Here is a 144,179-nt window from a genome sequence, read left to right as displayed (position 1 = left end):
AGAACTCCCTCAGCACTGGGGGGTCAGAGAAGGGGAGAAAACAGAAGAACTTATAAAGGGTTGTTGTGGACTTTGCCCTGGGAGCGCCAGGAATGGTTGAGAGACACCTAACTAAAATTAAATCCCTCACAAGGATTGCAGTTCTTCGAATGTGGAACTCCTCTGAATGAGACCACACAAGTCCTGGTTTTATGAGTTGAATGTCTTGTTTGTTGACTGCTCTGTGTCCACCTACCATCTTGGCCCTGGAGCTGACCAGAGGGGTGAGAACATAGCATTATGGGCTTTCAGAGGATGGAGGCACATTAGAGATGATCCAGTCTAACCTCCCACTTAATTCAGGAAACTTTCACTGCCCTTTAGCCTAGCTCCTGCTGGGAGGGGTTCAATAATGCAAACCTCAGGTCCAGTTGAGAGCCAGCCTCCTTATCCTAAAGCTCAAGCCTCGTGTCAGAGGACATGGCTCCTAGACATTTATGATCACTGAACTCTTCCTCCCAGAGTCTCAGGTCCTGCATTGGGAAAAAGGCCACCACAATGCCTTCCTTGGGTCTATAAAGGGACTACGATGACACAATGGATGTGGACGTGCTCAGAGAGACAAGGCAGATGCTGAGTATTGCCTCATGACCCAGCGCCCTGGGGTGGGGTCTGTGTGTTGATCATATACCCCGTCATTTCAGGGATGGGGCAGGGGACCAGTGTGGAAACATAAAATGAAAATAAGTGATCTAATAGAGCTCTGGTTTGAAAGTAAGTTCTGCCGACATGCTAATACACAACTATGTTTAATTGATTTGGAGAAAACATTTTCTAAAGCCTACCTACACCACGTGGAGAGAAGTTTAGGCATCCGACACTGTTGAGTCAAAATCATTCCATTTATAGTGCCTTTTAGTAGCTACTCTAGGTATCCTTGTATCTGATGCATTTGGTATCGAAGTAAGAATCTGTCCTAGGAATTGAGTCTTTGAAAACTCACCAGTAAAAATAGAAAAAAAAAAAAAAAGATTGCAAGAAAAACATTGCAAAAATAATAACTTAAGCCTGGGGAAATTAGAGGTGAGATTATCTTTCTTCTCTCCTCATATCAAAATTGTCTACAATCAAGTTCCCATGTTAATAGTAACCAAAATTGTGTTATGACCACAGTCAGAACAATTTAACTACTGGTTTCATGTGGGCTCAGATGTCAATTATTTCACCTCGTACTGCCTCAGAGTCTCATCTTCAAAGCCAAGCAATTCAAACAGGTGCTACAGGAAGGCCTTTCTCAGAACAACCCTATTTATTCTGGGAGGTGAAAATTTCACTTACAGGCAATAGATTGGCACCCATTCAAAAAAACTTTCACCTGCACAGCCAGATGATTTTCCATAGAAAAATCACACATTTCATTAATAACTGTGTGCATCCTGCCTCAAAAATAATAAACGAAAGGGTGCTATATAGGTGTTTGGAGTCTTGGAAATCTTTAACTGATAGAAGTGCTATCAAATTGTGCCTGGCCATGAGGGGATGAGTGTTATTACACAGCATGTTTACGCCTGGCTTACCAGGTGAAAATTGCACCTCTCAGATGAGTTAGTCTCCGTGGAGTCCACCCCCTTTCTGATGTGTAAAGCTTACTGATGTTCATCAAACACACCCCTGGAGTGCTTATTTGTTCCAAGGTAGTTGCAAAGGCCTGAGCCTGAGTGAATGGTCCAGCAGCCATGATGTAGACCAAGATTCAGTTTCCTTGCACTGACATGCTTTTGTAATTTGCATAGTTCATAAATATCAAAGTACATCTCGCATGAAAAATTAAAAAAAAATAAATTCACAAACGGCAGGTGTTACTGCATCTAATTTTAAAATAAAATTTACATGAAATAGAACATTCCCTACATACTTGAGGAATTTGAAGAAAATCTGTATTAAGCCTTGGAGTTAGGTCCTTGGTCAGACTTTGTTGGGTGGTGTGATAGAAAATATGGGGGATGCTTGGGTGGCTCAGTGGTTGAGCATCTATCTTTGGCTGAGGGCATGATCCTGGGGTCCTAGGATCGAGTCCTGCATCAGGCTCCCCACAGAGAACCTGCTTCTCCCTCTGCCTGTGTCTCTGCCCCCCTCTCTCTCTATGTCTCTCATGAATAAATGGATAAAATCTTAAAAAAATATATGGTATTTGGAGCCAGACAGACCAGCTTGCTAGCTTTTAAGCTAAGTACTTTTCCCCCTCTGAGAGTCAGCTAGTTCATCTACAAAATGGGCATGAAATAGGCTTCTTTTTCTTCCTTTGGGCAATGCTAGGTATCTTTAATTAGGTGGTAAGCCCTGTAAAGTATTTGAGATATTTTTTATATTTCACATATTTCTATATTTCCTTTTAAACATTTTCTGGTACAAGTGATAGCAACAAATCTCCATCTTAAGCTAGGCTTCTTGCCTGAGGATCAAAGGAATCAGGAAAAGACACTAGGGTTTCCTACCACTGTGATTACTAATTTGCTAAGGCATTTAAATTAATAGCAGATCCCAGGTCCTAATCCTTTGATTCAATAAAGGGATAAAAGCATTTATATTATTCTACCAGTTATTTAGGCTGTTATCTTTTTGCTGCTTTGAAAGTGAAGCTAATTCTTATATGCATATATAGCCCACATTTGACACAGAATTTTCATATGTGAACATGCAAGGCTGTGCTTAGTGATTTAATACATACTGTTTCTCTTAGGGGGATAGGGAAAAGGAAATAGATGCATTTTCAAAAATTTTTAGAGTTTATTGGCGGATAAGAAAGGCATGGTGCTGGCATTCAACTCCTCATAAATGAGAGTGTTCCTCACTAGCATTCTTTGCTACCTCTAACAGCCATCCTCCTATATCTCCCCACTGGTGGAGCCTGCATCAATGATAAATACAGTCTAGAAACCCCAGAAATTTACTTCCTAGCTGCTCTTGATCCACTGGAAGCTGTGGAACCTAGTCTGGTCTAGAGACTTCAGAGGAAATATGCTGAGGGTCTTCTTGGAAAGCTCTCCCTCCTTGAGGTTGAGATGAAGCCCCACTCTTGCTTTTGGTCTTTTAGACTCATAAAAGAGCAGAGACACCAAGTCAGCAACCAGATATCACTGAGCTGTTGATCCGCCTCTAAAAATCAACTCCTTGGGGTGCCTGGGTGGTGGAGTGGGTTGGGCATCCAACTCCTGGTTTTGGCTCTGGTTGTGATCTCAGGGTTGTGGAATTGAGCTCTGTGCTCAGCGTGGAGTCTGCTTGAGATTCTCTCTCCTTCTCTGTCTGCCCCTCCCACTCATGCTTTCCCTCTTTAAAATAAATAAATAAATCTTTAAAAAAATCACCTCCTTTTGAACTTTTTATTATGTGGGGGAAATATAACCCTTACTCACTAAACCACTTCTAATCTGCTTTCAGATACTTTGCTCCTTGCAGTCAGAAGCATCCTCCAAGGGTGTCCTGCCACCTCCCTACTCTTGCTCTGAGGTTTCCTGCTTCTCATCCTTGTCCTGATGTGATCTCTGGAACACACAAGTATACTGCCAAGAAAAATGATAAAAGGCTGATCTTTTCTCAATTCCCCCAAAATGCCATGCTCCCATGTGACCTGCCAAGGTACAGGAGGGCCCAAAATCAAATCCCCTTTGGAGCTCACCAAGGGGAGGAGTTTGGGAGGGGTGTCCTGACCAAGTCAGTGAGGCTTCAAGGCAAGCAAGAAGAAATGGCAGGGACAGATGGGCTGGTGACACTATGAAGCTGCCTCGGAGGTTATGCCTAGTTCCTTGAAGGATCTGTAGGGCACCAGAGCTGCCCCTTGAACCTCAGCAAGAACCCTGAGAGATAATCGGCAATTGCTATTCATGATGGCTGTCGAGGGATGGTGGAAGTGGCTGCAGGGGGCCAGCACTGTGGCAGGGAAAAATAAGCAGGCCTGCAGCCTTTGCCTCAATGAATGCTACTCTGCAGGGCCCCACTGAGGCACTGGAGTGGGTTCCATGGAGGACTAACTGAGAAGGCCCTGCTGAGTGGGACCCTGTAGCTCAAATGTCCCCAGCTCTCTACGTTCCTCTCTTGTGATTCTTCCTGACATCTGTGCAGTAGAGAAGGAACTTGTTTCCCTGCTTTGTTCATTCCTCACGGTGGAGAGAATATCGCTTTCTCTCACTGGGAGACCAAGACAGAGTGAAGGCCCCAACTCTGGAGCTGACTCAAATGTAAAAAACCAAGATGCAATCTAGGCTTCAGAAGGAAAGCAGCAGAGAAAAGATGTTTACCCCTGCATTCATCAGCAGGTGGCCACCAATGAGGTAAAGGTAAATCACCAACTGGCTACTTTTGTCAAGAAGTGAGGCTCTTCAGATCATGACTATCAGCGCAGGATGCTTAATTTGTGCACACTGGCAATCATGTTTTCTGAAGGGCTCAGAACAGCTTGCAAGCATTTAAAGAATTACAGTTTCTCCAGTTCTTTGTGCTTCACTGTATCTACACGGCACAAAATAAAGTGGAAGTTTGACAACAGAGGTCAAGCTGATCATGAATCAGTTGATTTCAATAATTTGTCTATCCACGTTGCTAATATCAAACCACAGCTAAATTTCCACGGAGCTATGCCCAGGTGAGTATCACAGTAATGATGATAATAGCCACATTACTGAATGTGCCAGACACTAATTATTGGTGTCATTTATCCTCACACCCAAATAGTAGATACCTACTATCCGTGTGGCTTTGGACTAGTCTCTTAATCCATTCACGGTGTTAAGTGGCAAAGCCAGGACTCACAAATGATCTGTCTGACTCTAAGGCCTGGGTTTGAGACCCCTATTTTTTCTGTTACCAGTGAATCACCATTGGGAAACTCTAGCTTCCTCTACATCCACAGGGAAGGCCCTGTGTAGTCTTTCTCCTGACAAGTGACCTTTATTTTAAGGTGGCTGATTGATAAACTCCATTATTTCCCAGGCATCTTGTGAAGGCAACTGTAGACCCATTAAAATTCAACAAGTTCATAGAAGCTGGAGCTCCTGCAAGATCACCAGAAGTGATACAATGTCACAGCATCCTCCTAGCATGGCTTGGCCCTAAGGCCAAGAACTCACACTGCTGCTCATACGACTCTCCTGCTTCTCTAGTGACAATCAGACTGGAATTATGTGTGCCAAATAAACTGGGGCATTCCTAATTAAATACCCCAACAACATTTTACTCTGTGTGTATTCAGTGATGTTATAGCATAAAATGAGTTACAGAATATAAATGAGAAGAAAGGGCATATCACTATTCTTATGAATACAGCAATTATTTATGGATATCCCCTTATTGGGGAGATTTATGCTTTAAGGTCTAACCTATAGCTTATAATTCAATAAAGCCATGTATATTAAGTCTATATCACAAAGCTGTTTTTTTTTCCTGACACCAATCCTCATGGCTGGCCATAAATTACAGCAAAATTGGATTGTGGTTAATAGAACACTTCAAATACAAGTCCAGAAAAAAATAATTGAATGCAAGAGTAAAATAATCAATGATGAATACTTTTCATAAGTAGAATGAGAGATGCCTGGGTGGCTCAGTCAATTAAGAGTCCGACTCATGTCAACTCAGGTCATGGTTTCAGGGTTGTGGGATAGAGCCCCACATCAGGCTCTGTGTTCAGCAGGGAGTCTGCTTAAGATTCTCTCTCTCCCTCTCCCTCTGTGCCTGCCCTCCCTCTCTCCCCCTCCCTACCTCCAAATAAAATAAAATAAAATATTTAAGAAAAATAAAAATAAGCAAAACGAAATACCAGGGATCTAGCGTGCACCATCTTTGTCTTTGTGGGTGCTGACTTTTCAAACCAGAAGAACATGAGAGGATCTCCAAGATAACCCTAGACTCAAACTTAGCTTTCCAGACTTCATAGAGGTTGTGTGTGTGTATGTGTGTGTGTGTGTGAAGCTAAAGTGGATATTCCAGGGTATTAGTGGGGAGAAAATTTTAAGATGAATGTAATTTCCTTCTTATACTGACTCAAAGAACAGAGCCATGTCAATTAAACATTCTGAAGATCCAAGAACTTACCAAAAGAAGAGCATAAAATCTCTAAAGAGCCTCCAAGAATAAACCTTGGTAACTCAGTACTTTGACTAAGAATTTCTATCCCTTCTGCATTTGAACAGCACAGAAGCCAATAACTTATTATAAAATTTCCTATGTTGTCACAATATAAAAGTAGAGAAAGTCTGGTAAAAACATATGTATGCACCCTAAAGTCTTCTTTTAAAAAGTACCTTACTTTGCCTTTCCTCTTGGTTGAATATCATCCACATGATTTCATTTTATTTAATCTCAGATAAAAGATGTGAAAACTCCATTTATTAAGTGAGGAAATGATCTGCCCTAAATCACTAGTAATTATAAAGACCACACATATCCCATAACTTGAGACTGGCTATAAATTTGGTTTTTAGCCCATCCATTAGTGAGAAATATTGGCCACATATATTAGAGGCTGTGTTCAACAAATGATTGGTATTTAAAAACTCATTTCCACTTCTCAGAAACACTTTGGAAGTGATGGTTCTGTTTATGCTGAAGACCGTTGATGGCTTGCGCCCCCTGTGTATGCTTTAGATGGCCTCGCTGGGGCCCATGGCTCCATATGTTGTGTGTGCTTAAAGGACTCCAGGCACTTGAAGATCAATGTCAGCTATGTTCCCATCCCAGTATGGGAGAGCCATCCTCCGTGAGTAGTGTCTTCACTTTCCTTAGAACTTCCCTTAATATTTGGAGAGATGATATGTGATCCCAGGAACTATAGCTACTGATCAGACCTTTGATTAATAATGAAAGCAACAATCATCACCAATCATCATTTATTGGGAGCACATTATGTCCCCGGCTCAGTACTGCACACTCTGTGTGTGTTATATGATCACCATCACCACAATTGTGTTAGGCAGATCTTATTATGATTCCAGTTTTGCAGGTAAGGACTTTACCTATGGTTACATAACCGGGAAGCCAGGCTTGGACAAAGGTATCTCACCTCAGTAGCTTGTACTTTTAACCTCCAAGCCACTGATAGTGTTCATGCCTTAAGAAGCAAGCATATGAAAATGAAATGACACTCCTACTTTTCCTCTAAATGAATAAGATGACAGAGAAGTCCATTCTCTTCTGAGCAGGTCCTGCTCTCTCCTCTCCATTCCACCTCCTCCAGGAAACCTTCCAAGCCCACTCCATCTCTAAGGGCTCAATTGTGCTTCTTTACTCCTGCATTACTTCCTGATGAAACGCTTCACTTGGCATTTGGTATCAACTTTCTGACATTATTGATTATATTGTCATGAGTATTTGTCACATTTTACCAACTTTATTCAAGACATGAGTGAAAAAGAAAAGACATGACTGTGGGTGCCTCGGTGGCTCAGTTGGCTAAGCATCTGTCTTCAGCTCAGGTCATGATCCCAGGGTCCTGGGATTGAGTCACATGTTGGGCTATCTGCTCTGTGGGGAGCCTGCTTCTCTCTCTCTCTCTCTGTGCCTGCCACTCCCCCTGCTTGTTCTCTCTCTCTCAAATAAATAAATAAATAAATAAATAAATAAATAAATAAATAAAAATTTTTATTAAAAAAAAGTACATGTTACATGGTAACACTCTATGGCTCTCCCTTCTCCATACAAGACAATGTGGGGGCAATAAACCAGGTTATCTGAAAATGACCCTAAGAGTTCACCTGGGGTTGCTGGACCAGATGCTCCTTGTTTCTCCAGTGGTGGGAAGGGAGATGGGTAGTTTGCAAAGGGTGGGCATGTAAACCCAGACTGCTTGGGGCATAACCAGTGGCTTTGTACCTCATGGGCAAGGTTTCTGTCATACTTGCTCTATACAAAGGACTCACCTTGCCTGTCAGTGGGGCAAATCAATTTTCTCACAGGCCAAAGGGATTGGCTGCCTAGAACTTTGCATCGAGAAGCTTACAGGTCTAGTCAGGGATCCATGGAAAAGAGTATCCTGATTGAAGGAAAATTTTTGAGAATAAAAGTGTTTAGATCCTCACCCCAGAATGAACCAGAAAATCTAGGGGCATTAGATTGGAATCACCATGCTTTAAAAGCTTCCCAACTGAGTCTAACATACAGACAGGAGTCAGGTGGGAAAACAGGAGAGAATCACTGCCCCCTCCCACCCCACCCTGAGAGGGAACACTGAGGGGTGAATTAGCTGGCTCTGTGAAGCTGGCTACACAGTGGGTTGTCAGTAATTCTGTCTCCATCCTCCTTCTTTGTACAGACCCCTAAGATTCTGCTAGAAGCATAGGCAGGGCTCAGTAAACACTGCTGGTTGATGGATGTGTCAGGCCAAATAAGAGGAAAGAGCTTGTCATGAGGGGCCCATGGAGGCCTCTGAGGAGTAAGAATAAGCAACATGTCCTGTTTTGTTTTTTTTTTTTTTCCTGCTTCTCTCTCTGCCTGTGTCTCTGCCTCTCTCTCTTTCATGTCCTGGTTTTAAAACTGAAAGTCCCATGTCCCTTCAACCCCCAGGGAAACCAGGGTAGTTGGTCACATTCCTTGGGAAACAGGTTAGATTTCTGTAGCATCTGGACCTCCTATCTAGAGCACTGAGTCCAAAACTGGCAGCCTGTGAACTCCCTGCAGGCAGAGGAAAGGGGGCTGTCCACTCTCCTGAGTGACAGATCACTGTGACCTTGAGCATCTACCCATGGGGAAGATGAACCATGCCCCTAGCCATGGAAGGAGTTAGACATGCCAGCAGTGCTGCAGTAGGTTACAAGCCCAAGGGAAAACTTGGCACTAGGTCTTAAATATTATATTTAGCTTGGACATATGACCTGCAGAAGGCACTGCTTGATTATTGGCGTGTCACAATTACGGCCATGTTGTGCTTTGGGGATGAGCTTTCATTGGGGTCACCTAAACTTCTGCCTTCCTTCATGGAAACATGCCCCTAAATGCTGGTTTGGGGACATGATCAGGTGTTTTCTACAATGGGCAAGAATTTTCTTTTCTTTTTATTTATTTATTTTTATTGGAGTTCAATTTGCCAACATATAGTATAACACCCAGTGCTCATCCCACCAAGTGCCCCCTCAGTTATAGGCAAGAATTTCAAAACGGAATTTGACCAGCTAAGGAAGGCATTTCTGGGATAAAAGGGGAGATTTGAATATAGACAATCAGATGACAATCATTTTGTTAGGTGTAATCATGGTGATGTATAGCAAAATGTCCCAGAAACGTACTGAGATATTTAGGGGTAATGTATCATATTGTCTGTAACTCACTGTATAAAAATTCATCAAAAAAAATAAATATAAAGTCAAAAATATTCAAAGCCCTAGCAATTGAGGCTTTGTACAGAAAAGAAGGGTCTCCCTACATCTATATGGTGAAACATGATGATTATAGTTTGTAATGATCATCTTGGATCATGAAGAAATGGTTCAAGGTGGGCCCTACTATTTACTATTAGAAGATAGGAATGTGTGCAATTTTAATTTTCCTAATGTTTCCTCCAAAAAGTGGTTTAAGCATGAAATATTTTACATTTTTTTGAAGCCCAAAGATCCAGAAAGCCTGACCTACTGCACAGAGTATGTTTAGGCAGCACAGGCTTGGGAGCTGATGGAGAGCAGGGGCCCTGGTGCCATCGTTCACTAGCTGTGACCTTCAGCAGGTCACAGAACTGCAATAGAGACTCAGGCTTCCCCTCTGTGAAGTGGGGTTAATAATGTCTTCCTCCCAAAGCTGCCAATCAGGGCACCTCCACTGCTCGGGATAGGGAGGGAGCTTGCCTGGGATACATTAGACAACCAGGAAATGGCATCACCTATTTTGGGGAAGGACGAAGGAAATTTGATTTTCTTCCCTCAACATACAGAAAATCCAAAGAGCCCCCCAGAGATACCCGAGTACCAAGTTTAGTACTAACCTTCCATGCCCACTGGGTAGGTGCATTGATACATTGGATTAACAGCCATGTAAGCCCAAAGTTGCCCTGGGAACTATGTGTCATAGGAAATAGTTCTGTGACCTTCACCTTATAAAAATGATTTTAAAGGAAACCAATATAAGCACATTTTCATTTTAGTCAAAACTATATTTATATACAAAGGAAATTAATTAAACCTAATGTAAGCTGAGGTTCATGGTTCTCCTATTTCTAATCTCCAGCCTAATAAAAAGGATATCAAATGGATACTATAGGCTGAGCATCACTAAATGTCATTAATTTTATCTTCACAACCTAATGAAGTCGGTATTATTATCGAATTATCCCCCATTGAGCAGAAGTGATGGGTATCAGAGGGTGATACCTCAAGACCCACTGCCAGCGGGCCATGACCCCACTTGGTTCCCCTCCCAGCCCTGCCACCTACCAGCCATCGAGTGGGGACCCAGATTGAAGTGCTCTCGATGCCAACCTCATCCCAGGAACATGAGAGTGATGATAGGAACAAGTCCATTTGATCTGAGGATTAAATGAGCTAATGCATGAATATGTGCAAAGTATTTAGAACAGCTTCTGGCACATGGTTCATGACAGGTTCGTTACTTAAGATGTTTAACCTGGTCAGCCGACCCTTTATGCTGCTTCATGGTGCATAACTTAGCTGGTGGCCCTTCTCACTGCTCACCAGTTGTTATTATCAAAAGAGGGCTGAGGGCACCTGGATGGCTCAGTCTGCTGAGCGTCCAACTCTTGGTTTCAGCTCAGGTCATGATCTTGGGGTCATGAAATCAAGCCCTGGGTCAGCTCCACACTCAGCTCAGAGTCTGTTTGAGATTCCCTCTCCCTCTGCCGCTGCTGCCTCTCTCTCTCTCTCTTTCAAATAAGTAAAATCTTTTCTGAAAGAGGGGGGCTGAAGAGGGCTTCAGGCCATCTCTCAGTGCCTTATGGGCTCTGGTTGGCTTCATCACAGGCTTCTCTCTGCACACCAGGTTGGTCAAAACCCTCTGTGTCCCTCTGGTTACCCCTTAGAAGTGCTGTCTCTGCGTGAGCTACAGTTGCTGTAGTTGCTGTCAAATTCATGAAGCTCATCAAGGCAGGATTTCAAAAAACCTGCTTTGGGGATTAATAGTGTTTTGTGACCCAGAAAGTAGACTTTATCACACACAAAGAGGGAATTTCTGTGGCTTAGAATATCTTGAAAGATAGAATTTGGCCAGAAACACCTGAGGATAAATCAGGTTCTAAATATTACATCGCAGGAGCATAAATAAACTCCCATCCCCTCCCACATACATTCCAGCCGTACCATGATGGATGGTGTCTGGTTGGCTTAGGGTTGGTGTGATTTTAAAAATGGGTTTGTGTCTGTGCATAGCACAAAGATTTCAGGCTGGGTTTGGATATAGGGTATGAGGATGGTTGTGCAATGCAATGTCACAAAACACAGAAGAAGTGATTCAAAGAAACACAAAGAAAGTGATTCCCAAAGTAAAAAGGGGAGTTTCTTCCAACCATAGCCATAAGTTCATATATTTATTCATTCTTTCTTTTTTCTTTTATCCACTTGCTCATCTGCTCATTCAACAAATGTTCATGGGCTTCTGCCTTGTGCCAGGCTCCAAGTATGAGGATGCGTATAAGAAAGACTGGGTCTCTGCACTTGGGGAAGGAAGTGATGGTATGGATCAGGGATCACACTTAACCTTGGGTAGGTGCCACCTCCATGACCTACACTTGCTTTCGGCCCTGGGTGGATGGAACCGGGCCTAACGCCGTCCCACCCACAGGGCTGGGAGTTTGGCAAGGCCGTTTTGGGATCTTCCTGAGAGTGGAGACTGTCATCCCGCTCCCGCTCACACCCCGACTCCTGGTGCTCTGTAGTGCTCCGCCTTGCTGAAAAATGCCCTGGGAAATTGCAAGACAGGCCAGTCCTAGCGATTCACTTTGTTTCTCATTTGTATTCTTTCTTTCTCCCCCTTCTCTACCTCTAAAGAATGAATTATATATCCCATAGGCACATATAATTAAAGAAAGAAAATTAAATCTAATGTATCCTCAACCCATCATGTTCATGTTTATTTACTCTGTGCTCATTGCTTGCTATTAATACTCTTATTGATTATAGCTTATATCATGAAGAGGGTAGAAATATTAGTTGCAGTTGATAAGGAAAAATAAGTACCCTTTTACGTAGCTTGCAGTGTAATCAAGTGATAAGCCCTCATTGTGCCCCTGCTATGTGCCCTGACTCGGTACTATAAAGGACACAGATCAAAGATAGGCATGAGCTTTTGTCCTGCTAGCCAAGGGCCTGGCAGGCGGCCCCAGGCCAAGGGATAAACCAGTGCACAACCTGAACAACACTGCCCCTCCCCCACCCATCCTGAGCTCATCTCATTCACTCTTTCTGTCCTGAATCAGACCCCTTGACCCATCTCACCCTCCACTTTCTTTTTTTTTTTTTTTAAGATTTTATTTATTTGAGAGCGTGAGAGCAGAGGGAAAGGGGGAGGGGCAGAGGGGGAGAGGAAGAGAGAGAGAGGGAGAGAATCTCAAGCAGACTCCCTGCAGAGAATGGAGCCTGATATGGGGCTCGATCTCATGACCGGAGCTGAAACTGAGTCAGACGCTCAGCTGATCAAGCCACCTAGGCGCCCCGACCCTTCACTTTCTGATCAGCACCTGATCCAAAGCAGGACATTGGCAACACAGCTATGTCGACGTGGCTGTTTTGTTTGGGGGATGTTTTCTGACATGGTCGCATTTGGGATCCCATCGCGGTGTAAAATCAGTATTATGCACAGCTTGTGCTTCCGATCTCTAATTCTTGTTCCTCAACCCCCTTCATCAGGGGAACATTTTAATCTTTTTTTTTTTCTCTCGTGCACTGTCTAAACTGTTTCTGAAGCATGTTCTTTTACTTAGCGGTGTTTTCTCAGAACCAATTAGGATGGAATTAATCTCTTGGATATTTCCATGCTTTGGAAACGTCACTAGAAAGCAGGTGAATGCTATTAGATATAATTCACTTGTACTGCTGGGTACCCAGGAAATGGCTAGAAATGTATTTGAGGCTTCCCTCTGCCCTGGGAAGAAAGAGTGAGGGCTCCTGTCGGAGACACCGAGGGACAAGAGGCCTGCTGAGACAGGGCGAGGGCAGACACCAGCTGCTCCCATCTGGCTGGAGGTCAGCATGGCTTTGACTGGAAGGTCCCTTGTTTGTGGTTTCACTTTCCAGTTTCACTTGCCCAGGCTCCACCAAGGTTTGGAAGCAGATGAGCCTCCTTCCGAGAAACCATCAGAAGATCAGTAGTGGCCTCACGCTACGTCATCACTTCCCTTCACCTCATCATGTAGGCATCGTCCATCTCACATCATCACAAGAAGGGTGAGTTCAGGACAGTAAGATATTTTGAGAGAGAAAGAGACTATATTCCCATAACTTTTATTATAGCATATTGTTATAGCTCTTCTATTTTATTATTAGTGATTATTAATATTTTTCTGTGCATAATTTACAAATTAAACTTCTCAGAGGTATGTGTGTATAAGAAAAAAATGCGTATGTATGGGGTTTAGTACTATCTGTGGGTTCAGGCATCCACTGGGGAGTCTTAGAACATATCCTCCATTGGTAAGGGGGGGCTACTGTATTTTAGGCATTCCGAATTTGTAGAAACGGTAGAGATCTCTGGCACTTACTGAGGTGTGGCCTTGACCAAGTCCTTTAATTTCTCAGAGTCTCTGTTAAGCGCTCATCTGTAAAACAGGCATGACAATACCTACTGATTTAAAGGAGACCTTAGCGGAGAATCGAGGTCAAGACCTTTTGACCCTTAATGAGAAGAGCCTGAAAAGACATTGTGTTAAACTTGGCTCGCCTCACCTGGCTTAACAGGTGTCCCACTGGAGGTATCATTTGAGGCAGTGTGTCTTAAAAATAGAGCATATATAGTATAGGAATATTGTATGGACCTCTTGGGGAGGCCAGAGGATTGATCCATGTGCCTGCAGGTGGGGTTGGGGCCCCTGCTGTCATTTTAAAAAGAGGCCAGTCCAGGAAGTGAAGATTTGGGAGAAGGGCATTGAACTCAGCTGAAGGAGGGAAGTGAAATATCAGCTTTTTATCTCCATCAATCCTGGGAACATCTGGGAGCTTCCAGGTGGCCAGAATCCTTGGAATGCCCTTGTCCTAGGGTTGGACTGGAGGTGAGGGGGAGGGGGCAGCTGGAGAAAAATGTATCCTGGAGTGACTCTCCCTGGAGTGGTTGCTCTCTGCTTCTGCTTGTCATCTCTGCTGATTTCCCTCATTTTCTAGGCCCCTCTAGAAGGGCCGGGTCCTGGAAGCTCTCCAAGGCTCTGGTGGCCCCTTAAATGACTTGATCTGCAGGCAGTGACCTCATGTCCACTCTCCTCTGGTGTTGGGGGTGGGGCTTCCTGGACAAGCCGGTGGCCAGTCACATCCATCCCTCAGGAACCAGAACGTCAAGAGGGTAGCCCTTGGTCCCGCTCCAGGCTGTCCATCCTGTGATCTCTCCCCAGGGCACCACCTCACCCCCTCACCCCTCAGTGGACTGAGAGCAGGAGGGCAGCAGCCCAGGGGCCGACTGGGGATGGCATTAGCTTCCACTTCTCTGGGCAGCCACAGGCTCCCCCCGTGTTTCTCTCAGGGTGCTTCCACTCGGGGGAGCAGAGACAAGCCAAGTGCGAGCCTCCTTCTCCTTTTCATGGAGAAGCAAGGAGCAGGGAAATACTCTGTCTCCCACAGCCCATCTTCTCTGGGAAGCCTTGGAGAGAAGGGGCGCATTGCTGAAAAGCCACCTCCCAGTAAGCCCTACAGGGAAACGAAGTGCCCGTAGCTGGCTAATTCTACTTGTTTGTTGTTGTTGTTATTGTTGTTTTTACTGAGATAAAATTCACATTCCAGAAAATTCATGATCTTAAGGACCATGTGGAGGGTCTTGATACATTTGCAGGGGTCTGCAACCATTACTATGATCGGAACTAGATGGACATGTTCATCACCCCAAAAGGAAATCTGGTGCCCATTAGCTGTCATTGCCCCATCCCCCCTTTTTCACCCCTGGCAAACACTAATCTGTCTTTTGTCTCTAAATGGGTTGGCCTGTTCTGGAGATTTCCTCATACAAATCGAAGTACAATTTGTGGCCTTTTGTGATGGCTTCTTTCACCTATTGCAATGTTTTCAAGGTTCATACATGTTGTAGCATCATTACTTACTTTGTTCCTTTTCAGAGCTGAATAACTGTAGGGATAAGCTACATTTTACCTACCCATTCTATTAGTTGGAGGCCATTTGGGTTGCTTGGCTGGTTTTTTTTTTTTACATATTTTATTTATTAATATTAACATTTTATTTAATATTCATGAGAGACACAGAGAGAGAGAGAGAGAGAGAGAGAAGCAGAGACACAGGCGGAGGGAGAAGCAGGCTCCAAGCAGGGAGTCCGATGTGGGATTTGATCCCAGAACTCCAGAATCATGCCCTGGGCCGAAGGTAGGTGCTAAACTGCTGAGCCACCCAGGGATCTCTGCTTGGCTGGTTTTTAAACTTAGATTGAGGGCCACTTTGGGTCCTTTATTTGAGAAGATAGGCAAAACACCTCTGATACTCATACCATCAGCCTGTAGGACTTTGGCAAAATATTTGAAGATTATATGAGAAATAAGTCTTGAAAACACTTCCAGGCTTTGATCTTTTTTTTTTTTTTTTTTTTTTTTCCAGGCTTTGATCTGACCCCAATGCTCACTGTGAAAAACAGGCGTAAATCTTAAGCACTAAGTTGAAGTTCAGATAATAGTAAATACAGTGTATAATAATCTTTATAATAATGCCTATTATTTGGATTTTCATATTTTTCTGACCCTTTACAGGAAAATATTAATTCAGTATGAAAGATTAGGTTGGACACATTGGTGATAGAAGAGAAAAGAGTGTAGGTATATAAGGTCATTTAACAGCTAATGATTGTTTAATTTCAAGATGCCTATTGTTTACAGTTAAATACTTGCTTTGCTCCTCATTCTTTGTCTTTTCATCTCAGTTCTCATGAGAAGTGCTTCAGTGAACATCATCAAACTGCTTTTGGCAGATCCTCCGAGATGCAGCAGGATGATGGTGTTTGTTCAGAGTTAGCAGCAAAACAGTTATAATCTCATTTCATTCAAATGGTGTTATTATTGCAAGATATAACACCAGCAACCCAAACTGTCTCTGACAGTCTCATATTTCTCTTGTTTAAGGAACAGCTGTCAACAGGGTCTGGGGGAGCTGAGCAACCGACAAATTACAGGGAAATTATATTTTTAATCAATCACTTGCCGGAAGTCGTGAAAGCTAATATTTGGGTTATAGTTACCCAGCCGTAATACCTTTCAGAAGCTCCTCCTTCATCACAAGACATCTAGTAATTTTCATGGTTTTTCTTCTTAGACTATGATAAAAAAAAATATCTAAGAAAGATGCACTTTGAATCTAAAGACCTAGAGGGGCACCTGGGTGGCTCAGTGGGTGAAGCATCTGCCTTCAGCTCAGGTCATGATCTCTGGGTCCTGGGATGTAGCCCTGCAATGAGCTCCCTGCTCAGTGGGGAGCCTGCTTCTCCCTCTCCCCCTGCCTGCTGCTCCCCCTGCTTGTGCTCTCTCTCTCTCTGAAATAAATAAATAAAATCTTAAAAAAAAAAAATCTTAAGACCTGAATAGGTTGAAAGAAAAAGGATGGAGAAAGATATAAAAAGCAAAGCATGAGCATAAGAAAGCTGGAGTGCCTTTATTAGTAGTTGTTAAAATTAAATTTCAAGGCAAGAACCGTGAGCAGAGAGATAAAGAGGAGCATTTTATGGTGATAGAGGGTCAACTCACCAGGATACATAACAATACAAGATCTATTTGGTCTTCCAAATCAACACAGAATATCTAGAGAAACTCAAGATCCACAAAGAAAAAAAAAATCACTGTTGAAAAGAGGGAAAGATGTGGTTGGAGATTTGAACACCCCTCTCTCATAACTCACAGAAAAAAATAGGGCCAAAAAAAATCAGTTAGGATATGGAAGATTTGAGTAAAATGATCCACAAACTTAATTGGAATTTATGGAACAAGGTAGGGGACACATTCCCTTTTTGAGAAACATGGACCACTGACAAATAGGGACCATATGTTATGCCATAAAGTATGTCTCAATACATTTCAAAATAGTGAAATCTTTAAAGGTGTATTCCGAATTACAGCAATGTTAAATTTGATATTTTTTTATTTAAAAAAATGGAAAACCAGAAAGAGTCCACCCCAAAATTACTAGAACTCACATAGGAATTCAGCAACAAGGCAGGATACAAAATCAATGCACAGAAATCGGTTGCATTTCTATACAATAACAATGAGACTGAAGAGAGAGAAATCAAGGAATCGATTCCATTTATAGTTGCCACCAAAAACCATGAGACACCTGGGAATAAACCTAACCAAAGAGGTAAAGAATCTGTGCTCTAAAAACTATAAAACACTTATATAAGAAAAAAATTGAGGAAGACACAAAGAGATTGGAAAACATCCCATGCTCACAGATTGGAAGAAAAATATTGTTAAAATGTCTATGCTACCCAGAGCAATCTACACATTTGGTGCAACCCCTATCAAAATACCATTGACATTTTTCATAGAGCTGGAACAAATTTGATATTAATATAGTGGGACATCTGGAAAAACTCCAAATGCTTGGGGATTAGACAGCACACTTCTGAATGTACAGGTCATAGGTGCACTCTAAGCAATAAGACAACAGGTGCACCGAAAATGATAATAAAAACAGCGCATCAAAAATTCAAAGACGCCACTAAAGCACTGACTTAAGAGAAATGTATAGCTTTAAAACTCAGATCACTGATTTGAAATCTTTCTTCTTTTTGAAGGTAAGTCTCCACATGATGAAACTAGAAAAATGTGGGTGAAGTAAGCCAAAAATACCTAGGACGAAATAAAGATAAGAGCAGAAATGGAAGAAATAGAAGGTAAATAATAGAATAAACAAGGATAGTAGTAGATTCTTCGAAGAAATTGGTAACATTGATAATCCCTTAGCAAGACTGAATTTATCGGTTGAGGGTTAATCAGAGAATCTAAGCCAATGAGGGGCATAGAAAATGGGATATAGGAATTTGACTTCACATGCCTGGGGCAGCTGGTTAAAGTCTACATAAAGCAATTGCATCAGTAACCGAAGCCCATAGGGCTTTCTGTGTGGAATGAGAAGGAGACACAAAGTGGGAGAAACTAGGACAAAAAAGAGGGCCCACTGGAATGGAAAACTGCAAACACCAACTGCATTCGTCTTTCAACATTGCTAAGCATCCAACTCCGATGCCTGAGTGGCTCGCTGGCGCACTTACCCTGGAGCTGCATAGGCACCCGGACCAGGATTCTGAGAAGCTGAAAGAGATCCAGCAGAAGCTGGAGGATCTGCAGGTCGGCTGCTGCCCCCACCCATAAAGTGACCCTGTAAGCAGGTAACAACATGGGATACCTGGGTGGCTCAGGTGGTTAAGCATCTAAGTTTTGGTTTTGGCTCAGGTCATGATCTCAGGGTCCTGGGATCAAGCCCCATATCAGGCTCCATGCTCAGTGAGGAGTCGGCTTGAGGATTTGTTCCCTCTGCCCCTCCCCCCTGCTCATGTACACTCTCTAAATAAATAAATAAAATCTAAAAAAAAAAAGAAAAATGACATTAAATCATGCACCCTTATTTCCTCACTGAGTAAAATATTTCACTGTATTAAAGTAAAAACTTACACTCTCGATCAATTAGAGCATCAGAATTTACATTGCAGAAGAATCCTTCAGGCAGCAGAACATGGATCATGGAAGATCATTACCTCATTGACAAGCTCAAGGGCAAGAACAATGAAAGTTAAAATCATTAGCCACTGCACATTAAAGATGGGTGAGAAATGGGAATAACATTTCTGAAATGAAAATTAATATGCCCATAATATGTTCAAGCAGAATTGCACACAACCTTAAGATCCATTTATTGCCCCAAGGGGGCATCTTTGTACACACCCCAGCTCCTTTGTTTCCTGTTAATACAGGTTCTTTGCTTTTCATAGTCAGGATTATATGACATGACATTCTTCACTATGCAGAGCTTTTTGAGAGCAGTGATCATGAGAAAGGAGTTCACAAATTGGGTTTCTGCTTTCTCTGCTTGTACAGAAAGAACAGAGTCTCCAGAGAATGGCTTTCCCAAAAGGATAGCAGAGCCACACTGTAACATTGTCACACAACCTAGCACTTGCTGGAAGCCCGTAATGAAAAGGACAAACAAAGGCGTGATCAAGGTCTTACCACTCAAAACTCCCATTTGCCTCTGTCTCTGCTGCCAGCAAGAAAAGGTATCTGATGAATTCACACTGGGATATAGAGGTGCCTTCTTGGAGTCTATACCTTTTTAAAAAGATACCTGGAGAAATCAGCTGCAGTAGGAATGCATAATAGAGAGATTTCAGGCACCAAGGAGGCTGGGTTGGGAGAGATGTGGGGGACTGTGGGGAGAATTTTGAGACTCTGCTCAAATCTTTACCATCCCCTCCAGATTTTCCTCACGGTGTGGTGAGTCTATTGAATGCCAACTATCCCATCAACAGGTAAGGTTCATGCTTTCCCTGACTGGAAGCTTGATATCATTGGCTCCCCAGCTGGCAGTGTGTTTTTCCACCATTTCCAACAAAGCCATTGTTTCTGACCCCACAGAGACCTGGGATGCTAGTTACCAGTCCAATCATGTCCCCCGTCACATTTCGTGTCTTTTGGCAGAATTTATGATGTGGCATTCTTCAAAACGAGAGTGCTAAAAATGCCCTCCAGAGGGAAAAACTTCTCTGCAGCCACAGAGTCCTAAAGTTGTCATCCAGAGAAGAGACTTTGCCACAGATCTGAAGATGTCCAGGAGAACCTTGGAGGAAGGAAGAGCTGAAGGAGACAAGTGCTTGAGCAAACACTACCAAGGATGCCTGGAGAGGGATTGGATGAGCCTCCTCTTCCTCCTAGAGTTCGTTACAACTTTAAAAGCCTTCCAGCTTGATTTTATATTGCAACTTGCTTTAATTAAATCTGCATTTGGTGGGGGGGTTGTCTTGCTTCGTGTCATCTCATTAATTGCTTTCGGCATCCACTTGTGCCAGTTGCTGCCACTACGGTGTGTGGGGAAAAAAAAAGCTGCTCTGTTGGAAGAAAATGAAAAAGACAAATGTATCCTCTCTCAGCAGATCACAGCTGGTTAGAAGAAGAGGTGCTATTAAATCTACACTTGTCCATTCTCTTCCCCAAGCATGTCTCTTGCTTTACATATAAAAACAAATGCTTTCTTGTTTTCTGGGGGAGATGGATGTCAGAAGGAGGAAAGAATTCATCAGCAAAATCCAGGGATGCCAAGTTGGAATGACATTTCAGCAGCCAGTGCACTGGAGAATACGAGCAAGCCAGGGTGCTTCTAGGGTGCCGGGTTTGTTCTTTTGCAGCCAACATATGTTGAGCACCCACCATGTGCAGGCCTCAGTTTCAGATATTTCAGAATCTAAGCGGGATCAGCTGACAGTCCACAAGAGCAGCCCCCCAGCTTCCTGAAGTTGGCAGAAGCATTATTCATACTCAGAACTCTTACTTCCGGTGGCTCTTGCTCAGTTAAAATCACAGCAGCATCAATGAACAATTATTTCTGGATGTTCTTCCAATAAATGCTGGTAACTACTATATGACCACCTCCTCCACAGCCTTCTAGTTTGAAATTAATGGTAAGTCAGGGAAGAGCATCAGGAGCAAAATAAGATAAAACTGCCTTATTAAATGTCATTAAAAGATTCTTTGAGTTAAGAACAGGGACTCTGTTGTATGCAGGTGGCTCTCAACTTGGCAGGGAAGTACCTCCAATCTCTTATCATCTACTGGTGCCAGTAGGGCTTGCAAGGGTACAGCATGCAAATGAGTGCCAAAAAAGCTATTGAAACAGGAAAGGGATTTGAGAGTACTGTGTCCACTGGTTGTCCATCTAGGATTCCAGGAGTCATAGAAGTTCAAGGGGATCCCGCCTCCAGGTCTCTAGGAAGAACTGTGCAAGGCGGTGCAGGGGATGCACAGACTTCAAAGCTCCTGTTCTTCACCCCAATCTCCACCATGAGGGCCTCCTTCTCCCTTGTCTTACAGGTCATTGTTCCCTAGGAAGTTCTATGTATAGAAAAAGCTCTCTAACTGTGAGAGTAATCAAAAACCACTAGCCTACGTCCCCCTCCAGCACGCTAGAGAGCCTTACTGATGAAGTATTCTCTTTGGAATGAAAATAGTTTGGAGTGGCAAATCTTTTGATGAATGACTAAGTAAGACCTGGGTTGTGGTCAGCACCACTGGGTTGGTGTGTTCTGGCATCTGGCACCCCTTCCCAGCCCTGCAAGGTTGTACAGAAGGGAAGCACCCCAGCCAAGAGGGCAAGGGCATTGTGCCCTTGTCTGTGGTTCCTTACTCTCTCCCACCCAGTCCACTGTGCCGGGGATGCTGAACCAGCATAACATAGCCCCAAGATACACTTCCACGCAGGTCTGCACAACGGAAGCGAAAGCTTAGCTTACTTAAAAATAGACGTGCCTATGGTCGACTAACACACTGCTTTTATTGCTGCCATAAACCAGGATTCAGTGAGGGGAGCCCCTGACCATTATTCTTCTTGTTCATTCTTTTTCTTAATCCATGAAACAGCAAAGGATGGTTTCAGGGAAAAGTTAATAAGAATACACATCTGATGGGTATTGCAAAATGTTTGCTTTATGGTAATGGGTAAAGCCATTTTGAAGCAGACTCTAAATAGCCACAATTCCTGGGAATCTATCAGGATGGAGTCATGCACAGAATCTACAAGCGAAGGAGCCCAGCTCTCCAGCAGAAACACAGGGCTCTACAGAAGTGAGAAACAAAGCTGCCATTTACCGGATATTTAGCCTAAGTCTTGGGTTTCTGTAAATGGTATCTCTGATTCTCAAAACAACTTTTATGTTAAGCATTCTCATTTTACAGATAGGATGAAGCTCAGTGGAGTTGAAGTTCAAGCCACTCAACTTTCAAATCCGGATCTGCCTTGCCCGTTCTGTTCCTGCTTCCCACACTTCAACCCTGCTTGGGTACTTCCCTCAAAAGGGAGGGCACACTGTCCCCCCGACCCCACAGCTGAGGGCTGGACAGCACTGACAAGTAACAAGCATTTTGTGTTGAACTGTTCATACCCCTTTATCCCTTTCCTGTTTATACCTCTCTACCCAGAGCCTTACCTCCTTTTTTTTCCCTTTCATAAATGATTCTTTTCAAATGATACAAAGGAAAATTGGTAGGACAATCAAATGTACAGGGTAATCAGGCTGATGTGTACCAAACACATTTATAATGTAATCAAAGATGTTGACCTTGGTTTATTTTCTCAGTGCCCAGTTCCAAGACCCCTAAAAGGAATACTACTAGAAGAAAACATGTTGTGTAGTTAAGATGGATGAAACTCTAGTCTTTATTGACTTTGGTAAGACAGCCAGTTAAGAACATCTCTAATTACCTGGTCCCAGGGGTTATATTTGAATTAACTAGATTTTGTTTTTTCTCTTTCCTGGGATACGTTCTCAATTGATTTCTACTGATGACTTGTACAAGAATCAATAGATAAATATGCTTCTAAGTAATTAAATTTTTTTCCTTGGTTTAGAGGATTCAATAATTTAAGAGAATAAAATATTTTTGGTGCTTATATCATCAACAGCATTGGGTCTCAACTAAGAATGACTCTGCCCTTGGAGTATTTGACCATGCCTGGAGAAATCTTTGGTTGTCAAAATTGGGGTAATGGGGTGCTATTGGCAGCTAGTAGGTAGAGGCCAGGGGTATTGCTAAACATCCTCCAGTGCTCAAAACAGGCCTTTCACACAGAAGATCTGTGTTGGTGTGTCAGTAGTGCCATGATTGAGAAACCCCAATCTACAACAATACCAAAAGAATACAAACACCAAGGGCTATTGATTTCACAATACACATAATTTATAATAATAACATTGATGCCCTCCGTAATATCGAGAATCAATTGGAATGAATTATAATGGGCCATAATTTAAAGACCTCAACTTCAAGAGTTATCAGTACCCAATAGAAGCATCCTTCACCCTCCTTTCTATAGAAATTACTGAACAACAACCAATCATACTATGTTTCTGGCATGCAATATAGCTTAATTTTCAGATGTCTTGAAGACAAATGGACAAATAAATTCAAGGATAACATGGGACATGCAGTGTTGGCTTTCACGTAACAATGATGGCAGGAGTGTGAACAAAAACCCAAGGACACATGAAGAAGCTACCTACTACTAATGAGTTTGGGGCAGGTCATTAAGCCTCATGCTTTGATGTCTTCAACCTTAAGATGAAAATAAAGGAAAAACATCTGAGATATTAAGGTGATTATATCAAATAAAACATGCCAGGCCCCTGTTAAATATAAAATGCTGTCCTACAGAAGGTTTTACAAGGAGATACATTATTGTGAGTGAAAACAGACATAAGAAATTGCCCAACAATATTTAAATTCTTAATAGCAAGCCCTAAAATTGTTGTGCCCCAGTTGATTCGATCCATGATTTAGTCATTCTTTCCTAATCAAATGCAATTACGTGAATTAAATGCTCTTAATAATATCCTGAAATTAGATTATGGCATTGCACCTGGAGCTTTGTCGATTACCAGTGGAATAGCATCTCTTTAGGAAGCAGAAATGGTTGAATGAGTTCTGAAATGAGACTAGAAATAATGAAAATAGATATGAGGAAAAGAAACATGTATGAAACCATCCTTCAATTAAGTGAAACCAGATAGAAGAAAAGAGACATATAGATCAAAATTGGGGGTAGAGAACACTCTCTCCTTGTGGTTTCCTGAAATGAGATTAACTTTTCCATGTTTTAAAAGGACATCAATATGACCTTACTAAAAAGAAGCCTGTATTGAATTAGAGTTGACAAACTTTTTTTTTTTTTTTAGAGAGAGAGAGGAGAGAGAGAAGTAGCGGGGCAGGGGCAGGGTGAGAGGCAGAGAGAATTTTAAGCAGGCTCCATGTCCTGCAGGGAGTCAGATGCAGGGCTTGATCCCACCACCCTGAGATCATGACTTGGGTCTATATCAAGAGTCAGACACTTAACTGACTGAGTCACCTGGGTGCCCCAAAACAAACAATTTAAAAATAAATAACTAAAAGACAAGGACGATGTTCCAAAGAAGATCTTTGATTAAATAATTGGATTTCTTTTTCTGAGTTACGTGGAAGCAAGATCAGCTAAGACTGCGTCTTTCTGTAAAACTAAGTGAGATAATATTTTTTCCCTACATATAAATATGGGAACTAAGGCTCAGTAAGGTCACACTGACCATAATTGGCAGGATGAGAATTCAGAGGTCTGCATGGCTCCAAAGCTTTCGCTCTTTCCACTCCACAACTTGAGGCTGCATTGGACGGTCTCCCAACTCCATTCCCCCCCTTTCCTGCCCTCTTCCTACACAGGGTCCACCTCTACAGTGCACTTCCTCTCCTTCCACCCCAGGGTCACGAATGAGCACACAACACCTCAACACCTCTCTCTCTCTGCTCTTTCTTCTGCGCCTTCTTTCCCCACTTCCTCCATCCTAACAAGTGCCGAAGATCCATGGACCAGAAGGAGGGGCCCTTCCTGGGAGCCTGGACTTCAGATCCAGCCACCTGGTTCTATGTCAGCCTAGGGAGTCCCCCTCAACCAGCAATTTCTGCCTTTTCAGGCTTTCCAGCAGGCCAAGTACTTGAGCCTTTCTGATCTCTCCATCCACCCTGGGTCTCCCTCCTCCTGCTCTGCTGGCTTTTGGGAAGGGCCTTGAGCCCCATGCCCTGGGTTCTCCATCCACCCAAGTGGGTGTAGGCACATGTAAATTCCCCACTAGATCAACAAAGCCCACACCATCACTCGAATACTCAGGGCAGCACCCATGATCCTATAATCTCTTCATTAGCTTTTTTATTATGATAAAACGGATATAAAATTTACCATTTTAACTATTTTTAGATGTACCAATCGACAGCATAAAGTACATTCACACTGTTGTGCAACCATCACCACCATTCATCTGCACAACATTTTCATCATCCAAATGGAAACTCTGTACCTATAAAATAATTCCCCATTCTCCCCTCCTGCCAGCTTCTCATCACCTCTGTTCCACTTTCTGTCTCTATGAATTTCATCCTTGTGTGTAACTCCTATAGATGGAAGCATGCAATACTTCTTTGTGTGACTTATTTCACTTAGCATAATGTATTCAAAATGCATCTGTGTTGTTGCATGTATAAGAATTTCATCCCTAAGACTGAAAAATATTCTATTATATGTATGTACCACAATTTGTTTATCCATTCATCTGTTGATGGACATTTGGACTCTTTTCACTTTTTGGTTATTGTAAACACTGCTGCTATGAACATGATGTGCAAGTATCTATTCAACTGTCTGCCTGCAGTTCTTATAAGTATATGCCTAGAAGTGGATTTGATGGATTGGATGGTAATTCTATATTTAATATTTGAAGTACTACCATATTATTTCCCACAGCAGCTGTATCATTTCTAACTCCCACCAGCAAAGCATAAGGGTTCTAACTTCACATCCTAGTCAACACTTATTTTCTGGTTTTGCTTTTGTTTTTATAATCGCCATCCTAATGGGTATGACATGGTATCTCATTGTGATTTTGATTTGCATTTGAATTGCACCCACTTTCGTACCATGTAGATCCAGTTTAGACTTGGATTTAATTAATAGATCTCACATTATTTATCCAGTCCTCTACTGTTGGGTAGTTTTTACTTATATGCTATGAATAATGGAGTTGCAGCGAACGCCTGTGCACATATAACTTGTGTATAAATGTGAATTTCTCTGGAGGGGAATGTACTAGGAGATGTCAAATTGCTCTCTGGTGTGGTCACTTCTACTGATTAGCACTCACAGTAGCAATGGTACAGAGTGCCTATTTCTCTACATCTTCACCAAGACTTGGTATGAACAGGCTTATTAATTGCCCTCAACTGATGTGTGGGATGATAATTCATTGCTGTTTCATTTTGAAATTTGCATATTTGTGTGAGAGGTGGAGAATATTTTAATCTATTTATTGACCATGAAAGTTTCCTCCTCTGGAAGTTGCCTATTCATGTTATTTGCCCTATCTTTCATAGGGTTTTTTTCTTAAATAGGAGTTCTAGGGACACCTTGGTGACTCAGTGGTTGAGCACCTGCCTTCAGCTCACGGCGTGATCCTAGATCCCAGAATTGAGTCCTACATCAGGCTCCCCAATAGCAGGGAGCCTGCTATTCCCGCTGCCTATGTCTCTGCCTCTCTCTCTGTGTCATAAATAAATAAATAAATAAATAAATAAATAAATAGATTTCTATGTATATTCTAGTGACTGATGTCTCGTCCACTACATGCATTATGAAATTTGTTACCTTTTCATGTTTATTCTTGCCTCTTGGTATGAGAATTTATCATTTTAATTAGACAATTTTATCAAACTTGTTATTTATGACCTACAGGTTTCCTATCATTAAAAAGAATCTGTCCCTACTCTACTGTCACAGTGATATTTGCCTATGCTTTTTTTTTTGAGAAGTTTTATAGTTTTGTTTTTGACATTTGTGTCTTTTACACAGTGGAAATTTTTTTTAATATGCTCAGAGATAATGACCTAACACTCTCTTCTTCCAAGATGAAGACATATCATTATCCTGGAACCACTAGTTGTTTGGTCTATTCTCTTCCATATTAATTTTTTTTTAAGATTTTATTTAGTTATTCACGAGAGACACACAGAGAGAGATACAGAGACAGAGACACAGGCAGAGAGAGAAGCAGGCTCAATGCAGGGAGCCTGATGTGGGACTCGATCCCAGGTCTCCAGGATCACACCCTGGGCTAAAGGCAGCACTAAACCACTGAACCACCTGGGCTGTCCTCTTCCATACTAATTTTAAAGCCACCTCTGTCATGTACCCAACACATATGTTATTCTGGCTTCAGGCTGCCTGAGGTGTTCCATTGGCCTTTGTATACATCCCCAGTCCAGTGCTGCACGGTCTTATTTACCATGCCTGTATGGTAAGCTTTGTTATCTAATAAGACACGTTTTGTTCCCTATTCCAAGCTTCTCCCTTACCATACATATGGCACCTTCTTTAAATTTGTCTTAGCATTTCTTCATCCTTGTCAGATTGTATGAAAAACTTCATTAGGACTTTCATTAGACTATCATTAAAATAATAAAATGTTATCTATCTTCTTTATGACATCAAATCTTCCCACCTACAAACTAGTATTTAGATCTCCTACGTCTTACAATAAAGTTTTTTGTTCAGTTTTGTTTTTTTCTGCAAATGTCTGTTATGAATATGCAGTTTCAGATTTTTTAAAATTATATTTTCTCCTTAATAGTCCCTGGGATATAAGAATGCTATGGATTTTTCATATCGATCTTCTGTCCAACAATATAGAACTGTCTTATTTATTCTAGTAGCTTTTCTGTAGAGAGACAGGATTTTATGTCAACAGAAATTTTGTCTGCAAATAATGGTAATTTTGCTTCCGCCTTTGTAATTCTTATACATTTTATTTCTTTTTCTTATTTTACTGCACTGACCTAAAATCTTTTATGTGATGTTGAAGAGAAGAAGTGGTTGAAGCAATGCAGGTGCTATTCCTGACTTCAAAGGGAATATGTTGATGGTCCCAGTCTTTCAGTATATTTATGCTGATATTAGGCAGACTCATCAAGTAATAATGTTCTCTCCTATTCCTAGATTTCTACTTTTTTAAAAAATAAATGAATGTTGAAACTTTAACTTTCCCCTTCTTTTTTATTTGCCATTTGTGAAGGAGTGCAGTGGCATACGTAGAGAATGGATTCTGAGTCAGTTCCTGGAACATAATGAACAATAGATGACACGTTCTTTTGAAGGACACACTGTTCTCAAACTTGTTGGTGTTAGCACCTTTTACACTCTTAAAAAAGACTGAAGACCATAAAGAGCGTGTTTTTATGTGTTGTGTATCTATTTATCATGCTAGAAATGAAAACTGAGAAATTAAAAAAAATTCTCAATTCATTTTATTTATTTATTTATTTATTTATTTATTTTAAGATTTTAAGATTTTATTTATTTATTCATGAGAGACACAGAGAGAGGCAGAGACATAGGCAGAGGGAGAAACAGGCTCCCTGCCAGGAGCCCGATGTGGGACTTGATCCCAGGACCCCAGGATCATGCCCTGAGCTGGAGGCAGATACTCAACCACTGAGCCACCAGGTGCCCCTCAATTCATTTTAAAACAATGATAAGCCCAGTCCATGTTAAGTAATGTAATTTTTAAATGGAAAATACCATATTCTCCAAAACAAAATCAAGTGGAGTGTGTGTATCTACTATACTTATTAAACTTATCTCAGAGTAGTTTCCAGTATTATTAGATTATTTGCTTGTTCTGTAGAAATTTATATTACAGCACCTCCCAGCCTCTAAGGTTGAATCCAGAGATGACTGGTTCTTCCGGTTCTCTAATTAGACTTCTACGAGGCACTAAGTACCCCAGTTTTTCCATTTATAAAATAGGGTTGTTGGTTACCACAGACCAATTCTGATGATGTTTTCATTAAAAACCAGAGAGATTGTTTTTTAGGACTGGGCTATTGGTAATGTGGACAGTGGCATAAAATTCTGGGTAATGGAGGAAAAATCTATTGTGGACAAAGTAGTTGGAGTCCCTAAGAATCTTACTTTCTACCTAATAGTTGCTTGAGAATAGTATTATCAATAGACTGTAAACAAGAAAATATGCTTCTGTAATCAACTCTGCATCCCCTAAACTATGATTTATTCCTGGTCTTATGAAAGGAGAATGTTTATTTAACAAGAGCAGTTGCTATCATTTGTCAAAACCACATCTTTTTTTAAAAATTTTATTTATTTACTTGACAGAGAAAGCACAAACAAGGAGAATAGCAGGCAGGGAGAGAGAGAGAGAGAGAGAGAGAGAAGCAGCCTCCCTGCTGAGGAAGGAGTCTAAGACAGGCTCGATCCCAGGACCCAGGACCCAGATGTCCCCCATCTTTTTTTTCTGAAATTACTTATCTGCTCATGACATTTTTACATACCCACAGTAGTGGTGTTTATGAAATGCATTTATTTTTATTTCTCTGTTAGCTGGATCAGTGATCAGAAAGCTTTGTTTGAGGGGATTATTTCAGATCATGTCAAATAACACAGGGATCCTCTGGGAGGCATTTGCATGATCTTCCTGAAACCGAACTTGTAAACAACAACAGCAGCCAATCACAGGGGGGCAGGGGGGCCCTTGTCTTACCCACTCAAATGAGTGGTCTACTGGAAATTCAGTTCTCCTTCTTTTCACTGAGATCTGTCCTTGTGGAGACTTGCATCCAGTCACACTGCAAAACAGATGTGTTCTAAGCGTGTTTTAAATATAACCTTCTAAACACATTATCTTCAATTTATGAAAGAACTGAAGTGTTCTCACTCTTCTGAAGTGGTAGCAACCTAAAAGCATGGCAACCATCAGAACCACTGGATGCCAAGCTTCCTGGATATGATGGCTCATTCAACAGGTGAAGACTTCCCACCCATAGAGAGGGGGAGCCTCAAGTGCAAGCCCTCCCACACGTCCTCCTCTCTGCACCCAGCATCTGGGACAGCTGCTTCACCTTAACCCTCCCTCAGACCTTTCCTTTCCAAAAGTGACTCCTCCCACCTTACTCCAGCTCTGTCTCCTCCTTCCTCCACCCATACCTCCAAGCACAGCCCTCTGGGCACTTGTCTTTTCCATTTCCATCAACACTTGGTGAATATCTGCTTGTGTCAAGAGTTAAGTGCCATTCATCCACTGAACCTAGGAGCTCCCAAATTTATCTGCCAGTAGCCAACCTTTCCTTTGAGATTCCTGAGAAATATATACAGCAGACAATAACAAGCATTGGACCCTTTTTGTTACTATTTCAGCATGGTCAGCATGGTTGTTTCAGCATGGTCACTAGGGTGGCCAACTGTTCTGGTTTGCCTTGGACTAAGGAAGTTCCCTAGACATGACACTTTTAACTTTAAAACCAGGACAATCTCAGGCAAACTGAAGCAAATTGGTGATTGTTATGGATTCAGCGGTGTCCCCTCTAAATGTTGAAGTCCTAACTCCCAGTACCTCAGAAGGTGACTTTATTTGGAAATAGGGCCATTGCAGTGGTAATTAGTTAATTAGAAATTAGATGACATCATCCTGGAGTATGTTGAGCCCTTAATCCAGTATGAATGGTGTCCTTATAAAAAGGGGAAATTTGGAGACAGGAATGTATACAGGGAGAGCACCATGTGAAGATGAAGGCAGAGATTGGAGTGGATGTAGCAGAAGCCAAGAAGCTAAAGATCACCAGCAACCCACCAGGGGCTAGGAGAGAGTCCTGGAAGATTTTCCCTCATAGCTCTGAGAAGGAAACAACCGGGCCAACACATCACTCTTTGACAAAAATCTGGGCTGACAGAGCCATCATGCTAGACGCTTGTAGACAAGGGAAGGGATGGGTGAAATTTGAGCAGTTGGGGGATAGTGAAGCCACAGGGAGGGGAGGGAGCAAAGTTACTTAGCTTTCCTGGGCACTAACAGGAGCTGGGGGCTTTTAAGGATAGCATGGGTAAGAGGACCCCAAGTCCTGTTCCCAGGGTGCACAGTGGGTGGGGGCTGTGGGTGAGACCTTGGCAGAACTTCCCATGGGAATGAGTCAGGAATGAACCTCCCCACCCCAGCAAAGATCGCCAAGCAAAACCTGACAAGGAAGCTGCCAACGTCAAGGGCGTGCCAGGGCACTCTTTGAATAAGGAAAATGAGCTGAAGGCCAGCAGAGCATTTGATGAATGTTCTGGACTCTGTCATACATCTTCAAGGCCTGGGTACAACTCAGAGGAGGGGAAGGAGGGCTTCCATTCCATAACCAAGATGGAATTTCCTGCCAGTCTGGTTAGTGGGGGCTCAGAGCCAATTGAAGTTGATTTAGAAAAATAAAAACACTGTGACATTTCTTATGCACAAGATGTAGGGTAATATTCATACCCACTGCACATTCATTATGCCTGTGATAGGATGTGCTTTCAATTTCTGCAAGCTGTGGTCTGACTGGCGGGTGGGCCAGGACCCATTCCTTCTCTCAGCTTCCTTGCCTCAGCTGTCCAGCAGGTCCTGTGGGGAGAGACATTCTCCCCAATAACTCCAAACAGAAGTCAGGGTAGAAGACTCCTGCAGTGCTACAGCTGTGCTATGAATTCCAAGGAGAGGGGAGCCTGAGATGGGGGGGAAGGGGGTGCAGGAGAGACTGAGGAGCCTGGAGGATGAGAGACAAGAGGAAGAAAACTGATTTGCAAGCCAGCCTTCCAGGGTCCTCCAGGGAGGCTCCAGCTCTCCAGGAGGCCACCCCAACTCCAAGGCATGCATTTCCACCCCAGCTATTTCTGGCCTCCACTCACAGACTAGGGTGCCCATCAGACTGGCTTATAGCCCACAGCTCACTGCACTGTCACATTTGCCATCTGCAAAACAGAAGGGAGTGTATTTCAACTGCGGAGAGTGAGAAGTCAGGGTCTGTGGCAAGGAAAAATGGAATGCGGTGAAGGAGAAAACTCCATTACAAAGTCTCCAAGGAGCCAGGATCATCCATCTTCCTCTTCTGGTTGTCAGTGAGTAGCTCTACCTACAGCTTCAACCATCTCTCCTGAAGGAAAAAGAAGCACAGCACACTTATTTTCTTCTTTTAATTGCAGAATTAAAGGGATGAGTGACAAAGCTCTATATCAACCTCACAACCTAATTTTTTTTTTTGTTACTTTATCAATATCACATCCTCCTGACTGGGGGGAGGGAAAGCCCACCTCTTTTTTATTTATTTTTATTTGGAGGGGAGAGCCCACTTCTTTTCATAAGGCCTCACCCCTTGTTGTAGACTTTTTACCTTTCATGAGTGTCTTCTGTCTCCCAGGCCATCCCATCACCATCATTAGTCTAAACAGAGCCAGACACCAGTAGACATCTCTCATCTCTACTGCCAAATTACCTCTTGTCGTCTCCCTAAAACCCATGAGCTTTAGCCAGGGATTCGATTTTGAGTTCAAAAGAGAAAGCAAGAAAAATAATCTAAACAAAACTAGTGGGGCAGCCCAGGTGGCTCAGAGGTTTAGCACCGCCTTCAGCCCAGGGCGTGATCCTGGAGACTGAGGATCAAGTGAGTACTGCGTTGGGCTCCCGGCAAGGAGCCTGCTTCTCCCCCTGCCTGTGTCTCTGCCTCTCTCTCTCTCTCAATCTCTCTCTGTCTCATAAATAAATAAATAAATAAATAAATAAATAAATAAATAAATAAATAAAAAGACTAGTGATAGTGTCTTATTGTCTTACTTGCTATTTGTGTTCATTTCTCCAGGGACAGGGCACTGTTGGGGGGGGAGCCCCACTCTCAAGCAAGGTGCCCAACACACAGGTGATGAGTCTTGGGTAGATAGTGAGATGGATCACAGGCAGCTACTCAGTAGAGTCTCTAGATAAATCTCTCTTCTAATAAAATAGAGCGGATCCAACATTATCCGTTATAATGAAATGACTTTCGCTCACATTCTGATACAGTCTCTTGAGTGCAAGAAAACGGGGTGAAGTGTAGACAGCACATCCAGAATCTTTGGACCACCTTGGCTCTTCCTCAGCTCAAGACACAATTTTATTGATACCCCATTAATAATTATGTTGGTTAGGGCAGCCAGGGTGGCTCAGCGGTTTAGCGCCACCCTCAGCCCAGGGCGTGATCCTGGAGACCCAGGATCAAGTCCCACATTGGGCTCCCTGCATGGAGCCTGCTTCTCCCTCTGCCTGTGTCTCTCTCTCTCTCTCTCTCTCTCTCTCTCTCTAAAAATAAATAAATAAATTATTATTATTATTATTATTATTATTATTATTATGTTGGTCAGATAGGGTCATACTAAAAATGTTTTTAGGATTTTTTCTCGAGGTCTAGTTATACCCATGGGGGTGTATTTAGTTTATTTCTTCATTTTTAAAGATTTTATTTATTCATTTGAGAGACAGAGGGAGTGCAAGCTGGAGGGAGAGAGAGAGAGAATGTGAAGCAGACCCTGGGCTGAGTGCAGAACTCGATGTAGGACTTGGTCCCAGGGTGGTGAGATCATGACCTGAACTAAAACCAAGAGTTGGTCACTCAACCAACGATGTCACCCAGGTGTCCCCCCCAACCACAGGAGTCTATTTAGAATGTGACACCATCCGACTCCTGTCTTATGACAGAAACAATCACTGGGTTCGAATGCCCTAGAAACATGGACTCCAGAGCCACCAACTTGCTTTGTCCCTCAGAGGCACCTGCCTTTCCACATTTCAGTATACACCTCTTAAAAATGAACATAACACATGACCCTCCCTCACGGAGTGCTTGGCAAGGTAAAATGAACTACAGGAGATACTCAATTTGACAAAGTTCAAATGACAACCTCTCAGAAATAGCAAGAAAACTGGCTGGAGAGGAAAGGCTTATCAGATTTGCCTGATAGCAACAGATGGAGCGAGGTGTCACTTGTATGGAGGACAGAGGGACCCAGGAATAGCCTTTGGGAATCTAACGTGCCCATAAGCTCTTGGAGGAAAACCTTTGAAGTCATTGCCAAGATTTATGTGGCAGCCTTTCATCTTTACCGCTACACTGGCCTCTGCCTTGAGCAGGTGTTTGCCAGCAAACTCAACAGCAGAGGGGTCATTCATCCAGGTTTCTGCTTGTTGTCATGGAGTAATTGTCTCCTTTTACAGTCACTGTCTGGTTTGTAGGATAAAATATCCGGTCACCCTACCTGGTGGGACCTTTGGAAAGCCATTCATTTCAGACTCAGCATCCAGCGGTTGGTACTAAGACCATACTTTGCATCCTTGGCAGATGACATACTGTTTCGGAAGGGAGCAGATTGTATGATTTTTCTATTTTGACTTAGAATTCAATGGTAGCTTATGTAACACAGGGGTTCTCAGCCTCAGCCCTACTGATATCGGGCTGGATAATTCTGTTGTAGGGCCATTCTGTGTGTTGTAAGATGTTTAGCAGCATCCCTGGCCTCTACGAATAGATGCTGGTAGCAACCTCCCCTCTTCCCCGCCCCCATTTGTGACACCCAAAAGCATCTCTGGATGTTGTCAGATGTCTTTTGGGAGGTGAAACCGTCCCTCTTTGAGAAGCACCCGTGTAGTACGTCTTACAGTAAAATTTAGTGTACAAATCTGAGTAGATTCGGCTTGGGACAGTCATGGTAATTTCCTGAATCAGGAAATGAGAAACACTTACCTTTAGGGTTTGGTAGAAGATAATGGTGGTTTTGAGCTCCAGACTTAGAGCCAGACTGATGGGAAGGGGGCTTTGTCACATCCTAACTATGTAGCCTTGTAAGGTGCTCAACCTACTTGAGCCTGTTTTCTCACCTGTAAATGGGTAAAATATATCCCTATCTTCCAAGGCAGTTATGAAAATTAAATGAGACATGATATCCAAAGCATTTAATGCACCTGAGGCACATGATACACACCACTAATAGTGTAACAATGATGGTGCTTGATGTTACTGTTATTAGGCCTAGAGCAGAGTCCCATGATGGTTGAATAGGCTGCTGTAGGGGCACCTGGGTGGCTCAGTGGCTGAGTGTCTACCTCTGGCCCAGGGCGTGATCCTGGGGTCCTGGGATCGAGTCCCTCATCAGGCTCCCTGCAGGGAGCCTGCTTCTCCCTCTGCCTGTGTCTCTGCCTCTCTCTCCCCGTCTCTCATGAATAAATAAATACAATCCTAAAAAATAAAGAAAGAATAGGTTGCTATGCTTGGAAGGTACTTTGGGCAAGTCAAGTGTCCTAGGAATGGGCCCTTTAAAAGGATAATAAATATACATTGCCTGCAAATATTTGGGGCTGTCATCTAGTTCTACTGGAAACCTGCTTCCTTGGTACCTGACCTGGCAATCGAGTGGGTACACACTTATCATATTAAAAGACTGTTGAGACCCATGGCATATGGGGTTTCCAAAATATGATATGGCTTGACCTCTGTGGCATAACCCCATCTCTCCCAAAATCTAACCTAAGCCCCAAATGGGGGGCATAGTTGCTGAATAGCCCATGAACCCAGGACTAAAATGCATCAGTCCTTTGCCAGACATGATGCCCATGATTCAGTTGATGCTCCCTTTGTGTCAAAGTCTCCTCCAGACTCTGACTCACCATGAGCCATTCCTGGTCCCGGGATATTCCCTAAAACTCAGTCCTGAGCTTTGCCTCTACCCTGACTGCCCTTAGAAGTCTTAACTCTTGGGGATCCCTGGGTGGCTCAGCGGTTTAGCGCCTGCCTTTGGCCCAGGGCATGATTCTGGAGTCCTGGGATCAAGTTCCGCATCGGGCTCCCTGCATGGAGCCTGCTTCTCCCTCTGCCTGTGTCTCTGCCTCTCTCTCTCTCTCTCTCTCTCTCTCTCTCTCTCTCTCTGTGTGTGTGTGTGTGTGTGTCTCATGAATGAATAGATAAAATCTTAAAAAAAAAAAGTATTAATTCTCTCTGAATGTCAACATCCTCTCCTGTAAGATAGAAACAAAAATTATACCTACTTCTCAGATGACTACAAATATTAAATAAACTATTTAGAGTATTCAGCAGAGTGCCGGGACACCCTGCACATATTTACGTTTGGCCACCTCTCAGATGCTCATAGAATATTAAGGGAAGCAATGCTCGGCAGAGTGCCCACCAAGTCCCAATAAGCTTCTATGTCCCCTTCCACCCCTTCCCTTTTCTGCCATAATTTAGTTGTTCTTCCTCCAATCACCTCAGTGAAGAGTTTGCTGGGGAGCCCAGGGTTCCTGGGCTGAACTTTCTAGGTGTCCTCCCCCACGGTTGCAAGGGGAACCAGTCCCTGAACTGTTTCCTTGCATCAAACTAAAAACAGGTGGCAAATGGAGACCCATCGTGGCCCCAGCCTGGATGTATTCCAGCACCAGAAGTCAGTTTGTGAGGGACATCTCAGTATTGGGATCCTTGCTTCACTGATTGGAGAGCCAACCTCACTCAGATATACAGCAGGATGAAAAATGTATTGTTTTAGCAGGGCCAGCTTAGGAGGTAAGAACCACAGGACTGGCACCCAGGGGCCATGATACTTTTAGAGACCCATGAACAAGTTTTAATTTCTCTTAAAATCAGAATTTTTAAAAAATGAATATAACCCAGATGGAATTATATTTTTCTTCTACTAATGCAATCACAAATATAACTTTTAATACTTTTTATGGAGGACCCATGAAGGTAAAGCATTTAGGACTGAAGTCATCACGTGGCCCTACAGTTAAGTGTTGCATTGGTCTTTGGAAGGGAGCTGTGTTTGTTAGGAGCAAACAGGAACATGTTACCCAGGGAAGAACAGGGGACCCTGAGGTCAGGTGCCTGAGCAACAAAATGGCAGTTAAGCTTTTCTTCATGAGCAGCTGAATTAGTCACTTTGGACTCTGTGGGGGAGGAGCAGGGGATGCTGAGGAACAGAAGGAGGAGAGAGAGAGACAGGGAGAGGAGTGGAGTGTACCTAGGGAGAGGAGTCAGTGGGTGGCATGGGGCTACCCATGTGAAGGGACAACCAGGGTCTGAGGTGGTGGCCATGGTGAGGGCAGAGAAGCTTGCTTTCACTTTGCAGCTGTGTGTGGGGTTGCAACATTCCTTCCCTTATCTACCTCCCTCCCAGCTTATCAGTAAAATTGACTCTGCTAGTAAATTTTGTGCAAATGGAGTTTAAGTGGAAACACAAGTCAACCTGGAGCTGTGTTCTACGTTGACACAGGTGGCACAGACATAGCACAGCCTGAAGCAGGAGCCTCATTATAGGGCCAGTGGCCTGGGGTCCCTGAGCGAAGCATTGATTTCCCTCTTCGTGGTAAATGTTTTGGATTTGGGGATTCAATGACAATCTTATCTAGGCCACAGAGGGCGGCAATGTCCCAGTCGCCATCAGAATCGCATGTCACAGCCACCCCTGTCACCCTACATCTCCTGATGTCACTTTCACAGTTAAGTCTCTGATTCCTAACTTGTTTATATATAACAGAGTGGCCCCCCTAGCATGAGTGATATCCTCAGTGGATGTCCTCAATGATCTTCCTGAGGACCGCACTCTCCCAGAGCAGGGACGGAAACAGGGAGATGAAGCCCTGAACCATGAATGAGTGTGATTATGTTTTATTTTGTTTATTTTTTATTTTTTAAAAGATTTTAGTTATTTATTCATGAGATACAGAGAGAGAGCGAGAGGCAGAGATACAGGCAGAGGGAGAAGCAGGCTCCATGCAGGGAGCCCAACATGGGACTCAATCCTGGGTCTCCAGGATCAGGCCCTGGGCTGAAGGTGGCGCTAAACCACTGAGCCACCTGGGCTGCCCCTGATTCTGGTTTAAACCCTGGGGTGACGTGACAAGTATGCAGGCTGCAGAGGGCTGTGGGAGCAGGGATGTGGAATGACTGCCAATGAGTGTCTTTGGGGTTGATGAAAATTTTCTAGCAGTGGTGGTGATGGTTGTACAACCTTTGCAAAGATTTTTAAAACAAAACAAAACACTGAATTAAAAAAAAAAAATTGGGACAAGTCTCACTCCGAAGTAGACCTTGCAAAGGCTGGATGCGGGCCTCACAGACCATCAGGCCAACCTCTCCCCCCCTGCAACTCGGCTTTGCTTGGGGTGGCCCCACCCTCCACACCCTTCTCCACTTGGTGGCTCCTGCAGCTCCATGCCTAATTCCTCCCAGTTTTGAGGAGCTCAAAGGGAAGTTCTCTTTTCTTAATATTGCACAGCAGTTTTCAGCCTGACTCTCCATGGTCAATCTGGAACTGGACATGGTGGCCAGGGTGTGGGGTATGCTGATGGGCCTAGACCTGAATCACTCTGGGGGAGATGGGGGCAGAGGAAGTTGGCAAACCCCAAGCAAACGTAGGCTTGAGAATGGGGGACGGATGGGGGTCTCCCCGAGAATCAATGGAGAACCAGTAGCAGGAATGGGTATTAACCAGGCAAAAACAACAGACGTTGAGTAACTACTGTGACCTTGAGGCAGTCCCTGTCCTTAGTCTCCTCATCTGCAAAATGAGAATAATGGGGATACCTGCTTTCCCAGGTGGTTGTAAGAACTAAATGAGTTAAATGATGGGAACCACTGAGACAGATCTTGGTGCACACAGTGTTGTGTTAACTACCATTACGATTGTGTGCAATGTCATGTGTTCTTAGACTTCTATAATTACTCTCGGTTATTTACTTCCTCAATACACTGAGTCTTTCTCTAGTTATCAGCAATTTTTGCGTGCGCTTTAGCAATAGTCAGCTCTTGTTTTTCTGCATAAAATAACTATAAAGCCATTTGCAAATTTCTACAGAAAATTGAGTAATAACAATAACGGCCCCAGTAATTGTGATGAGATTAGCAGGATAGAGCTCTATCTACCTTTCTCCTCAGTTTCAAATCCAGACATTCTTGGTTTTAAAGCGTCCGTACAATCAGAATCCGGAAGCACATGGAAGAGAATGCTCTAGATCAGGAATCTAAGTGCCTTGACAAAGAGACTGCTGTACAGGCTGGCCATTCCTGCGGTTCCGGGGAGGGAACACAATCTCTATCAGAAAAGTGGCCATTTGTGATTCTCATTGATACCAGAGCCTCTTCCCTCCCACCCACCCCCCACCCCGGGGTGCTCATGCAAGAGAAAAAAGGCAGAACTTCAGGTCTGTACATGTCACATTGTATTAGTGCTTATTTCTGGAGACAAACGGCTCCATTAAACACTGGGAAAGCCTTCTTATACCTGGACAACCAGCTGAAAACATACAAATTGAATTCCACACTCATAGCACAAATCCATCTTTATAACACAATCCCCAAAAGGACTTCAAGTGACTTTGTGTGACTAGTTTCTGAGATACGATTAGAAGATATGATTGCTTTGGGGGAGGGGAAAGCAGGGAGGATTATTTCATTAGCTTTGTCGGCTTTGGCATGAGGTGACGTTAAGAAAGGAATTAGCAAGCCTGGGGACTCTTAAGGGCATAAATATTTTAATATAATTTGTAAGACATCGCAATAAGGCTCAGCAGAGATAATCCACTACTGTCGTTTAGGATATGCTTATGGTTTGAAAGTAAAATATCTGAAAAAAAAAAAAAAGTCCTGGTTATTATTAAAAGAGCAAAAATACGTAGAATTTTCCAAACTATGGTTTTTATGGTGCTGTTGCTCTCAAGTCCCAGGCAGTGTGGTGGGGCTTGGTAGGGTCTTCTTAGGCTGATTTCAGGGCCTGGGGCGGTGGGGTGAGGGGGAGGTGGCTTCCAGGTACCTGGGCAGGGAAAGAGGAAACCTGAGTATCTATCCTCTGACCGGGCCTGCTGTCTTCCCTGGTGGGGCAGGTAGGAAGGACAGGTGGCAACAACTCCTAATCTGTATATATCCCGCAGAGGTGAGTAGGAATCTATCCCAGGGAAGGGAGTATGTCTTCACCACATCAGAGCCAGAATCAATCAGCTCCCTAAGGTCCCATACTTCACGCACAGGGGGCCACGGATAGGATCTCTAACCAACCTCCATCCCTTACTCACTAGAAGGTCTCAGGCAAGTTGCCTTGTTTTACTGATCCTCAGGTTCCTCATCTGTAAAATGGGGATGCCCAGGGATAGTGCGCTCTGAGGATTCAATGCCATGACGCACACGAAGCACAGAGCATAGTGTTTATGCAAAAAATCATACTGTGATACTTCTAGCTTTGTTCTTCTTTCTCAAGGTAGATTGGGCTATCCAGGGTCAGCTCAGAGAGTTGTGCCCCATTCTCTCCACCTTTCTAACATGGACAAAGGAGGGAATTCTCAATTCTTCTTCTCCTTTTTTCTAAGATTTTTTAAGATTTTTCTCCTTTTTAAGATTTCATTTATTGGTTCATGAGAGACACACACAGAGAGAGAGAAACAGAGACATAGGCAGAGGGAGAAGCAGGCTCCCTGTGGGGAGCCCGATGTGGAGCTTGATCCCAGGACCCCAGGATCATGACCTGAGCCCAAGACAGAAGCTCCACCACTGAGCCATGCAGGCGTCCCTTAATTCTTCTTTAGACAGCGTTATCTACCATATGCTACAAATCCCTGTTTGTTGTGGGTTTATGAGAAGCTGAGAAGTATCATTCTTTTAAAGAGAATCACGCTCAGTATTTTTTTTTCCACACTCAGTTTTTCTTTCCTCTAATTTTCCCTGGGACTTGGAGAGGACTCCTGGTCATTCTGACCCCTGGTTATCTGGACAACTTAGTCCTCACAGTGGCTTCTCCCCTGTGGTTTGCTGACTCTGATTTCTTAGGTGGCTGAGGCCCTGTAGAGTGGTAAACTTTTCAGGGATTTTTGACTGAATGCCTTCTTTTTTCCATCCACACAGCTCTATGCGTGTTTTTTTTTTTTTTTTTTTTTAACACAGTCTGGTTTCCCTGGGCCTTAGACCAAAGTGGGTGAATCAGTGTTCTTCCCCAAGAGTTGTTTTAGAATTGGGGAAGCGATGAGAAACAATGAAATATAGCTCAAAATCTGCTGACAGACATCTTGCCAGCTATTTGGTGGAAAACAGGCTGCAATGAGAGAGAAAAAAGCCAAAACACACAGAGAAGCAGAGAGCAAAGACACAGGGAGAGTCCGATATAGCCAGTACTTGACTTCTAATTCCAATGTCCTAGATGCCCACTGTACCCCTCTCTTCCCTACAGTTTTGCATATTTCCTTCCTTGGATTCTTTCAGTCGGAGAATGTTCTTTTTGTCACTTGCAACCAAAGATCCTGACTTGGAGCATTTTTTTATTTAATCTAAACATGTCACATGTTATTTGGGATGGCACAGTTTTCTTTATTTTGTTTTATTTTATTATGATAAGAACATTTGACATGAGGACTACCTTTTTTAAAAAAAAAATATCTAAGGGAAAGGCACCTGGGTGGCTCTGTAGGTGAAGGATCTGCCTTCGGCTCAGGTCATGATCTCAGGGTCCTGGGATTGAGTCCCACATCAGGCTTCCTGCTCAGTGGGGAGCCTGCTTCTCCCATTCCTTCTGCTCCTCTCCCCCACCCCCACTCATTTTTTCTCTCTTTCTCCAATAAATAAATAAAATATAAAAAAAAATCTCTAAGCATATAGTATTGTTCACTACAGGCACAGTATTGTTCAGCAGATCTTTGGAACTATTGGTCTTGTACAACCAAAGTTTATGCCCATTGATTGGCAACTCCCTCATTTCCCCCTACCCCCAATCCCTCGCAACCATCATTTTATTCTTTGATTCTATGCGTTTGATTATTTTAGCTACCTCATTTAAGTGAAATTGTGCTGTATTTGTTCTTCTGTAAATTCCATGAAGCTGCAGGATACAAAGGCAATATATAAAAATCAGTTCTGGGCAGCCCAGGTGGCTTTAGCGCTGCCTTCGGCCCAGGGCGTGATCCTGGAGTCCCGGGATCGAGTCCCACGTTGGGCTCTCTGCATGGAGCCTGCTTCTCCCTCTGCCTGTGTCTCTGCCTCTCTCTTTCTCTCCTCTCTGTGTTTCTCATGAATAAATAAATAAAACATTTTAAAAAATCGGTTCTGTTTCTAAACAATAGCAAGGAACCACCTAAAAAAGAATTTTAGGAGAACATTTCCTTTAAAATAGCACCAAAAAGAATACAACACTCAGGAATAAATTTAACTGAGGAGATGACAAATGTGTCCACTGCAAACTATGAGACATTGCTGAAAGAAATTAAAGGCACAAACAAATGGAAAGATCTCTTCTGTTTATGGGCTGGAAGAATAATATTGTTAAAATATCCATACCACTCAAAATGATATACAGATTCAGTGCAATCTCTATTAAAATCCCTATGGCATTTTTTTTTCAGAAATAGAAATTCTAAAATTCATATGGAACCACAAAAGACCCTGGATAGCCAAATCTACCTTGAGAAAGAAGAACAAAGCAGGAAATATCACAATTCCTGATTTCAAAGTATATTACACATCCATAGTGAATAAAATAGTATGATTTTGGCATAAACACAGACATATATGCCAGTGGCACAGAATAGAGAGCCCAGATATAAATCCAAGCATCTATGATCAACAGATCTCTGACAGGGGTGCTAAGAATACACAATGGGAAAAGGAGTCTCTTTAATAGACAGTTCTGGGAAAGCTGGGTATTCTCTTGCAAAGAATGAAATTAGACACTTGTCTTACACCATACATAAAAACCAATTCAAAATTGATTAAAGATTAAATGTAAGGCCTGAAACTTTAAAATTCCTAGAAGAAAGCAGGGTAAAATCTTCATGACTTTGGTCTTGGCAATGATTTCATGGATATGACACCCAAATCATGGGCAGCAAAAGCAAAAATAGTCTCACTTGGGACTACATCAGACCAAAAATGTGCACGGCAAAGAAAGCAACCAACAGAGTAGAAAGGCCACCTATGGGGTGGGAGGAAATATTTGTAAACCATATATCTGATAAAAGGTTAGTTCCCAAAATATGTGAGGAACTCCTCCAAGTCAATAACAGAAAACCTAATAACCCAACCTAACGGTTTGAATAGATATTTCTCCAAACGGGACTTATAAATGGCCAAGTACATGAAAAAATGCTCATCATCAGGGACTTGCAGCTCAAAACCACAACGAGCTATCATTCTCACACCTATTAGGATGGCTGTTACCCAAAAAACAAAAGACAGCGAATGTTGGTAAGGATGCAGAGAAATTAGAACCCTTGTACACTCTTGGTGGGGTGGCATGGTTTTCCATATTTTATTTAATCTACTGTTATGCTACCCTTGGATTTTGGCTTCTGTTGCAATATGCTCTTACCCCAGGGGAAAACTGGGTGTCCCTCATGGGTACATAAATCCTAACATCTCTGGGCCCAAATCCTCTCTGTGAAGGTCTGAAGAAAAAAAAAAAAATCAAAGAGCAAGTCACCACCAGCCCAGCAGGTGGAGAGATTGGACTGTCTGGAATTCCTCAGAATTTGCAGCTTTCAGGTACCGTCTGTAAGTGTGGAATTTGTTGCAGAGCAGACCTAACTTTCTGAGAAGAGAGTATGAATTCCTCCTTTAGCCAGTTTGAAAACAGACCAGAGTTAAAAGTCAACAATGACTCTTTGCTCTAGAGTTCTGCATTCTAGCATGGCTGGGCAGGGTTACTCTGGGTGCTCAATTCTTAGATTGAGTGTTTTGTGAAGCATCAAAGACCCAACATTTCTCAAAAAATGCCAGGAAGGCTCTTGTTGCCCAGGCAACAGCTTCTCTATTGCTGTCCTTCAGCTGGCTCTCCACAAATTAATCATGAATATAAATGAAAGTGCTTCTCAAGGTAAGTGACTGCTGCCCTGCTCTGCCTGTTGTGACAGCAGTGGAAAAAGAAAAAGACAACAACAGAATGAAGTTTAAAAAAAATCAACGGTGCAACTCAAAGCTAAGTGTCCAGGGTAGAGCTGAGTGGCTGTAACATTGGTCAAAATAGGGTCTGCTAAACTCAGAAACACATAGTTCAGTGGAGTGCCTTCGCAGGAGTTGTGCTTTCTGATAAGAGGCGGTGTGCTTTCTGCATTGGATGCCATCTAGCACCGAGGGTGGACTGCTCATTTGCTCTTTTCAAAGCATACCTTCAGACACTGCCCGCACCAGTATTTCATGCTATGGTTTCACTTTTGAAGTGTATATTCTTTCCAATGTCAAAATATGTCAATTTGAATGCTTTAGATTGCAGTAACAGAAAATCAACTCAAACTGGATGAAACTAGAAATCCATTGTTTGTGGAAGAGGATGTCCAAAGACAACATGGGCTATGGGTGAGTTGATATCACCAGGCTCATGATATAATTGAGACCCAGGCTGTCTCTGTGATTCTGCTTTGTGGTTCAATGTCAACGGCATCCTAAAGATGGTTTTCCTCATCATCATAGGGTGGCTTCTGGCAGCAACCAGGCTATGTTCTCCCTTGTTCATATCCAGCAGGATAAAGGGAGAGATGCTTCTGGAAGCCTTTCAGAGGAGCAGAGAAGAATGTTATTAAAAATTTCCAGCAAAAACTTAGCATAGTTCATTAACCAGAAGCATATCACATGGCTCCAAACTACCTCCTGGTAAAAAGGAGAAGACTTCACTTAGACCAATCAGGCATGTGCCTAGAGCCACAGGTGGTAAAGTCAGCTTCTCCTGCATCAAATCTGAGCCCTATTAGAAAACATACAGGACAAATACGTGGCTAGGCCATCACATATTTAGCTACTGTTAACCAGCTGAAAGTTGGAAGAGCATACTTCCCTCTCTAGGTTGCAGTTTCAATACAAATGCCCCTTCTTGTTCAATTCTTCAAGTCCTACCTCTGTACTCATTATGGATAGAATGTTTCCGTCACCCCAAAATTCACACATTGAAATCCTAACCCCTCGGTGTGGTGGTGTTAGGAGGGGGGGCCTTCGGGAGGTGATTAGGTAATGATGAATGGAATAGCGCCTGTGGAAGACACATGGGAGCCTCTCCCTTCACTAGTTATTTCTAAAGATTTTTTTTAAGATTTTTAAATTTATTATTCCTGAGAGATACACAGAGAGAGCAGGGATATAGGCAGAGGGAGAAGCAGGCTCCCTGAAGGGAGCCCGATGCAGGACTCAATCTCAGGACCTCAGGATCACACCCTGAGCTGAAGGCAGATGCTCATCCACTGAGTCACCAGGAGTCCCTCTAAAGATATTTTTATACAGGTATCAGAAAGTACAGAGAATAATGCAACAATTGTTTACAAACTAGTGCCTAGAACTTTCTAAATATTAGTTCAAATCTTTTTCTTTAATCAAAAAAGTAAGTGATGATGGATAACACTGAGGCTTCCTTTCCCATTTCTTCTTCCCAGACCAAGGACTACTATGAATTTGGTGTGGGTAATTCCAGTCCATTGCTTGGGATTCATATACAGAGCTGTTTGTTTTTTTAAAAATCACCCTTTGAAGCCCACTGAAGTTCATGTCTTATTTCCTCAGCCAGGCTCTGAGGTCTTTAGGCAGTGGGAAAATAATACTTAAAAGCTTAGAATATGCCGGATACCATCCTAAACCCTTTACATACACTATCCCCTCTACTCCTCATAAGAACCCTATTATTTGGGCACTACCATGATTTCGGTTTTACAGATGAGGAAACAGGCACAGACAAGGTCAAGTAGCTGGTCAGTGACCGAGGAAGCCTATGCTCATGCTCACTATGTTGAATGCCTCCCCTCCCTTTGTCCTTCCTGCCTGTTCACACAGCTATAACAAAGACTAGAGACCGAGTGGCTTATAAACAACAGAATGTATTCTCCAGTTCTGGAGGTGGGAACTCTGAGGTCAGGGTGCCAGCTTGGTGAGATGAGGGCCTTCTTTGTAGACCTCTTGCTGTGTGTTCAACGTGGTGGAAGGGGAGGGGCTAGCTTTCTGAGGTCTTTTTTATAAAAGTCTTGATGAAGACTCCACCCTCATGACCAAATCACCTCCCAAAGGATCCACCTACTAATACCACCATATTGGGGGTTAGGTTCTCAACATGTGCATGAGGGGACACACATACAAACAGGCCATAACACTGCCCATCACCCTGAACCAGTAGCCTGTCATGCTAACTTCGGGTCATGATGTTACCTTTGCTCATTCTCTGGGCCTCCGAGGTCTTGATACACTAGCTTGACTCTTTTATCCCCAGAAGGAATGAACTAGAAAAGAAAATCTGAAGAGGATGCTGGTTACTTGAAAGCATCCTTTGTAGATCTTCCTCATTGACAAGGACCACACAGGGGAGATGAGATCCCATGCTAGGCTTTCAGGGTGAGGGGAACTGGGAACAATACAGGTCCTCCAGATTCCTTGCTCCACACCAGGCTGTCTGTAGCTGAGTGCTTGTACCTATGTGTCAAAAAGCATAAGGCAGAAAATAAATCAATTTTGGATACTTCCCATGAGAGTAATATAAATTAACATGTCATTTTAATAATATCAAAACAATGTGATATTATAATTAATATGTACAATACATATGGCTATAGTAATTATATAACAGCTAACATTTTTATAGAGCTTACTATGTGCCAGATGTTCTAAGTATGTATTAACTCATCCAGTTTTCACAATAATCTTATGAGGAAACTGACCTCCATTTTACAGATGAGAAAACTGAAGCACAGACAATTAAGAAATATGTATTGATATTGGGGCATGTGTATGGCTCAGTCGGTTGAGCATCCAACTCTTGGTTTTGGCTCAGGTCATGATCTATGGGTCGTGAGATCAAGCCCCAGATTAGGGGTTCAATAAACACTTCATACTTCCTCTTCTTTCTGAGCCCCAGGCTCTGCAGTTTGCTTTCATGTTTTGTTATAAGGAACCTCCAAACCTGGAGACAGCCCAGCTCTCATCCCTCCAGGAAGAAACCATCCTTTCTTGGAGTCCGGCTACTTCTTGAACATCTGTGTCCAGTCCTGGGAGGGGTCTGAGATATCAGGAAACCTTTTAGGGCCTAGAGCTGAGGTCACTGTTGGGTCTCTGGCAAAATTCAACTTCTCTGTCTGCCTCATCCTGCTTCTGCTCACCACCTGACATGGCTGTTGATTTCTGGTGAATCTCTGGTAGGCCAAACCCCATCTTAGCATCTGCTTTAGGAAAACCCAACTAGATCAGCAGAGGCAACAAAGATCAGCAGAGGCTTCCTAAAGAAATGTCTCTTCAGGTAAGGGTGGGAAGGCTGATAGAGAGAAATGGGCAGACAAGTGAGGGAAGGAGGCCACAGCATGTGATGGTTAATACAAGTTCAATTCTGGGGTCACCTGGGGCTCCTCTTGCTCTGAGTCGAAGGCTATCTTGCTAGAGTTTGGGAGAAAATGTGGTTCCTTCACGCAGTTAATGAATACTGAGATGATGTCACAGGAGGACTGGGGAGAGATATATGGGTAGACCTCTATGGCTAGACCCAGAATATGAGAGTATTTGTGCCTTGTGAGAGTTGTCATCAGAAATTATCCTCTGTGATAGAGGCTCTCATTGGCAGAAGGAGGCAGTGGGGTAAGGGCCCTAAGGATGTCAGCTGACTTCCTTCCTCAGCCAGCCTGGAGCCTGCTCATGAAGCAAAGGCTCTGTATGGGCTCAACAATGTGAACTTCCTCTCTCTGGAGGTGATTGTGATGCTGCTGTTGCTGCCTGCACAATCTGAGAGCAACAGCAACCAAACCTAAAAACCCAATGGGGTAAAATAAGCTGGCAGTAGTTTAACTACACCAGACTCATTCCACTATGGAAAAGTAGAGCTTTTTCCTCACTGCAATAGGCCTCTTTCTGAGTTTGGATTTGTTTTTCCTGCCCACGAGTCTTCTGCTGGTACCAACCTCCATGACTTACTGGATGTATCATGGTAGCCTACACAGCATCGCTCCTATTCAAGGAACTTTCTTCTTGATGAGAGAAGTGTCCTTGGAAGATACCAGTCTCAGGAATCAGTATCCCATCTAACAACCAAGAGTTCCACTAGTTTGGAGAAATGGGAGCTGAGCATAATGTCAGTCTGAACCATATGAAAATGATCATAGTCAACCATTTTTTTGATTAAGAAGAATGGCAATTTCATATGATTCAGTCCAGAAACTGGGGAGATTTGGGTGAATCCTTCCTCTGAGTGTACACTGTCATTTTGAGTTAAAAGGAGTGGACCTGCTTGCCAGGAGCCATTATTTATAAGTAGAGGAAGAAGTGCTCACATGTACCTAGAGGAACAGACCATGGTAGATACTTGCTGTTTTTCAGCCTCTAGCACCCAAGCAGACTTTCTGTGTTGTGGGACTACCAAATTCATGACTACGCATGTCCAAGTAGAGGACTGAGAGAATTTTTTCATAGTGGTAGCTGTAAACCAGAGTCTACCATGTGGAGGTGAGTCTTGTAGCAGAGACAGAAATGTCTGGAAGTGGTGGCACCGGTGGCAGTGAGGGGCCAGCTGGGGAGCAGTGCAGTTCTGGGCAGCTTGCTGGAATGGTTTTGGTTATGCTTCTCCTCCTCTACATTCTTAGTCAAACCTCATCTCCCTATCATCTCCTCAGTGTGCTAGTCTTCTAATGCTCTGGGAACAACCCCTTTTCTGGTGAACCACAGAAGGTTCTGTTCTTTGCAACTCGAATGTTAGTAAATATACTATCTTTGGCCATAGGTTTTATAATGGCTGCTGGATAGTGGATTTTATCAATTTCTTAAAAGAATTCAACTGGCAGCTACTCCCAGGTGGAGGAGAGCAGGCTCATTTCTTTGATTCACTTTTTTCTTCTTATTTACCTTTTCTGATTTAAAAAAAGAAATTTACTGTGATGTCAATTTGTATTTTTCAGAAATACCATCGATTTAATTTAGCCTTTCAAGTTGATAATATACACATATGTATGGTACTTAAAGAATTTTAAATGTTTCTATACCTACAGTTCATTCATGTTTCTATTATTATTTGTATTTTTTCCTCGTTTTTTTAAAGATTTGCCAAAGGTAATCCATATATTTTTTGGTGTTTTCAAAAGAAGATTGTTTTGATTTATTAATGACACTCTCTTTTTTACTTTCTCTTTTGCCTTTATTATATCCCTCTCTTTGGTGGAAAGAATTTTTGTTTCTTTCCTAATGCCCTAAACAAAATGCTTAATTTCTCTCTCTCTCTCTCTCTCTCTCTCTCTCTTTCTCTTTCTCTCTCTCTCTCTGCCTCTCCCTTTTGTAGCCATAAGATCATTTAAGTGAATTAATCTGGATCCATTCAATAAACACGTTTTGAGGGCCTATGTGACAGGCTGAGAGCTAGGTAGAGAAAAGCATCAGATGAATAAGACATGAACATATGTCCCCAAAAGGTCTGGGGAAGGGAACAAGCAGTTTAAAAGTTTAAAGAAACTTTTAAAATAACATAAATATAATAGTTATCGTTAGATGGGATTAATACAATTTTTTTCTTTCATGCATTTTTATATTTATCAATATTTCAAGGATACATTTTTAAAAATATACCAACATTTCATTCATGAACACATGCCATTTAATATCATCAGAAGAACACAGGAAATACACTTAATATATATATAAACAGTATAAAAATAGTGGCATTAGGCCTTGAATCTGGAGATTTTAGAAAGACCTCCCAGAGAAGAAGATACCAGGTCTGATTCTTAAGAGAGAAGGAAGTGCTAGTCAAAGAAATACAACAGTGTCCCAGACAGAAGAAACATCATGAGCAAAGTTCTGGCAGTGGGGAAAAAAAGAGCATTATCCTGGTTGACAGCGAGGTCCACGCAGCCTGCCACACTGCTGTATCCCCAGCTATCATGGATGGGTAGATGGCCTCCAGCTGGACCCATAGCGCCAGCCCTAACAGGTGCTCTGTGAGCATGTGTGACATTGAATGAGGATGGATGAGGTAGAGTGGGAGAAGAAGGGCAGTAATCAGGGGAGAGCACCATTGCTCCGGGGATAGATTTGATCCAGGAGGGCATTGGGAATGCAGTGTTCAGAACATAAAGGAAATTTTTACTGTACCTGTAATGCTGTTTTAGAAGAATAGGTACTGTTGAGGGATGGAGAATTTCCCCAGTTTAAAAATTGATGTTGTGTTATTATCACTTCCTCGAATCATTAAAGTACATATGAAAGCACCTACTATCTCCTGTTGTAGATTAATGAGCCCTAATGCAAATTCTATAATACCAATATAACGCCGACATGAACATATTACCATGTAAAGACTGTTCTTATGGGCTAAATAAAGCAGAGAAGCGGTGGATTCCTCAATCATAGACACCATAAATGTCTTCCATAATGGCCACTCTCTTCACCCTTTCTGTTTGGGCTCTCAGCAGTAACTCACAGCCCCCACTTCTAGGGCCCCCAGAGAGCACTCAGAGAGGAAAGGCAAGACTTAAAACAAGAACATTTTAATATCACTGCCATTTGCCATATGGCAAATTATGGTAGGAGTTAAAACATTTTATATACATTTTTTATATTTGTGATTTTATACCTATACATATATATAACATATATATAATCAGAAGCACGAATTTCCATTTGCTATACTGCTCCTCAGTAAATACCAGTACTTAGCTCATCAAGTTTTATAGAACACTCCTTTCTACAATTGTGCAAGAATCCTAGTGGCTCTGAAATTTAAGACTGATCCTACAGAGAATTAACTTTTATAACCACTACATTCTACTACGAGAAGATTAATGACCATACTCCTTCTCCACTTTCTGTTGAAACCGTCATGCAAATGAGACAGATGTGAGGAACTTGACACAGCAGAGTCAGGTCTGACTTTCCTAGTTGATTTGGCTGGAAACCCCTGGGCATTAACTTCACCCTCCAGAGAGCATCCTTCAGAGGTAGAAGCCAGCTTGTCATTAATCAGCTTGTTTGGCAACCACCCAGCTAGATGTGTATCAAGGCAGATGCGTGGGTCTGGTGGCAGTCTCTGGCCACCTGAACCAGCCTCACAGGCGAGGGAGAGGCTGTGAAGCTCAGGATCCCTGCAAGGGTCCATGTGGACAGTGACTACGGATTCTGAGTTACAACTCCTGTTACACTAATGCCCCCAGGGGAGCTTGAATAGGCCAGTGAGAGGGGCAAGGTGAGAGGGGAGGAGGGATAGCACCTCCTACACCTGCCACCTGGCTCGTCACCTGAAAATTTCAAAAATGGCTCTTGTTCATTAGTTTCTGTGAGTGACACCTGGCCTAGAGTCAGAAGCACTCTGAACACCGTGTTGTCAAATGGCAGTGGGGCAGTCGAGCAAAGAAAGATTTGCTTCATCCGAAAAGGGCATATAATGGGCAGTGTATTTTATTCCATTAAAAAACATTAAACCTCTATATTTCAAAAAATTTCACAAAATAAAAGGCAGATTAAATTAGGTAAATACTTGTAAATTATGGTAGCTGGTTACCTAGTGGAATATGTTTACAAATGATTACATCTGATTGTTGATTGGGAAAGAGGAGAGTAAAAATATTGCTTGTAGTATGACTGCAATTTTATATATATAAAAAATGTATGCAATTTAAAAGGAAGACATAATCACTCAAAAGAAGCCAACCTGACCAGTGATTATATAATCGACTTTTGTTGCATTCATGCTTTTCTGAAACTCCCATATTTTCTACAATAAGCACCTATTTGTGCTTTGTGATTTAGAAATTTTTAGTAAAACAATGATAGTTATGCTCGCTCCTGCAAGTTATTTTAGGGAAACAATAGAATGAAAACCAACTATAGGTATAAAGATATTTACTGCAGCTTTAGCTTCATTACTTAAAAAATTGGAAATAGCTTAAATATTGGGCAATAATGGAGCCTCGGTGTCCATCGAAAGATGAACGGATAAAGAAGATGTGGTATTTGTATACAATGGAATATTCCTCAGCCATTAGAAATGACAAATACCCACCATTTGCTTCAATGTGGATGGAACTGGAGGGTATTATGCTGAGTGAAGTAAGTCAATCGGAGAAGGACAAACATTATATGGTCTCACTCATTTGGGGAATATAAAAAATAGTGAAAAGGAATAAAGGGGAAAGGAGAAAAAATGAGTGGGAAATATCAGAAAGGGAGACAGAATATGAGAGACTCCTAACTCTGGGAAACAAACTAGGGGTGGTAGAAAGGGAGGTGGGCGGGGGGTGGGGGTGACTGGGTGACGGGCACTGAGGGGGGCACTTGATGGGATGAATACTGGGTGTTATTCTATATGTTGGCAAATTGAACACCAATAAAAAATAAATTTATTTAAAAAATAATAAAAAATAAACCATTGACTTGTAATACAAAAAAAAATATTGGGCAATAATGGACTAGTAAAATAAGTCCATTCTACCAAATATTGTGGAATTGTTCAAATGATAATTATGATGACTAACAAATATTATAGGTTTGATTTTGCTAGAATGTTCAAAGAAAAAGATCGACAAGATGTATGTGTATTACGCAACTATGTAAAATACATCTTCATTGAACAACTGGGAGGAAATGTGTAAAATATGATAACACATTAGCAAGTATCATTTTAGATATATACATTTCTAAAAATCATATTGTTCTTCACATTTCAAAAGAGTGAAACAAGATGGTTTTGAATAAACACTTTCCATATAGGTCAGGGTGCTAGGAACTCCCTTGGTTTTATGCTGGCATCTGAGCCTCCTAATTCATTCCATCCATACTCAAGCCCCATTTACAGAGCAGATCTGAATTATAAGTCAATCAGTCATCTACCCTGGGCAGAAATGAAAGTGTAACACTCAGAGATTCTAAGTTAACAGAGGCAAACTGGCATTTATTTTTAATTGCAACAATTAGTGGATCCTGTGAAAGACAATATTATAGAGTCCCTTCAACCTGTTAGAGCGGCTCATAATCTATTTCCACCAAAGTCCAAGCTTGTTAAGAGTAAGAAATCAATAGAATCATTTTCCCCCCCAGAAATCATGGTCATATACCAGACACAATCTTGTTAGGTTAATCTAATTTGTGAAATGATATTCTGTGAGCACATTGTTAAAGCACTGTTTTCTTGGACTAATAAAATTCTGATGAAGACACCAAATGAGAAAGTCCTCTAGTTTATTCTTCCTTTAAAAACAGCCAATAAATGGATAAACATGCAATGACATGACCTACATGGCCCCAGGATGCTGGCAGGTCAATTTTGTAGACCAGCCAGAAAGACATAAAGGGCCAGAATGAGCTACTGAGAGGCAAAGGATGACCTGGGTCTTCATCCTCACTAGCCAGGACAGCCACTGCATTGGAGAATTTTACATGCAGTATTTTTATCCTCTAACATCACCAAAAGTCACAGAGCTCAGGGTGGCATCTAACTGCAAACCCCTCCCCATTCCAAGCAACAACTAACTGCCCCTTTTGTGCTAAGGGTGTAAGAGAAGCACATCCCTCACACTACTTGCTTGGGAGAAGTGCGTTTCACCAGGACTGCTTTTCTCAGAAACGACCTTTCATCTAATAAATTTCTATTACCATGTCACAAAGTACATCAACTAATCTATTGTACTGTCATAAGGACCTGTGGTATGTAGACATGAAAGGCGATCAGTAATGACAGGAGCCAAATGATAAATCAGGCTGACGATCATTCGCAAGGAAGGAAGGGATAGGCAGAAGGTGTTTAAGGAAAAATCCAGGGAGAGACACAGAGATGCCAAGTCTAGGCTGTCATTCCAGTACTCCCCACCATGTGGCCAGTCACCCACTCCCCTTCTAACTTTACCCACATAACTGGGTATGTTTCCTTTGAAATGTTTTCACTGTGTTCAAGTGTGTACTCCCAGTCCCAATTTCATCCCCTATGAGAATTTCACGAATATGCCTATATGTCACGTGGAGCAGCTCTGTAGCCTGGACAGAGCCCTGGCTTCAGAGTGAGAAAACCTGGTGGAGTTTCACCTATGCCACTGGCTAGAAATGGGATCTTAGGTAAGTCAGGTTAAGTTCCTCCATAGAGAACTTAGAGTTGGTGATACCTGCCACTAACGAAACAGGTTGGGTTTGGGATTCAAGAGCTTTTGTTCAAATAATAGAGGATTGATCAATTTAAAAATACAAATATATTAACAAAATAACAAATGTCTTGGCACATATTGATGCCACAGCTGAGTGACCAACGTCCAGAGAAGGTTTTGAGCCTTCACAGCCTGTGTAGGGAGGCTCAAAGGACCCAGGCCTGGAAGCGATATAAGGTAACGTCAGCCTGAAAGGTACTCAGGCTGCAGCCCCCACCCCTTTAAAAGCCAATCCCTGTGACCATGGGAGGCGAGCCCCAAGCAGCATCTGCTGTGAAGCAGGATGTCCCTGTGCATGGCTGCTTGCTAGTGGAGCACAGGTTGGGGCTTGCCTAACAGCTCTAACAGCCCATGTCTTTGCCTGGGTGAGGACAGCTTCACCTTTTAGAAAGTGCTGATCTGGCTCCTCCAGGCCCACTTCATGCAGTGTGCTCTGTCCAGAACTGTAATTTCCAAAAACTGCCTGTTGTGGTTCACTGCTATGACCCCTTCAGCCTTGGTTTTAAAGCTGGTCCCTGTGGTTTTGGCATCCTGATGACTGACAGCACATTCAACTCAACTTTTGCCCAAATCCTTATTACGACTTCGCTAGCAGGCTGCCTCACAGAGAGGGAAGGTGTTATAGCTTAGACAGGCCAATGCTGTCAATGAATCAGGAGATCTAGATTTCTTCTCCAACTCTGTCAGCAAATAAGAAGGTGCTTAAGAATCTAAGTGCTTTGCTAGGCTTTTAAAATCTACTGTCTAATGTAATGCTTTTAATCATCCAGGGATACTTGCTTCCTCCCTCTAAATAAGAGAAGAAAAAAAAAAGGAGGTTTTAGGTAGTCAAGTAATCTGTCCATCCAAGATCACAAAAAAATACCTTTCTTTTCCTGATGATAACCCTTCATGACTTCCCCCAGAAGAGGGGGGCTAAAAGAAGAAAATCCAGAGCAAGGGTTAAAAGTTTAGCTAACATAGAAAGTCCTTAGCTCCCTGCCTAACACATGGTTAAACCCTCAACAAATGAGACCTAATATTAGTAATAGAAGGGCATCAAAAAGGCCTGTAAAAAAACTGCACACAGTGCATGGTTTCCATGGACTCATGCACACAGAAGTGCTAGAAGACGTGGTCAAGTGTGAAGATCAGGAATTGAGAAGGACTGCCAACAGCGTGCCTGAAGTCGATCATGATCCTGCCATTTCAAGTCAAATAAATTAAAACAAAAACACAAAGTAAAGCTGCATAAATAGTAAAATATAGAAATAAAACATGATCCGCAGATTTTTCTCTTTGCTTAATTTCATTATTCCTGAGAGGGTACCCTGTTCTTATACACAATGTCTTAGCACCAGAATGATGTTCCCTTCCCTTTCCATAATTAGGACAGAACCAGGCCACCGCTATCTTTCTTAGTTTTGGAAATAAGATTTTGACTGCAGTCCTTAAACTTATTGGCAATATTTGCTCAGCCAAGTGGCTCAAAGTCTATGTTGTCACCTACAGAAAGGGAGAAAGTTTCTCAAGTCTAATAAGAGACTATGTATCTAGAGTATAAAAGAACTTTTACAACTCGGTAGTAAAAGGACAACCAAATCTGAAAATGAGCAAAGGATTTGAATAGACATTTCTCTAAAGAAGATATATAAACGGCCAACGAGCACATAAAAAGATGCTCAACATCATTAGCCATCAGGGAAATACAAATCAAAAACATTTCACATCCACTAAAATTGCTATAATAAAAAAAAAGACAGAGATAAGTAATGTTGGGATATGGAGAAACTGGAATTGATGAGAATATTTCCTCTTTGGAAAAACAGTCGTGCAGTTCCTCAAGAAGTTAAACATAGAGTAACCCTATGAGTCAGTAATTCCATTCCTCAGTATATACCCAAGAGAAATGAAAAGGCACGTTCACACAAAAAAGTTTACAAGAATGTCCATAGCAGCATTGTTTGTAATAACTGGAAAGTAGAAGCAATACAAATGTTCATCAATGGATGAATGGATAAATAAAAGGTTGTATATCCAAACTATGAAATATTATTCAGCAATGAAAAGGAATAAATTACTCATGCATACTTCAACATGAACACAGCTTGAAAATGTTATGCCAAGAGGAAGAAACCAGGTGAAAATGGCCACATGAGGTATGATTCCACTTATATGAAATGTCCAGAAAAGACTTGTGTATGGAGACAGGAGGTCAGTGATTGCCTGAGGATGGGAAGGGGGGCAGGGAAGTTGGGGAGAAATGGGGAGTGACTGTTGAAAGGGATAAAGTTTCTTTATGAAGTGGAGAGAAGATTCTAAAACTGATTAAGGTGATGATTGGAAAACTCTGTGAACTTCACCAAATTGTGCATGTTTAGCAGATGAATTGTAGGGTATATAAATCCTATCTCTATAAATCTGTGTCATTGTTGCATAATCCCATGCTTTCAGGCAGTTGGAATTCACTGCCACTGGGCTGTGAAGTAGGTTGTGGCATGGAGGGTCGCGTGGTGTTGCCAGTAGTTAACAGAATGAATTTTGGAATCAGACTCACCTGGGTTCCAATGCTGGCTCTGCCTTCTGCTGGCTGAATCACTTCAGAAAACTCTGTGAGTCTTAATTTTTGTTGTCTATAGAACACTTGTGATCATGGTCTTGTGACTTTTAGTCAATTTAGTGAGATAATACGGGTAGAGGTAGATCATAGTACCCGACACTTCATGAGTGCTCAGTGATAAGGTATTGACTTCATCATCTTCATCCTCAACCTCTCCATCCATGCTCAAATTTATTTACCTGTGCTCTTTCTGATGTGACCTTGGAAGGTTTATGAAATAAGCGGTTTGTTCAGTTACCTATTATTTCCATCTTCATCCCTGAGCAGAACAGCAATCAGAAATATCACCATTGAGGTGCCTGGGAGGCTCAGTCAGCTAAGCATCTGCCTTCAGCTCAGGTCATAATCCCAGGGTCCTGGGATCGAGCTCTGCCTCAGGCTCCCTGCTCAGCAAGAAGCAAAAGGACAGTCTGCTGTCCTTTTGCAAAAAAGGATAAGTCTGCTTATCTTTCTCTCTCAGCTCCTGCCCCCCTGCCCCTGCTCATGCTCTCTCTTGCTCTCTTTCTCTCTCTCACCTTTAAAAAACAAAAGAAATATCATCATTATTCACTTGATCCTTGAACAATGAGGGGCTTGGAGTGCCAACCTCCCCCATGCAGTTGAAAGTCTGCATATAAATTTTGAATCCCCAAAAACTTCACTACGAAATAGCCCACTGTTGACCAGAAACCTTACCAATAACATGAGCAGTTGATTAACACAGATTTGTATGTTATATTGTATTATATATAATATTCTTACAATTAAGTAATCTAGAGAAAAGAAAATACTACTAAAAAAATTATGAGGAAGAGAAAATACATTTACAGTACCATATTTACTGGTAAACATCTGCATATAAGTGGACTTGCCCAGTTCAAACTCATATTGTTCAAGGGTCATCAGTACTCTTATCGCCACCAACTTTATTTTTTTTAATTTTTATTTATTTATGATAGTCACAGAGAGAGGGGGGGGGCAGAGACACAGGCAGAGGGAGAAGCAGGCTCCATGCACTGGGAGCCCGACGTGGGACTTGATCCCGGGCCTCCAGGATCGCGCCCTGGGCCAAAGGCAGGCGCCAAACTGCTGCACCACCCAGGGATCCCCTCGCCACCAACTTTAAAACAAAGAGAGGAAAAAAAAAGTTGTTCTAGTTTAGGGATGCAAATGATATAGCAGTGGATGGATGTGCTGGGCCCCCATTGCCACACTTCAGAGTTGATGTTTTCTGGCATTGGCATGAGGCGAAATAGATTTTCGGGCATGGAAGAGGAGCATAGGTTCTGTCCTATTAAAGAGATCAATAGTCTAGCATATCCAATATTCTGTCTCCACACTGGCCAAGACAGATGCTCCAGAGAAGGCCATAAAAACCCATTAACATATTTAATTCACACTCTTGTACCATGGGAGACATATTCCTGTCCCAGCCCCAGCTGGTCATCCATCCTTGCCCTGAATATTCAACATTCATGTCCTCAAGGTAGCTTACAGACTTAAACTAATTAATCCTCTTCTTCCAAGAGGGTTACTTGCTGCTGTTCTCCATCTGTGAGCACCATCACTGACTCCTCGTTGTCACCCCAAGCCCGATTGACCTTATGCTCGTGGCCATTTAAAACTCCTGCTCCATTAAGAACTGAGGACCGACCGCATGCCGGAGGGAGTGGTTGGCATTGAGGAGACACAAAGATTGGGATTTGGTTCCTTTCCGAAAGGGGTTCTAAGCCTGGTAGAGTGCTATTTTTTTCTTCCTGGATTACAGTTGCCTAAAAATATGTTGGTCTCCCCTGCTAGCCAGGCATATACACACAAATGACACTCACATGGGGGTGTATATACTGAAATAACGCAGTAGGGCACAGAAGAGTGATTTCGCAGAGCCCACAATACAATGGCTCCACTTGCATCACATTGGCCAGAATTTAGTCTTACGGTTTGATCTCCTTGTGAGGCAAGCAGGGACATGTATTCATTTAACGGAGTGACAATGTGCTCAGATGCAAATTGTGCTTCTGTTTCTATGAAAGAAGGGGACCGATTGGCAATTTTTGTCATGGGAAGCATCAAAGATTTTTTTTTTTTTTTTTAGCAAGGGAGTGACCAATTCAAACCGTTGGTTATTGGCATTTCTGGTTGCCCCCAAAAGGCAGCAGTAGGGCAGGCCGTAGGGCTGGAAGAAGACCAGCAGCTGCAACAGCTGCCAGAGAACAACCAAGAGACAGATGCATTCGTTGGTTCAACAACTAAGATGGTGTTGGGGGGGAGGGGGTGATCTTTGAGAAAGCTGTTTCCCAAGAGTGACAAGGTGGACACCAAACCCCTAAAGGATGGAAAAGCACCAATTGCTTCGTTTCTTTTGTTGAACGTGTCGGAGAAGAAATGGACCCGACGCAGGATTCGATCTCAGGACCCCGGGATCACGCACAGGCAGATGCTCAACCCTGAGCCCCCGCCTCGCCCCGGGCGTCCCCGTTCTAGGAACTTCCGGCTCGCTCCCGCCCTGATGCCTACGACAGCGCCCGGCCTTCGGTCCTCGTCCTCAGCGGGCGGGTCAGAGCCGGAAAGGTGACTGGGACTCTCCGCTCCTGCTTCTCAGGATTTCCACGCCCAGGCAGCCCCGGAACCTGCAGAAGGCGGAACCCTGGGACGGGTGGCAGCGCGCCTCCCGCGGAACCAAAAGGCGGCGCTCTCGGAGCCGCCCGGCCCCTGTGGGGTGGGGAGCGGAAGCGCGGCGGCCGCCGCTTCCTGTTGCGGGCGGGCGCGGGGGGCCGGCCGTGGCCGAGGCGATGTTACCCTTCACCGTGAACTTCAAGGTGTCGGCGCGCACCCTCACCGGGGCCCTCAACGCTCACAACAAGGCGGCGGTGGACTGGTGAGGGCGCCGGGCTCGGCCAGGAGCGGGTCGGGGAAGGGGAACCGGCGGTCTCGCCCCCTCGGGACCTTGGCCTCGCCGAGCCTGGGTGCTGCGCTCTCGCTCCAGGGTTTCTTTCAGCGCTGGGTTTGTTGTTACCGTGACAGGGGTCAGAGCGCGCCTGTGCGAACCCTCCCTGTGCACAGCTGCCAGAGGACAGCTGCTGACGCGCTTCTGTGCGCCCTTTCCCCGACCTCCGTCCCCGTCCCGGCCGCCTGTCTTCACCTCGGCTCCAGGCTCCAGGCTCCGGGCTCCGGGCTGCAACCTCTAGGCTCCGGGCTCTAGGCTCCAGGCTCCAGGTTCCAGGTTCCAGGCTGCAGCCTCCAGGCTGTGGGCTCCCGGCTCTAGGCTCCAGGCTGCAGGCTCCGGGCTCCAGGCTGCAGCCTCTAGGCTCCGGGCTCTAGGCTCCAGGTTCCAGGTTCCAGGCTGTGGGCTTCCGGCTCCAGGCTCCCGGCTCCAGGCTGCAGGCTCTGGGCTCTGGGCTCCAGGCTGCAGCCTCTAGGCTCTGGGCTCTAGGCTCCAGGCTCTGGCCTCCGGGCTCCAGGCTCCAGGCTGCAGCCTCTAGGCTCCGGGCTCTAGGCTCCAGGCTCCAGGTTCCAGGCTGCAGCCTCTAGGCTCCGGGCTCTAGGCTCCAGGCTCCAGGTTCCAGGCTGCAGCCTCTAGGCTCCGGGCTCTAGGCTCCAGGCTCCAGGTTCCAGGCTGCAGCCTCCAGGCTGTAGGCTCCCAGCTCCAGGCTCCCGGCTGTAGGCTCTAGGCTCCAGGCTGCAGGCTCCGGGCTCTAGGCTCTAGGCTGCAGGCTCCGGGCTCTAGGCTCTGGGCTGCAGGCTACAGGCTCCGGGCTCTAGAGTCTAGGCTGCGGGCTCTAGGCTGCAGCCTCCTGGCTCCAGGCTGCAGGCTCCAGGCTCCGGGCTCCAGGCTGCAGGCTGCAGCTTCCAGGTTCCAGGCTCCAAGCTGCAGGCTCTAGGCTGCAGCCTCCAGGCTCTAGGCTGCGGCTTCCAGGCTCCAGGCTCCAGGCTGCAGGCTCCAGACTGCAGGTTCCAGGTTCCAGGCTCCAGGCTCTAGGCTGCAGGCTCCAGGCTTGCGTCTCGCTCCTGCCCACTGGCTATCCACTCTGTCTTTTCCTCCTCTCCCTCTCGTATCCCTGTTTCTTACCTTTAGTCTTTGGACGGCTGGCCAGACTGTGCTAGGCACCTGTTCCTCACCTGTCCTCCCACCTTGACCGTTTTCACTGGAAACCCTGCGACTCGGAACTTTCATGCTTAGCTGTAAAGCTGGGGCCGCTCGCTGCGAATAGCTGGCAGGATGGACGAAACCTCTTGTCCTAGTGTTTTGTCTTTTGATCTGGTTGGAAGGACCAGAGTCTCGCAGAAACAATTTGGGCGCTTTGTGGGTGCTCAGGGTTCGAGGTTGAATAAGACAAGGGGGACATGCCCTTAAGGGCAAAGAGATGGAGAGTCCTAATGGCTGTGCATGTGTGTCTCTTAGAAGCATTTCTCCTTTATATGCACATAATAAACGAATGTCAACTTTTTTTTTTTAGTTAGGTAGACATTTTATTTAAATGGGATAAGGTAAAACAAAAACAAAAAACCAAAACCCTGGCCTTTATGCTTAAATAATCATTGTATTAGTGGTAGTATGCATTAGTTAGATTTACGATTTATCTTAGCATGGCTCTTGGCAAGAGAGAAGTTACGTCTTTGTTTTGTACTTGACTTCTTAACATCACTGTTTTGTTAGGGGCTGGCAAGGTTTAATTGCTTACGGATGCCACTCGCTTGTGGTAGTGATCGATTCCAATACAGCCCAGACCCTTCAAGTCTTAGAAAAACACAAAGCTGACGTAGTCAAGGTAAGTCAAATCCAGTTTCCACCCTCTAACAGATGGCCTGTTCTGAAATTTCAGGTATCGCTAGATTCTCGTTAGGTCGTACGTGTAAATGTTGAGTAGCTTCTAGAGATGATGATTCATTTGGGGGTAGCCTCACATTTCCATATATATGTGATTTCACAGGCAACCCAGGTTGAGCTATGAAATACTGGCCCTTAGGTGATTTTTTTTTTTTTTAATTTATTTACGAGAGAGAGACACACACACACACAGAGGGGCAGAGACACAGAGGGAGAAGCAGGCTCCATGCAGGGAGCCCAACATGGGACTCCATCCCCGGTCTCCAGGACCACACCCTGGGCCGAAGGCGGCGCTAAACCGCTGAGCCACCCGGGCTGCCCCCCTTAGGTGATTTTTAAAGCTGATGGATGGCACCAATTCTACTGTTTACCAGATCACTCATTCATTTGTTAGTTTTGAGCACTTAGTATGTGCTAAGGATATAGAGATGAAAGCCCTCAAGCAATTCATTGTCTTATGAGAAACAAAACACACAAATACGCTATGATAAGTGAACGCTGTGGGAAGGCAAAGGAGCTACCTAACACCTAGTTGTGTGTGGGGTGTTACAGAAGTCTTTCCAGTTTAGGGACCACTAAACAGTAGTTAGCCAAGTGAAGAATTGGGGGAAGGAGCACCAAAGGTAAAGAAGACAACCAGACACAAAGGTAAGTAGTTGTGTCTAAAGATGGCTAAAAGGTGGGATGTGCCTAAAGGGTGATTGAGAGGAGGCAGCCAGAGAAACTCCTCCGTCCTGAAAGTGTTAGAAGATTCTGAAGGAATTTGGATTTTTAAGCAGGCAATTGATGAGGTTGTATTTGTATTCGAGAAAAACCTACTCTGGCAGCTGTGGAGGATTTCTTGGAGAAAGGTAAGATGAGGCTGTGAGATCATTTAGGAGACTTTTGAAGAAATTTTGGCAGGGAATTGTAAGGACCTAAAATAAAGCTGAAGAAGGAAGGAGTCCTATTCAGGAGCTGCTGAAGAAGTAAACTTTTAGTAATCAGTTTAAGGACAGTCAGGGACTAGGATGATTCCAACTTCTGTTTGAATAACTGAATGATAGTGTTGCTATGACAAGGGGAGTAGGTGTGAAATCAGTGAGTCTTCAGTTTTCAACATGTAACGTCTGAGACGCCTGGTGTAATTAAATTACAGTGATCTGGTGCTCGCTTTGGCAGCACAGATACTAAGATTACAGTGATCTGAAATTTTAGAGAGGATTAGAGCTTGAGATTTGGGGGTTTGGGTTTGTCTGTTTTAGATAATATCTTTATTGAGATATTCATACCATAAAAACCACCTGTTTATAGTATACAAGTCCATGGTTTTAAATACATTCATAGAATTGTGTAGCCAGCACTGGAATTTCATCACTCTGAGAAGAACCCCTGTACCTGTTAGTAGCTGCTCCCCTAACCCACTATTCCCTTCACCCTTAGGCATCCAGTAAAATACTTGCTATCTCTGGAGAGTCACCTGTTCTCGATATTTCATATAAACAAAATCACATAATACGTGGCCTTTTGTGCCTAGCTGCTTTTCCTCTTCTTTCACTCAAGGTTCATCCATGTTTTAGCAATGTCAGTACTGTTCTTTTTTATTGCTAAATAATATTCCACCCTACAAGTATACCACATTCATGTAGTGATCGACCACTTTTTAGACATTATGAATAATGCTGCTATGAATGTTTATGTACAAGTTTTCATGCAAACATGTTTTCATTTCTCTTGGGTATATACTGAGGAGTGGAATTGCTGAGTCATATGGTGACTGTTTAACTTTTTGACAAACTTCCAGACTATGTCCAAAGAGGCTACACCATTTTACATTCCTGTTAGCCATATCTGAGGATTCCAGTTTCTCCACATCCTCACCAACGTTTGTTATTGTCTGTCATTTTGATGCCAGCCTTCCTACTGTGTGTAAAGTGGTTTTTATTGTGATTTTGGTTTGCATTTCCCTGGTGGCAAATGATGTTGGGCATCTTTTCATGTGTTAATTGGCCATTGTATATCTTCTTTGAGAAGTGTCTATTCAGTCCTGGCCCATTTTAAAATTGTCTTTTTATTATAGAGTTTTTAGAATTCTTTATGTATTCTTCATAGGCGTCCCTTACCATAAATATGGTTGGGTAAATATTTTCTCTCCTTTTTTTTTTTTTTTTTAAATTTTTATTTATTTATGATAGGCACACAGTGAGAGAGAGAGAGAGGCAGAGACACAGGCAGAGGGAGAAGCAGGCTCCATGCACCGGGAGCCTGACGTGGGATTTGATCCTGGGTCTCCAGGATCGCGCCCTGGGCCAAAGGCAGGTGCTAAACCGCTGCGCCACCCAGGGATCCCATTTTCTCTCCTTTTATAAGTTGTCTTATACTTTCTTGATGATATCCAATAAAACATTAAAGTTTTTAATTTTGATATCCAATTTATCTAGTTTTTCTTCTGGTTTCTTTGTTGTTAAGATTTACACCTTTGTTTTCTTCTAAGAATTTTATAGTTTTAGCTTTTACATTTAGGTTCCTGATGCATTTTGAATTAATGTTATATATAATGTAAAGTAGGGAAAATTGCAGTTGATTTTTGTATATTGACCTATATCCTGTGATCTTGCAAAACTCATTAGACCTAGTAACTTTGGAGGGATTTTTTTTTTTTTAAGATTTTATTTATGTATTCAGAGAGGAAAGAGAGAGAGGCAGAGACACAGGCAGAGTGGAGAAGCAGGCTCCATGCAGGGAGCCCGAGACTTGATCCTGGGTCTCCAGGATCATGCCCTGGGCTGAAGGCGGCGCTAAACCGCTGAGCTACCCAGGCTGCCCTTGGAGGGATTTTTTTACATAGGCAGTCATGTTATCTGCAGATAGTGACTGTTTGTTCATTGATAATCTTTATGTCTTCTGGTTTTTTTCTTGTCACATTGCATTGACTGGGACTGCTGCTGTAATGAGTAGGAGCAGTGGGACGATACTCTTGTCTTGTACTTGAGCCTGTGGGGAGGCATTCAGTCTTTCACCATTAAGTGGTGTTAGGTATAAGGTTTTATTTTGAAAAAATATATTCTCTCTCCTACCCATTTCCCTGATCTTTTTGGCATTTCTGGAGTTTTCATTTCTTTGTGTGGATCCAAGTTTCATTCTGGTATTATTATAGTCACTTTCCCTGAAGAATTTTCTTAAAGTTCTTGAGGTGTATATCTAATATAGATTAATTCTCTTGGTTTTTATTTGTCTAGGAAGGTATTCATCAGTTTTTTCTCATAATACTTTAAAGATATTCCACTATCTTCCAACTTGCATAATTTCTGAGAGAAATTATGTCTTTGTTTCTTTACATACAGTGTATGTTTTCTTGTCTAGTTGCCTACAGGATTTTCTCCTTATCCTTAGTTTTCAGCAGTTTGATTATGATGTTATCTAGGTGATTAAAAATATATATATACACATACACACACTGCTTTGGGTTTTAAATGGAATTCAAGCACTTATATACATACAATCAGTTCTTATCCATGGTAGTTTTATTCTGTAAAGTTGCTGCAAACATTAAAATTAGTAAAAACTAAACTGTTGATTGCTCATAGGGGAAATACAAGTTAGGCTCCTGTGAGCCTCTTGTCACAACGTTTTCATCAACTGATTGGTATATAGCCTTGATTTGTATGTGTTTTTGTTGATTCATTAACATTAACCAACAGCACTAAAACTCATGCCTGAACAGAGCTTATCTCATGTTTTTTCCATAAGGAACATCACAACTTCTTGTGCTTAGAACCATTAGACAGCATGTATTAGATATATTAGAACAGAATAAGGCTTATCGACACTGAATTTCAGAAAACTTTTTGTTTCCTTCTTTTTCGTGAATAGTGTAGGAATTGGTTAGCATACCTCCCTGCCTTAGCATTAGAAATTAATGTTGTTGTTGTTTTTTTTTTAGAAATAAATGTTTTACGTATATATACACACACGTCTATATATATGTATATATTTGAAGATTCTATAGTGTTGAGTCCATTTATTAAACACATACTTGTTGAGCACTAGCTTTGGCACTACGTTAAGGTCTGGGAATAGAAATGTGAAGAAAGCCGGGACACCTGGGTGGCTCAGTGATTGAGTGTCTGCCTTTGCCTTCGGTCATGATCCTGGGATTCTGGGATTGAGTCCTGCATTGGGGTCCCTGCAGGAAGCCTGCTTCTCCCTCTGCCTATGTCTGCCTCTCTGTGTCTCCCATGAATAAATAGATTTTAAGAAAGAAAGAAAAAAAGAAACAAAAAAAGAAAAGAGAGAAAAGAGAAAAGAAAAAGAAAAGAAAGAAAAGAAAAGAAAAGAAAGACAGAAAAGGTGAATAAGGCCTGTGTGATCCTGCCCAGTGGAACTTACAGTTCATGGGTTAGTGATAGGTCAAGATGGGGTAAATACAATTACAAATTGTTATTTGGTAAATGCTTTGAAGAAGACAAGCTGGATGCTGAGCTAGAATGGAGGAGAGGTTCTGTGTAGCCACAGAAGGCCATGGCCTAGGGTGAAATGAAGATCTTGTGTTTTATTCAGGACTCTGTCAGTATTTAATGCTCAGGATTAACCTGATTTGTGCTGGAATTCTTACAGTTTTTATTGTAAATATTCCGTCCTTATGTTGTTGCTAGAGGTATGAAGCCTTTTTTTTTTTTCCAGAAAAAATTAACATTTTTTTCCAGTTTTATGAAAAGGATAGCTAGAGTTATTTTTATTTATTTATTTATTTATTTATTTTTTGCTTGCATTTGTTTTTTTCCCTATTTTTCCCTCTGCAAAGCTTCGGTAGTTCTAAGTTATCTCCTTTTAATTGGGAGAGTGGAGTACAGAAAACCATTCTGCTTAGCAATTTAGGATTTTAGATGTTTTGTCATGATAGTATTGCAACTTTTAAAAAGTATCACAAATAATAAAAGTCTGACTTTTGAGATAGAAACCAGTTTCCTGTTTATTCTTTCTAAATATTTTTGTAACGTAAGTATAGAATGTAGTTTGGGTTCTGTATGTTTTATGAAAATTGTGTTTAGTTTCATCCAGTGCAAGTATTTACTTGATTTGATTTCTTCTTGATACTAGGTTAAATGGGCCAGGGAAAATTATCACCATAACATTGGCTCACCATATTCCTTGCGCTTAGCTTCTGCTGATGTCAATGGAAAGATCATCGTTTGGGATGTAGCAGCGGGAGTAGCTCAGTGTGAGATCCAAGAGCACGCCAAACCTATTCAGGGTGAGGAAAGTCTGTGCTCTGCTAAGTGTTTATATTAATACACTTACTCTTAGAGTGTTTTTCCCCCTTTTAATATCATCACTTTCCAGTTAGGTCTTGTGTTTAGTATGTTTTATTGATCTGAATCTAGCTTTCTTTTCCTTATCAGTATATTTCTGTGCATATTTCCTCAAATCTCAGCTGATTTGTGCTTTAATAAATTCCATTAATTTTAGCATCAGCCTCAATCAAGCATGAGAAAAATTAAGCTGCTATAAAAATCTTTTAATCTAAGCTACAATAAAGTAAACTTGGCTGAACTGCTATTTTGAATTAGCCCTCAATGCTTACTTTCCATTAATAGAGATGATCCAAATTTTATTTTCATTTTCATATAGAACATTTGTTTATATTACTGACTTAAAACCAATGTATTATTCTTTAGACTCAAGGCTTTGATTGAGTGGCTGTCTTCACTGAGTGAGAGATATTTATTCTGTTTATTATTGTGTAAAAAACATGAAACTGCAAAGTACCGTTAAATAATACCATAAAAATGTTAGGAAAGCCTGACATTGATCATCGCCAGGATAGTCTTTGACACAAAGTTTTAAGTAATGATTAGTGAAAATTGTCTTGTATTTTCTTTGAAGTAATTTGAAAATGTTAATCTTGAGATTCTTATGTCCAGGCAGCTCATTTTAATCTAAAATTGCACTTTTCCTATGCAGTCTTGTCATATATACACACATACATGCAACATAGAAGGAGGGGAAGTTAGGACTTTAAGGATTATGAAAAAAAAAAAAAAAAAACCACAACTAAATGTCAGGGACGTATTAACCAAGTGTTCTGAAGTGACTTCTGAATTTTGCCTTTATCTGATCCTTACAGATGTTCAATGGTTGTGGAATCAAGATGCTTCCCGAGATTTACTTCTTGCTATCCATCCACCAAATTATATTGTGCTCTGGAATGCAGATACTGGCACCAAACTGTGGAAGAAGAGCTATGCAGATAACATTCTTTCTTTCTCTTTTGACCCTTTTGATCCCTCACATTTAACTTGTGAGTAATAGTTTCTTGTGGAAAATGAGTTATTTATAATATAGTTAATGTTCCATATATAAGGTACACATAACCCACATCATACATCTATAATGTTAAAACAGCTGAGCCAAGTGGAGAAGTCCATATATCTGCAACATCTAATACAGATACTAAATCATAAGCCCATATCATTTGCAAGTCTTTTGATGGTTAGTAATTTAAATCAACAAACTATACCTTCACTGTGTTGAATTTGTAAATAGATTAGCTGGAGAGAGAGTTGCTGTGCTATTCTAATTCAGGCTTAATTAAATTTGTTTTTCTAGGAACATTTAAAGAACCTGAATCAAGGGTTTCATTTAGTATGTGGCCAAATTCAGTTCTTCCTTTTAAAAAATCATTTAAATTCATGTGTGTGTTTTGAGTGCCATAAACAAACGAATATGAGGAGCAGAATAAGCCCAAGGGAATTTTTTCTTGCAGAGGTTGTTTTTGCCAGTGTGCTTTTGATGTCTCACTGAGCTGCTTGTTCTAAAAATTCGATTTGTTTTTAGACACAATTTTGTGACTGAATGATTTGGGCAATATTCTTTATTCATCTAACAGGTATTTCTTGACTATTACTATATGCCAGGTATAAAGGGAATGAAGGGAAATGATGGATGTATTGGATAAAGTGGTCAGAGTAGGCTTCATTTTGATTTGATCAAAAACTGAAAAGAGGTAGGGGAATTAGCTGTGGGAAAGAATGTTTCCCCTGAATTTGAATGACTCAGAATTCTAACTTTTATCTACCAGCATTTGTTATTACTAGTATATATCTTTGTGCTGAACATGGAAGAGAAGGGTGTACAAGCAGAAACTAAAATGGGAAACGCGGCTGTGCAGCTACAATAGCATGTGGTTAGGCTTTGTATGTATATACATGTATATGGTCTGTGTATATGAACATGTCCGTACGTGCACTCCCTAGTTTGCTATGAAACACAGTGCTGTGGGAACACAGAGGAGGGCCGCTTTAGCTGATCCAGTGATGGAGGGAGGGCCTCACAAAAGAAGAGGAATGAATGAGACCTTGGAAGGTGACTTCTGTCATCTGAAAATCTGAAAAGGAGACAAGGCCTCAGGCTAACTTACTGCATCTCTGTAATTTAGTTGATGAAAGCGCAATATATTTTAAAGCGTCCATTTACCTAACATCTTTGATTTACTCATATTGAATGTGCTAGGGCTGTCATAACTCATGAATACTTCTTTGCTCCCTGTGTTTAAAGCAGCCTCACTAACTGCAGGGAGCCAGGATAGATGAGATTTCTTTGTTTAGATACCCTTATATTATCGCCAGTTTTGAGGAAGATTATTTTTCAGTCATAAAAGGGCGTAATTTGTATTACTAAATGTGGTGCTGCCTTCTTGAATACTTCTGTTTCCTGTACACTTAGTAAGCCAGTGTTGGCACTCTATTTTTACTCTAGTTATAAAGAGAAAAAGAACACTCTTATACTTCCTAAGGTTCAAGCTGATGCTCTAAAAGAAAAATATATATATATTTAGGCTGAGTAACTCATGATCATCATAAAAAAATTAGTATCACATCAAATATTTGAACTTGAAGTGTGATATGCGAAGCCTCTTATATATAAGCCTCTTATATATATTTTTTTTCCTTCTTTGAATTTTATATTCTGAAAAGTCTTTGGGATTTTGAAGTTACGGGGTATAATGAGGAAATGTTTTTAATGAAAGTCTGTGCACTGAATTTATTTGGAAGAACAAACATTTGTTCTTTCTACCAGTAACCTTCTGATATCTTTTTAATATAAAACATTAATTTAGAATGCTGAGCTTGGAGGCCTCTGGTGAATCGTAATGGACCACCTGTTTCACTTCAACTTGGAGAACATTCCAGTTATGTTATGACTACGTTACACTGCCAGTTCTATATTATTAAAATTATCATTACCTTGCTTTCAAAATTGTATTGGAATAAAACTCTGTGCTAAACTTGATTAAACTTTAATCAGAGTTTTGCTTCTCTTAATATAGTACTCACCAGCGAGGGTATTGTGTTCATCTCAGACTTTTCTCCATCCAAGCCTCCCTCGGGCCCTGGGAAAAAAGTTTATATATCTAGCCCACACTCCAGCCCAGCTCATAACAAGCTGGCTGCAGCCACGGGAGCCAAGAAAGCTCTCAATAAAGTAAAAATCTTAATCACTCAGGAGAAACCTAGGTAAGTTATAAGTGTAAAACTAACCACGGTTCATCCATTTATTTATCATCCATTCATGAAATGTCATTTTTGAAGATGTATTGATACTGATTTTCTTCTTTGCCTTACCCTTTCTCATTTCTAGTTTTGAATTTGTGTAAAGGAGAAGAATGTTTTGTCTCTTATCCCAAAGAGGAGATTCCACTTTTGACGTGGTTCCTTTGTTGCCACTCATTGTGCTAACCTCTCCCCCACTGATTTTTGCAGACTTCTGATTTTTCTCTCAGAAAATATAAGATGATTCCACAGTTGGCAGTTGAATACATTCAAAAATTGGGGACAAAAGCTGGATTTTCATTTTTAAATACATTTTCCTGACTTAAGAAGTGCTGTGCAGTCTCCTTAGCTAATAAAATATGGGTGTTTTTCTTTTGCATGTAAACATGTTTCTCATACTGGTTAAAGGCCAGGATTCTAGGGGAAATTACAGTTATATGACTCAGAAAATTGTTTAATCATGCTCAAATTTCACTCTCCCAATCTCTAAAACAGTGTTTTACAGGATTTTATATGGTTGTTACAAGAATTAATAGATACGGTAGTTTAAGTACTTAATGTGGTTGATGACTTAGTAAACATTTATTTGGTAAATGCTACCTATTGTATATTTCAGAAATCGCAATTAAATAGAATTTTAAGTAACTAATTTTATGCATTAGAAATAGATTTCAGTATTTTTTTTTCTGGAGAGCTATGATTATTCTTCTATTTTATTGCTTTGGCAGTTTTTTGGCATTCATTTTAAAAAGGCTCTTAATATGCTGAAATTATTCTGTCTAGGTTTTGTGGGTAGTTACCTGAAAAATACATGGTAAAATACAGATTGCTCCACAAATATATTCTGAATTTATATATAAATAATCATATTTATGTATTAAACCATTGACAGGTTAAGTTCACTAATTTATCCCCCACCCTGTGCCCAAATAATTTAAGATTGCTCCTTATGTATCTTGAGAATTTTCTATTTATTTTTCATTGATTCTGTTACAAATTTTTTAAAATCTAAATTTTATATTATGATTTATATATGTTACATCTTCTCATAGGAGTCATACATTCATTTTAAGTTTGGGGGAAACGAGTTATTTAATCCCTTCAAATAGCACTGCTCCAGGTGCCTTTACATGTGTTATCCTACTACAGTTCTGGGCAGTAATACTGTGCCTATCTTGTAAGTGAGGAAATTGAGCTCTAAATAATCCTCAAGCTTACCCAACTAGGAAATGGCAGAGCCAAGATTTTAATGTAATCCATGCCCCCTTTTTTAGTCCTCTAATCTAACTTTTATTTTCAGTAAAAGAGGGTGTTTTTATTAAAGGATGAGGATAGGACCCATGGGCAGAAAGAGGTGCCTAACTTTTTTTTAATCATTAGGTAAAAAGAAAGTAGCACATAGTTATATATTTATCCCTATTGAAATATGTTTAATATAAAAGGTTATGATTGAATATAAGTGAGTCACAAATTGCTAAAATGATTCTTGAGATTCTTGAACAATCTACAATCTTTGTAGAGTTTTATTAATTGTATTTACATAGAAGAAAATGCTGTGATAAGTGAATAAAATACCCTACTTTGTTTCAAAAAAGATTTAAGACAGCTTAAAAGTGAATGAAGGCAGAGGGGAGGAAGTGACTTATCCAAGGCTATACAGAAGTTCCATTGACTCCTTATCCAAGGGCCCTAATTGCCCACATTTTTACTAAGTCTTGATTTCAGCAGTCTGCTTGGTACTTCTAATTGCAAAATAAAAATAAAACTATAAAATAAAAGCACTAAAAATATAACTATATAACTAAAAATAAAAAATAAAGGCACTATCTTGTGAATGCTGGTGTAGTTCTGTCACTACGTTATAGACTTACTATTTAAATTTTTCAAAAATGTAGAAAAGTATCTCTATCCAACATATGCAATACTGTTGACATAATTTGGGTTTTGGCACATAGTAGGGATCTGAGTTTTAGATGCTATTGGTCTGTTCAGGAAACAATTGTACCTTCTCATCGACCATTATGTGGAAAGGACAGAATTCAGTCCTTTATTAGCTTTTTCTGTTATGAATACAGCCTAATTCATTTCTTGATGCCTAAAATATCTTTACTTTTTTCAGCGCTGAATTTATAACGCTCAATGATTGCCTTCAGTTGGCATATCTGCCTTCCAAAAGAAATCACATGTTGTTACTCTATCCTCGGGAGATTTTAATCCTTGACCTTGAGGTGAATCAAACTGTGGGAGTGATTGCAATAGAACGAACAGGAGTTCCATTTCTGCAGGTATCTGTGATTTATAAATTAAATATCACCCCAGATTGATTGTGAATGTTATATAGAGAAAAAAACATTATCTTCTAAAAGTCCTTAGTTCTGCTTTTCTCTTTTCATTTAAAAATTAACAATGTTACTGTATATTTCTATTTTTCTGCACTTTTGATTAGTTTGATTTACCCTAGAAATTCTTCTGACTGATCTGGAAATATTTATTGAACTATTTAAGTTACCTAGATAAAGACAAATTTTTTTATGATTACAAATGGACAGTTTTTGTTTGTATTTTAGAGATTTGAGAGAGTGTGCCAGTGCATGTGCCAGCAAGCAGGTGGTGGGAGGATGGTAGGGGGGTGCAGAGTGTTTGCTTAGAATCCTGAAGCAAACTCCCTGCTAAGCGCAGAGCCTCATATTAGAGCTGGATCCCAGGACCCTGAGATCATGACCTGAGCAGAAACCAAGAGTCGGCCGCTCAACCAACTGAGCCACCCAGGGGCCCCATAAATGGGAGTTTTTGAATATTCATTTAGTTTTAAAGCTTGCGGACTATGTGTGTGTTTTTGTTTTTGTTTTTTGCCCATATTCTCTAAATACGAGTTTATGAGCTTCCCAGCATATGCTTTTTAATCTTTTGTGTTTTTTAAGATGAATATATTATCTGTTTAAAGGTAATACCCTGCTTTCAGCGTGATGGTTTATTTTGCCTACATGAAAATGGTTGTATAACCTTACGTGTTCGAAGATCTTATAATAGTATTTTTACTACTTCAAATGAGGAACCAGGTGAGTTTATATCTCAGAACAATGTTAATATAATTTTCTTCAGAATTTCATAAACTTTTATGTGGCAAATACCAGCCAAAGCATAGAGTTAATGGTAATCCTGGCCTTGAGAAAGTAGAATATAGTTGTAATATGGGGCATAAAAAAAGCAAAAGCCCAAGGTTAATTTCTTGGTGTTTTAATAGTGCACCTCCTATATGCAGCAAAGAATGTAATATTTTGTAATTCCTTAATTGTATCCATGGGCCAAGTAGATATCTTTGTGAATTTTTCCTCAGCACAAGTAGAACCTTGTAAAATACCTGTATTATTATTCCCCTGACTTCTCTGCTTTAGGAACTTCCATTGTAAAATGACATAGGTTAATAAGTCTTCAGGGTATTCAGTTGTCTGTTTCAGTCTTATCCTGGAGAATAAAAGCTCTGTTTTGTAAAATGATGTACTACATAAAAGCGAAAGTGACTTTCACATCTTTTGTAGAGTACCATTATTTTCAGGCTTATTATAGAGCACTATAAATTACGATGACCTATAGCGTACTGTACATTATTCAGTCATATCACTATTGGTCCTTTTTCAAAGTTATTTTCATTTTTTTAAAAATATTAAAAAACAAGCTGTATTGATTGTAGTTTTTATTTTGGAGCCTAAACTTTGTATAGACAGCCATTAAATTAGTTATATTCTGAAGAAATTAGTAATAATTATAGAAGGAGAAGGCATTTTGGACAAACTTCGCACTAGTGAAGGAATGATGTTCTTTTTAATTGAGGTTTTATTTAAATTAAAGCAAGTAGTAGTGATTTTGCTGTGTTGCTTTCTAATATTTAAAAGAAAACAATGCTATGTTAAGATCCAGATCCTGTGCAGGAGCTTACCTATGATTTGCGAAGCCAGTGTGATGCAATCAGGGTGACAAAAACTGTCCGTCCCTTCAGTATGGTGTGTTGTCCTGTCAATGAAAATGCAGCTGCCCTCATTGTGAGTGATGGCAGAGTCATGATATGGGAACTGAAGTCTGCCATTTGTAATCGAAATTCACGGAACAAGTAAGTGAATCAATAGGATTGTTTTCTGGGTTGCTTTGATTCCTCTTTTTAAAAAATTGCCAGAATCATATGAAAATAGCAGGGACTTTAAAAAAAAATTTAAGTGAGAATTCAAACTTTAGATTATTAGGAAATTATGTAAACCTGCTAGCATAGTATCTATGGGTAAGATTAATAAATAATGTAAAAATGGATAGAATGCCAAGATCTGAAGTTAGTAATTTGGGTTACTAAAATGTGACATAGGTTTTAAATATGTAAAATTATGTAATTATTATGTCTTTGCAGTAGTTCTGGTGTATCACCTTTATATTCACCAGTGTCTTTCTGTGGAATTCCTGTAGGAGTGCTACAGAATAAACTCCCAGACCTCTCCTTAGATAACATGATTGGTAAGCTATTTTTTTCTTCTAACATTTGTTAGGTATTCTTCTTGAAGGGCAAAATTAATAGAAGTAACTGATTTGCAGTTATTATAAAGTCAAAGTTAATACTTGAGAAAACTAAAATATGGGAACATCTTTTCTCAATAAATCAGAGGGTATGAAATATTTAAGCATAAAAGCATAGATTGGCATTAAAGCTATTGGAGTTAGAAAATGTTCATTCATGAGAGACTGATTTAAATGAAGGTGGTGACACTAGGTCTAGCCTACAATGAGCTGTACCCTGCCCCCTCAGGGCCGCCCATGCAGACTGGTCCCTAGGCTAGGAACTGAATACAAACTTCCTCTCTCTCCCTTTCTGCTACTCTAATTTAAAATTCAGCTCAAGTATTGCTTTCTTTAGTGTCCCAAGCCTGACTTAAGTGTTCTTCATTTGCAGTTCCTAATAGTTATCAGTTGATTGAGATTGAGATTTTGTCTGTCTCCTCCAGTAAATTATAAACTCCATGTGGGACATTTGATTCCACTTTGTATCCCTAGGCTCTCAGCAAAGAGCCTTGTACTTTGAAGATGTGCAATAAACATTTATTTAAGGAATAAAGAAACTGAACAGTATTAGAAAAAGTTATTTTAACATTTTGACATACATTTTAAAACTTTCATTTTGGTGATTCTTTCAACAAATATTTATGGATAAAATATTGCTTCAGAGTTATTGAATAATTATAGGGTCAGCATATATTAAAGGAAGAATGGGGATTTGTGACTTAAAATATTGTACAGCTAGGGCACCTGGGTGGCTCAGTGGTTAAGCATCTGCCTTTGGCTTAGGTCATGATCCTGGGGTCCTGGGATTGAGTCCCACATCAGGCTCCCCAGGGGGAGCCTGCTTCTTCTTCTGCCTATGTCTCTGCCTCTCTCTGTGTCTCTCATGAATAAATAAATAAAATCTTGGAAAAAAATATTTTACAACTGTAAATATGCCAAGCAATTTTGATGTCTTAATTCTTTTAAAATTATGGCTATGGCTTATAAAGGATTTTCTTTGTCATTATTTGTTCTTTCGTAATGTAATTGAAAATATTATTTAGTAAGTTTTTTATTTAAATGCTAAATAGATAATTCTAGGAAAAGCATTACCTTATTAATCTTACTCAGAAGTGACATTTATTGGGTGCTTAGTACAATTAAAATGATTACTTTAATAACCCTACAAGGTAGGTAATACTATTTCTATTTTATAAAAGTGGGAACTGAAATCCAGAGAGATTTTAAAAATTTGCCTCATACCACACAGCCAATAAATGGAAGAGCTAAAATGGGTTCCCAATCACCCCAAGGGTGAACCTCCTTGGCCATGGTCTTTTGTCCTGGCTGCTCCACTGTGATCTTAGGCAAGATCTGACCTTTTCAGGCCTTGGTTTCCTCATGATTTCTTGCCAGTTGTAAAATCCTTCTGCTCAGTGATACTAACTTGTATATTTAAAGTTCTTTCTCTTCACTTTCCAGACATAAGTCTATACTTATAAGTCCAACACATACTTGTTTTGCAAAATTCATTTTATCAGTGACACAGTTTTCTGAGTTAATTGACCTTGTCTCTACTTAATATAAAATATTAAAGTGAAAAAAAATTAGAAACACTCATGCACAGAACTAATCAGTAATGAAGCCCACAGGAGGTTGAAATTTCATGCTGTTTAGGTGTCTAAGTGAAATGAATTACATTTTCTTAAAAGACAAAAGGATACAGATTGTATACAGTTCCTGACAATGTAGTTGATTTAAAATCATTAAATAAATAATGCTTTGTTATTTGAAAACATTTTAATTAAAACTTTCAATTAAACTTTTAATTTGAAATTCACTGTGGCCTTAATGATAATTGAAAGCAATTCAGTTAAATATAGAGGCCTGATTTATATTCACTGGGTAAAGCCTGCTGCTTTTTAAGGCCTAATCTGCCCTCCCTTGTGAATTGCCCCTTTTTTTTTTTTTTTTTTAATTTTTTATTCATTTATGATAGTCACAGAGAGAGAGAGAGAGAGAGAGGCAGAGACATAGGCAGAGGGAGAAGCAGGCTCCATGCACCGGGAGCCTGATGTGGGATTCGATCCCGGGTCTCCAGGATCGCGCCCTGGGCCAAAGGCAGGCGCCAAACCACGGCGCCACCCAGGGATCCCATAAGAAAAATATGGCCATTCCCAGGCGTCAACTCCAAGCTATGGAGAGTCTGTAAACATGGTACCTCTCAGTTGAAATTCACATTCTTTAGACCTCATCTTTTGTTACCAAAGATTGATATCAATCATATGGTGGATCCTAAGGGATTATCTTATTTGGATTAAATTGATGGTCATATTTTCTGTACATCTTATGAATTTTAAAATAACATTGTTATTAAAACAACTATATAACCTGAGGAGGTTAAGGTATTCATAGTCCCATCACCCATTTATAGTAATTATTTACATTTTTTCCCTTTCATGGGTGTGTGTGTGTGTGCGCGTGCATACACACTTTCATGTATGTTTTATTATATGTTTTGACAACTTTATTCCAGTATTCAAGTGGTTTATAGGTAGGAAATTTGTATACCCTTTTTAGTGAATGGTCTTGATTTTGTTTGTTCACATTTCGTTAGAATGGTTTTACTGAATCCTTTTAGTTTGAGACTTAATAACCTAAGTACAAATACTGTATCTGAAAATAATGCCCATTTAAGATTTAACTATCAACAGTGACAGTTGATATATTCTTATATTATGTATTTGTATATTCTTATATTATTTATATATATACAGTTTATTATATATGATGTATTTATATATTTATATATGAAGTATTTAATTATGAAGCTTAGATTTTGTAATTACATTGACACATTGAGAAGATTTCTGATTAGAAATCTAAATAAGTTCTTTGAACCTGCAGTTCGTGATTACCAACATTATGTATATTTTGTAAAGTACATCACATTGAAAAGCAACCCTTTAGAAAGATAGGCAGTGAGGTGGGAATGTGCGGCAGCACCCTGCTCCACGGAAGCTGGTCTCTGACTCAGGTCCCGTGATTTGCCTTGTTTAGTACATAATACCGGGAAACTTTGGCTAAAACAGTACTCTCTAGATGACAAAAGTTCCTGAATTCTGGACAGCAATAGTCTGGAGTAATCTGTCCTTTGAGATGGCAGACAGTGTGGTTTATGACCCAGAGCCAAGAACAGCGTCATTGCTTAGCTGCAGCCCCTGGAGTGCTTCCTGGTACCTTGTAGGTCTGAAGAGTATTTCTTCTAGACCTGAAGAGTATTTCCACTGAAAAGTTTCTGTAAATTTCAGCATACATTATAAGTAATGTGTTTGTACTTTGGATCATCAATCAGGACAAAGTGCCATTGCTGGGGAGGAGCATCCTAAAGGCCCCATTCTGCAGGAAGTGCACCTCCGATTCCTGCTGACGGGACTGCTTTCAGGGCTACCCTCCCCACAGTTTGCCATCCGTATGTGCCCACCCTTGACCACAAAAAACATCAAGATGTATCAGCCACTGCTTGCTGTTGGTGAGTATTGGAGCTGTCCTTTTTTTAATCCTTCATGCGTACTTTACGTTTTATAAGACATTTAAGTTTGCTAGTTACTAGAAAACCCTTTCTTTGAGGATAAAGAGGAAGAGGCCCAGTGAAATCAAGTATATACTCATCTTAAAATATTTTTCTTCCTTTTTGTTTTTCTGTCCTTTAAATCCACCCATCTTTTTATTCATTTATTTTTAATCCCAGTGTTAACTCATTCACCTGACACTGGATGATAGAGATCCTGACATAGTGGGTACCTTTCTGAAATGTTAGGAAGGTAATCCTAAATCCAGATTCCTTGTGCCTTTTTTTTTTGGACCACCCCAGGCTTATTCTGTGCCTATCATTTTATATTGGGTTTTTGTTAACTAATGATATGATCATAGTTAGTAGTTTAATAATAATAATGGTTCTTCATTTGCCAAGAATTATGTGAAACATTGTTTAAAGTGGCTATGGTCTCAGTAAACCAAGATTTGCCTTTTGGGTTGAAATTGCATAGTTTTATGTTGTAAATAGAAAATTGGTCTGAGTTTCACCTTGCTGTCACATCAATTTCATAGTAATATGAGTAATCTAATTTCCTTCATAGAAAAAAGAACAGATTTTAATTTGCTATTGTGTATATGAGGTTAAAAGTATTTTTCAATTTCAAAAAGTATATTCGTTTAAAATTGTCAACATTTTTTCTTAAGATGCTATTTGTTGGCTTCTGACTTCCACTCTGGGTCTATAACATGATTTGTGAATTTTTTTTTCCTAATATGAAAACCTGACCCATGTTTATTTTGTTGCTAGTATGTCTCAGTTAGCTAACTGCCTATTCATGAGTACTAAAGGCTCACTTGAGTAATATTTGGCACTATTCTGATTTTCCCATTTTTTCCATTACTGTCTTCTGAAAGTGGTTTGCATTTTAACATTTGGTAGTTTATGTTTACATTTATATAAATGTAAATATTTAGTTTTTGCTTTAGAAACTATTGACTTATATTAAACCTCTTACAGAGATTTTAATTGGAATTTGTCAATGTAAATTATATGTACATGTATATACAGTATCAGTATACCTAGATTGTCAATTTTTTGGAGAAAATTACTTCTTGCCACAGCTAAATAATAGGAGCTAAGTCAGGGTCTGAAATTTTTATTGAGCGTAAGCTGTATTGTACTGGTATGTTGTGATGATCAAGTCATTTATTGAATTTAATATAATCACAAAGTTAAAGGAAAAAATATAAAATAAGTGCTTAAACTTTTACAGTGTCACTAGGGAAAAGAGGCATAGTGGAATTACTTCTTGTGGTGCCTCTAGAGTATTAGATCATAGGTTCAGCATTATTAAAACTTGCAAAATATAGGGACACCAGGGTGGCTCAGTCAGTTAAGCATCCAACTCTTGAGTTTGGCTCAGGTCATGATCTCACTATCATGGAATCAAGCCCTGTGTATGGATGGCTCCAAGCTGGGTGTAAAGCCTGCTTAAGATTCGCTCTCTCCTTCTCCCTATGCCTATCCCCTCACCCCCGCTCAAGCACACACATGCATGCTCTCTCTCTAAAAACAACAACAAAAGGCTTGCAGAATGTTAAAATATTTTATTATTATGAAGATCTATTAATTGAAAGGTTTTGGTAATTCTTTAGATATTGTCTCAGTACTAGAAGGTACTATTGTGGAATAAATGATAAATGTAAACAAGTAAAATACTGTAGTTTTCTAGAATGGTTTTGTAAAATATTTAATGAAGCTTTATTCAGCACTAAGCTAAATTGGAACTTGCCTAGCATTATTTCTATTATTCTATTATTTCTGTTACTTTGCATGAATCCATTCATTTTTTTTAAGTCATGTGCAGTGAGAAAGTGGTTGTCCAACCAATACTGTTCATTTTTCTTGCTTAACTTACAAAAACATTTTAAGGACTGAAACATTACTTTTTTGAGTATAGCCGTGTTTCTTCAAATTAAATTATAGACACACAAGTTACCTAAGACCGTGAAAATTTAGGCATAATAATAACCACAAATCAAAACAACAGCAATAATAGAAATATAGTAATAATCATGTACTTAGTTTGTGTCAGGTACTGTACTAAGTATTTAAAAATGTGTTTTCTGGGCAGCCCAGGTGGCTCAGCAGTTTAGCGCCACCTTCGGCCCAGGGTGTGATCCTGGAGACCCGGGATCAAGTCCGGCATCGGCCTCCCTGCATGGAGCCTGCTTCTCCCTCTACCTGTGTGTGTGTCTCTCTCTCTCTCTCTCTCTCTCTCTCTCTCTCTCTGTGTGTGTGTGTCTCTCATGAATAGATAAATAAAATCTTTTTTAAAAAAAATAAAATAAAAATATGTCTTCTCATTTACTCTCCAGCAAGTAGATTTTCTGTTATTCCCATGTTAAAGAAATTAAAAACACAGATTTAATGTGGGCAAGTAATTTTTAAGAGTGTAAGATGGAACCAGAACTTGAACTCAGGCTTGTTTCACTGCAGAGTCCACAGTTAACCATCATACCTGACCATCTCTATGATTGATATAATAGAAAAGACAAAACCAAACCAAAAATCTTTATAAAGAAAAATAGAAAAGATCTGGTTAATGAGTTCTCCTAGGTTGCCTTTTTGAGGACTGGCTAAAGTAAACATTCCAAATCTCAAGAAGTAGGAGTTCCCATGTGTAAAAAAGCCTAGCAAAGTGCTTCTTCAAATTTTATGTGTTTATTAAGTTAGATTTTGAAGTCTTTCTGTGAAAACATGTCCCTGGATTTAGAGAAGTTCTCAGAACATATGAGATTAGGCCCATTTTTGCGAAGAGAGAAGACAGAGAAATTCACTCATTCTTAACACATAGCTTGGTTCTCTTTTACAAAAGATAAGTGTTATCAAATGATTAAAATCTTCAGAAAAGACTTGGAAAGGGATCCCTGGGTGGCGCAGCAGTTTGGCGCCTGCCTTTGGCCCAGGGCGCGATCCTGGAGACCGGGATCGAATCCCACATCGGGCTCCTGGTGCATGGAGCCCGCTTCTCCCTCTGCCCCTCTCTCTCTCTCTGTGACGATCATAAATAAATAAAAATTTAAAAAAATTATTAAAAAAAAAAGACTTGGAAAGATCTAGAACTCCAGCTAATTAAGACTATTACATTGTTTTGATAGGTACAAGTAACGGTTCTGTCCTGGTGTACCATCTCACCAGTGGGCTGCTACACAAAGAGTTAAGTGTCCACTCCTGTGAAGTCAGGTGAGTATGTATTGTGATACTGAGATCACAAACAGAAAGCATACTGGGAAGAAGTTTTGGGAGACTTTTCTATATTAAATACTCTGAAGTGATTATTTGCCTGAAAGTTTTGAATAATAAATATTTATGTTTAAGTAATGGTTATGTTAATCAGGTCTGAGCACTAATTGTTCGCTTTGTAAAAGAGTATTATGCAGTGGAAAATTTTTTCTAACTTTTATTGCTGCATCTGATTTCTCCTAAGGTCTAGGATATTTTCTCACTGAATATCACTGTGTTCCCTTGTTCAGATTTGTAGAGTTTGTTTTTCATTTCTTTTTTTCTTTTTAAAGATTTTTATTAATTTATTCATGAGAGACAGAAAGAGAGAGAGAGACAGGCAGAGGGAGAAGCAGGCATTCCGTGCAGGGAACCTGACATGGAACTTGATCCCGGATCTCCAGGATCACACCCTGGGCTGAAGGTGGCGCTAAACCGCTGAGCCACCCGGACTGCCCTGTTTTTCATTTCTATAAAGATACATCAGTAGGATGGATCCTGAAAAGTTTGAATGAAATCATTTTAATTATTAACTAATCTCATTTGTTTTTTTTGCTTAAGCACCATAAGAAAGGGACTAAACTATATAGCATTTCGTCTTTCATTTTGAGATGTGATGTGTTTTATGAGTGCCGTGCTTTCAGAGATACTGAGGGAAGAAGGTTGCTTTGTCTTGAAGACATACATATTTGCTCTATAGCATTATTTTGTTGATGGCATGGCTGCTCTCCTCTTTGCCCAGCAATGATGGGTTATGAAGTTATGCATTTGTAATATAAATTTACATTTCCAGTATTATTTGATCTTTTAACAAACATAAAAGAAAGGCAATTTTCTGTCCTCTGTACATTATATAAATATAGATCTCGTGCATACATTAAAATTCATAGTTAATCCTTCGTGAACACATTATTCTGAGTTACTGCATTTTCTGAATGGGAGAAAGGCTAATCCTTTAAGTATCACAACTCCTGATTGTGATGAAAGTTCCAGAAGTTTACATTGCCTTATTCTTTCAAGTACGTTGCTTGTGGTGCAGCCCTGGTGACTATTGGTCACCAACACCTCATTCTGTGCCCTCCAGTAGCTACCCAAATACCTTTACATGGCATCCTAATATCTTTAGAATCACTAACACCAGAGGTGCATGGGTGGCTCAGTCAGTTGAGCGGCTGCCTTCGACTCAGGTCATGATCCCAGGGTCCTGGGATCAAACCCCATACCAGGCCCCCTGCTCAGCAGGGAGTCAGTCTGCTTCCCCCTCTCCCTCTGCTGCTCCCCCTGCTTGTGCTTGCACATGCTCTCTCCCTTTGTCAAATAAATAAATCTTTAAAAAAAAGAAAGAATCACTTTCTTTCAGTGCACTGTGGGTGCAGTGACACGTCTGTTTACACCATTTCAGACTGTTGTTCATCTTCTCTCTCTTCTTCCAGAAGCCCTTCTGCCACTAGTGTTTCCTTTTATGAATAACACCCACCAGTCAAACTGCATTTAATCAATACTTGTTCTGAAGATGTGTTAAATATTAAAACTTTGCAAGACCATTTCTTTGACGCCCCACCACCACTTTATGTGGTAGGCACTATTTTTATTCCCAATTTATGGAAGAAACTCAGTTTTATAATCTGTGAAATTTAAACTGGGCCTTTCAGGCTTCCAACTTGACCTTTATACTTAGAGTACATGTGCTGTATCTCCAGCTAAAAAAATGCCTGTAGGGCACATTTGGCAAAAAGATGAAAATGTTGACTGAGCCAGGATTCATGCTAAGAATTTATACTTGCTTCTGGAAAATGAAGTACATCTTCACTTTTTCTGAACACAGATCTTTTAATAAAAACACAATAGCCAGTTTATCAGCAAGCTATTAGATTTAAATAAGATGTTTTCCTAGATCATTCAGATGATAGATGTCACTAAATACATGACTTACACATGCTGTAATAATATTTGTTATTGAGTAATACTTGAAATTACAGTTTTACTTGGGATACCAAATAATGGATATGCTACTCAGGCTGATGTTGTGAGTGATTCACACAAATGTGTTCCATTATTTTATATGAATTTTCCCTCTTAATTGCCATTTTGAAGATAATTCACATTTTATATTCAGTGATGATGCCCAGGAGGATGGTAAAATCCTGATATCTTTGTGTTTCAATTAATGCAATTATAGTATTACAATTAAAAGCCATTATGAAAATTTCACAGATGTGTTGTAAAAATTGCTGAACTTATTAGCAATACACCCAACACATTCTAGATATTCATTGTCAAATGTAAGGCCAACTTTTTAAAGTTATTTTTACTAGATACTAAATGTGTTTTTAAAAAACACTTACTCTAACATACTTGAATTTTATGCATACGCATGGGCAGGAACTGCCTAACTCCAGATAGTTTTGTCTGTGGGTTGTTTTTAAAATCATGATGTTTGAGCCAGTTATGCATTACAGATTCGTATTGAGCATCTTTTGTATTCATGTAAACAAATCCTCTGATGCTTATAATCCAGTGGAAGATACCTAGGAGTAAATGTATATGTAGGTGTTCTTAGATTATTAGATTTTTTTCTAGATAATTAGTTTGTATCTTTGTTCAGTAGGCTAAATTTACAATAATATAGCATGATACTATTTTCAGTGTCAAAACTTAACTATAACAGCAGTTTATGTGGATGTCAGAACATTGGCTCAGTATTGCTTTGAGGAAGTGGAGTGATTTGTGCAAAGTAAAATAATTTCCATTTTGTCTATAAATTGCCAAAAGTTAGTTTCATAGAATTGTAGAACTGCAAAGCCTTCCAAGAGGTGAGCGCTCCTCGTAGCACCCAGGGTTGGAAAGTAGCCTGTGCAGCAGCCCCAGTTGAAGTCAACAGGCCTGACTTGGAAACCTATGGGAGTCAGAACCTCAGACACCTGTTGACAGAGTCTACGGTTACAGTTGTTCATTCATTCAGAACCCAACAGAACAATCCTAGACCAAGTCAGAAAATGAGCTACTGTTCTTAGGAGTTTTTATAAAGAGCTCAGTATGTGGTTGAACCCAGACAATAGCTTTCTAATCCTGAGAGCAGCGTGGTGCTTGCTGAGTTTGACAAGAGGTTTCATTCCTTTCTGTTAAGACATAATCCTATCCTTATCTAATCCTCTTTGAAGTCCCAACTTGATATTTATTTTCTTCATGTTGATCAGTTGGAGTCAGATATAAAAGCAGCTGCTGGAATCAGCTCAAAGGCAACATACTCATAGTGCTACATTACAAATAAGCAGCCATTCCATGTTCTGTTCTGTCCTCAACACTGGGATGTCTTTGTCTTAGAAGCAGTGGGGAAAGGAGGCTGAATGTGTATGACACTAATAACCATATGGAGGAGTGCTAGACTTTCCGTAGACATCATTCTTTTAATCCAACAGCATTTATTGTGGTACCTCCCTTCAAAGAGAGTAGTACAACCCATTGCAGTGTTTCTCAGCCAGTCACAGTTTCCTCTTGTTGTTTAGGCAACCCCTATTTTCCCTTTGGGTCTCAGTGGGCTCTAAAGACCAGATTCTGTGGGACTCTTACAAGCATCTATTGAACTCTGTACCACTGTATTTCGTAATAGGGAGTCCAGAATCCACTTTGTGTAGTGTCTTTTTTCTGTTAAATCATAAGTTCCAGAAGGATAGCAGGCAAACCTCTCATTCACAGTGATACTTCTGCTGCCTAGTGTAGTCACGGGTATACACTGGGTACTTTACAGACACATTTTAAAAATAATGAATGGAGAATGGGTGGACTGGGATTCTTCGTGTCCAGAGATTGTGGCATTACCATACTGGAGCATAGGTGCTCAGATTGCCAGCAACAAGCCTTGGAGAGTATGTCTTTGGTTTCTATGGGTAAACAGATCTGATTGATGCTACCAGACTTATGTAGAATGCACCATAAGTTCAAAGTGATTTTTCACTTTTTTTATTCACTCTGAGTAGAAAACTTAGTACTGTTACATGCTGGGGGAAGGAAAGAGAAACAAGAGACAAAGGGTCTTTTCAGTGAATAATTTTTCATCAGATATATATTGTATTCATTATCGATGTGGTTCGAGTTCAGTAAATGAGGAGGCCTCATTGCAAAAATAGGGCTTGAGTGGGATCTTGAAATTAGAATGATGATGATGATGATAGTAATTGCTAGTACATGCAGCTCTTCCTGTGTGCCAGAATTTCTTTATGTACACAGTGTTACTCCTGCAGCAATAGCAGATAAGGGGACAGATGTAGGGAGAGCGCAGAGCCTGCAACTGCTGGAGCCAGTATATTTGAAGAGGGAAGAAGAGATCACTCCGGACATGGGAATTCTTAAGAGTACTCAGTTTCAAGCAGCCTAATCTGAGTGTTTCAACACAACTTTACACCAAGAGAATTATAATCCTTGATAACTACAGCAATTCCCTTCTCTAACAAATACTATTTTCAGTTCCTTTGGGATCATCTTTGCCCCTCTGAGAAAAGACAAGTAGGCAGGTACACAGGGATAAGTGAGGAAAGTTACTCTAGTATTAATAGTGGACAAGGTTCGGAGGATTAAGAGGTAAATTTGGTTAGGTAGGGTGAGGCAGACAACCGGATGGACTTGAAAGTCACATGTGAGCTTGGATATGATGCAGGAAGCCAGCATATCTTCTTGGGCAAATGAGGGGCATGTACAGAGCAGTATTTAATGCTCTCTAGCAATAGCTTTTAAATTGAAGTAAATGTGGATAAACTAGGTCAGGGGTTAACAAACATTTTCTGTAAAGGACCAGATAATAAGTATTTTAGACTTTGCAGGCCATAAAATTTCTGTCGCAATTACTCAAATCAGCCATTATGTTATGAAAGTAACCATAGACAATATGTTGTTAAACATGGTTGTTCCATAAAATCTGATGGGCAGTTACATGTAGAGCAAAGGTTTGGACTTTCCCTCTCAACTAGCCTCTATTACCTTGTAAGCAAGGTGGGGCAATAGAATAGTGTTTCTCCTCATGACTGATGGTCCATTTAACCTGTGCTCCCTCTCTGCCACACCCTACCCCCCCCCCCCCCCACCACCACTACTGGCTTCCATTCTCTGCAAGCCATGGTGGTAATACTCTGTTTTTAACGTCAGTGCAAGAAACTGTGGACTCGCTTGTTACCAGACCTCATAAAGGAGACTCCCAGGCATTTGGTGGATAAGTTGCTTGGAGTCTTGTCATCATTTCTTTGAGATTTTTCTTTTGTGCTTTTCTCTAATTAATACACCATTTGGAACTGTCAGCCACTTCCAAATCTGGTAGCTCAGTTTGAATTCTTTACTACAGGAATTTCTGCCTCCTAATCAACTAAGAAGTTTGATAAATTCCTCAGTGTACTCAACTTTAAGCAGTCTGGCTCGGAATATTTCCACACCGCTGTTTCTTAAGCGGTGGAATTCTCAGACACTACTGTGTTGTGTGACTCTCCTTTGCCAGATTTTGATAGTCATTTTAATGCTGCTATGAATCCAGGTAACTAAACTATCTCACCATTATATTTGGAGATTAAGTTTTAATTTGAAATAATTTCATATATATATTGAAAATGTATGGTAATTTAGTCTCGAAAGGTCATGTTAATATTCTTAATTAGCTTGTATAATAAAATTAAGGTCTTAGGAAAAACTTATTTTTCAAGTAAGTTGTGCAAACAAAAAAGGTTATTTGACTAAATTTTATTTAATTTCTCATTTTAGGGGTATCGAATGGACAAGTTTGACTGGTTTTCTTTCCTTTGCTACTTCAACACCAAACAATATGGGATTAGTGAGAAATGAACTTCAGCTGGTTGATCTTCCAACAGGTTTGTGTATTTAGACTATTAAAAGTTTGAAAATGAAAAAAAATAAAGTTTGAAAATGGTTTGTCATATTGATCAAAGATATTGCTATTTATAAACTTTCTTTCAACTTGGGAGTTTTTTCTTATATCCTATTTATACATTCATTTTGTTGTTCTGTAATAATTACCCTGGAAAGGCTCATCGTTGTTGTTGTATGCAAATTGTGTTAATACAAGTATATGGTAAATGGAGTACCATTAGCCTGAACAGACAGATTTATAATTACATATGTTACCAGTTCTACCTTTAAGTACATTGTTAGGTGACCAAAAGTACGGTTTTAAAATAAATCTTTGTAGTAGGCTTTCTTAGATTCTCTTCTAAAACTTTTGGCCTTTACAGGAAAACCTTTATAAATTTATAATTTATTTGTTTTTAAATGTTCAAATTTAAGACTTTTGACAGTCTCAGGCTGACTGAGTAGAGAAATTTGAGAGTTTAAAAAAAAGAAGCATTCCAGTTAAGTAACTTGCTCAGAATTTGTTTAAAAACCTACAACCCAATGAGTTTCAAAATGAAGAACTTAGAATAAGGTGAGAGTTTCAAATTATTTTATGACACATGGATGATTTCAAATAGAATTCTGAACAAAATTATAGTGAGTTTCTTTAAAATGGTCTAGCAATAAGGATATATGTAAACAGTTTGAATTCTAAGATATATATATGTATGTGTGTGCACATGTGGGTAGCAAATCGAGTATATTCTCAATATGTATTTCCATGATAATGGGTGTTTTTACTTCTCTGGGTATGGGTATGTTACTAAACCTCAAGAAATTAGCCGCACTGTCTGTAATCAGTCCACTGTAGTTCTGTTCTCATTGGCAATGACGTGCCCAGTAGCCCCTGCCCCTAGATTGGGGTCTCTCTAATTACATGACAGCCCAGGGGCAAAATGCTGTTTTCTAGTATCATTCACTTAAAAAAAAAAAAAAAAAAGCCTATCATTTTTTCCAGTTAGCTCAGGACTATTAGATAACTTAAAATCTTTCTCAGACTTATTTTTGAGCAATAAATTTTAAAATTTAAGTCATAGATACTAACTTGCTGAGGTGGGATATTTGAGTTCATAGATAATAGACTTTTCTAGCCTTGTCTTCTAAGAAGAGCAGCAGACCAGACCAGCAGAGTTAGGAAAGGATGTGGGTGTTTGTTTGGCAAATAAGAACAGGAGCCCCATTTGACAGCACTGAGGAGCAGAGGCATGCAGGCACTCAGTTGTCTCTGAATTGAGCGTGCTCTCTTTTGTTTAATGTAAATAAAAATGCGGGAAAAGTTATTAAAATGTATTTGTTCAGACATAGAGTAGAATTTGCATTTTTTAATTACAGAAAACCATTTAGCTTCTCTGACAGTTAACTAATTCTTATCATTCCCCAGTTCCGGTGTGTAAAGAACCTTTCAGTAAGAAACAGGTCAAAGTGTTTTAGTTGAGCATTTTGTACATGGGACAGGAAATCTTAAATACCTGTTTAAAGAGTGTTTTTTCCACTGGTTAGTATTTGTGAACATGGGAGTGTTCATATTACTTTAGATATAATATATCTAAATAATAGATATTATATATAATAGTCTAAATACACAAACCTGTTGTATTTTACAGTAGGCTGTTCCTTTACCATAGATGGATTGAAACTTCGGAAATTGATAATTTTGAATTTCTAAAATATAACTATTTATTTGAAAGAAACCACTGAAAGTATTCAAGAAACTGTAACAAAGGAAAATACTTTTTTATAAGATAGATAATTGAATACAAGTAATATATTCTTGATCTTTAACTTGTAATACTTTTGAAATACATTTTGAATTTAGATTACTTGAAACAGTGTAGAAGTAAGTGGGAGAATAGAGGAAGCACTGATCAGATTCTGTTGGTGTGTATAGCTTTTTGTCTTACCTGTTTCATCTGATATTTCACATTTTCTTTAATATTTTCAATTAAAGGTAGGAGTATTGCTTTTCGCGGTGAACGAGGCAATGATGAGTCACCCATCGAAATGATTAAAGTATCTCATTTAAAGTAAGTGTGAGCCAAAAAAAAAAAAAATATGTGGTGTTATCACAATGGGATCTTAAAGATTTTTTTTTAATCTTTAAGAAAGTGAGAATATGCTGAAATGCATATAGAGTTTCTTAGTGATAGTAAATCAAGCTATGCAGCCATCTCAAGAAAATATTTTGATCACAAAATTAAACTATTGCTTTTAATTTCTACTTAAAAAGATAACTTTTCTATAAATCTTAATATCTCATTTGATTGGTAAAACCAGTAATCCTATTTTTTCTCCTATAGCTATATTGATCTAAATGCCTGTCACCCACAAGGAAAATGTAATTTGTCACCTAATGAAATTCTTATGCATTTCTATCTCAACATGGGTTTCTTGAGTCAAAGAACTGATTTTCTTTGTTTATAATTTAGACCTATTTAAATTTCAGAAAGTTTTGAGTTTTTCATTCCAAGGGAAATACATGTAAAGTAAGACTATTAAACATAGAGACTGAATGAAGACCAATCAGAAGAACAAAGAAAGGAGGAGTAAGCTTTTTAAAATAGTTTTCCAAATTTCTTTAGCTTTTCTGGAATCTTTGTATTTCCACATAAATTTTAGAATCAGCTTATCAGTGTTACCAAAAAAGCTTCCTGGGATTTTGATTGAGATTGCACTTAATCCATAGATCAATGTGGGAAAGAATTGATATCCTAATAAGTTCTGTGATTCATGAACATGGTGTATCTCTCCACTTATTTCTTAGTTGTCATTCTTAAAGTGTTACACATCATTTGCTAATTTTTTTTGTTTTTTTTCTTCAATACTATTATACATGTATTTTTTTCTCTTTTTAATTTCAGTTACCAATTATTCATTACTGGCATAGTGAAATAGTTAATTTTTTAATATTGACTTCGTGACCATGCTAACTTAATTATTATTTCTAGTAGCTTTTTAGTTGGTTCTTTAGTATTTTCTATATAGACATTCCATGTTGTTTGCCAGTAATGACTCAGCTACATCTCTGTTTTCTGGAGTATGGGCTTTTTTTTCCTCCTTGTTTTACTGTAATGAGAAGGACTTCCAGTACAATGTAGAATAGAATGACGAGAGCAGACATCTTTGTTCTGTTTCTGGATCTTAAGGCAAAAGTGTTCAGTCTTTCAACATTAAATATGTTAGTTATAGATTTTTTGTAGGTGACCTTTATTACATTGAGGAATTTTTCTATTCCTAGTTTACTAAAACTTTGTATCATTGAGTAGGTGATGGATTTTGTCAGATGATTTTTCTGCATTTAGGGACATCATCATAATGAGGGATTTTGTTTTAAGTCAGCTAATATGGTGAATTACATTGACTGATTTTTTTGTTAAACCAACTTTATATCCCTGGCATAAATTCTTCTTGGTCATGGTATATTACTGGATTTGACTTGCTTAAATTTTATTCATCTGTGCTCATGAAGCATATTGATCTAGTTTTCATGTAATATCTTTGTCTGGTTTTGGAAATCATAACTACCAATTTCCATAGGATATTTATAGATACATTATTTAATTTCAGAATATTTAGGGGTTCTTCAGATATCTTTCTGTTAATTCATGGTTTCCATTAGAATCAGAGAGCACATTTTATATTGCTTTAGTTCTTTTAAATTTAATATGATTGTTATATGGCCTAGACTACGGTCTTAGTGAATGTTCCATATTGCACTTTTGAAGATTGTGTTTTCTGCTCTCATTGATTAGAATAATCCATAAATGTCAGTTCAGATTGGTTGGTAGTTATTTAGGTCTCATATTCATACTGATTTTCTGCCTGCTTTTCTGTCTATTACTGACAGGTGAGTGTTGAAATAAACATTGTTTTGCATTTATTTCTCTTTTGAAGAGCTCATGTTCTTGCTTTTGGTATTTTAAAGCTCTGTTACTAGTTACATACATATCTGGTATTGTTATCTCCTCTTGACTTATTTCTTTATCATTGTGAAATACCCTCTTTATTTTTGGTACTATTCTTTTATTCAGAAGTAAGTCAGATTTGCCTGATTTATATAGCCACGTAAGCTTTCTTTTGATTAATGTTTGCATAGTGTATCTTTTTCTTACCTTTTACTTGTGTCTTATCTATGTCTTTCTTTATAGTTAAAATTTATATCTTCTAGAAAGCATCTGGTTGGGGCTTCTTTTTCTATTTGGTTATCTATGTTTCAAATTGCAGTGTTTAAATTATTCATATTGAACGTAATTATCATTGTGGCTTATGTTTAAATCTGCCATCTTGCTAGTTATTTTCTGTTTTTAAATTTAAAATGAATTAATAAGGATAGTTTCTAATTTTTTAGACTTAATTTCTAATATGCAAAATGTCAGTTGTTATAAACCACATAAACAAAAGTTCTTTGGGGGAGGTCCTTAATTTTTAAAAATGTAAGAATCCTGAGATTAGAGAGTTTAATTGCTCAGTTGCACTATATGGACTCCAGTCTCTTCTGTTTCCAGTCATTCTTGACTCTCATATGCCTGCTAAAATTAATACATCTAAAACAAATCACATTATCCCCCACTACTTTAAAACCTTCTATGATCCACTATAATCTGTAGAATAAATCTGTATATAACCTAGCATGGCATATTTGGGTATTTTAGGTCTTTAATAATGTGATCCAAAATTCACATTTTGATCTTCTTTCTCATGATGATTGCTCTTGCATGCCCTTCATTTCAGGTAGCATATTCCCTCCACTGTGTCCTTTCTTATCTTGGCCATTTGTCACATTTGTTACACTGCCTAGAATGCCATTGCCTAGTTGTCAAAATAAATCTCCTCTTTCATAGTTAATCTTTGTAGCATTCACCAGATTCTGTCTTATATTAGTTATTTATATATAAGCCAGTAGATGGCTTCATGTTAGATATAATAAAAAATGTAACATATTATATTGCCTTTGTGTAACCCGTAATGGTGTATAAAATCCTTCCATGTGTGCTATCCTCTCTCCCCCCTTTTTAGCATTTAGTGAGGGGGGTAAGACAGATGTTATTAACATCATTATAAAGATAAGTAGAATAAAACTCAAAGAGACCCCTGGGTGACTTAGCGATTGACCATCTGCCTTCAGCCCAGGGTGTGGTCCCGGAGTCCCACATCAGGCTCCCCTCAAGGACTCCCTGTGTCTCTGCTTCTCTCTCTGTGTCTCTCATGAATAAGTAAATAACATCTTAAAATAAATAAATACCTACATACCTACCTACCTACATACATACATACATACATAAATCTCAAAAAGATTACATGGTTTATCTGAGGCTACAAAATTATCAAATGGCAGACTTTGTCCTGAGCAAGAGAACCTAAGTGCTTTGATACTGAGTATAAGGATCTTCCTGCTCTGTGACATTTTCTCAGTGCTAGCATGATAGAAACTTTGTGAAAACCTTTACTTTTTCATTTAATTTTTACCATAACCCTGCATACCAATCCATTGGGATAGGTGGTAATATTCTCATGTCATATATGAGGAAATTAAGCCTTGGGAGAGTTACCATAAATTGGTAAATTGGTAAAATGTGAACTTGTGCCTTTCTTCATTCTTTCTTCTGACCTGGGCTCCTTGCTTAATTATGGCTATGTGGCTATCTAAGGTCATCTTAGGGCTTTACCTTCTTAATAACTATTAATGATGAGAACTAATGTTAATTTAAATGACTTTTCTGATTTACTCAACCTTTTATTTGTATTACTTATGGTGAAAAGTTTTGCAAAACTTTTAGTAATTTTGTTTATTTTAGGCAGTATTTGGCAGTTGTATTCAAAGATAAACCCCTGGAGTTATGGGATGTTAGGACTTGTACCATTCTTAGAGAAATGTCCAAAAACTTCCCTGCAATAACTGCTTTGGTAAGTTACAATTGAAAATCTAGTTTATCCAGGCATGTTGTGTATGTGGTCAATATTTTTCTTTAGCCTGAATTGAAATCATTACTGTTAATGTATTTTCTTATTAAAAATGTGAGGATGATCTAAGTCCATGGAGATAACTCTTATTTTCTTGGATTGATTAAGCTAATATAGCATTAGTGCAGTTCCAATTAAAGTTTTACTCAGATATTTTGAAGAACATGATAAAGAGATTTGTGAAAGAATAAAAGGTCATAGTAGCTAACTCAGCCTTAAAAAAAGAGGACAGCATTGGGAAAATGGTCTCACTTTATGGAGAAAAATACTGGATCTCTACCTAATACCATATTTAGACGTAGGCTCTATGGGATTAGAGACCTAAATGTAAAAATGTAAATCTGTCAAATTCATAGTCAAAAATAGAAGAATATTTTTCTGTTTTGGGGGCAGAAAAGGACGTCAGGAGCTCAAACCAAAAGGCAAAAAAAGAAAAATGCATTTAATTACATCAAGATTGATGCTCTCTACCCAATGAAGGACACCAGTGTCCAAGTTAAATAGAAAGGACAAGTTGGAAAAAGAAATTTACCAATATCTAAAACCAGCAAAGGACTAACTAATCCTTGTAGAGGGCTAGGCTTACAGGAACTTGAAAAGACAGGAACACCAGTGGAAAGAGGGCCAAAGTAAGTGAGCAGTTCACGAATGGTGGAGAAACCTAAAAGGCCAATAGGCGTATGAAGAAATGTTCAAAGTCATCAGTTTTTAGAGATGGGCAAAATAAACTAACAATGGTATAACTTTTAAACTAACGAAAACTGGGGAGCCAGATAGCATCAGTTGTGGGTGTAGTAGGTTGCAGGAATCCTTACCCACTGCTGGTAGGAATGCAGACCAGTGAGGTACTCTGCAAGCAGACTTTGCAGCCCCTGTTCACAGAGGAGCTTCTGTGAAGATATGGACTGCAGTGTTGTTTGTCAGAGAGGTCAGACGCACTCAGGGTGTTCTCTGCTGGGAGAACAGAGAGACTAAAAGTGGATGGATGCACTCGTGGAGTACTGGGTAGCCTACAGAAACAGCAGAGATGGGACTTATGTTGTACTCAATGAAAAGAGTTTAGGAACAGGGTAGGATGTGATTCCTATTTATGTAAGTTATGAATACACACATGTGAAATAACTATCTGTGAAGAATTGATGCGTATGAGAGATTATTGGATTGAATGCATTAAAATAGATGGGAATATAAAAGAATAAATAAGAGATTTGAGGTAGATCTGTTGATGACAATGGACCATATTGGAGGAACATAAGCAACTCACCCTATGTATCTACGGGGGAGGGCTAGAAGTAGGGAAGAGAAGATATCATAATTGTATTTATTATTTTCATTTTGTAAAAAAAGAAGGCATCAGAGTTAGACCTTTTGGAAGTTTGCCATTAAACTCTTCTACCTTAAGCTCTCATTAAAGATTAGAGGTAGAAGGAGGTAGAGGGTAGATTATTAAAATCTGCCTTAAGCACTAATTAGAATGCATTCATTCACCCTTTCTATAAATAGATAATACTTAAGAACAAATTGTGAATTCATGTGCAGTAATAAGTGATGCCCAACTGTTCCAGAAAGATTGTTTGATTGAAGTAAACTGAGCACTTATAGGTGTGTCCGTCTTTGCTTCTCAGGAATGGTCCCCATCTCACAACTTGAAGAGCCTGAGAAAGAAACAGTTGGCTACCCGAGAGGCCATGGCCCGCCAGACCGTGGTCTCAGACACAGAGCTGAGCATTGTGGAGTCATCCGTGATCAGGTGCAGAGTGCTGTTCCCTGCCTGTCATTTGTGATAATCAGTGTCGTGGTAGGGAACTTGACAAGTGTCGTCCAAAGGCATCTATTGTACTCTCTTGTATTTCAGTGCATACTTGGAAGACTGAAGAGTTAATTTTACTATTTCATTGCTTAGTGTAGTCAATAACACATACAGTAGTATCCATATGCCAGTATCCATTAGCGAGTGTGATCATTCTCACTACCCTTCTGTGCCCTAAACTTCAGCTTCTGAAATCCAAATGAATTTAGCATGAACATCCGGATAGTTCATATTGTCATTTATATGCACCAAAGAAAATATATAGAGAATGCTAGATTTAGGGACTGTCCGCATCTCCATCCCCACCAATTTTAGAAATAAAAAAACCTCAGAGAAAATGGTCAAGATAAGGCTTCTTTCTGTAACAGAAACAGTGAACAAATTTCTCATGTAAAGTCTAGATGACTACATTCCTCTGTATGGGGTAAATAACCTGTTGGGAGTAATTTGTGTTTTCCTCTTATTAACTGAGCAAAGATTAGTGTTAGTGCTTTTTTTTTTTTTTTTTTTTTTTGGCAGATAGTTTTGGACTTTTGGACTTCCTGTTAATGCATCTGTATATCTGTATTTGGGACAAATTAATGTGTGTGTCACTCTAGGAAAAAGAAATAGCTTTACCTTATTCCTCTCTCTTCCAAAGCTTGTTGCAGGAGGCAGAAAGTAAATCTGAACTCAGTCAGAACATCTCTGCCCGGGAGCATTTTGTGTTTACCGATAACGATGGCCAAGTTTATCATCTCACAGTGGAAGGAAACTCAGTGAAAGATAGTGCTCGGATTCCACCAGATGTGAGTCCAGCTCTTGATTACATCTTCGTGAAGAGTTTATCAGAGGTTTTGTTGATTCCGTATCCACTGAAGCCATAGTTAAGTTGTGAAGCTCTTTCATGAAACTTTAAATAATAAACTTGACTATTTAAGGAGATATTTTCATTGATTAGACTTGTCCCATACTGCTAGAGAATAACATTGTAACTACTTAAATTAAATACTAACTATGTGCTACTTATTTTTTATCCCCTTAATAATCCATGAGGAATTCTTTCCATTTTATCTATGACAAAACCAAGGGAGAATAAGTAACTTTCCTAGTGTTACCCCGCTTAGTGACATGGCAGTTGTAAACTCAGGTCTGTTTGATTCCAGTATCTCTCCTCTTTCCACTTGGAGGATTTGACTTACAGTCTAGCATCATTTTGGGGTAATAGTAATCAGGTTATAAGTGCAATAGCATTATTAATATTTACTAATTTATATGTATCCTCCTAGGGACCTTCTGAAATCCTCTGAGGTTCTATAGTTTGTAATTTGTGTCCATATGCATTTCATAGGTTGTTTTTAAAAGATAGATAAGAAAGTGTTTTTGTTAACTAATACTGCTGTAATGGTTAAGTGGAGGCATGAAATGATTTCATGAAATATATCTATTTACTTAAAATTGTTACATAAAAATAGACTATTTTAGGGATGTCTGCATGGCTCAGTCAGTTGGGTGTCTGCCTTCTCAGGTCATGATCCTGGAGTCCCCAGATCAAGCCCTGCATTGGGCTCCCTGCTTAGTAGGGAGTCTGCTTCTCCCTTTCCCTCTGCTTTTCCCTCTGCTAGTGTGCTCGCTCTCTCGCTCTCTCAACTCTTACTCTCTCTCAAATAAATAAAATCTTTAAAAAATAAATAAAAGTAGACTGTTTTGTTGAATGCCAAGCCCTATATTTTGCAGGTGGCTCAGAGTCTTACAGGTTGGCAGTCAGGATGGTGGCTAAGTTAGCCAGGATGGCTAACTCACATGTCCATTGCAAAGTAATGCTGGCTATTGATGACTGGCCTCAGTTCTTTCTCACAGGGACATCTCCCTAGGGCTGTCTGAGTGTCCTCACCCACGCGGCAGCTGGCTCCCTCCAGCACAACTGATCCAAGAGAGAACACAGAGAAAGCTGCGATGTCTTTTAGGACCTAGTTTGAGAAATCACACTGTCATTTCCTCAGTGTGCTGATGGTTCACGAGTCAGTCCTGTTTGTTGTGGGAGGTGACTGCCAGGGCACATAAAAACCACAAGGCAGAATCAGTGGAGTCTCTTAGAGACTGGCTGCTGCCATGTCTTCCTTATAAACAATGTGAGAAGAGGTGAGGCCATCAAACAACCTTCTCTGCTAAAAATGGAAACTAACATGTGAAAGTACTTTTCAAACCAGTTTCATTTTTTCTATTACATAGAACAAGTCATACCTGATACTTAGTAATGTCTGTTTTGGACTTTCTTTAATTGTCACTAGTTTGAAAAGGTGAAAGTAATGCAAATGTGAAAGGTTGGTATTTGATCACAATAGGAAAAGGAACTAAATGTATAGAAAGAAAAAACTAAGCAGACATAAAGTTGCAGTATAATGTAGCTGTCCTTTGGAAAATCAGTTTGCTGTCTTAATAATTCAGAGTTCCTCCTCTAGAACCCCAGATAAGGCCCCTTCTGAACTCTTTTCTTGCCACTCACAGGCAGCTGTCTGTCTCTGATCACTTCACACTTGGGATTAGGATATAGACACAATCCAGTAATTTTTTGAGATGCCAATTCTTCCTTACCCCAGAAAAAGTTTAAAACTTTTGGGCATTAGACCCTAGTTTTCCTTTTTATAAGAGTTTCTTTCAGGATGGCAATTGTGCCTCACAGTTTTTACGATTTTTTTTTCTTTTTATGGAGGTCCGAAGTCTCTACTTGCCTGCCAGATCCTTTTATTCCACAGCTGGAAGGAACTTTCTCAGGGAGAGACCAGCCTGATACAGATCCAGCCTCCAGTGAAATTAGCACATATTTTAGAGCAGATTGGTTTTAGGGAAAGGGATTTGAGCAACTACTGTATAATATGTGAAGAATTGGCTTTGATTCATTGTTTTTATTTTCTGTAACTTAAATATTTTCTAGGGACTGATCTATATAGATACATAGGCATAGGTTTTGTTTGCCTATTTTAATCCAATATTTATCTTACCCTCTTCCCAAATGTAAAGTATTAAACATTTGCTTTGAGTTGAAACTTTCCCTCTCTCGATTTTTGGCCCACAAACTATAGAATGTATAAAAATGGTAAAAAGAAGAGGAAAGTTTGACATATTTTAAGTAGTTGACTGCTTTTATTCAGAAATCTGGAATAGTGGGAGAGAATGAATATTTCTGCTTTGCTGTCAGCCTTACTTCTGATCTTTTGAACATCATATTTTATATACAGGAATGTAACAGTGTCAACAAATAATACTCTATTGAGTTTTAGTCTTGGCTCTCTCCGGATTGTCTGGAGCCACAGAGCAACTTTATGCCACATCCTCTGAAAGCACCTTGGTATCTGCATATGGCCTGTATACCATCAACTCTTAGGTAGAAAGATCTGGATTGCTTAATTACATAGTTGTATGAATATGTCACTTATAATTCTAAGCTGATTTCTGAGCTTATTTAAACTTTAATATTTTGATTTTTAGAAGTTAGAAAGTAAGATTATAAAATGTGAAAGTTTTCAAGACTAGGAAAAGTAAACTTTGAAGGCAAATTTTTAAACATTCTGTTAATGATGTCAGGAAATAAGATCTTGAAGTGTGGCTTCATATCATACAGAATTCTATTTATTTAACATAGCTTTCTAAGATTTTTATCATTGAATTCTTTAAAATACTCATTTTTAATTCAGGTTTTTTTCTTTTATTTCTTGACTACCATTAGGATTTATGCAGTATTTGATGTATGGGCCAGTTTATAATAGTCAGTTTGGCCAACTTTGAGCTTTCCTGCGGTGGGTAGCTTGAGAACTGAGCATGTAAATTTTTATTTTTATTTGGTTCTATAAATGCAAAAAGAAAAAAAAAGAAAGATTTCTTTTAATAAGTAGAGAAATAATTGAGCAGTGATATTTTTTAATAGCAAACATGTATTGACTACTGTGTAGCCAGCATTGTTTTGAGCCCTTTCCTGTATAATTTTGTTAATACTAATAGGAGCTCCTCAACTTTCATGAGCTTAACATACTTTTTTGATTATAAATCTGAGATGCAGGAAGATTAGGTAAATGTGCCACAAGCCACACAACATATGTGATGAAACTCAGATTTGAGCCCTGGCAACTGACTCTAGAGCCTAGGCTCCTAAGGTCTCTGTCACACTACCTCCTTGGGTTTGTTAGAGCTGTAAGCTCCGTTCTCCCCCACCCCTTGGAGTTATTGCAATAGTGTTTCATTCTTACACTGAGGTTTCCCTATGGACCTTCTTTGCAAAGCTTTCTGTGAATTCAGATTGTGTACATGCCTTTATTTCTTTATCTTTTTTAGAGATTTTTATTCATTCATGCGAGACACAGAGGGAGGGAGGCAGAGACAGAGGCAGGCTCCCCACAGGGAGCCCAATGTAGTACTCCATCCCAGGACCGAGGAACACACCCTGAGTCAATGGCAGACAGATGCTCAACCACTGAGCCACCCAGGTGTCCCTGTGCACATGGCTTTAATCTATAGTATCTCTTCACTGTCATTATTCTAGAAGGTTCAGTGAAGCTCTCGATCCTCTTTTCAGTAGAAAAATTGCTGCACAATTAATTATGAAACAGCTCTGAGTTTCTTCTGGGACAGAATGATTTATCCTTTTGCAGCAAGTGAGAAGTTGGAGACAAGAGCCCTCTAGAAAGGGTTTTCTTTCCTTCTCTTTACTTCTTTTAGTTTGCTTTCTTTAAGGTATTTTTTCCTCATACAACACCTCTTCTCTATAAAATCAGTTCAGGTAACTTAATGTCTGTCAAACTGAAATCTTCATCATTGAACTTGATAAGTTAGGTATTTCTTTAGTGTCCAGGGTCTCTTAGTATTTGATGGCATTCATACCAAAGCAAAACCATTTATAGTTAAGTTTTACTAAAATATGTTGACTATTTTATCACATTTATTAAGAAAAACATTTCTCTGCTATGATGTCCTATAAGTAGTAAAAAATATGTATGTTTGTATATTTATTGCTTTTGTTTTCTAGGGAAGTATGGGTAGTATTACCTGCATCGCTTGGAAAGGTGACACATTAGTTCTTGGAGATATGGATGGAAATTTAAATTTTTGGGATTTGAAAGGCAGAGTATCCAGGTATGATTCAAGAATGCAGTGTTATTTGGGGCACCTAGATGTTTCAGTCAGTTAAACATCTGACTCTTGGCTTCAGCTGAGGTCAATCTCAGGGTCCTGAGAATCTGGAGGAACCTGAGACTCTGCTTTTCTCCCTCTCCCTCTCTCTCCCCACTCATGCTCATGCACTCTCTCTCTAAATAAATAAAATATTTATAAAAAAAAAAAGAATTCACTATTATTTGTTTTTTTAAAAAAGTAACTTCTTGATGGTTCCATTGAAGGCTGTGACCTGCTAAAGTAGAATATTAAACATAACCAAGTATAGCTTGGACCCTTGGGTCTCTTGTCACTGAACTTGGGAGGAAAGGCGTTGAGCAGACTCTGGGTCATTCATAGGAGACACTTATCTGCAGGTGGCCCATGCAGAAATGCTGGGACATCATTCCAGTTGTCGTTAAAGGCCAGACCATTTCTGTCAAATGAGACCCTTGTCCCAGAAAGTAAAGTGGTTCTCACGTCACCAGACCTTGTCAAAAGCAGACCTAGAAAGAGTCATTGGACAGACTTTTCAGTGACAAGATATTATCCTACTGTGTATTGATATTTTGTTTTGTTTGTTTACCACCCTCAGAGGAATACCTACACACCGAAGCTGGGTCAGGAAGATTCGTTTTGCTCCTGGTAAAGGAAACCAGAAATTGATAGCAATGTACAATGATGGTGCTGAAGTGTGGGATACTAAAGAGGTAGGCCCAGCTCCCTGATAAGACACTCAAACCAAGCTGCTGGTCACAGGAGCTCTATTTTTTTTCTTCTGTCTGATTTAGAAATGAAGCCTATATGATGGGTTTGACAAGCTTCTTAAAATAATTTTCTTGCTTTTAATGGTATCGTTGTCTTTGGGATCTTTAAAATATATCTGTATGTAGAAGATAGGTTGCCAGAACTGTTCAGTTTTAACTTGCACTGGGTCTATGCCACTGGCATTGTCTCTGATAAACATCTTCCTTTTCTTTCTGAAAATGACCACCACAAAATTCACTTTTGAAGGTTCAGATGGTGAGCAGTTTAAGAAGTGGAAGGAATGTGACCTTTCGGATATTGGATGTGGACTGGTGTACGTCAGATAAAGTGATCCTGGCGTCAGATGATGGGTGTATCAGAGTCTTGGAGATGTCTATGAAGTCCACTTGTTTTAGAATGGATGAACAAGAGTTAACTGGTATGGAATGTCAATGAAAGGATCTGTGACACTTTATTTTGCACAGGCTGCTCTCTTCTGTTTCATTTCAGTCTTTCTAACAATCTGAGTATAAGGAAATGGATTAACTTCAAGCTTGAGTGTTTTTACTGCTAAGATACTGGGCTCTGTTACTGCAAATGTCAATCATTATCTACTCCAGCTTGGCAAGTGCCCCTTCTTTGACCCTTTGCGTGGAGTGCTTTGTGGAAAGATCAGAGATATTTGCATAAAAATGACTCACTTAGAATTTAGGAGAACTCTGGTGCCTGGGTGACTTCCTTGGTTAAGCGTCTGCCTTCAGGTCAGGTCATGATCCCATGGTCCTGGGATTGAGCCCCACATGAGGCTCCCTGCTCTGTGGGGAGAGTGCCTGCCTCTCTCTCCTCTCTCTGCCCCACCCCTCTCCGGATCAGGAGTTCTCTCTCCCTTGCTCTTTCTCTCTCAAATGAATAAATAAACTCTTTAACCAAAATAATAATAATAATAATAATTTAGAACTCATCAGAGGACATGAATCTAGTGGTAAGGTGCTGCTGGCTTTTTAAGAATGAGCTTTTTATCTTTTGCTAGCATATATCACTGGGGGCGCCTGACTGGCTCAGCCAGAAGAGCGTGCAACTCTCCATCTCAGGGTTGTGCATTAGAGCCCCCCTATTGGTTGTAGAGATTACTTAAAAAAAGAAAAGAAAAGAAAAGGGCAAGCAGATATCATTAAAAAGTCACTTTGGAAAGTGTTCTGGGTATCATGAATTTTGATACCTATTTTAAGACTTCTTAAATGGTCAGTGAAAATAAAATTAGATGATTGTGCTGCTATACCTTTTCTGTAAGTTGTTTTAAGATTTTTTATTTTTTTTTATTTTTTTACCAGAAAAAAGAATATTTTGGTAACTATAACCTCATACGTGACTTTTTGAAAGCAAATGGGACTGTGAATGTGCCCGTCAATCAGTTTGAAAGGCTGCTTTTGTCTTATGAAATACAGTGTCCTCCATGCCAGACACTTGTGAATGGAGATACATTCTGACCCTAACTGGAGCAAATCAAGCATTCCCCAGGCATCCGTTTGGTGTGCATTCCAGTCTGCTGAAAAATTTCAGAAGAGACTTACTTACTTCCTTACTGGACTTCAGCCTAAAACTGTCCACTCTGGGAACTGGCCATACCTTTGTAGAGTCAATCTTTGGCATATTCAGAGGCAGTAAGATTTTGAAAACCTGTGCTTTCACCTTGTGTTCGTGCTTGAGGCACTCTTAGGTTGTTGTTGATGCTGGCTGGGCTCCCTGGAAGTTATGTTAGGTGTGCGTTTTTTTTTTTTTATTGTTGCCCCAGCCCTGTCTGGTGGCTTTGGTCCCACCGCTTCATCCTGTGTAACCCTAACTACCATCTCCTGAAGCCAGAAGTTGTATGTGGCTTTCTCATGTGTGTCCTTGAGATGCTCGCCAGCTCTGCATAAGTGGCAGTGTCCCTTCCTTCCATAACAAAGTTATTAAGGAAATCGAGGGAACTTCAAAGCTCATTTCCTTTTAATTTAGCTACTAGATCTAGGTTAAAGAGATGTGTAAATGTAATCAAAATCTTTGAAAAGCTTTCTATCACCTTTAATTTAAAATTTGAGTCTACCAAAGCCCAGATAGCTTTTCTTAAAGTGACTATAGAATTGGAGCCCATCATTAACACCATACTTGAATATCTGACCTACAGATAGATTTTAGGTTACATTTCTTTTAAAGTTTTCCAAATAATAATAATAGTAATTCCTATCTAGTCTCTAGTTCTGCAGCCTCAACCAGAAAGGGAAAATTTTGAAATAGTAACAGGGAAAGGTCAGTATTGACCCTTAAACTCAGAATGTCATTCGATACATGTTAAAGAATAAAAACTGGTGGTAGTGTAACTATGGAGTTGCCAAAAAGATGTCTATATTTTGATCTGTAGTTACACGCAAATTTGGTCTTGGAAAAATACGTTTGATAGATTTTTATTCTGGGGACTTACTGATAGGGGATGAAATCATTTTAGGTCATATGCAGTTATATATTTAATGAATTGTCTTTAATTCCCCTTAATAACAAGTAGAGAGTATCCAATACTGGTTCAAATCTGTCCATTTTCTTAGAATAGCTTAAGTGGCCTACTTTCTGTCCCTATGCCCCATGTTTACATTTGTCTCAACCCTCCACACCTCAGTGAAGGAGGTCAGATAAATGTAGAAGATGAGGATCCCTGTTTTTGAGTTGTTGAACCCTTCTTGTCTGCTGCCTTGTCAGGGTCATAAAACCACATAAAAATACTATAATGCTTTTTTTAGCAGCATCTAGAAGGAGTCCCAAGAGTGTAAGACTTTTTTAATAACATTGCAGTTTGATATGGTTTCCACACACTTTAAATAGTATCAGCAGAGTGTTAGAGAGATTGTCCAGTCTGACTTCCTCCCCAGCTGCTCAGGCCACTGCCGAACAACTCGCTTTTCCTAAGGGAGATCACATAGAAGGAAACTTTCTACAATCAAATTACACACAAACCTTGCCTCTTCGTCTGCCTCTGCTTTCTACTCATTTCCAGTGGTTTTCATTTGGGCTGTTTGGAAATGTGTCACAATGTGCAGGTGTGTGTGTGGGGGTGGTGGGAGTGGGGAGTCTAGGGTCCCTAAACAGCATGCAATGCATGGAACAATCTAGATAATGAAGAATGATCCTACCCAAAATGTCAGTAGTGTCCCTTGTCTCCCTTCTTTCCCCCTCATTGCATCACTGTAACAGCATGACCAAAGCAGAGTCCTCTCCTTCCCAGACTGCCTGCTCACCATGCCATGTGCCACCTCCAAGTGGTGGAGGAGCAATTTTCCTACTGCTTTTTTCTTGGCTCTTCAGCTCCTCATTTTCTGCATTGCTGTCCCATAGGTAGCCAGCAGTCTGGGCAAGTTTCTGTTTAGCATCTCAGATAGCTGTAGCCCAGACCAAGCAGAATGTGTGCAAGAGAAGTAGCAGTGATGCCAACTGCCTCTTCATTCTAATTGTAATTTCCAGAAGTGAATGAGCTCTTGCAGGTGAGTTTCTCCAGCTGTGAGATGATCACCTATTCGTTTTTCATGGCTGATTATTTGCCTTTGAGAAGAAAGATCTAAACTCATTTGAAGGAAAAAGAAAAAAACTAATTTGAAGGTAGGGAATAGAGTTCACTTTCAGCTGTTCATGCTCATTGGGATGCTGTCAACAATGTTTTGTTTTGGAGAAAATAACACATTTGTTTATAAAAATCAGATGTTTCCCTCAGTTTACTCTGGCGTGGTGAATGTCTTGCTCATGTTACATAATAACTCTGGAGTGCTGCTCTCTAAGAACATTGTCTTGTGTCTTTTCACTGTTCATTGATTAAGAAACTACACATAGCATGGAAGCTTTCTCTGTCTCTAAGCTTAATCTTTTACTGTTAAGGTTTTATTCCCTTATGTTAGCTATTTCCAAACATTTTTAACCTAATGCTAGCAGCCCCTACTGTCTAAAAGTGTTGAGGACCAGCTTGAGAGCTGGAGAGTCCTGTGGTTGTCGTCTAGCAAGGATGAGGAGAGAGAGCTAAGTAAACCCACCTTTATCCTTTCCAGTGCTGGTTTGAATGGTTCTGTAGGTATGTAAGTGAGTCTCATTCTTCTTCCTTTTTTTTTTTTAAGATTTTATTTATTTATTTGAGAGTGACAGAACAAGCACAAGCAGGGGGAGGGGGAGAAGCAGGCTCCCCACTGATCAGGAAGCCCAATGTGGGGCTCCATCCTAGGACCCCAGGATCATGACCTGAGCCAAAGGCAGATGCTTAACCAACTGAGCCATGCAGGCACCCCAGTGAGTCTCATTCTTACCAGGTACCATTCCTCCCTTTATAACCTGGCTGTAAAAGATAAATGTGACTGAATGGAAAATTAAAACAAAACAAAACAAAAAAACTTTCATAGCAGCAAAAACTATAAGCAAAGCTAAATACAAATAATAACCTGGGAGAGGTATATGCAAGTCTTTAATGGGCTATCCACAGAGAAGAAAAAAATGCATAGTTGGCTCTTAAATATATGAAAAGATGCTTTATTCATAAGAGAAATATAAATTAAAACTACACTAAGAAACTGCTTCTCACCTATCAGATTAATAAAAATTCAGGAGCTTGAAAATATGCTCCTGGAAGTTTGAGGAAATAAGCACTCATGCATTGCTCATGCACAGACCCTATAGGAAGGAATTTGGCAATACTTAACAAAGCTATATGTGTATTTACCTTTTATAATCAGCAGTTCCACTACTAAGAACTTAACTTGACCATCCGTATGTGTGACCATAGCAGAATTGGGGAAAGAATAAGTTTGAAGACAAGAGAATAGTCTACAGTACTAAAGAGAATGAGGAATTTCTCTGTGAGCTGATCTGGAGTGATAGGGTATGTATAGGTGAAAAATCCAGGTGTTAAAGTGTGTATAGTTTGCATATACATTTGTTTATTTTGCAAAAGACAAAAACAAACAAACCTAGAATAATCCAAGAACTAAGGAAAATGATTATTGATAAGAGGTAGAAAAATTGAAAGAACGAGGATTGGGTGAGATGTCTGTGAACATACTAATATTATATAATTTCCACTTCTGAGTCGTTTAAATGTTGTACATATTCAGAAGATACAGGTGTCCCTTGTAACAACATGGGGGTTAGGGCTGTTGACCCCTCACACACTTGAAAATCGGAGTATAACTTTTAACTCCTCAGAAACTTTCCTAATGACCTACTGTTGCTGGAAGCCTTGCTAATGATGTAAATGGTCGATTAACACATATTTTATATGTAGTATGTGTTATATGCTGTATTCTTATTAGTTAAGATAGAGAAAAAACGTTACTAAGAAAATCATAAGAGATTTTCATAAGATCGTAATAATTTCATCAGATCATAATAGAAAATACATTTACAGTATGATGCTATATTTATTGAAAAAAAATCATCTGTAAGTAGATCTACACAGTTAAACACATGTTGTCCAAAGATCAACTGTATAACGAAAACAAAAAGGATGAAAGAAAAAACAAACCCTAAAATTGAACAAAGAGACTACTGAACCTAACTATACAACAGATTGGTAAGACTAGTTCACATAACTGAAATATAGAACTCTCACTGTGGCCCTTAGTGGTTCAGACCCTGAGAACAGAAAGAGTCGCAGTGGACTTTTCAGTTAGTTGGCAGTAGCGCTAGTTATTCTAAAACGGTTTTGTGCATGTTATCAACTGTAACAAACTAGTACATAAATTGCAATTTAGGGGAACCAGGGTTCCTAATGAGGGAAGAACGAGGTACAGATGTGGAATGGGGGGTGAGGAGAAAGAACCCTCCAGGATGGATTTGCATTGGAGATAGCAATATAATTAATTCATGACTTTTTTTTTTTAAATCCATTTCCTTATTTCTTGGCCCTATACACTGATTTCAGGCATAGAAGCAATGACGTTTCAATGGCAGTGAGCACTCTTAGCACCCAGATTTGGTTTCTATATTCCATTTCCTGACTAAAAAGAACCGGGGCTCCTTGGGCAGTTTATTCCAGGAGAGAGGCAAGGAAGCTGTAAGATGAGTCTGGGACATGTTGTGGTGCCAGAAACTAAGGAAGGAACTGAAAAATCAATGAGGACTCATCATAAACATACAGAAACTAGCATTTAGGGGCTTCCACTGCCACACGTGGGGCAGTCTGAGCATCATAAAGAAAAACAGTTGTATTGCTATCAGTGTTGGACTCTTTTTAATCCATTATTCCATAGCAATATTTAAAGGGAAAGAAGAAGGGGTCTGGGCAGGAAGGGAAAGCTGTTTACAGAAGAATGCCAGTCGATAAATATAGACAGGGTGATAGAATTAGAAAATCACCAATTCCATTTCTTAATGTAATAGTTGATTCAAGCCAAGATCACTAGTGAGTGTCAGATCACTGATAGAAGGGTGTTTGGGAATAGGAAGTTCGGTCTCAACAGTATCTCGCTGTTACCTATTAATTGAAAAGGGGAGAAAAGTGCCCTGACAATGAGGGAGCCTATGATCAGATTTAGTGTTACCAAGAAGCCAACTAACATGCTCCCTCTGATGCGATGCAGTGAGAAGTACACAACATCCTGTGTCATGTTCTTGCTCACACAGATCACAATGGAGATAATTTCCTAGGACCTTGAATGGACCAGAACTTTTCAAAATTGAAAACATTGTTTAAGACCAGAAACAAAAAGGTTGAGAGGACTGTTCTAGATGAGAGGAGACTCAGGAGGATGAGAAACCAGTGTGGGTAGAATATAGCTGTCAGGATAGGGAGTAACAGAGGACCTCTGAGTATGATTTTAGTGAATCAATATTAAAACTCTTGGGTGTAGGACACCTGACTGGCTCAGTGGTTGAGCGTCTCAGGTTGTGATCCTGGGGTCCTGGGATCGAGTTCTGCTTTGGGCTCTCTACAGGAAACCTGCTTCTCCCTCTGCCTATGTCTCTGTCTCTCTGTCTCTCATGATTAAATAAATAAAATCTAAAAAAAAAAAAAAAAAAAAACTTGGGTGTAAAAAAAAAGTAGTCCTAGAAATATTTCTGACCATTTTCCAACTCTGAAAAGTCCACATAAGATATTTTATCCATTATTTAATACTTAGCTAAATACATAGAATGACATTTTGTAAAGCAGTACTGTCTAACAAATGTAATGTGAGCCACATACATTTACATTTTCATATATTACCCATTTTAAAAAATAAAACAGATGAAATTAATAATTTTATTTAACCCAGTATATCTAGCTTTATTTTTTTCAGCATGCAGTTAGTATTAAAAATTACTAATGAGGTATTTCATATTTTTGCATGCTCAGTTTTCAAAGTCCAGGCTGTATTTCACGTTAGAACACGGATCAACTTAGGGGGCATATTTTCAGCAGAAATACTTAAGCCATATTTAGATTTTATAAAATTTACAACTGAAAAAATAGTTACGTATTCCTAAGTAGACTTAAAAGTTCTCCAATGACTGAATCAAGTATTAATTTTTAAATTAAGTTAGTTAAAATTAATTAAGGTTAATTAGTTAAAATTAGTTAAGTCCCAAAGAACTTTTATCAGGTCAGGTGTCTGAGTCGGCCATGTAAGGCAGCCTCAGCACAGTTGCCTGGGCACTGGGACCTTTGGGCCTTCTTTGCATTAGAACGTGTTGAAAAAGAGGCAAATCTTGTGTCTGAAGTAAGCCAACTGCTGCATGTAGGGGATGCTGGGGCCCATAGTCTAGGAATATAATCCTTTTTCTTCAAGGCCTACCCTTGTGAGACCTGAGAATGCCTTTGATCAGAGATGACCTAATCCCTTTAGTGACAAGCTCACTAAAGGTCCGAGTTAGTTTAATAGTCTCAGAAAAGCAAAGATAACAAGTGGTATGATACAGGTAAGTATTATTTTTAGTATTTTAAAATAATGAGTTTTATTAATATCTGTTGAGTTGATGCACTGAATCTTTTATTCACATAGGATCAGTGTTTTTATACCATATAGGACACTTAAATTTTAAAAAGGGGAAGGAAGAGATATTAATCAGTTTGGATGAAGAGAATCGCTCCATTCAGGCTGTTTGTCTTTAAGCAGTGATTACACTGAATATACTCTCTCAGTTGCCACCAGATTTATAATTTATTCTCTGTTGACTTCTCTGTGAACGGCTGTGGCTGAAGCTTCAGAGTAAAACTATAAAATTCTATTTTATTAAAAGAACTAATTTTTTTAAATTCTTTTATTTTTGTCTAGAGCCTGTGTGGTGCCCCTATCTCCTTGTTCCAAGGGCCTCCCTTGCCTTGAAAGCTTTCTTACTACACCAGCCGTGGAATGGACAGTATTCTCTGGACATTTCTCAGGTGTAAGTTTTTACCATTTTTGTTTTCCTTTCTTAACTTGCTTGGGGTTGAAAATCAGTAGGAGCCTATACTCTGGCATTTAAAAGGATTGGAACTATAAAAACAAGCTGAGGCTGAGACAGCAGACACCCTGAAAGAACCCTTCATTTGCCTCTCTGGGGCCTTTGGGAGTGAGCATGTGTTGGGAGCTGGGGCACCTGAGCTGCTTTTGGTAACCTTTGTCTGAACCCAGGATATGACATGATGAGTGTGAAGAAGGCCAGTTAGGCCAAGAGGAATTTGAGGCCAGCCTTCAAATTCTTTTTAAAAACAACAAGAGGGGCCCCAGGGTGGCTCAGTTAGTTAAGCGACCAGCTCTTGATTTCAGCTTAAGTCATGATCCCAAGGTCTTGGTTTCAAGCCCCACGTCAGGCTCCCTCCTCAGTGTGGAGTCTGCTTGTCCCTATCCCTCTGCTGTTCCACTCCCCCACTCTTTCTCTCTCTCTCAAATAAATAAAATCTTTTTTAAAAAGCAGCAAGAATGGGCTTATTGCAGATATATTTTCTGTTTTATGAAATTTCACTTATTATAAAGACATTGACAGTAACTATTATTAGTAGTTATTAGTTAAATCCACAAGTGTTACTGAACTTATGCCATGTGGAGTGCACAGGTAGGTATGGGTTAAGGAATAAGAAAAATAATGTGATGTCTGTTTTCCAAGAAGCATCTACTTAGAGAAATGAATGTCCATTTTGCAGAGCAGAAAGAACAAGTTCCTTTAGTCATTGCTAGGTTTCTTATTAACATGACTCTTAAGCATGATAGTTTTTAGAGCCCACTGATAAATTTTCTGGTTTCTTGAAAGCCAGAGAGACACTTTAGTTATGTCTTTGTTTTAACTAAATAGGATAAAAGCAGACATGAAAGATGGCTGGTGGGTTCTTGGGTGGTTGCTGTTTGATCTATAACCAGCTTTTTTTTTTTTTTTTTTTTTAAGATTTTATTTATTCATTTGAAAGAGAGAAAGCACAGCTGGCAGGGGGAGAGGCAGAAGGAGAGGGAGAAACCGGCTCCCTGCTGAGCAGGGAGTCTCACGTGGGGCTCTATCCCAGGACTCTGGGATCATGACCCGAGCTGAAGGCAGACACTTAATTTGACTCAGCCACCCAGGCACCCCTATAACCAGCTTTTTAAACCAGGGACTGCAAAGAGGTTATTTCTACATTGGCACAGCTTTTTTTCTGGTGAAGAAATGCTTGATTATAAGTGAAGAGAGAATGAGCTTATTCAAAATCTTTTCTGTATAGTGATTATCCAGAAAATGAAGAAGTAAAGAATCTCCTTCAAGAGCAGCTGAACTCGTTGTCAAAGTAAGCATCCTGGCTATGTTTTATTAGGGATATGACTGTGAGAAAGAAAATAGAATAATTAGGCTTTTTGAAGTTAAAGTAACTTGTGTTTTAGAAAACATCAGTAACCCAAGGAGAGACCATTCTATTCACAAAGGCTCATTTGATCTTTCATATCTTCGTGTTGTAGAAAGTAGTTATTTAATAGTTACAGTGACAGCTCCACCTTTACCAGTTTCCTACGTGTTGGATGGCTGTGGTCCCATGTCAGGAATGGAAGCTGTGCTGTGAGCGTCCTGGTAGCTCAGCCTGCCTCCGTCACAGATGCCCCAGGAAGCCTCAAGTTAGAGGCCATACACAGCACAGTTCTTGTGTGGCAGCTGCCTTTTCTAAAATAAGTTCTCTGTGTCAGGTGCTATGTGTGCACACTTCTGACTAAGAAATTAGTAAGTTCCCTAGAGCCAAGAGCATTTAAAAGTACATATTGGGAATAAAGCCAAGGAAGTAGAAAAATATGGGTTCATGGGGAGTTCTTGGTAAAACAGAGTACATTTTTGCAGTCTTAGAATCTGTCACATGTAATTACAATATTTAATAATTTAGCGATATTTTATTGATCCCAAATTCAAAATAATTATTGTTTCTGTATCCAAAAGTTAATATTTGTATTTAAGTGGAAAAGATTTAAAGAACATCTTTCCTCCCCCGATGTATGAATATTCTGTATGTGGCTATTTTAGAAATATCAATTTATAAAAACATGCCTTTCTCCTTAAATATTTTATTTTTTGTAATAGTTTCTGAATTTATCTCTTCTAAAGTATACACTGTTTCTGATCAGTAGCAGAATCATTTTATCAACAGTGACATTCTTGTTCCTATAGTTAGGCAACTGTTCATGTTTTCAAAACCTTGAGTTGAACTATTGCAAGGATGTTATGTAAACCAGAATCAGAGCCTCACCCCCGTGTGGTAGTTGACAGGTACTAGCTCTCTTGGCCTAGATACACTCAGCCTTTGCATTTATGATTTCAGGGTCCTGGCAAAGTAACTTCCTTTGGAAGTTCTAAGTGTACTAACTAGTTAAAAAAGGAACAAAACATTTCAGGAATAGCAAAACTTTAAGTAGATTAGCAATTTTGAGTGGATTTCCCATTTCAAGAATATATTGATTTATCTCCCTTATTGTTTTATTAAAAAAGTATGCCTTACCTTTGTCTGGATTCCTGTTTGCAGTGACATAAAGAAGCTCTTACTCGATCCAGAATTCAGTCTCTTGCAGAGATGCCTGCTTGTTTCAAGGTAACACTAAGTGTTCTGTGTAAGAAACAGAATGTCAGATGAACTCATTTCTCTTATCAAGGTTTTGTAGTTAAGACCAAATAAACGATTTTGATTTTAGAACAACATATCAGTTCATCCTTTAGATTTGCTTTACAGTTAATTTTGGAACTAGAAAAAAGGAAATAGGAAAAAATAACTACATTTTTAATGTGAGATCTAGACCTTCTCTACTGGAAATGCTGCCTCCTCCAGATAGCTTTTAAAAATATGTATTTTAAAATATCAGCTATAAAAAGCATGTCCTTAAATATACTGATAAGTTATATTTAAAGCAATAATCTGTACTCCCTCTCTGCAAGGTAGAGTTGTCACTTACAAAGAAAGGCATTTCCATCTATTCCCCAGAGAATAAATTGTAGTGACTTCCATATCTTATTTAGCCAGTTTTCCAAGAGGAATTTCTTCCTTAATGTGAAGCTGTGGTCCCGATTGAAAGGTGTGTGTGCTGCTGACAAGCCGGGTAAATCATTGCCCAGGTCTTGGAACCATAGTGTTGCTCTTAACCCAGCACAGAGGGGACTTGGGGGCAAAGGGGCCTTGCCCTTAGGCACCTGTATCATTTGAGACTTGGTAACAGGGCTGGGGAATGTGCTACTTTTTCTTTCACCCCACCAGGCACAGGCGAGTGTCCCAAATGGTCTTTCATGTGACAGCGCTGTGCTCCTGGTACTTGAGGCTTCTATGGGGAGGCCCTGTCCACGCCCAGGTCTGCCATGTGGGGTCAGTGGGATTTTGGTTTCACCTTCCTCAGGCTTTACGGCGATGAGTCGGAGCTGCACTTCTGGACAGTTGCTGCCCACTACCTGCACAGCTTGTCCCAGGAGAAGCCAGCAAGCAGCCCCACCTCTAAAGACACCGAGCCTCGGGACAAAGTGAACAACCCACTAGATATATGTTATGATATACTCTGTGAAAATGCCTATTTTCAGGTATTATGTTTTGTGGATTAAAATCTTGAAAGCTCCCATCTTGTTGACTTATGTCTTTGTAAGTGTCTTAAATTTGGGAAACTTTCCAGCTAAATTAAGGTCCACATAATAGAAATGAGTCCTTCGGCACCTCTGCATTGAAAAGGCCTGACTCAGAACTTGAGAAGCTCATAAATGCTTATTGAGTTTTGTAATACACAAGTTTTGTAATTTTATTATTAAGTCTTTATTTTTTTCTTTGTCTTAACAATTGTTAACTTAGAAGATTCATTTTTATTCATTTTCTGTAAAAAAATATTTTTCACTTGATATCTTATATACTTTTCCATGTATAAAAAGGTACTTTCACAGTGTATTCACTGCAGGAAAGAACTTCAGTGCACAGAGGGCTGGCTTCTGGAAGCAGGCAGAGTTGCACACAAATGAGAATTCATTTCGGCACTTTTGTTTGTTTGTTTGTTTTAAATTTTTACTTATTTATGATAGTCACAGAGAGAGAGAGAGAGAGAGAGGCAGAGACACAGGCAGAGGGAGAAGCAGGCTCCATGCACCGGGAGCCCGACATGGGATTTGATCCCGGGTCTCCAGGATCGCGCCCTGGGCCAAAGGCAGACGCTAAACCGCTGTGCCACCCAGGGATCCCTTGTTTGTTTTTTTGAAGATTTTATTTATTTATTCATGAGAGACACACAGAAAGAGGCAGAGACATAGGCAGAGGGAGAAGTAGGCTCCTTGCAAGGAGTCTGATGCAGGACTCGATCCTCGGACCGGGATCATGACCTGAGCCAAAGACAGGCAGTCAACCGCTGAGCCACTCAGTTGTCCCTCAACACTTTTTTCTAGTCAAATTCTTATTAAATTTTTGGATTTCTGTAAAGTTGATTATCTAATAACCTCAGGAGTCAAAATAATATTCATAAAATGATTTTATTAAATATAGTAAAATTTAAAATCTTAGAATTTTCTTTTCTTTTTCTACTCTAGAAATTTCAGCTGGAAAGGGTTAACCTACAGGAAGTAAAGCGGTCAACTTACGATCATACAAGGAAATGTACAGACCAGCTACTCCTCTTGGGTCAAGTATGTCAATCTTTATGACTCTTTTCACATTTCATGGAGTTGCTCGTTGATGAGTATTTCAGAGCATCATGTAGCTCACACACATGCACACATGCGCGTGCACACACACATACAGACAGATAGGTAAATCAGTATTTTTCTAAAAGTATACATGTAAATTTAGGCTTTCTTTCAAAATAAGACCAACAAACCTTCTGAGAAAGCAAAAAAATCTGTGGTTGACTAGCTTGGATTACATATGTCAAACGAGACCTAACTGGTTTGGTTTGGTTTTGTGTCTCTGAAATGACTGATGCTAGAGTAAGCAGTTTCCTGAGCATCTGTGTAAACCAGATTGTGGTTTTCCCTTTGTTCCAAAGAAGCAGTAGGACACTTTGTTGAATTTTTGTATATATAAGTAAAGCATTGACAAACAAGTTTTAAAAATGAAAGTCTTCTCGAAGCTATAACTTCAGTGTTCCAAATTGCGAGTTCAATAACACTGTGTTGGAAGAAAATGGTCTTATAATTAGAAGAACTGTTTCTCTCATTAGACAGACAGAGCTGTGCAGTTGCTATTGGAAACAAGTGCGGATAACCAGCATTATTATTGTGACTCCCTGAAAGCCTGTTTGGTTACAACTGTCACCTCATCAGGCCCTTCCCAGAGCACCATTAAGCTGGTGGCAACTAACATGATTGCCAACGGCAAGTTGGCAGGTAAGGTGTGCTTTGTGGGTATATTTGTCAGTACTCTGGGAACTCAGGCCCATTCCCAGCAAAGTATTTGATTATTAAGATAGTTCTTTTCTTTTTTTAATATATGCTGGAGAAAAGTAGGAAGATTGTTGCTAGCCATTAACATGGTGACCATATCACTTAATCATTTGAAGCAGAACACATCTTAAGTGTGAAAGAGGGCAATAGTCATAATTACCAATACAGCAGGCATGAGTTGGATGAACCTGAGCAGGCTGAAACAGTGAACACAGGTGCGCAAGCCCACACTTTCCCAGTTTGCTTCTTGGACTATATTGCTGCTGCTGCCCTCTTGACTCAAGGGTAGCATTGTAAAACTATTTTTGTATTTTGTTTTAAAATTAAAGTCAAGAATGTCTCCAGTAAGTATATAATGCACAAGAGCAGATGACATCAAATAGTGGTTTTTACCTTGTAGTGACCTGTTAGAGAGGGCTGTGGTATCACCTGAGGGGCTGGTGTTCTGTCTTCCAGAGGGTGTGCAGCTGCTTTGCCTGATAGACAAAGCTGCAGATGCCTGCCGCTACCTGCAGACATACGGCGAGTGGAACCGGGCAGCATGGCTTGCAAAAGTAGGTGACTCTGGCAGGTGCTTAGAGCATTTGGGATAGAAAGTTCTTCTTTAAATTTGGACTCCTGATTTAGAAGCAATTTTTTGGCTGCACAGCTGCTATGCAGATATTTTCTTGCAACTCTAATGCTCTTGTTCTTTATGAATATAAATTGCCTTTCTTCGTATTGAGAAATGGATTGCCTTGGTAGCAATTTAGTGAAGCAGCTGGCCCCTTTCCCTGCTGGGGTGCTGGGGTGTGCCCCAAACCCCAACACCAGCCCAGGAGTTGCTGGTCCCTAATTCCACAGACTTGGGTGGTTATCTCTGCTATTCATGGTAAGCAGCAAAGCTAGGGCAGTGTGCTAGCAAAACCAAGCCTAGCATTTGTTTCACAGGAACAGATCCCATTTTGATTACATTATAATTTTTTTTTTTTTTTTTTTTATAGTGCAGGATGTCTTTGTTTTTAACACAGGTATCTTTCTCAGGTCCGTTTAAGTTCTGAGGAGTGTGCTGATGTTTTAAAGCGGTGGGTTGACCACCTTTGCTCTCCACAAGTCAACCAGAAGTCAAAAGCCCTCCTCGTCCTTCTCTCCCTGGGCTGCTTTTTCAGTGTTGCTGAGACACTTCACAGGTACACCCACAGTGCATCACAGGTGGTCAGGGTGACTAATTCTTCATGCTCTCTTGAGGCTCTGCTGGGTGGATAGAGCACTCACTTTGTGGAGTAAAAGGAAAAGCTTACCTTTTAGGTTTATAAAAAAAAAAAAAAAAAAAAACCCTACAGGGAATGAAATAGTCCATAGTCTTTATTTAATCATCTCCATTTGGTCTAGGAGCTTTATTTTCCTATCAGTATATTTGCCACACATAATAGGTAACCTATTTAAAAAGAATCTAAAAAAAGTCTGTAGAGAATTTAGCTTTGAATAGAGCAACTAAGATGAAGACCAGAGAACAGTAGGAAGGCTGACAGCGTTGTCAGTGTCCCCTCTAAAAATAATACCTATCATTTAGGGGACATTTTATTTATTTAAAACTAAGGGAGGCTGAGGCAAATATGAAAAGACTTCTGGATAAATCTGGACAGTGGGTGTGTGGATACTTGTCCCATCTCTGTAGATTTGTGTATATTTCAACTCTGTCACAGTTTTTGTAAATATGAATTAGTCGGGTTGGGGGGTGATGACCCACCCAGGGGGGCTATGATAACCCCAGGTGGGGGGCTATGATGACCACCCAGTTCTCATAGCCTTTCCTCTATGAGCCAGGGCTTGGAAAAATGCTAATGTAAACTTGTGCTTGGGTTTCTAGGGAGAATGGGTACAAGTCTCTATATGAAAATACACCCTCAGGTGGGTCTGCCCCAAATGCCATAAATCACAAAGCCTAACTCACTTTGTTCTCTTGAGCAGCATGAGATACTTCGATCGAGCTGCCTTGTTTGTGGAAGCTTGTCTCAAGTACGGTGCAGTCGGAATCACTGAGGACACAGATATCCTTTGCTGGGATGATTATGCAGCAGGAGGCTGACGGCATGAGTGGGTTCCTCTTAGTGTACTGCCTGGGCAGGAACTGTGTTAGGGACGATCCACACTCAAATTCACCAAAGTCAGGAAAGAAGGAGAAATGAGAGAGAAAGACAGGAAGAAGATGGTTGCATAGCTGGCATCAGTTCTAAGATGGGTGGGGAGGCAGGAAGGACTGTAAAGGGATGGGACTCCAAATTTTGAACTATATCCAGGCACTGGTGAAGTTGACTCTGGTATAACAGGCTACTTAGAATGTCAGAGCACAGGAAAACAGGGCTGTCTGAAAACCTAAGACCTCAGGGCAGACTTCGTAATCAAAACCTCTGACTAGGCTGTGTCTGCCCCCAAATTGCCTACCACTCAGCCTTTCAGGTGCCAGAGGGTATGTACTTAAGGCTTCTTTCTTTTTCTAGTCTTTAGTGTAGTGTTAGGCTTTGAGACAATCTAAATCTAGGAGGATGTTAACTAGGTCTTCTGGAAGGAAACACTTTGCATTCAGCTCTTGCAGAGGGGAATGGGTGACATTGCAGATTGAGACCTTGCCTCCCCAAGCCAGGAACCCCCCTCCCCCGTGGAAGGGTGTCTGTGTTTTGCTTGGCCCTGGCAGGTCCTTGCATCCCTCCTGATTTGCCCCATAGAGGTGGTTTCTTCCTGCCTGTGGGAACTTGGTAGAGTATAATCACATTTCTTTCTGCCCTTTTTCCCCTTAACTATGGTTTACAGAAACTCATCTCTGCTATATATGCAGATTATGCCCGAAGCTTGAAGAACCTCGGTTTTAAACAGGGTGCAGTTCTTTTTGCTTCAAAAGCTGGAGCAGCTGGCAGAGATTTGTTGAATGAGCTGGAATCCCCCAAACAAGAACGGACTGAAGAGTGACAGGTCGATCTGTGCTGGGGAACCTGGCTTCGCATGCAGGGTAGGGGGTCGGTCTAGCAGTGCTCAGGGTCATGGTCAGGACCACTGAGGATACTGTCCTTCCAGGGTCCCTGTGAGCTGCTCAGCATTTTCCCATGGCTGTGTGTGCACAGCAGCAGATGAGCATTTGCAAAGTTAGGAGCAGATTCCACGGCCTTTGTTTATCTCAGAAAAAAATGCGAATGCTTCAGATTTTGAAAGGGTATAACATTTTATACTTTGGGAGACAGCTTTAAGAGTCCCTGGAAATATTTTAATTTTTTTAATCATAAAATTCAAGTGACTGAATTGCTTTTCTCATTGAGTGGAAAGGTGTTTGAAAATCTAATTGTAAGAGGAGTTTGTGAGACCTATCCTCAAATATGTACTATGCCTGTGTTTCTCTACAATCATTCAAGAGACAGAGCAGAGAGATTTCAACAGTAAAGATGACTTACCAAAGCATTCCTTGTTTCTTATCTTGAGAATATAGATCTCTTGATTCTCTGTTTTATGCAGTTGCTAAATTTTGTAATTTCAGGCTCATAGAGAAATTTTAAGCTTTATGTTTTATTCTAGTTTGTGGGATCTTGGGTATTTTGAATTTTAACTCTTCTGACGTATTACAGTAACCTCCTTTTTGAACTCTCTGTGCTTTAGTTTTCTGTCTTTGTGTTTGTCCAACAACTGAAATATATGAGATGTGACTATTATAAATTATTGCTGTCTAGAACTTACAGAAATGATAAATAAAAAGGAAATTTCAGCCAGGTGTTTGTGTTTCCTGAGCTGCTGTGCATGAGGTCAGGGGCTGTGCTGGCTTCTCGGGAATCAGTCCAGCTGCTTCCTCCAAAGTCCAGGCCACTTGCTGAGTCCAGAGAAATTGGAATGTAGGAATTCCAGGAGTGTGGGCCCAGGATTGGACCGAACACCTGCGCCCTGGGCAGATCTGCCTCAGACCTCCCAAAGGAACAGGAGTCAGTGTGCAGCTCTCAGAGGTGAGGTGAGGAAGTGGCATTCCTGTCTCCCCTCCTGCATGTCCAGGGTGGCCCATCTCCTCACATCCACTAGGAGATACGATTTTTAGATAAGAGTCATAGCCTCTACCCTTAGATATCGACAATCCTCTCTGACAAGGAACTGTGATCCATAGAGAGGATGGATTTATCCCAGGAATGCCTGTTCCCTAAACAACACTTTGGCTAAAGTTCTAGAAGAAATCCAGGATGCATTCATTAGTCCTGTAACTGGCTCCCCTTACTTGTCCTTTCTGTGCCAGGCCAGATTACATCAGAATTCCTAAAGGTCATGGGCAAACAGATCTCTCTCTATTGCCTGTGGTTAAATGATCACCCATATATATTTTGTTTATTCAACCATCAGCTAGCTAAAGGAAAAAAGAATGCTGCCCTTAGTAAGCAGAGAGGAAAAAAGAGATTACTCTGGAGTGGGGCATTTTGAAAATGTAATATGCTTTGAGTTTGAGGCCAACAACTAAGTGATGAGGCCCTGCCTGACTGTGGCAACAGAGGAGAGGACCAGGCCCAGCAGCTTGGAGGGAACCAGCTGAGCACCTGAGGCCGACGGGCCCAAAGTCTGTCACAGTCCAGCGGGTAGGATGGCGGTCCTTACTCTTCACACAGGACAGTGACCAGGTCTGTCAAGGTACAACTGGGAGTCCCACCCAGACAGAACCTGGGAGCCCCTCCTCGTGGTGACCTGGTGGGCCCGAAGCTGAGCCCTAGCTGAGCCTCACCTCTGATGAGCACCCAGAGACAGCAGCGGATGAGGGTGAATCCCATTCACAGCCTGCACTTCCACTTTCTTTTCATGAAGGGTCTTTAGGAACCTCATGTTCCTGATGCGTTAGCTGGGGAGACTTCCCAGGGCGAAACCCACAGCCAGGATGAGACGAGAGTGACCATGACTTCAGGGCTGCAGGGGTCCCCCTGTGCCCATCCCCACAGCCGTGCCATCAGGGCCCTCCCTCGGCAGCCAGGCCAGTGGAGCTGGAAGACCTGGTGTGGGGGACCCCTGTGACCCCTTTCTCCAGGCTGGTCTCTGCAGGGCCGTTCCCTGTCGCTCACTCTTACCTTTTTCCTGCTCTGTTGCTCATGTTCTGCCAACAGTGGCGGCCTCCCCACCATCTTGCTTTAAGTATTTTCAATGCTTTGAAAGTGGTAGCAGGACATTTGGTTCTAAAAGTTATCAGAGCAGCCTCTGTACAAGCCTCATATCCCTCACTGCTGTTTCTGATCGGAGATTTTCCACGGACCAGACTCTGGCATAAAAACAATTCACCTCCCAACTGTTTATTGCCTGGAGACATCCCACCACCTGGCACGAGGACAATGTTCTGTTTCAGTGACTCCTGAGCTTGGGGATCACCCACCCTATCTCACAGTGCGCAGCAGCGGTACGTGACCTAAGGAGAGTGTCAGGCGCAGACCTGTAGGTTGTGCAGCAGTAAAACCCTGGCAGGCAGAACCACTGCCCAGAGCATATTCTGCTAGCCAGTAGGGCTCTGGTTCCTGTTCTGCTTGGAACTGATTTGACGGATTCCAAACAACTTGTGAAAGAAAGAACTCTTTCCGTTCAAATGAAAAGGCGTTTTGAGTTGATTACACTTTAAGGTGTTGCTTTTTTAAAAGAAGGGCAGGGAAGAAGTTGGGCTTTAGGATCCAGGCTGAGAACTGCTGGAATCCCACTAGATGGAATTGGATCGTCCTGCTGTCTTTTCTGGCCTTAAAGAATCCTTCCATGTGTTTGCTCTTCCAGCCCTGCCTCATCCACTGAAAATAACCCGCCTGAAAGCCCCGCATTTCTCTCACTCAGAATGACCCATGAGTCTGAAGCTCTCAGATGAGTCCCTTCAGGCAGTTTCAAGCATTTTCTGTCAGCATTTGACTCTCTTGCCTAAAAAGGCCAAATAAACGCCACCACCACCCCTGACTTTTTGGAGTTCACTAAGAAACAAGACATAATCAAGGTAATAGTAACTGTTCTAAATACCAGAGGAGGAGAGACATTCTGGGTCCCACAGGCAATTTGGGTTGGTTTTTAGCTTTCCCTTCTTCCATATTTATGTTTAGCACAGCCAAGTGCAGTTAGGGAAGAGGGTGGTTCCAGACTGCGTGTTGTACTGCTTCAGAAAGACTGGGCGGGACAGAGTAGTTGAAAATTTAAGATCAGATAAGACCTTCCTCAGTCACTACCTTAAAAATGTAGCCGGGGTCCATTTTCTCTGCAGGTACAGTATTTTTTAAAGCTGAGGTGAAGTGGGCTAGTGTGGAGGCAGGGGGAAGAAGAGAGCAGCCCAAGAAGGGGCCTCAGCGCTGTGACTGTCCCTCTAGGTTAAGGGTCTGCAAACTAGCCTGCGGAGCTAATCCCGCTCATGGCCTGTTCTGTAAATAAAGTTGTCCTGGAACACAGTTGTGCCCATCTGTTCTTTGTCTGTGGCTGTTTTCATTCAACAGAGACAAGTAGATGCAGCAGAGACCATCTGGCCTGAAAAGTCTAAAATATTTAAATGTCTGACTCTACAGGAAAAGGTTTACCTACTCCTCAAGGCCCCCGCGTGCTTCCTTGTGATGAAATTTCAGGTGTCCAGCTGCCCTGTTGGCACAGATTCAGGATGAAGCCCGCTGTGATTCTCCTGTGACCACGTGCACTAGAACCAACCTCTTTCCAGAAAGATGTTTCAGCTTCATCCCATCTGGCTCCTTTACAGGCCCAAGTCCCATGGCCAAGGGTCTGGGGAACTACATACAATGTGAACCACCTGGGGTGACCTCAGGTATATTCCTGACAATTCTGAGATAAAAGGCATCAGTAGTTGATAGAAAAATTTAAATCCAAGAGCTGTTTCATAGTTACATTTTAAAGCAAATCTCAGCTTTACTCCAGACAGCTGCTAACATGTTCTTCTGTGATAAGACCCTCATTGTACTCCAGTCTTTGGACATCCTACCAGCATTTTTAAGGCATAGTACTTCAGGCAGGGTAGTAGATGAAAAATCCTTCTGTCTTAAGCCAGTGATAGGCACTACTCTTGCTGATGTGAATCCATAGGGTGCATACACTTATGACTGTCCCGTGTAGGGAGAGACTCCTGGGTCGGGGGAGCCGCAGTCGCTGATGGCTAGGGCTTCATGTAATCCACGTGGAGGGACTGGGGAATGAAACAGCCGCCAGAAGTGAACGGACGAGTCTGCAATAGAATCAATGGATGAGCTCTGGAGGAAATCAGCAAATGACTAAGCTTGCGCAGACACGTTATGGAAGGGAATGAGGAAAGGAGAAGGCCCAAGAAACAAGATTTCTCAGGCTGATTTGTGGGACATGACCGAGTTCTCTTGATGACTATCTGTCCAACAACATTCAGCTCTACAGATTGTTTGCTTCCTAGAGGTCTTCTAGAATGTGTGTCAGTCGGGAATTTGAACGACAGGCCCTTACTTGTCTTGAATTACTGATCTTTGCCAAGAGGAAGCCAAAGAAAAGACATTGTGTCCTGTCAAGCACTTAGGAAGCTGTCCCAAGAGGATAATGTTCTAGCAACACTCCAAGGCAGGTTAATTCAAGGGGTGGTAAGAATCTGATCCAAAGTCTGTGCTTTGGGAAATACTAATGCACATTGCAGAGGGCCTTCTGGAGCCACACTCTGGCCAACAGAGTAAACTCTACCGCACCTCGGGCTTTGCTTCTTGCCAATGAACCCACTCAGCGGTGCTTGTGAACACCAGTGCCTGAAATGTGGAGGCAAGGGGAGAGCAGAGCATGGGGCAGCGTCTTCCTGTCATCTGGCTGCCTGGCCTCAACTGTACGAAGGTGGCAATGTTGCCGACCTCAGGGTGGTTGATAGAGGATGACAGATGCAGGGACTTGTCCGTCTAGAGGGTGCTCCAGACCTCAGTCAGGATCCAGAACAGGTGCCATCCATCCACTTCTCCACTTGTGGAGATGAATGAGGTGGTTGCTTTTGCTCACCATCCAGAACCTGCTGCCTGGCACTGCAGGCAGGAGCTGGGATTTGGACTGAAAGAAGGAACGGTAGACTCTTACCTTCTCTAACCTCACCCACGCTGGCATTGTGGAAGACTTGTGAGCAGAAGGAACTTCATCTGGAGCCCAGTGGGTTGCCGTCTATCTCTTGAGGCTTCTCTAGAAACCTGCTCCAGCGGCTTCCAGCGGCTCTGAAAATCTCCCACATGCAGCGGATCTCCTGCCTGAGACTCAGAATCCCCTTCTGAGGATTATATCCAGTCCTTTGTTGCCCTATCCCCTGCCCTGTCGCCACCTGTGGGAACCACCAAACTCCAAGTACTTAGCCACCACCAAGGCACTTCTGGAAAACTAGGTAGGACTGGGGCTGGAAGGGGCAGAGAGGTGAAGAGCAACCCTGTGCACAGGAAGAAGTTCTCCTTGACCAGAGAAGGACCAAACACAATTCATGGGAAGCGATCATAAAAGGACATTCCACATCAATGGGGGAAAGACCAGGGATGGTGCCCCGCAGGTGCAGTGGGTTCAGAAAGGGGTAGCAGACCGAGGCCCCGGAAGAGGGCAGAACTAGGGCAGCAAGCGTGAGCCCGGGGTGTCCAGGCAGATAACACAACACAGAAAAAGGCGTGGTCGTGAAAATGGTCCTGGAACCAGCACCAGCAGCTGGTTGTATTTTTCAGGAATGCTGGAACACATCCCCCAGGCTGGGTGGGAGGAGCGGGGGCCCGGCTGCTAGGACGCCTGCGGTGGCTCAGCTGGGGCCCAGTCCTGGGTGCTCTGCTCACCGGAGACGGGCAGTGGTTTCCATCAGGTAAGGGGCGCTGTGCTCTCAGCACAGCATCGCTACCCAGGGTGGGAGGGACAGACGGGCAGAGAGGGCAGCTCCTGACCCTGCTGGGGTCCTCAGGCCACGAGTGGGACCCAGCTTGAAAAGGAAGTTCAGATCTGGAGGCGGGAGACGGGAGACGGCAGCCTTGCTGGCTGCTTCACTGCTAGCCCTGGAGTCTGTTCACAAAGCCACCAGCGACGGTGGTTCAGAAACAGGATTCTCATCATACGCAGCCCTGACCACATCTCTCCAGTGTGTACCCACGGGCAGCAAGCTAAGCCTCTCTGTGCCTCACCTGACTCACCTGCCACATGGGGATCACACAAAGTTCATCCCATGGAGCGGATAAAATAAGCCGTGTGGAGCTCCTACAAGTGCTTGGCCCCTGCTGCTTTTACATGTTTGATGTGATTCTTTTCTAAGTTGACTTAGGACACCCAACTGCTTCATCTTTTCCTGGGATCCTCTGCTCAACATGTACAGGTCTGTGAGTCCAGGGGAGCACCAGGCACCAAGACTCCTGGCTCAGACTCACACTCAGGCAGCCAGCTCCCCAAGGCATGGCCACTGCATCAATAGGACCAGTGAAAGGGCTGGGCAATGGGTGCTGCTCTGGCCACAGTCAGTTCTTTTGCCCAAAGCCCAGGTCCCTAATCCCAACAACTCTCCCTTTGGGATGGTGACCTCTCGGGGGCCCTGTCCTCATTTCCTGCTCACATTAAGACTTCTAGTAACCCCGAACACCACATGGAGGGGTGGTGGGTCTCTGCTTCCCCCGTCTCCGGGGGACTCTGTAGCCAGCAGCGATGGAGAGCATCTCCTAACTCTGCCCACCACCTGCTTCCAAGCCTCAGGGCCTGGTGAAGGAACAGTGTTTCCAGCAGCATTCCCCAGGGCCTCGGGGCCACCCCTTCGAGAAAAAAGAGTGCATCCACAAGGTATATTATGGAGACTCCAGTTACCTCCTGAGAAAGAACTAGCTCACAACTTCAAGGACACAGCAGCAGATTAAAAGAGTAAAAAGGGCAAAAGGAAAACTAAAAGTCCCATCTCCACTGGACCCTGCCCCACTCCTCGTGTTTGAACCAAACTTGATTTCCACCAAGATTTTAGCCATTCATGCCTCTGCCTGCTGGGGCCAGGCAGGACATCCTCCATCCCTCTTGCACTTCTTGGACAACAGCCCTGCAGACATCTGAAGGCACTTCCAGTCCCCAGAGACACGTCAGCAGCTCCCTGCCTGTCCCTCTCTTGGGATTGCACCAGGTGCCAGTGTCCCCATTGGAAGCAGCTAGCTGAGGGCTGGGCATGGCAAAGATCTTAAGCTAAGCAAACGTGGGTCAAAGATGGGAAGTATCTGGGCGGCCCTGGTGAGTCTGCTTTGGTGAGTGGGCGCCCTCCTGGGAGCTCACGCATCTGAGCCCTCAGGAAGCCAAGTTCCCATCTGCAGACACTTGCCCCACCATCCACCATCCAATCCTCTGACTTCATGGTTGACAATCTTGCCCCTTTCACAGAAGAGTAAACTAAGGTTCGGAGATGTTGAGGACGATGACCCTCTTCCTTGGACTGTCCCCAAATGAGGAATTTCTTGAGACACTGGATTTGGGATGCCAAGGCCAGGATGGTGTCAGGCAAGGGACAGTTGGTCACCCTACTGGTAAGTGACAGACTTGGGATGTAAGGAGAAGATTCTAGAGGGGTTCCATCTGCAGCTGAGCCGATATCCTAAGCCCTCTCTTCATCTGAGGGGAGGCTGGGTTCGGTCGGTAAGCGAGGCAGAAGGTGGCCTGGAAATCAGCTGGGGCAAGAATTAAAGAACGGTCTTCTTAGCCATCAGCTGTTGGAAAGAATGTGGTTTCAAAACACCATTTTAAAAACTTTTTTGAATGTTTGGATGCTCCAACTAGATTGATTTGCGACACTGGAGCAGGTTATGCCAGTTTGGTTGGGAGCACTCTCCTTTCAAAAGGAAACTACTGAAGAATGCTGTTGCTTTATTTTCTGGCCTTATTTTTAATGAACAGCAGGTGCCTTGGGGGAACTGACGCGTCACACGTCGGCTAAAAATCTAAATGTCAGTGCAGCGTGTGGCCCACCCCTCCATCACGGGCTTTGGGACAGACGGTGCTTCTTCCTGCTACCTCTGCGGCGGCTCTGTTTCCAATTGCGATGCAGGCAGAGGACAGCATTTGGTCCCCGTCCTGGCATGGACAGGGCCTGTGACTGCTGGTCCTTGGAATCCTGGTCTCAGACATTCTCCCGTTCAGGGCAGCTTCTACTGTTTGGCCTACCTGGGAGTCCCGGTGGGGTTAAATTCAATCAGCGAATCTCCAATAGCCTCACGGGCCCGAGCCTTCTGAACCAAGACTACCACCAGGCAGGGCTTCTGCTTTCACGAGTGGGAGGACGCTGCCTGCACCTGCCACGGGAGGGGGAGACCTGAGATACCCTGCTCCCTTCACTTGCATTTGCCTCCGGGCCCACCCTCCCCACACCCTCCCCACGCCCTCCCCCTGCCCCAGCAGCTGCAACTTGGCAGCTGGCCCTGCTGGGTGAGAACTGAGCCTAAGGAAGCTGCTGGAAGCCACTAGGACACTAAATGGAGAAGCAAGTCTCTACTAACACAGAGCGGCCGGACCTCGCTGCCCTGTTCCCAGAGCGGGGCAGAGGCTGGTCTGAGCACCCATAAAGACTTAGCTCCCATCTGAAGACGCAGGGTGGGAGCAGCTCACTTCTGCCCTTGGAGAACCAGTGGCACGGAGGGGGGCCGGGGGAGGATGTCCGTTTGTGAGCCTGGGTCTGGTCTGAGCAAATGCTGCTTTGTCCCCTTGATCAGGAGCCTGACCTCGTAGTCCACTGGCCTTGAACTGTCAGTGGTTACGGCAGCTTGATTCTAACACCATGGTTGGGGGGGAGGGAAATCGAAGTGTCACGGTGGGGAGGTGAGTGGCCAGTGGCTTGTCATAAAGTAGTCACCATGCTTGGAGACTCTCAGGGCTGCGTGGGCAGCCTTGCCCCTGATCTCCCAGACCTCCAGGCTGTGACTGAACCCAGTGGATCGCAGCAGACTGAGCACACGGCCATCCTCCCACGCCCCGGCTGCACGCACGGCCTGCTGGCTGCCCCCCGCCCCCCACGGGCTGAACAAGGTCTCCCAAAAGTCAGGCCCACCTGGACCTCAGAACGTGCCCTTATTGGGAAATAGGGTTTTTGTAGACCTTGGTGATCGGATCATCACTCCATGTCTAGAGTCTATGAGAAGAGGAGAGGCACAGAGAGGTGCAGAGAACGTGGCCCTGGGAAGAGACTGGACTGACGGAGCGGGGCTGAAGCCACCGGAGGCCAGGGAGCCTCCAGAACGGGGAGAGACCACGTTTCTGCTGCCTTCAGCCACCGAGAGTGTGGTAATTTGTTACGGGGATCCTAGGACACAGATATGCTGCCACTGACCAGAAACCGAGGACCCCGGATTCCTCAGGGACCTCACACGGTCGGGCTGGCACCCCTCCTTCCAGAACAGTCAGAATTCTGACTCCACGGTCCTGGCGGACCGCCTTTAGCTCCCATTTGTTTCTCTCAGGGTCTGCTTTCCAAAAAGGAAAGAAAGGCTTTCAGTTGTACCTCTGGACCTCGGAATTCCCTTTTCAGCCAGATTTACCGAGCCAGGCTCCCTGCCTCCTGCGTCCCCCCCTGGCCTCAGCAGCTCTCCCCACGCCCGGCTGGCGTTTCTTTCTGCTGCCCGCTGCTGATCGGCGGGATCTGCGGGCACCAGCAATGCCTAGGCCCACACACAGCCCAGGAGGGTCCTGCTTGGCTGTCGAAACCATCCAGACCCATGACTGTGGCTTGGGGAAGATTCCAGAGGTGGGACACTGCGGTTTTAGCTTTCCAGGCTTCCGAAGCCAAGAATTTTTTTTCCCCCCAATAATCCCAATCTGTGTTCCTTGGAACTGTAACATCCTGCAAAATATTAATAAACATTTTTAAAAGCGTCATAATCAAACAAGTCCGGGAAATGCCAAAATAAGTATAGTTTTAAATAAGTTCTTTGTATCGCAGACCTTCTCAAGACCTTTAATATGCCAGATGCACATCGTGCCCCTCCACGCAAAGGATTATGGGATTTGGGATTCCTAAACCTATTTGATCACGGTTCTTACCGGGTCGTGCCTGGCCCTGGCTGACTGTGCTCTTCTGCACCCCGGCGCTGAGGATGTCCCTCCCTCCCTTCCTTCCTGCCAGAGCTTTCTCTTCCAAGTGCCAGAAAACCACCCTGCCCCTCAGTCTCGCCCCCCCAAAATCAGCGTAGTGTGCCGGTCTCCAGCCCAGAACCCTTCCGAAGTCTCTCCCCCGCACACTGTTCACTTTCAAGTGACCTAAAAGGTCCTCCGTGAACCGGGGCTCAGCCCCCTCTCCCACTCGGCTCCTGCATCTCCCACGCCCCTCCTGCCTCACCTGCCCCCCCTCCTCCCCAACTCCCGGCTCTGAGCTCGCCACAAGGCCCAGACCTCTGGTCCGTGATGCACGTTCCTCAGCGTCTCCTCCACTGGGCTGGAGGCCCTGGGAAGGCAGGACGGGTCTCCCCCAGGCAGCATCTCCAGCATTTTCTACAGTGCCAGGCCCCTCCAGGTGTCCGTACACCTGCCGCTTCATGACGAGGTCAGGGTCCAGACAGCCAACAGGCCATGTGTTCCTAGAGCGTGAGGTTCCTGCCCTGGCAGGCTGTGGGGTCCATACCCCACGGTCCCCGGGGGGCTCGTCGCTTCTCACCTCGCAGGCCACGGTGCACAGCCACGTTGCTTTTCCCTTCCTTGTGCCCGTTGCTTTATGCTTAGCTTTCCACGTCCCCACATGCATAGGGCGTCCTGTCCCTTCTAAGCGCCACGTAACTTGGGTTTTTGGTTTTGATTTGCTCTTTCGGTTGGAGACCTAGACCGCGTACACACAAAGGCGTGACTTACTGTGATGCCGTGGAAATCTGCTGTCTTTACGTCGTCTTCAACTTTCCCCACTCGTTTTACATCCTTCCCCCCCAACCCCGCACCCCGGTCTTTCGGGTTAGTATTTTTTAATATTGCATTTCCCCACTATTATCTTGTTACTTATATATTCTGTGCTATTCATTTCATAATTACCTGGGGGATTACAACATTCATCCTGACTCATTATTAAAGTCTAACATAAATTAGTACTTTTGTCACTTTCCGGACAGTGAAAAGGACGTGAGAACACGCTAATTCTGTTTATCCCTCTTCTGGCTCGTGAGCTATTGTTATCATGTATTTTAATTCTATGTATATTTCAAGCCTCCTCAAGACATAATTATTATTTTACGCGGTCACTATCCATTTAGACTTGCCCACCTGAGTACGGGTCCTTCCTGTCTTTCCAAACTGCCACCTGGGACCCTTCTCCGTCGGCCTGAAGAACACCTTCCAGTGGGGTCTTTACTCTGTGTCCACTGGTGATGAATTCTCTCTGCTTTTGCTTGTCTTCACTGTTTCTATTTTGCCTTCATTCCTTTTATGGGAAATTTCAAGCCTACAAAAGCAGAGAAAATAATGTAATGAACCTCCATGTACCCGTAACCCAGGGTAAACAATCATCTCTCAGCTCCATTGTCCTAAAAATATGTTCACCACAGAGTCAAGCCTGGCAATTATTTTCTTTCTGAAGACACTCCATCATCGTCTTCCCGCGGCCGCTGCTTCTACAGAGAAGCCAGTTGTCTTATGGATGCTTCTTTGAATATGCCTGACAATTTTTGATTGTCAGACATTCTATATATATAAAAAAAAAAACTTAGATATAATTTGAAGTTTGGGATGGGGCTGTCTTCCTCCGGAGGCTGTTTACTTTTGCCTTTTGCGGGCAGCCCAGTGAGGTGCTCTAGCAATCCCAGGTTGTCTTGACCCAACTGGGACCTGGGATGATCCCAAATGGGTCCTGATGCTTGGGAGGGCTGGCCTATTTCCAGTTGATTCTTATTTTTAGAGTGTAGTGAGCCTTTCAGGCATCCCAATCCCACTCTCCTCACTGAAACCTCCATTTAGATTCACAACCTCTCCATCACCTCTTTTACACACAGGAAAAAACAAAAACAAAAACATTTTGGACACTTCCTGAAGAAGGTGGTAAGTCAGCGGCCCCGGTGCCTCCACTGAGTGGGCCACAGGCCACCGCCAGCCTGGCGGTAACTGCCAGATGGGGCGCCTTCCTCCCGTGCAGCAGAGAAAGCATGTGGCGATCAGATCTGTCACTGGTTCCACGATGCTCACCTTCTGCTCCTGAGCAAAGCGACAAGCCCGGTGTTTAACAGACCACTCGGAAATGACCAATAATGTCGAGGCCCACAGCCTTTTTTCTAGATTTATTTGTGGTTATTCGTATTTAAAAGAGGAAAACATACAGTGTCACTGGCTCAGAGGTGGAATGAAGTGCACACACACATTTATTTCCAGCGTTGCACAGAGCCCACGAGGAGCTCGGTTTGCGTTGCTTGCTTTTAATACGGACAAAGTTCAGATGCGCCAAAACTTTTTATTTTACAGATAACGGGGACCCACAGGCCCTAGGACAAACCGGAGAGTCAGATGCTGCCCCAGGGGTGGGGGCAGTCGTGTGAGACAGGCAGGGTGCAGTGCTCCCACCCGCCCTGTGTGGGGGGGCCCTGGGCTACAGGCTCAGGAAGGAAAAGCAGAACAGCGGCCACCCAGCGCGAGCTGCCTGTTGGCGCAGGAGAATGGAGGCCCTGAGTGTCAGAACCGATGTTTCAGAGGAAGCTGAAGGTCCAAATAACTTCACAGGATATTCAGCTCTTTAAATGTTGGCTTGATTTAAAAACAAAAAACAGAAACAAAACAAAATCCAGTGCAAGCCAAACAAAATACGCCTCTCGTCCAAAATCCGCTCTCGTGCTGTTTGTGCTTTTCATAATCATAATCATAAAAAGCACCAGCATCATGTTTTATTTTGTGGCCTCACTACATTCATAAGCCAAGAGCTAGAAGATGCACAACTCTTGGGAGCACCTTGGTCCTACTGCTCTACTCCGCACCCCCGCACCCGTCACCCCATGCCGCCCGGCACACTTGGGCTGCCAGCGTGCGTCCCACGTGTCTCTGCCTCATTCCTGGCCACCTGAATTGTAGGTGCCAATTTAAAAATACATGTGACCCCACAGCCTCATGCGATTAGAGGACCGAGGGGTGGGGTCTGAGCATCTGAGGTTGGCACGGGCCCCAAACTATTTCAAGGTGCAGTCGGGGGTGCGTTTACTGTGCTTACTGTCTCCTCCCCTGCTGTCGGAGTGACGGTGGCCGAGAGCTGATGTGCCCATGACGGCCACCCCCTTCCTCAGAAGCCCCGATCCCAGCAGAGGGGTCCCTCCGCCTCTCCACAGACTCCTTGGCCCCTTCTGCAGACCCATCACAGGGACGGGGAAGAGCATGAGATGCGGCATCGGGACCCTCAGGGTGGCGTCCCTCCTGTCACTCGTCAGCTCATCCAGCATCTTGCTCCGCACTCTGGATTTCCCCACTTTCAACATTTTGGTGAAGCTCATGCTGATGAAATGCAGATTTCTGCAGGCAGCTAGTGAGCTGCGGGGTGCAGCGCGGACCCTACGCTGGCTTGCAGTGTTCTCCTGCGCCCAGACCTTTCCGTGTGTCCGGCTCTGCGCGCCTTCCAGCAGGCCCTTGCACTGGGGGCGACCTGCACCCTCCCTCGCTCCTGCCCGCTTGTCACCAGAGCCTCAGGCGAAGGCCAGGTCTGGTCCAGGGCGCACGACTGGCACGTGGCTTCACCGGTGACCTGCACAGCCTGTGGAAAGGACGCTTTGGTCCTTGTCACCGATGTCGACGTCTTACCAGCCCTCAGAGAAGTCAGTGTGCGGTGAACGCCGAGCCCCACCTCTCTGCCCACCTCCCAGGCTCCGGCCGCTCTGGCTTTCCCACTGTGACCTCCTCTCCCTGTCCCTCCTCTCCCAGTCTCTGCCCTCCTCTTGCCCGGACCTCTTGGAGCCCGATTCTATGCTCTCCTGCCCTTGGGGCATTGTTATCTCTGAAAGCATATGATCATCGCCTCGCAAGAGCCCCAGCACATGGCCACTGTCTTCTTAAAGTCCACATACTTTCAATCAGAAACATCCCTGCAGTGCAGGCTACACTGGGGAGCGGGGGGCGGGGACAACCGGGCAGGTGTCGGAGTGAAGTGAGCACTGCAGGCACCTGGCACGGCCGGGCACTACGCACTGGTACTCACAGGGGACTAGAGGGCAGAAGCAAGAAGGCCCGGCCACACTGTTCACTTAAAAAGCAAATGACTGGGGTGCCTGGGCCGCCCCGTTGGTTGAGCAGCCAACTCTTGGTTTCGGCTCAGGTCATGATCTCAGGGTCGTGAGATCGAGCCTTGCGTTGGGCTCTGGACTGAGTATGGAGCCTGCTTAACACACTCTCTCCCTCTCTCCTTCTCCTTCTGCTTCTCCCTCCCCTTGTAAAATTAATATAATGTAACGTAACATCACATATACTGACATAAAAAAAAAATCAAGCCTCCACAACAAACACTTGCTGATGGTATGCCTACACAGTAGGATGACAGGTGGTTTAAAATGTGCACCTTATCTGCATTATCTACATTTTCTAAATTTCTAACAATAAAAATTGTCCCACAATAAGTGATAATTCATTGTTCCGTTCTGATGACTCAGCCCACCAAGCCCCAACTTCTGCGATGTCTTTTCTCGGGGCTCCCCCTGCAGCCCACCAGGGAAGGTGGAGTCTGCTGTGTCCCAGGCTCCGCCATGGCACCGGGACCACGTCCCTCAGAGGATGTGCCATCACAGGGCTTTATGATCGTCCCTGGGGCCCGGCACGGCCCTCCTGCCTACCCGCACCGCGTACGACGGCTGGGACCAATTCGTGTCCGCTGAGTCATCATCTTTAGGTGCGATTTCTGGCCGACCACCTGTCTTCCCCACTGTGCTGCATCTACAGGGGGAGGAATCAAATGGCCCACGGCTAGCTCAGTCTTTAGAATGCGTGGGGACTGCTCGATCAACAGTCCCTAAGTGAGTAGGTGAGTGCATTCCAGTCGGAATTTCTCTGAGAGTCCAAAACCTTTCTCCGATGATGCGGGCTGTCAGGTGCGTCTTGCTGAAATGCAGAAATCCTGCTGGACAGCGGGGGCTCTTTGTCACTCTGAGCGGCACAGCCATCACCCAGGTCAGAGAAAACATTCTACGTGTTTGTCCCTGAGGAGTCTTGCTCTCCGACAAGCTCGAACTGAGCCCACCCTGTGTGATGTGAGGCCCCCGATGTTCTCAGAGCACCGGCCTCTGACAAACTAGTCAAACTCCTACATTTTGTTCACGTCTTATTTCAAATTTGGAGATGCACAATACAATTAAAAATATAGAGAGAGGGGATCCCTGGGTGGCTCAGCGGTTTAGTGCTTGCCTTTGGTCCAGGGCATGATCCTGGAGACGGAGGATCGAGTCCCGCATGGGGCTCCCTGCATGGAGCCTGCTTCTCCTTCTGCCCGTGTCTCTGCCTCTCTCTCTCTCTGTGTCTCTCATGAATAAATAAATTCAATCTTTAAAATATATATTATACATATATACATACATGTATGTACATGTATATATGTGTGTATACACGTGTGTGTGTGTGCATATACTCCAGGCTTGTGTTCCCAAAGAGAGAGCAAAGGGTCTCCACCACCGTGTGCATCCGAGTCACCTGGAGGGCTCGCATGCTGAGCCTTGAGCCCCATCCACAGTGTCTGACCTCGAGGCCTGTTCCCCGAGAGGCCTGAAAAGCTGCCTCTGCAGCCCGGTCCCCGTCCCGGGGGAGGTTGATGCTGCGGGTCCCCGCACCGCCCGCGAAGCATCCATCCATGAGCCCGAGGACTCTGCCCGGCTGGCGGGGAGGCAGCAGCCCTGCTTCCCCGTGCTGTGTGGCCTGGAGGAAACCCCTGCCCCTTCCGAGAACCCCTTGGGTGGCCTGTGGTGCCCCCGCCTTGTCAGCACGTCCCATCCGGCCCTGGACAGCAGAGGGCAGCAGAGATTGGGAGATGGAGCCGCGTGCGACCCAGCCCTGCCGGGACTCTGCGGGGCACCGCTGTCTTCTGTGGGACCACTTGCCTGGCAGCTGGGCGCCCCAAGGGCCATTAATTAGGCAAAGGAATAACAACAACAAAAATGTCCTGATCCACGTGTGCTCTTTTGGGACTCGGAGCAGTAAGTTGATGCTTTACATGGAAGCTGATTTATTAGTCCCGCACGCAGGGACACTGAGGCCTGGATGGAGAGAAAGGCCCCACGGCCACGCGCTGCGGCAGGCTCAGGATAACGCCCAGGCCTAGCGCTCCGTCCCGTTGTGAGTTTTACGTTCCCTCCCAGGAGAGAACCAGGCCAGGTGGCCTTGGAGGCTAGCTTTCTATGAGCCTCCTGGGGTGGGGGTGAGGGGGGTCTGGGAGAGGCCCAGGGACTATGGGCACGGGATGCTGTGAGTGGTTTGCGTTGGGCCCCGTGAATTTAAAGCCTCTTCCTTGTGCAGCTGGAAAAGGGAGTTGCCTACAAGTATTTGCCCCGGGGCCCCCCCACATCTATTCAGAGACAGCGGATGATCCCGGTCTGGCGCCCCTCCCGCTGGTCTTCCCGCAGGGCACCCCATGCTCCTTCTCCAAGCGTGGATGTGTCGGTGTGGGCCCACGGGGGGGCAGTGGTTCTCCCATCCCCCCGGTGACCCTGAGCCACCTGACCCCACTCACCAGGTCTGGGGAGGGGGGCGCCTGGGACCTGCATGTTAAACAGGCTTACGCGAGACTCAGGAGGATCTCCCGCAACTACTCCTGGAGAGTCACTGCGTGGAGGTGAAGCCTGGGTGCAGGGGGGACTAGAGGCCTGGCCGGCTCTGGAAAACTCCTGTCTCCATCCTCAGAATCTGCCACATCCGTGAGGAGCATTGCCTGGTGCCGGGAACTTCCTCCAACTGTCTCCGAGCTTCCTGATGTTTCGGTTGCCCAGGACAAGAGCAAGAGGGGAGGCCCCATGAGTGTGCCCATTACTAGAAAGTCATAAATCAAGACAAGCTGTTAGATAAGACACGTGTTATGTTTCTACCTTGATAAATATATCTTCCTCATCATCGGGAAGGCCAGGTTTGAATTTAGAAATTCCAGGAGTGGCTACTGGAAGCTGTAGTGCAAGAGTGGGGCTTCGGCCCACCCCTTTGAGGTCTACCCCCCCCAGCTCTTTGTTGGGGCACAAAGGACCAGGAGAACAGGTGTGAGCGCTCACCTGTGTGCACCCACAGCCCCGCATGTCCAGGTCCTGTCCGTGACCCCATTCCCACCACCCACACATCCAGCCGTGCTGGTACCCACAGGAGAAGGGACCCAGAGAGAGAGGTCCACACAGACCTGGAGCCGGCCCGGAGCTCCAGGTACCCGAGATGAACTCTGGAAGGTCAGGATGAAGCGCCCAGGAAGGCACATCCCGGTCCTGGGACACATTGGCCCGTGGCCATGCTGGCTCCTTCTGCAGTGCTCAGTCCCTATCACCACACCCCACTCCTGGAAGGGCCAGCCGATCCCCTGCCCCCCGCCCCCCAGGGCCCCTTAGTCTGGGCGTGTCCTCATCAGACCCTGAGTTCCCAACTGCTACCCTAACTCCCACAGGGGGGCTTCTCAGTTCTTTCTCAGAGAAAACAGATGTGGGGTCCAGGGAGCTCTGGGGACCTCGCAGGGCTTGAAGGAGTCTAGCCTAGGAGGGGTGGTGGCTGGACGGGACAAGTGAGTGGCCCCCCAACTCCGCCCCCAACACTAGGAGGCTTTCCGAGACCCCCTGGAGCAGAGGGCCAGATCCACTGGCCACTTCCAAGGCGTCATCTGGGGCTACAAGCCTTGGGTGTGCTCAGACGTCACAGCCATGCTGAGGCTGGGGTGCTGCGGGCAGGGGAGGAGGTGAAGGGCCGGGGTTATGAACAGCTCCCAGGCCAGGCCTGCGGAAGCCACGCCGGCTTCGGGCACCCACAGCCGCGCAGGGGCCTTCTCGAATCTCAGGGAGCCCGAGGGGCCAGAGACGGTAGCAATTCATCCAATCACCGGGTATTTACCCAGGGTTCCCTCCCTTGAAGGAACAGCCAGCTCTCCCCAGGCGGGTTCCCTCCCTCCTGGCGTCGCCACTGCAGCTTCACCCCGTCAGCGGCGCCCCTTCCAAAACGGCTGCCACGTCCAGGCCCTCTCCACCGTGTCCCCTCCTTTAGCTCCTCCTCGGCCTGCACCGCAGGCCCCAGCTAGCTCGCTTGTGGGGTCCTTTTACTCATTGCTGCATGTCCCTCTCTGGAACCTAGGCCCCCCTCGTGCAGGGGCCTGATGTACCGAGATCACCCCTCTCTCCCCGGGGTGGCTGGCGCCCAGCAGGCTCCCTGGATATGATGAAGGGGGCCACCGGGCCTCGGGGAATCCCTGTCACTCCCTGTAAGGAGACAATGGGACGGGCGTCTGGGGCACAAAGAGGCCGTTTGAAATGAGGAGAGGTGTAGGTGGCGGAGGCCTGGCGTCCTGAAGACCCGGCGTGGCCGGCCGCCAGCCCCGCTCTGGGGGTGCGCTCATGAAAGGCAGAGAGGAAGAGAGACCAAGACAGGGGGCGTCCCCCCTCGTGAGGAAGGATTCAGGGCTCAACACGCTTCCTGGGGTCGGGTCTGTGCACGTAGGAGGAAGAGGCCCCAGTCGGCTCCCAGGCTGGGCCCGCCCCAGGCCTGGCGGGAACCTTCCCTTCAGACCTGCTTGTGCGGACTTGCTCTCCTAGCACACCTTGAATCGGTTTTTGGCTGCCTTCTTAGGAGATTAAGCTTTCTTTTAAAAAGATGAAGAAGAAGAAAAAGAACCTCCAGCCAAGGCTTGACTAGAGCTGACCCCTGAGGAGGCGGTGGCAGTAACTGATGGCGCTACATTTGTCTAATTAATCTTCTTGTCAACAAAGTTGTTCTTTGCGGGTGCCAGCCCCTGACATCACCCCGCAAGCCTGCCACACGGGTTCGTACCCAACTACAGAGGCCGCCTCGGACCCAGCCCCAAGTCACCGGCCACCGCCAGCACGCTGCTGGACGGGACACCCAGGGGGGAGAGCTGGATTCCGTACCCGCTAGCTTCCGGGGGGCCCTGAGGAGTCACAAACCCGAAAGGCTCAGGGGGACCTCAAACCGTCAGGAGCCTGGCTTCCCAGTAAAACTCAGGGATCCCCAACTTCGGGTTAAATTCCAACAGGTTCAATCCCGTAGGGCGGATGGCGGCTGCCAGGACCGGGCGGTCCCGGTGGGAAAGCTGCAAAATCAAGGGACTTCAAGGCCCAGGCAGGGCTGTAAGTGACTCTGACCCGGGCCTTAGGAACTTGGGGCGCTGAGGTCAAAAGGTGGACACAGGTTCTGGGGTCGGGAGTCCAGTCTGCAGACTGCGCAGGTGATGGGCTTCCCTGCGCCCCCTGGTGGCCACCTGCTGCCACTGGTAGAGCCTCTTCACATGACATGTCTCCTCGCCCAGGCCTTTTGGACCGACTGACCAGCGCCCTCTGCTTTTATTTATTTTGTTTTATTTTGTTAATTGTTTTTTAATTAATTAATTAATTAATATTTTACTTTTTAAGAATTATATATATACACACACATATTTTTTTTAATTGAAGTTCAATTTGCCAACATATAATATAGCACCCAGTGCTCATCCCGCACCCTCTGCTTTTATAGTCAGGATCCCCCTACTGATCTCCCGCAAAGCATTCAGCACCAGCCGTGCAAACCCTGTTTATTTACCTGTTAATAGAGCTGCTCACCCACCTGCTTCTTAACCAAGTCGTCCGTGGATGAAATCCAGGAGCTCCGTGACCTTGGCGAGGAAGCGTTTCCGTCATTCCTTTTGCCAAACTCCAACATTTTCTTCAATTGTGAATATAGGCAATCCGTCACATTGTGACTTTGTCGCTAACGGAAATCATAGCCGTTTGCGTATCACACTGCAGTTGGTGCACCGGTCTCGAAATGTCATTTGTGCACATCGCAGTATGAAATGACAGTACTTAGCAGACTGGTCTGTAGATCTAGATCTTGCTACATCATATATTAACCAAGAACATGACTATTTCACAATTTTAAAAATTCTTCGGGGACTGTGGTTTAGGAAAATTGGCTGCTTTGTAATTCTCTGTACTTTATTTTACATGTTTTCCAAAGTTTTGGAAAGAAAACTTTGTTCCAAAGAAGAAGCCCGGGGAGGCTTCCCTGGAACACTAAAGGGCCCACCACATTTTAAGCCATCCCTTCAGTCCTCTTTCGTTTTTTTGTTTTGTTTTGCTTTTTAGATTTTATTTATTTATTCATGAGACACACACAGAGAGAGGCAGAGACACAGGCAGAGGGAGAAGCAGGCCTCCTGCAAGGAGCGAGACGAGGGACTCGATCCCAGGACCCTGGGATCAGGACCCGAGCCAAAGGCAGCTGCTCAACCACCGAGCTCCCCAGGAGTCCTGGGTCCTTTTTCATCTCATCAGCTTGCACCTGAGGTCCCGCCACATGGGAGGTGCTCGTTACATTTTTGCTGGCTTCACTGAATGAACCATAAAAACCAATGAATGAATAGTGGTGAGAGTCTCGATATGACCTTGCGTGGATTCAGGGACCCATGCATCTCCGAGGAAGCGGAAGGTCCTCGGGATCCTTCGCCACCTGTGCTCCTTTTTCAGGAGATAGAAATCCATTGCCCCACCTGGAGACGTGGGGGGCCTTGCTTCTTCCACGGAAGCCTTCGGGACTCACCCCGCCGGGCCATGCCCCTGCCGTTGCAGCTGCACGGGCCGCTTGAGCCCAGAGCTGGAGATCAGGGATGTTCCCCAAAGGCCGACGCCCTCCTGCTCCGCCAGCCGGCATCACCCGGGCATCACCGATGACTCGCGGGCCTGGAGCAGGTGGGAGCCCGCGGCCCCCGCTGCGCTGCCCGCTCCGGCCACGCGATGGCGCTGTGCGCCCGGCCGCGGAGCCTTCGCGCGTCCAGGCCCGGAGCGCTGGCGGGGGACTCCGGCCCGGCTTCCCGGCTTCCCGGCTTCCCGGCTTCCCGGCTGGGCTCCCGCCTCCGGCCCGGGCCGGGGAAGGGCGCTCGCCAAGCCTCGCTCAGGTGCAGCAGCAGCCGGTCCGCTCCCCGTCGTGATGCATCAGTGCCCGCCAGCTACCATCCGCAGGGCCGGGGGCCCGGGACCTGGGGGCAGCGGCCCGGCCCGGAGGGAGGGGCTGAGACCGGGCGGCCGGGCTTGGAGAGCCTCTGCGGTGGGAGCAGGGTGGGCTTGAGTTCCAATTCCGTCTCCGCCTCTGCTGCCCTTTCCCCTTTTGCAAAGTGAGAATAATAAGGGTCTCCACCAGTTGGCAGGGGAAGAGGATGCTGGAAAAGACTGACCTGGCATAGCCCTGTGCTCGAGTACAACTTGGGGGCCGGTAGCCCTCTGTGGCCTGGCAGGCCTCGGGTCGTCACCCCAAAGAGGTAGAGCCGCCCTGGACTGTTGTGGGATTGGGGGAAATGCATGCAGAGCTGGCTCAGTGGCAATCAGACAGTTAACCCTTACGTACTGTGCCCGGTAGGCAGACACCAAGAGGACCAAGACGGTCCTCTTCCCCCTGCTAGCACGGCCCCCGGGCCCTAGAAGTTGATGCCAGGGAGATGGGGTGCAGACTGCACCAGGCTCTCCCGCTTCGAAAGAGAACTGGGGCAGTGGGGATTGCTGCTCAGAAAACTCCAGACGGTGGCAAACACCCACTGCCGAGACCTTTATCAACCGGGAGGTTTATTCTTGGCGAACTGGTTTCTGGTCAGAGGCTCAGCACACACCCAGCCGAGCTGTTGCAGGGAAGCAGTGACCGACCCGGACGGGTCCTGCGGCCCGTTGTCGCGGGCAGTGTCCCCAGCACGCAGCAGCCCCTGGCCTGGCCCTGTGTGTGCGGTCACCCGGGCGTGCAGGCCCCAGCCCGGCCCTCCCCGAGCCAGCCAGGGCCCAGGGTGTCCGTAATTAAGAGACACACGTCAAGAATGTAAATTCCTGCGGTTCCCAGCCTAGAAAGGGTTCATTTGGCGCCTCAGGACAATCACAGCCTGAGAGAGTCTGAAAGAGCCAGTGTTACTGTTTAAAGTGTTATCAGTTTAATGAACTGCTTATGAACTGTTAACGCATGCAAGCGTAAACACGGCATCTGGGCTTGTGTTTTATTTGTAGACTTCAAACCCGGTGCTTGGGTGTTTTGAAAATGCCAATTAACGGTATAAAATCAGAATTTCTAATAGGGAAGAAGGAGATTCTTTTGTGGTGTCTCCCCAAACTATCTCAAAGCAGATCTGATCACATACGATACGTACGCACACTCAGATATTCACAACACACCCCCCCACACACAAACAGTATGGACACAAAGACCCAAAAGATTTTATTTACTTATTTATTTTTAATTGAAGAAGCAGGAATTTGCCACGCTGTTCTGTGCTGTTTGCACAATTTGGTGTATTTTTGCTGGAGGAAAGAATGAAGAATTTAAAATCAGCGGTACCATCAACACAAATTTCCCAAAAGTTATCCTAGGAAATCTGTCATTTCTACCCATTTCTTCCAGGCCAGAAAACAGACAGTCGACAGTAATATTTACTGCGCTTTCATGAGAAGAATTTCCAGGCGACCCCTTGCAGCAATGAAGTTGGATTCGGAGCAAATGGAAACATTTCGAAATTGCTTGTTTTCTTCCAAAATGTGTATTTTTCTTCCTTCTTTCCTGTTAAATCAGTGCCACTCATTAGCAACCATATTTTTACATTATATACTCAGCAGAATTTTCTCTCCATGACTGAATTCCAAATTAAACTTGTAATTTTCCAGGAAAAGTGTAACAAATGTTTGAATCATTCAGAAGCTACACTAATGAGAGATTGAGAGAGAAACAGACACACGACTTTCTTCTTCTCTTGGAGGGCTGTGTTCCTTTTTAGCTGCTTCCCACTTTGGGGGTGCTTTTATCCCGGGGATCTTGAAAGGACTGTTCTCAAAGCAAGAAGGCTCCAGAAAATGTGAAGATGATGTCCAAACTCAGAGCTGTCGATAAGTTCTGACAGATGCCGGCTTCAGGGAAACCAAGGCAAGATTCAGAGGGGGGCTGCCTACAACCGGTTGCCCTGCATTCGAGGTGGAAGGGAGTCCAGTCAGGAAGCCTCATGTTACAGATGGTGCAGCAGAGTTCCAGAGTGTGACAGCAGTGTGCCCAAGGTCACCTCGCGATAAAGTTACAAGTAGACCCCATACCCTAGGCGGAATGTTCTTTGATGAGCAGCCACTCGTCTCACTTTTGGGGTCTCTCTCTGCCAGGACGTGGTGGAGACATAGCTAAATGCAAGATGTTGCTTTCCAGCAACGACAGACAAATGGCCTTTCGTAAGAAGGAGGTGACGACACAAACTAATTTCATGTCGCGGTGGCCTCGTAAGGCCCAAGCTCTGTCTTCACTCGCTCTTGTTTGTTTCTCCAGCCCAAAGCCAAAGGCCAGGATGAGCAGGGAAAAATTAAGAGTGGCTTCCTGGGAGAAAGTTGTAGACTTGCTCAGGTCAACAAGAGTTGTATTCGGAGGAGCTCGGCGGTAAGAAATTTTAGGGGCTTGATTCAGACTATTTTGATAAGGAAAGTGTATTAAAAGTATCAGGTTGTTGAGGGAAAAGAAGAAAAACACAGACATTATACAATGGCAATAGCCAGATCAAATCAGCAGCAGATGGAAGAGGAGAAGAGAGTCTCAAACACACCCCCTAATGGAAACACTATAGATAAAAAATTAGTACACGGTTAAGATCTGTGAGGAATGGGAAGTCAGTCAACAAGTGATGTGAGGACCAACCATGTGGGGAAGATTAAAGACAATCCCTGGTTCTCCCCACATATCAAAATTAAGTCCACAGCCCTTTAACAGCTGTATGCAAAAATAACATAATCATAGAAGACAAACCTCCGATCTCGAGAGAAGGGCTTTGTAGACATAAAATTCTTAGATGTGAGTTAAAAAGTTAAGAGATGATTGCACGTGACCACAGAATCTGGAACTCGTATGGTTCTCAGTAATGCCGGGAAGATGTCTGTGCTAAATATCACAAAGAATTTTATGTTGATGTGGAAGGCTATTGCAAAACATCACCAAAGTGCTGAGATGTCTGCAAGAAGATGGACAAAGAGCACAAGTCCACGGCAAAAACACACACGCTCAGCAAATGCGTGCAGTGGTTCCACGCAGTCATCAAAATGGCAATCAAACCAGTCATGGCAAATTCACGTTGCCCCTTACGCTGCCGTAGGAGGTGCACTGGTCCGCCTTCCCGGTGGGAGCTCACGCTGAGAGCAGCTTTCTGTAGGACAGTGATGTTCATCAAGAGCCTCAGCAATGCCCCTGTCATTCCATGATGTTTTCCTGTTGCTACAAGCACTCTAGAGTCCGATAAGAACACGAAGATTGACTTGCACCTTTTTCCATCATGGAAAAGCAGAGTTAGCCTAGATAGCCAGTGATCCGAGTTGTTTTCTTCCAAATGATGGAGTATTATGCACCCATTATTATTTTTAAAGTTATTTATTTGAGAGAGAGAGAAAGAGAGAGAGGACAGTAGGGGCAGGAATACAGGGAAAAGGATAAGCCGACTCCCCACTGAGCACAGAGCCCAATGTGGAACTCAATCCCATGGTCCTGAGGTCATGACCTGAGCTGCAACCAAGAGTTGGATGGTCAACCCATTGAGCCACCCAAGTGCCCCACACCCGTTATTATTTTTTAAGATTTAAGACTATGGGGAGATGACCAGGATGTAATGCTAAGGGAAAGACTTTGAGTGTAAAACCTGAATAGACTGTATATTCTAAAAGACTAAACAAAGCCAGAGTTTTCAATGGAGAGAGTGGAAGATGAGGTACAATTTTTAATTCTCCTTTTATATGTTTTTTTTCCCCCAAATACAATATGTTAATTTAAGATAGAAACCAAGTCATTGCAAATAGCATGGCCTTCTCTGTCTGGCCCCCTCACGCAGACTCTGGTGTTGTTTGGGGGGGTGGGTATTTTCCCAGGTGCTGGGGTGCCAGTACGTTCTCTCACTAGAAACAGGGCCACACTCTCACAGAGTGGGCCCAGCCCTCCCACGGCTTCCTGTGTACCAGTTTGCTCCCCTCAGCCAAATTCCTCAGGGCAGGTTTTCCCAGCCTTGTCAGGGAGACAGGGCCTTCAAAGCCCCCGAAGAGCTAATGGTTGAACCTGTCCACAGCCATCTGCGTATCTACCCCTCAGGAGGTGAGGGCGTGCTCCACTGCATTCTTCTGTATCATGGCAGGATACTGCCAAATTAGGTGTCCTTTGGGGTCACTTAGGGGTTTCAGTTCTGTTTGCCCACCATGAAGCCAGAAGGGTCTCATTACTATCTTGGCCAGAGGCAAACACAGATAATATCCCCACATTTCTGTGTTTCCTGGCCCCGAGCTCCATCCCTTAAATGGGAAGGAACTTTGGAACACATTCAGGAGCTCCCGCTGGCCGTGCAAAGCTGACCTGTTGTAGGGTCAGCTCCAGTTCTATGGATGGTGTGTGCTGGAGCCAGCGTGCCCATTGTGTGCATCACTTTTCAACTCTACATTCACCACCTTGGCCATTGTGCGAGTATTTACACGACGGAAATGATCAGAGTGCTTACGTGGTGAGTCAGGACTCTGGTGAGAGTGTTCGACTCACATGACGAATCGAATTATCTTTTATGACCTTACACTGAAGTCCAGCAGCATCACTTCCCTGCATTGTTGGTTACAAGTGAGTCAGAAACTCATCTCCTTTCAAGTGGAAGGGGACTGGAGTCCACCTCTTGGTGGATGAGTGTCAAGTTTCTTGGAAAGTATATAGGATGAGAAATATGATGAGAGATATTGCATTTGGAAAATATAATTTACCATAGAGGTTTGGAATCTACTTAGGGATGTGCCTTCGGAGGCTACAGCACATTTTTCTAGATATTCTGTAGGCATGGTTACTCTTCCACTGTGGAGCTTGTATTTGATTTCTGAGAATATACAAAAGGTATTGAAAGCCAGCTCTAGTAAACTATCTAGTAGATAACGCTGCTGGATAACAATAGTACCAGAAAAGGAGACATTACAATGGTAATGGGGTCAGCTTTCAGATGCGTCCTTACTGAGGGCCTGAAGATATTTCCGAAAGAGGATGCCAAGACCCTTCTTAGCTACATCTCAGAGATAAGGGCGCAGGGGCATCTGGGTCACTCACTCCGTTGAGCATCCAACTCTTGATTTCAGCTCAAGTCATGGTCTCAGGGTCGTGAGATCGAGCCCCATGTCTGAGTCCACACTGAGCATGGAGCCTGTTTAAGATTCCCTCTTTCTCCCTCTTCCTCTACCCCTCCACCCCTCAAATAAATAAATAAAATCTTTAATAAGACTTCTAACTTTTAAAACAATCTCTTTGAAGGGCGAGTTCTCCTGGGCTATGTGTAAATATTACAAAAGTGGCGTGTTTCACTACAAAATCTGCCTCGTTTTCTTGTAACGCACTGTACTTGAATTTTGCAAACATCAAAGTATTAGCATTGTACCAGGCACATGGTAGGGACAAAATAAATACCTGAGTGGTAGATTGCCATCCTGACCAAACACAAGCCAGCCTCTGGTTCAACTAGGTCCTTAGGTACTCATTGGAATTGGCCAACCATAAAAAAGAGAAGCTGAACATTCCTCTTCAAACCTGTAAATGAAATCTAATGTGTTTAGATTGGAGCACTCAGGATATAAATAATAATGCACATTTCTCTTGATACATATTCTTGAATTCATCTCTTTCCAAAGTCCATAAATTGTGTGTGTATTTCCCCTCAAACTTATGGGAGGACCAGAGTGGGTAGAGGA

The 144,179-nt window shown here is 42.4% G+C and overlaps 1 protein-coding gene across 1 annotated transcript; it reads left to right on the top strand.

Annotated features, from left to right (window-relative positions):
• The first annotated feature begins 59,106 nt into the window (after positions 1–59,106).
• Positions 59,107–118,151, top strand: WDR11 (WD repeat domain 11). Its single transcript, XM_072805084.1, has 29 exons — positions 59,107–59,258; positions 61,038–61,149; positions 66,288–66,441; positions 67,315–67,488; positions 69,517–69,703; positions 71,859–72,024; positions 72,684–72,798; positions 73,652–73,847; positions 74,136–74,239; positions 77,616–77,792; positions 80,960–81,044; positions 86,826–86,932; positions 88,921–88,996; positions 92,765–92,873; positions 94,556–94,680; positions 95,381–95,528; positions 99,740–99,846; positions 100,460–100,574; positions 100,879–101,050; positions 108,870–108,978; positions 110,267–110,329; positions 111,545–111,610; positions 112,404–112,581; positions 113,566–113,661; positions 114,195–114,360; positions 114,874–114,971; positions 115,441–115,586; positions 116,368–116,448; positions 117,207–118,151. The coding sequence occupies exons 1-29, from the start codon at positions 59,173–59,175 to the stop codon at positions 117,361–117,363; spliced, it is 3,675 nt and encodes a 1,224-aa protein (XP_072661185.1). The 5' UTR covers positions 59,107–59,172; the 3' UTR covers positions 117,364–118,151.
• Positions 118,152–144,179: the final 26,028 nt, after the last annotated feature.

This window comes from Canis lupus, chromosome 29, assembly GCF_048164855.1.
Source record: "Canis lupus baileyi chromosome 29, mCanLup2.hap1, whole genome shotgun sequence".
NCBI classification, from domain to species: domain Eukaryota; kingdom Metazoa; phylum Chordata; class Mammalia; order Carnivora; family Canidae; genus Canis; species Canis lupus.
Note: the sequence above shows the minus strand (reverse complement) of the source record. Positions and strands in the feature narration are given on the sequence as shown.

Bases quoted from the DNA above. Each gene is read 5' to 3' on its own strand.
- WDR11 (XM_072805084.1), top strand. From the start codon at position 59,173: ATGTTACCCTTCACCGTGAACTTCAAGGTGTCGGCGCGCACCCTCACC. The intron at 88,997-92,764 runs GTAAGTGTGAGC...TGTTTATTTTAG, and splicing joins ATTAAAGTATCTCATTTAAA to GCAGTATTTGGCAGTTGTAT. The intron at 114,972-115,440 runs GTAGGTGACTCT...TATCTTTCTCAG, and splicing joins GGGCAGCATGGCTTGCAAAA to GTCCGTTTAAGTTCTGAGGA.